At 38.2% G+C, this 111,930-nt stretch overlaps 8 protein-coding genes across 8 annotated transcripts; 4 read left to right on the top strand and 4 right to left on the bottom strand.

Moving 5' to 3' along the window:
• Positions 1-6,816: 6,816 nt before the first annotated feature.
• Positions 6,817-11,790, top strand: LOC139726826 (trafficking protein particle complex subunit 6b-like). The gene is made up of 5 exons (XM_071637821.1): positions 6,817-6,897; positions 7,999-8,178; positions 10,138-10,221; positions 11,014-11,107; positions 11,681-11,790. Exons 1-5 carry the CDS (start codon positions 6,817-6,819, stop codon positions 11,710-11,712), a joined length of 471 nt encoding a protein of 156 aa, XP_071493922.1. The 3' UTR covers positions 11,713-11,790.
• Positions 11,791-20,621: 8,831 nt separating this feature from the next.
• On the bottom strand, positions 20,622-29,354 carry LOC139726809 (cryptochrome DASH-like). The gene is made up of 13 exons (XM_071637799.1): positions 29,289-29,354; positions 28,543-28,715; positions 27,975-28,074; positions 26,839-26,966; positions 26,022-26,170; positions 25,226-25,314; positions 24,621-24,694; positions 24,015-24,104; positions 23,784-23,863; positions 22,875-23,092; positions 22,191-22,310; positions 21,542-21,715; positions 20,622-20,777 (listed from the first exon to the last, which is right to left on the bottom strand). The coding sequence occupies exons 1-13, from the start codon at positions 29,352-29,354 to the stop codon at positions 20,622-20,624; spliced, it is 1,617 nt and encodes a 538-aa protein (XP_071493900.1).
• A 5,281-nt stretch (positions 29,355-34,635) lies between these two features.
• On the top strand, positions 34,636-43,165 carry LOC139726825 (DNA-directed RNA polymerase II subunit RPB7). The gene is made up of 8 exons (XM_071637820.1): positions 34,636-34,727; positions 37,296-37,405; positions 38,487-38,646; positions 39,585-39,635; positions 40,078-40,143; positions 40,743-40,814; positions 42,299-42,332; positions 42,869-43,165. Exons 1-8 carry the CDS (start codon positions 34,716-34,718, stop codon positions 42,880-42,882), a joined length of 519 nt encoding a protein of 172 aa, XP_071493921.1. The 5' UTR covers positions 34,636-34,715; the 3' UTR covers positions 42,883-43,165.
• A 3,347-nt stretch (positions 43,166-46,512) lies between these two features.
• LOC139726808 (prolyl endopeptidase-like) lies at positions 46,513-51,253 on the bottom strand. Its single transcript, XM_071637798.1, has 8 exons — positions 51,146-51,253; positions 50,597-50,851; positions 49,669-49,844; positions 49,381-49,450; positions 48,372-48,518; positions 47,765-47,914; positions 47,087-47,275; positions 46,513-46,563 (listed from the first exon to the last, which is right to left on the bottom strand). The coding sequence occupies exons 1-8, from the start codon at positions 51,251-51,253 to the stop codon at positions 46,513-46,515; spliced, it is 1,146 nt and encodes a 381-aa protein (XP_071493899.1).
• Positions 51,254-57,946: 6,693 nt separating this feature from the next.
• On the top strand, positions 57,947-71,722 carry LOC139726806 (translation initiation factor IF-2, mitochondrial-like). The gene is made up of 14 exons (XM_071637797.1): positions 57,947-58,066; positions 59,240-59,615; positions 60,283-60,336; positions 61,699-61,807; positions 62,259-62,419; positions 63,322-63,498; positions 63,945-63,994; positions 64,675-64,764; positions 65,317-65,441; positions 66,037-66,241; positions 67,302-67,542; positions 69,041-69,346; positions 70,854-70,994; positions 71,553-71,722. The coding sequence occupies exons 1-14, from the start codon at positions 57,947-57,949 to the stop codon at positions 71,720-71,722; spliced, it is 2,325 nt and encodes a 774-aa protein (XP_071493898.1).
• A 4,243-nt stretch (positions 71,723-75,965) lies between these two features.
• Positions 75,966-81,815, bottom strand: LOC139726824 (ubiquitin-ribosomal protein eS31 fusion protein). Its single transcript, XM_071637819.1, has 5 exons — positions 81,806-81,815; positions 81,624-81,692; positions 78,811-78,865; positions 77,480-77,697; positions 75,966-76,325 (listed from the first exon to the last, which is right to left on the bottom strand). The coding sequence occupies exons 2-5, from the start codon at positions 81,669-81,671 to the stop codon at positions 76,176-76,178; spliced, it is 471 nt and encodes a 156-aa protein (XP_071493920.1). The 5' UTR covers positions 81,672-81,692; positions 81,806-81,815; the 3' UTR covers positions 75,966-76,175.
• Positions 81,816-90,429: 8,614 nt separating this feature from the next.
• Positions 90,430-104,950, bottom strand: LOC139726805 (uncharacterized). Its single transcript, XM_071637796.1, has 15 exons — positions 104,625-104,950; positions 101,552-101,730; positions 100,876-100,946; positions 99,855-100,018; positions 98,786-98,901; positions 98,103-98,212; positions 96,867-96,969; positions 96,292-96,378; positions 95,523-95,665; positions 94,545-94,654; positions 94,005-94,174; positions 93,148-93,254; positions 92,404-92,545; positions 91,629-91,712; positions 90,430-90,543 (listed from the first exon to the last, which is right to left on the bottom strand). The coding sequence occupies exons 1-15, from the start codon at positions 104,929-104,931 to the stop codon at positions 90,430-90,432; spliced, it is 2,007 nt and encodes a 668-aa protein (XP_071493897.1). The 5' UTR covers positions 104,932-104,950.
• A 485-nt stretch (positions 104,951-105,435) lies between these two features.
• LOC139726823 (beta-1,4-glucuronyltransferase 1-like) lies at positions 105,436-111,348 on the top strand. The gene is made up of 4 exons (XM_071637817.1): positions 105,436-105,520; positions 107,918-108,956; positions 109,787-109,921; positions 110,862-111,348. The coding sequence occupies exons 2-4, from the start codon at positions 107,973-107,975 to the stop codon at positions 111,054-111,056; spliced, it is 1,314 nt and encodes a 437-aa protein (XP_071493918.1). The 5' UTR covers positions 105,436-105,520; positions 107,918-107,972; the 3' UTR covers positions 111,057-111,348.
• Positions 111,349-111,930: the final 582 nt, after the last annotated feature.

The following is a 111,930-nucleotide window of genomic DNA, read 5'->3' as shown; positions in this document are numbered from 1 at the left end:
TCCATTTAACATTACCATCAGCATATTATGCATAAATTTGTCACATTCACTTTTTCATCAGCATGAAATGGAATATGATGATGAAGATGACAATAGTATTGATAATGAATATGACGATAGTAACAATAATTATAATAATGATGATAATATTGACATTCATTTGTGTGGGAGGCTTAATACCCAAATTCTGATTTTGCACTCATGAATTTTACACTCTATTGAAATATTCTGTTGGCCATGTTGTGAATGAGTAAGAGCGCCAAAAGGTGGGGTTACATGGTTGGGCTGGTGTTCCATACATGAGGAGTTTGTGCAATGTGGAGCTGGACACAAGAGAAAGTGAAAATGCAGTTGCATTCCTCAAAGTCTGATTTTTATTCTCATTTTATTCATAACTCATAAGGACTGACCAGTACAAAGCTTAATCAACAATCATGAAATCTGAACCTCCATGTTGTTTGAATAGTGACTGTGACAGTGCTTACAGTCATTATTTGCCCAAGTGATTAAAAAAACAAGAATTGAGATGAGTATTCTATCTAAATCATGTGGAATTTTTTTTTAAATAGAATGCCAATGCACACCTGTTCCACTCTGTTGAGATGACATATAAAACATATAATGCCTAATGCGAAGAATCACATTTCATCATTAATTTGTGCATTTTCACATATGAGTAGGACCAACTTCAGTTCTCCATACATTTTTGCCTCTCAAATTGTATTGATTTATTTGTGATTTTTTTTATGGCAATACATGAAATATTGTGCAAATGCTTCCTAGTATTATTATCATTGTTAGTCTTAGTACATTATGAACTCATATGGTAGCATTTCTAAATGTCAGAATACTGATGCTATTTGTTTCAACTATTTATTGTCTGTATGTCTACATGTGTGGTTCAATTGTAGCTTGCAGCATTCTTTGCAAATTCCTTGCCAAGCATTTTCTTTTGTTAATGAAAATATTCTTGACAAGTTTGATATTTGAAATAACAGTAAGCTAATGTTACAGCAATAATTTCAAGTTTGTGGTTTCACATTGAGTATGAACTTGATTTAGTGTAATCTGTATGTGCAGTGTATGCAAAGTGATTAGGTGTTTAAATGAAAAGTAGCAAATGGCAGATAAACAATGTGTCTTCTTTGTGTCTGTTTGGTTGCTTCATTACTAAATGTGTAAATCTTCCTCAGTTTAGTGAGAAAATGTGATACCGGAAAGAGCATTGTGGGGAAAAAATGGAGAAGGCACTTGTAGCCTTTTATATGTTTGACTGACAAAATTGTAAAGACTTTTGTTCAGTTTTCTTTGACTTGTCTTTTTTGCCAGCTAAAACATATTTATTGGGGTAATTCCTCGTTGATCATAATATATGCATTAAGAAGTTATAAATTGTGGTAGTTGTCTGCATTAAATACAGTTTGCAAAGTTCATATTCCAGCAATCTCACCAGGGCACTCTATCAATTCTCAGGTAAGTGAGTACCAGCAAAGACCACACAGTGCAAACTTTCTGATTTAGCATCATAAAATCATTCTGGCGCAGCTTGTAGGTGCATGTGACAAGGATATATCCAGTTAGTTAGCTTGGTCAATGTATCTTTGAGTTTCTTCTACTCATGATAATCTATACCCAGTTTACTTTTTGTTTAATACCACACGTGTTGAACATGTGTGTGTTGGTTATCATATCATTTAAGTGGGCTAATGATTTGTTATCCAATGATTTGCAGATTTGCTGAGAAATTTCTGGCTGCATTTATTTATTTTATTTAAATTTTTTTTTTTTTTTAATGTAACATGGCCAGATACATGTATGAACAAAGCTAATCATTTAGTTCCTGAGGCAATGAAATGATTTTTTCTTCAAGTGAACATGCTTGAATAAGCAGGTCAAATGATATAGTGTTCATTTGTATGTGAGCAGTTTTGAATATCATGTGGAACCTCATGTAATTGTTTTATTTTTATGCAACTTAGCAAATATACCTGCACTTAAAGATAGAATATATTGATATGAAATAATAATATATGAAATCTAGATTCATGTTTAGTGTTTTGCATCTATAGTCTGACTGTAAATATTGAATAAGGGGTATGCATGTAAATTGCATTAATTTGTCAAACAGAATGTCTAGTGTAGGAATTTCTGAACATTCCTTGGTGTAATATACTGTAGCTTGCATTATATGAACTCGCCAATTTGAAATATGGACATTTACAAAGCAGTAGAGGTGTTGCACTGTATAAAGATGATGGAGTCATGAAGAAAAATTATCCTGAAGAAAATGTAATTTAAAAGGAATCAATGAAACAGAACAATTGTACTGAAGGAAAGTAGGCTCGAACAATATTTTGGAAGGTTACATTCTTGTGTGTAGAGGAAAGTTCATGTCTAGGAGGTATCTCAGGTAAAAAGTGACAGTCACATATTGTAGACATTTACACAGTATTCTTTAAATGTGTGTGCTTTAAGTGTTGTTAATGTAACTCTTCACCCAAAACACACATTTTCTTCACAACCCTGCTCAGGATATCCCCTGTGACATCATGTTTGTAAGCATCTTCCATGATAGCAGAAATTAATGATTTAGCTATGTATGCAAATCAATTTGCAGAGTGTTCCATAAGAGGCATCGGGTTCACGTGGCATACAGAACTTTACATCAGCTAATAAACCATCGTCCAAAAGACCAGTAGATGAATTGGGGTTTGTGTGACATTGCCTGCCTGCATTTTCAGTATTCTGCTGCGTGTAAATAAAAGCGGGCCGTAAAAAAAAGAAGACATTCCTGAATGCAAATCCTCCATCTATAGCCATCTGTGTACACTATTTTGTTCCCCCCCCCCCCCCCCCCCCCCCCCAGTGTACAATGATTTATCCAATGTCAAGCAGTGCTCTGAATATTTAGGCCAATATTCTTAAGTGACATTTTCCAGTGACACTTTGTAAAGAACAGAAAAAAGAAGTGATAGCATATCTGAAATGTTGATATCCAAATGTACACGCATTGTACTCTTTGACAAAAAAAAAATAGTCGTGGTGTAACAGTGTAGGCGACAGTGCTGTGCACGCTATTTATTGGTATTACACAAATGTTTTTTGGTATTTACATCAAATGTAGATTGGAAGTTCCGATGTAGGAATGCAAGATTAGAAAAGCTTTAGCAAAGATGCCTCCACTTTATCAGAAGTAACCCTTTTTAAATGTGTATGGCAATGATGATGAATTTGTGAAAGAAATGTGAAACCAAAATGAATACTATTGCATATCATCTTCAAACTCCGATGCTTAGCATGCATAGGAGAGCATTAAAAAAAATTGTCGCCACAATGGCTAAGTTGGGGATTTCAGCAGACATGGTTAACTGTTGTAAACCAACATATGTATGTGTGTATGTGTGTTTGTGTGTTCTCATATTATTTCTTATTTTGCCCCTACTAGTGATGTAATGCCACACAGTTAAGCCTGTGATATTTTTTTGGAACCAGCCTTTTATGCCATCCGTGGGGAAAAAGAAAAACTACCCAGGAATTTTGTGAACTGGGTAGATTACATTATGATCTTCAGCCAAACCATGTGGTATGTGGACCTTAGAATCGTCAACTGAAAACCACATGATCTGAGGCTGTATGCAAATTGCCCAATCAACCATTCAGATTACCCATACTTTATGTGTGTGTGTGTGTCTCTCTCTCTCTCTCTCTCTGTGTCTCATTGCTCATTTTTCATCTTTATCTATTTGTCTGTCTGTCTGTCTGTTTCTGGGTTTTTTTTTTCTCTCTCTCTTTGTTTCTCATTTCTCAACTTTATTTCTCTTGTACTGTAATAGTGTGTTCTGTCCAAAAAACAGGATGTCCCAAGTTAGTTTTTTTTTTTTTTTTTAATATTTCATCATATCTTGCGTTATATGGATTACTGATGCTTCCATTTAACAATACAGGCTGAATCAGAGACAGAGCGTATTAACATGCTTGAAAAGCTGTCCCTACAGTGTAAATCTGTCATGTAATTTACTGTCATATTTTTATGTTCTGTTTTAACCTGTGTCAAAAGGGTGAAAATGGTTACACATATGCTGAGTTTTAACATTTGCTGTGAATTGTAATAATTTACATGTCTCTCTTGTAACTAAGACTGCTGTTTTTGTTTTTGTGTTGTTGCTTTTTTTTTGGGGGGGGGGGGTGTGCACATACGTCCAGTTGCTTTTGTGTGTGTATCTGTGTCTGTGTGTGTGTGTGTGTTTTACGAAATGCTTGAATAGGCATAGATGTTTTCTACCATTCCTATTTTTGTAGTGAAATTATGACTGCCCGTTCTTTTTATGGCTGTTCATGACATCTGTATGTCATCGACATGGACATTTTTACAGTATAAAAACCTGTTATGATGAAGAATATACATATATATTACAGTATATTTTTTGTCTTGTTTGTGCTCAGAGGATTATAAATGGATATGGGATAGAATGTGAAATTTGTCATCTTTAAACATTGACACACGGTCAAATGTTGTAGCCACAGCTACTTATATAGATGAAAATAATCCTTATATATCATATGTGCACATGTGTGTCATGGGGAAGAAAGTTTTGCACATGTTTGTTAAGTGTTTCAATTGGAAATAGCACGAAATGCGTAGGAGAGTGATCACAATTTGCAATGCTGACATTGCTTTTAGAGAAGAGCTCATATCGGCTTGTCAGACCACAGGATTCGAATGAGAGTACAGTCAATCGGGATTTGTCAGTGAACTTAGTAATGCACCTGAATATCAATCGTTGAGTATACATTTTTTGTCCTAAAGAAGTTTTCAAATTCAGATATGTCCATTTGCAATACTGTATGTTCTTTTTTTTTATTATTGTCTCTTATGCTATGTTTTAGTATATGAATAAAGGAAACTTTAGCAGTCTTACCTGTCCGGTGCTGATTTAGCTGAAAGGAGCACTGCTTTTACTTCATATGTTATCATGAATCATGAGCACAGTAAATGATGTGGAAAATCATTAAAGTATTGCATTTGAATACAGATAAATTAGTTCTGTGCATTGTGTTTGTGTTGAATATATTAAAGGGACCATAAATAGTATTGGCTGAGGTAAAGATTCAGCTTAAAACTTTTTGCGAGATACTTAGAAACAACTTTATGAAATGTAAAAGAACATACAATTCTAAGAGGAATTCAAACTTTATTTGATGAAAATCAGTTTTGAAATGGCTGAGATATTCAAAAGCAAAATAAAACAAAGCAATCCTAGTAAGAGTGGGTCCCACCTTTTAGTAGGATTGCTCTGTTTACGATGTCTCAGCCATTTCAAAACCAATTGTCATCAAATAAACTTGGAATTCCTTTGAGAATTATATGCTCTCTCATATTTCATATAAGGTTTCTCATTATCTCAAAGAATAATCATAACAAAAATGTAAACCTGCAGCCCCATCTCAACTGCTCACATCTCTATCTATCTATCTATCTATCTATCTATCTATCTATCTATCTATCTATCTATCTATCTATCTATAGTATGCATGCGTGTATGTGTGTAGGACCTATGTATGTATGCATGTAGGTACATATGCATGTGTGTGTGTGTATGTTTATGGAGAGGGAGAGAAAGATAAAGATTAATTGCGCATTTAGATGTGATAAAATGAAAGTATATTAATTGATGTGTTTACAAGACATAATTGGGGGCTGCGGAACCATAAGGTCGGGGGGGGGGGGAGGTGCTGCAGCGCCCCCACTTTTTTTGGTCTGGAAAAAAAGAAACAATGTTGGGGGAAAATCGGGGAAAAAAAAGAATCAAACAATCATGCAACACTATAATGACTTTTCCAAGGAGATATACCTTTGACCATGTTGACCTCTGACCCTCATCACAGCCCCCCACCCCACCCCACCCCACCCCACCCTGAAAAACATTTTGCAGCCCTTGATCAAGGGTTAGGCAGACAACAGGCCCTGTAAGGATTCATGAGGAGACTATAAGAGATCATATATCTGTGCATATATGGTACGTGCCTACACGGGCATCTGAACTACAGTAAATCAACTGGTAGTGAACAAATAAAAATAATAACTAAAAGTTGAGCAGAGTGCAACTAATGCAGAATACTTAAACACATGCAGAAATGCAGACATGACGCAAAAAGAAAAAGCGGATACACATGTGAATTTTAGTAGTGCAAAAATACATCCGTGTACTGTAAAAGTGGAAATTTTCGCGATGTTGAAATTTTCACGCATTTCATGCAACGAGAAACTAGCGTGAAAATAAAAGCATATCTGTGAATATATTTGCTTGCTATAATTATGTTCCAGTAGTTGATGTCTTGATTCTGTGGAATCAAAAACATGCGAAACTCTTCTTACCCGGCCGAGCGCGAAAAGTTAGTCGCACGAAAATATCCACTTTTACAGTACATATCATTTTCAGGAGGACTGAATAGGATCCATGCAGAGGGGCTTCCCAACATACATCGAGGTAAATCAAGGTAAAAAGCAGATCGAGAAGGGGTGTGTTGCTCACTATTGCTATTTATACCATGTCAACAAAAATAACAACAGCAACAACAACAACAAAACGCCCGTTATTGATATCCTTGCCTCACACCACACGATTTTTTGCGATACAATGTCGCATCGCATCGCAAGCTATCGCCTGAAAAATCGTGTAGTGTGAGGCGGCCTTTATGGTCACGGACGATCAGTCGATTACGACTCGATTCTACACACACAGTATACAGATAACACACGCACCACCTTTGGAGAGCTGCGGTCAGTGAGTAGAGCTCAGAAAATACCACCTCAACATGGCTGATGATTTTATATTTGATTTTCTTCACATGGAAATTGTAGATTATGTGCAAAGATCGGCGTGTAAAGACGAAAAGGTATGTTTTGCCCATCCACTTATTAGATTTATCTGCCCGTAGTACCCGTACGTTTCCATAATCTTGATGTCATACGCTTAGCTACAGTCCCATTTGCGATAAATCGTGTAAGTGGTGGTTCAGTTCTCGGCCAAGTGCAGATTGTGTAACAAACTTAATAATAGTATAAATACTAGCAGTTACTTACTAGTCTAGAGGAGTCTAGATATCTAACTTTAGTCTGTTACTGTAAATAATCAGTAATCTAACACAGTCATGTCATGAGTACTGTTTCTCTAGAGAAGTGAGACTCTGAGAGAGAAGAGGGAAAAATTGAGAGAGAAGGAAAAAACTGTCAAAACGCGAAAAGCACAGTGCCATCCTATCACTCAAGTCAAAAATTGTACTTTTAAATTACATTACAAAGTTCAGTCTGATATTGATAATGATATGTGATAAAGAAGTGCAAAGCTGTGTTACAGAAAACATGGTCATGACTTGAACCTTGAAAGGTACCATATTCGAGAACTGAATCGCATCGCCATTCGTTCTTCCAAAGATGCAAGAACTGTAACTAGGAACTGGAATTCCCTGTCATCAGAAATTGTTTCAGCGCCATCTGTGGGATCATTTCGAAACCGTCTAACAGTTGATCACAGTGGCTAGTTATTTTCGTCATATTTTCTATGTGCTTGTAAATATCTGTAAATAAATTGTATTACAGGCCTGTGTATTATAATGTAAATACAGTGTAGCACCAGTCTGCAAGAATCTTCAGTCTATTGAAGGAGGCAGACTTAATCAGAAGAAGAAGAAGAAGAAGGATAATCCCTGTGGTCCCTGCAGCAGCTCGTAGAATGCTAAACTGTGATGGACTGTGAGTGAGTGTTTACTGTAGTGAATAGTGTTTATGACAATTTTTAATTTCTAGATTGATTAGACTAGATTACACTACCTAAGGCTATGCTCAGCACTTGAATGAGACAAAATGTGTAGCATGCATAGTATGGTGGAATATTACATGGCTAAACATTAAAATTGCTGATCATGTGCCTGAATCATGTGCCTTAATCATGTGACTTTATAATCTGTGACTTTTGATATTTGCCTGTTTCTTTGAAGGACAAAGTGATCTCCAAACTTGAGCAAATGGGCTATCGTGTTGGCCAAAGCCTGATTGAGAAGTTCACCAGGGATAGTCCACGTTTCAGCAGTGAGCTGGATATCATTAAATTTGTATGCAAGGACCTGTGGAATGGTGTCTACAAGAAACAGGTGGATAACCTGCGGACAAATCACCAGGTGAGATGATTCTCTCTGAATATTGTTACCTGTATGAAACACAATTTGCACAAAGATGAATTCTGCATGTCTCATACTCTATTGGCAGTATTGCATCTCACAAGTCACAGCCATCACCTTTTAAGTACCGTGAGAGATACAGTGAAATCTCCCAACAAACATCTCCTGTAAAAACAGTGAAAGAAAACGACACTCTTAAAGGGGACCTCGGGAAAATTTTCAGATTTTTACATTTGAACAACTATAAATAAGTTATACTGAGTACAGAGTTTCAGAATTTCTAGTGACTGGGATGAGGAAAAACAATGTTTTCAAAATCTATAACAAATTGCAATGAACAAGGATGATGACATGGCAGCCTCACAATAAGAACACTTGAGTTGGGGCTCAAGGAAGCAGAACAAAAGAAGATGGCATGCATAGATTCTACACAGGTGAACTTGTTTCTTTTTAAGCAAGCGGTATTGTAATGGAATTACACTGCTACATTTCTGAAATATGTGAGGCTCTATGTCATCAACACTGTTCAGTGTAATTTGTTAAAGATTTTCAGATTATTGGTTTCTCTGCTCAAGGGTCACAATAAATTCCACAACTCTATACATGGAGCTGTTGATTTATGTACTTCATGATGTGAAATTATGAAAATCATCTCGAATGCCCCTTTAAGATTTGGATGAGATATAATTGCTTTGTTTATAGCAGGAGTGTGTTATATCAGTAGTCTAAATAATGATTTTGATGTACTTATACCAGTACCATGTATGATATAAAAGTAGTGCAATGTACTGATTGCTACAGCCTCACATGGTTTAATAGCATGTCTTAATATTTTTGAATTCATTATTTGCCATCGTGATGAACTTTTGTTTGTGTGTGTGTGTGTTGAGGCAAAGGATGGAAGTTTTGATATTGCAGAAAATGGTGGCAGTAAGACAGTTGCAAATTTATTAGAAAGATATTGATGGTTCTTACTGCGGCACCCTGAGTTGTAGAGCTCACAGTTTGTTTGTATGCAGTTTTGATGCATAGCAGGGCACCTATTGTAACTCCCCCGAAATGTTAAAGGACAAGTCCACCTTCATATACATGTGGATTGAGTGAATGCAGCAATATTAGTAGAACACATCAGGAAAGTTTGGGGAAAATCGGACCATCCATTCCAAAATTATGAATTTTTAAAGTATCTGCGTAGTCACTGCTGGATGAGAAGACTACTATAGTGTACGATGTCATATGCGTACAACCATATAAAGAAAATAAAAAGAGAATTTCAAAAAAACTTTACTTTTTGAATTAAGTGCACATTTCTTCGACTTGTTACTGACATACATGTATGTCAAGGATAATATTATTCCCCTTGCCTTCTGAAAGAGAGAAGTCAAGTGTTCTTTTGTTATGCGAGAAAAGTGAGAATATGTTGTATTTTCTTTATTCTTTCTTTATATCGTTGTACTCATGTGACATCACAAGCTATAGTAGTCTTCTCATCCAGCCTTGAGTGAGCAGAAACTTCAAAAATTCATAGCTTTTGAACGGATTGTCCAATTTTCCTCAAACTCTCAATGATGTGCTCTACTAATATTGCTGCATTCACTCAACCCACATGTCTATGAAGGTGAACTTGTCCTTTAATAGACACAGCAGCAAAGTACAGCAGCAAAGTATTAATACTTTGCTGCTGTGTCTATTAATGACAATTCCCATCAATGGCATCTTTTGCGTGAGTCATTCATACAAGAAATGTTAGTTTTTGGTGAATATATATCACTTTGGAAGAATGATTTCCCTATTTGCCATAGCATGACAGAATACTTTTAGTTGTTGCACATTATTTTCATACAGTGGCATTGTTAATTTGTCCCAGGGTTAAACCACCCCCCCCCCCAAAAAAAAGGGGCGAAATAAAGAGAGCACAATATCAAGAATCAGACTAATCACAGTAATTTTTCCCAACAGGGTGTATATGTCCTTCAAGACAACAAATTCAAACTGCTGACACAGATGTCTGCAGGAAAGCAGTACATGGAATCAGCACCAAGGGTGAGTACTTCATTGCTTACAAATCAGAATAAAACAGAATTTGCCAGACATGTAGACATCATGACTTATGGCTTCGGTTTTTTTGTTGTCAGTGTAAATAGATGGTGTTTTAAATGACATAACAAAAGAGCGATGTAAAACAGTGGCTTGGATTAAGTAAAGTACTCTTTATGAGTAAAAAAAAAAAAAAAAAAAAAAAAGGAAAAGGAAATGATTAACATGCATTGAGTGAGGATTGGTAGAGTAAATGTCTCGTCCTGTGTGCAGCTCTATGTCCACAGGTACCTTTTCTTACATTTCTTACCCCCATCACTGCATGACATTCATTCAAGTGCTGCATCTGCCGTTACTATGCACAGAATATGTTGGGTATCTGCAAGGCATTATTTGGTGGATTCTTGTTCTTGTCGAATGAATACATTTTATAAGTTGATACTTTTTTTTTTGGTGGTCACATGAAGATGGTGCAAGGAAGACTGATTCATGCCAAGATAAGAATGTGCTGAAAGATAGAAATAAAATGAATGAAAGATGATATCATTTGATAGAACAGATTTGGTCTGTGATACTGATAGCCCTTCTCTAAAAGAAAATGAATGAAAGATGATATCATATGGTAGCACAGATTTAGTCTGTGATACTGATAGCCCTTCTCTAAAAGAAATAGATATATTCTTGTATTCTCCCCATCCCCTTCCCCCAACTTGGGCTTGATCATGTAGTACAATACATTATCAATACTGTGTCCTCGATATTATTCCACTCTCTGCTTGTTTTCTTGTTTCTGCTCAGTATCTAGCATTTCCATGTGGTCTTATACGCGGTGCACTGGCGAACCTTGGCATCAATTGTGTGGTCACAGCAGAAGTTAGCACCATGCCTGCATGTGAGTCCAGTATTATATAGCAGTACTTATTTCTGTGTAAAACAATAAAACCAGATGGACTGCCCGTATTCTGCTTTTTCAACATGACAGTGTTGGTGTTCCTTGGGGTCCTTATTTTGTGGCGATTTTGCAACCTCGTGTGACTACCGTAAAAATGAATATCTCATGAAGGACTGTATGTTTTCTTTACGTAGAAGTAATCATAATGTGCGTGTAAACTTCCTGACATTTACTGCAGTGTACAGAAACCAGATAATAGTGCTTGTTGTTTTTGCCAGTGTCTGCCATCCTACAGTCACTATCCATAGTATCTTATGGTTATCATTGAAAGCTGCGTATTTCCTGTCTTACAGCAAGTGGTGTGATGAGAGGCCATGGTCATGTTGATATAAGTGTAATAGATTACTGTCAGATAACTGTAGCATGATTTCTTTTCTTGTCTTACATTTGGATTCAGCTGTAGTATGAGTGACTTAAAGATGATATTTCCTCAATATTTCCGCATTTAGTAGTGGGAATAATATGCAACCTTCTCATTATCTTCTAATACCTTTACCTTGTAATATCTTTCAGGTAAATTTCAAGTGATGATCCAAAGAACATAGTGCCAGTTTGGAGGCGGGGATCATCAATCCTTTGTTGGAGCAGAACATGGCATCATTAAAGTGTGAGCCTAATGCTACTCGAACATGTCATGAGCATGAAACCTGATTGAAACTGAATTCCAGGTAAATGTGGAGTTGGACCTACCTTATCACAGCTTTTGCTGTGATCAGGTAGATTTGCAATGCAGCAAACATGAATTAGTGTGCGCCTTCAAGATGCAGTCATCTTTGTGAACAACTTCTATTATTGGCTGGAATTAACAGGGACATTGAGTGACGTGATGTACCATATGACGCGAAGTTGTCCTTACATAGAAGTCAACTTGTTGAGGCTGACTGATGGGTCTGACTTCAACACAGTATTTGTCTTGCCATTGGTGAAGTCTTGATTCAAGCACAACTTGAACATACATGGAGCATTGGCTTGACCTAGTACTTTGTTTATGTGATATTGACATAGGCAAGTTGTGTAAGGGTTTGTGTATTTCTTAGTGGAGTGTGTCACTGTGAACAAGTGCAAGTAAACAAATATTAATGTTAACAAGATTCATTTATACCACTTCTCAACTTTACTTAATGTATTTTTTCAGAAATTATGCTACTGTGATGATGGTGTTAGAAATTATGACCACTGTGAAATTAGGTTTTGACTGATCCTCTTACAGGTTTGCTATAGCCAAGCAAAATTTCCTAATTTGCACTCAAACATCAGTCTCCCTCTGAGAGAAAATTTGCAATGACTGATAATATATGGGAACCTCGTTGTAATGAAGCCCTACCAGACCAGGGCAATTAGCACGCTTATCAGATTTCTTACAATACCAGAGTAAAAAAAGCACAGGAATATAGACTAGGGACCTGTCAAATCACCTTGTCACAAGAGGATTTTGTTACATCCAACCTCTTTATAATGAGGTTCCACTGCATAATATCAATGTAGATTCATCATTTTGATGTTTATCATTTATCAGGGATTTAGTGTTTTAAGACCTTTTTCCAGCAGCTGATGCTGACAAGGCTGTTTGAGCTCTCAATTACGGCACAAAAGATGTTATGATTCTCTTCCTGTCCAATTGCCAATGTTCTATAGTTTGGTGTGTTTACATATCTAAAAATCTCTTCAGCAAATGAAGGAACAGCTCTCTCAAAACCATCCAAGTCCTCAACTCTGCACTGCATCTTTGGCCCTTGTGCTGTGTGAACATTGCCGTCTTGCTTTCCCATTTTCTGAGCTTATGCAGGGATGTGGAGTTTAGAGTTTTATCTGATTTCAGATTTTTCTGGTTTGCCCAAAACCCATGTCTCAAACATTTTGGTAATTTAAATGCATTGAAATGTTCAGTTTCATGCACTTCAGATTTCTTTTTTTCTTACAAGTTTTGGATTTTTTTTCTGCAAGGACTCTTGATTTGATTTGATTTGATTTGATTTGATTTGATTTGATTACCACACCTGCTTATGGATTACATGTACATGTATAACATTTTGTATTGTGTTTATGCTATGGTATGAGATTTCAATATACCACTGTTTTAATTGTTTTTCACATCCTATTTCATAACACAAGGATGTTTTGAGGTTTTTTATTGTTGTTGTTTTTTTTTTTGGGGGGGGGGAGGGAATCACAAAAATTACCATATCAAGTTTCTTAGCTCGAGAAGGGTTAAATTGTGTGGGGATTTGATGTGATTTCTGTAACAGATAGATAAATGGTATATACAACACATCAATTGCATTGGCAAGAGCTAATATCTGATGTGAATTGCAGACTGTCCAGACTCCAGAAATCAATGGTGTCAACAGTGCTGGACATAACCAGTCTTGCATTAGCTGTCACTAGCATTTATGTTACAAAAGTGTCTTAGAGTGGTTTGTTGGGAGAAAGTATGCTGAAGGCCCCATCACTCCTGGTGTATCCATTAGCTTGTCTTGTAAAAGTGATGTGCTAAGTAAAACTCAACTCTCTAGAGTACTTTAAGAGAAACTCCTTAGCATTCCAAAGTTGTTGGGGACAGCATCAGTTGTTAATTTGGACGGTGTCCAGGTTTCAGTGAAGCACATACTGCTAATGGTTGATAAAGATACCTATAACTCATACATGTACAGTGATATTTATGGTGCAATATCAATATCCCCTCTTATACAGATATTTGAATATCAAATGATGATTTTGTTGTGTTCCTGTGACAAAGTAATTTGAAGAAATGACACCTCACTCAGACATGTGTACATGTACAAGTGTACATGTATTGAGTAGCTTGCAGTGTTTAAGCCGTAAAATGTACATGTATACTGTACCTGTATTATCAAACAAACACCATTTCCCACAAATAAACTGTAGCAGCAAAAGCCCAACTTGTTAGATTGGCAGACCTGCTTGTTATGCAAGTTAAATCAGTTTGAACCTAAGCAACTGGCCCACACAGTACATATAAATGATCTTGTAGAGCAGTCTGGGCTGCATTGAACTTTATGACTGTGTGCATATTGAAAGAAAATGAACCAGACTCTTTGTGAGAGCATCTTGTCCATATCACCCTGAAGCCCACACTATATGGGTCTTTTTCATCATACACATTTCAGCATTGTTTATGATTGTACCATTGATAAAGGGGGGAATAGAGCAATGTAGCCTCTTTCTGAATCCATGTCAATTATGAATTACTGTGCTCATAACAAATCTTCTGTAAATACTGCAAAATATAATGAACATGACTGTACTTCATTGTAAGGCTGTGTCTCTGCTGTCTCGGTGATGGTTGCCTGGTGAAATTGATGATTGCCTGGTGAAATTCTACAGCTCTAGTAAGTACATATGTTTTACGCAGTGTATCTTTTTATTTTCAACAGTTTATTTTACAAATAACTTAGCAAGTATCACCACATTAATGTACATCATGATTGTATTGCCAGACACACACAATACAGATATTTGTGACCTGCTCACACCTATAACTTAATAGTCTGCATATCAACATGCTCGATATAGTACGGTCTGGTATGTCGAAATATTGGATCCCGTGAGATTTTCGTGCCAAAATTGATTTTTTTAGCTAACTTTGTCAATTTGGGGGTGCTGAATCCAAAAAACTTTGGTTCCATTTTTTCCGACCACGTCTTCAGCCGCCATTTTGAATTTCAAAATGGCCACCATAGCAAACTGTATTTTGACCAAGTTCTCATAATGTGAGCATCATAGAAGGTTCAAATTTGATCCAAAGAGCATGTTTATGATGTTAGACATTCTGATTCACCATTTCCTGATATTGTAGATTGTGTTAGTACAATTTTAGGGCTGCCATCTTGAAATTCAAAATGGCCACCATAGCTAAATGTATTTTTACCTGTATCTCAGGTTGTAAGCATAATGGAAAGTATGAATTTGGGGAAAAAAGCGTGCTTATGAAGTCAGAAATGCTAATATATACATTTTTGTTTTAAATGATGGCTCATTTTGGTTGCCGGCCATCTTGAAATTCAAAATGGCCACCATAGCAAATGTAATTGGGCCTATATCTCATATCGTATGCATTGTGTAAGTTTCTAACTTGGGGCAAAGAGCATGCGTTAGCTATGAGACTTTCTGAAACATCTTTTTCTGAAATGATGGTCTATTTTGATATTACAGGTGGCCATCTTGAATTTCAAAATGGCCGCCATACCAGAATGTATATTTCGACCCATATTTCATGTTGTAGACAATACAGAAAGTTCACATTTCGGGCATAAACCGGGCTCATGATGTTGAACATTCAGATGCACTTTGATCCCCTCCCTAAAATTGCAGATCATTTTTGAGGCTGCCATTTTATCGTTCAAAATGGCTGCTTTTCAGCTAATATCTGTGGTTACAAGCAACTTTTAGGCATATCAATGTTTATGGTGGTGTACACTGTACATTTTTTTACAAACACACACACACATAATTATATACATTCTGTAATAATGTATTATTCGCATTTGCTGCCACTCTTGAAATTCAAGATGGATTTCGACCCATATTTGGTGCTGTAAGATCTTTACCTTGCAAACTCAAGCATGCTAGAGCACTTTCACAGTAGGGCCTGTGTGTCATTCAATCACTTCAATAAATAGTATTATTATTGCATAGGCGGCGGGACTGCTTCCTGTAGGTACACCGCCATGTTGAAATGCAAAATGGCTGCCATTGGAAACATTCCTTTAAGAACATTGCATTTAGGTAAAACTTGTGAATGGGTAATCATGTGATTCTGGTGTCAAAGCAAATGTCCTTCAAAAGTGCCTCAATAACTGTGTCTGAGTGACTAAATGCCTTCATTTAGACGATTTCGTTGTAGAGTTTAAATAAACATTATTAGCTGTGTACTTACTACAAAAAGGTATGGCTATTTACTTAGTGTCTTCTAGGCTCATTCCCTGCATGTGTTTTTGAAGTCACAGCACTTGTATAGGGCTGTACACAGGGGAGAATTGGTTCTAAATTCTTCCAGAAACAATGACTTTTGCATTTCTTGCCATATGAACATGATAATGAATTCTGTGGCTACCGCTGGTGTAGGAAGCTCAAAGCATTTGATAGCACAGTTTACGTATATCGGCTGGAAATAACTACATGTACAGCGTACCATGACAGGATATATTCCCCTGTAAGTAGAGGCACAAATTAGGTTGAGAAGGTTTAGGACGAGGTTTGTTCTCTGGATGTGTTGTAGCAAGACCCTACGAGAGCAATTTAAGCGGGAGATTGTCCAGTTTGAAGTCATCCACACCCAACTTCTGGAAGGCATGGACTGTGTCATTGCACATTCTGCATGATTCACCCAAGGCTTAGAGAATTCCTTCAGATACAAATTCTTAGTACAGAACATGAAAACTTCCCTTTTCATCTCTTTCTAGAATATCCTCCTTGAATGTTTCCGATACCTGATTGCCAAACACCACATTCATCGGTTTCAATGCAGTGACAATTTTTGAGATTACTTTAGTGTGATGGTGTTGTAAATTGTTGAGGTATTCTGATGCATCCAAAGTGCCACAGAACTGAGCTATCATTGCTCCTTTGCAGTTTTAGAATCATTGGCGGTACAGCAGTAAGCATCTTGGAAGTCTTGATAATTGAGGATGACCCACACAAGGGCAATCAGAAAAAACCTACTAATTGATATTCCTTATTCATTCTGTGTTATTCCAGAAATACATCCAGCAATTATGAGCTCCCTGATGAGTTGTTTCATTTTGTGGTCAACAAGCTTATGAATGGGATGCCTGGTAGGGTGACCATGGCATTTCTTGCCATTGCGAGACTTTTCCTTGTTTGTCTTCATTCTCTCAAGGCAGCATCAAGTTTTTGAAGATCACCTTTAATCGTATCAATGCTTGCTTTTGTACAAATATTTAATAACTGGGATTAAATATAACTGTTAACGAGGTTCCACGACACCAGAATAATGTACTGCCTGAGAGGCAAAAAAAAATCACATGTGTATTAAGCGCATAGCTGTAGCACGCAGTACGCGAACCACATACCCGCTTGGCTATTATGGGATGTGGGATGTAACGCTTACACGCTTGCCCACACTTATGGGAAGTGGTATGGGACCCCTCCCCCTCCCCCCCCCCCCCCTTACGCAGTTTTTGCACCTCAGGATGGCTTGATGACGTCACTGGAACTGTCCTTACAGTCTGAATTCATGGCGGCCATTTTGAATCAAGAGATGGCTGTCGTTCTGCGTGACCTGAAAATGAATTCGGTTTAACTAGGACAATTTTGGCAAATTCATCTAAGGCGCTTACCACAATATTATATATTTTTCTATGGCCACCATCTTGAATTTCAAGATGGTGGCCTATCTAATGATCCACAATCTAGGAAACAGCTGTGCTGGAACGTTGGACACCACAAGCATGTGCATTACTGAAAATTTGATGATACTACAATAATTGCAACATGAGATATGGGTGAAAACGCTATGGCAGCCATTTTGAATTTCAAGATGGCAGCCTATAAATTGTATCAAAACAATCCACAATATCAGAAAATGATATATCGGATTGTCTGACATCACAACCATGCATTTTGCACCAAATTTGAAGCTTCTACAATGCTCACTGTATGAGATATGGTTCAAAATACAGTTTGCTATGGCAGCCATTTTGAAATTCAAGATGGCAGTCTACAAATTGTATCAAAACAATGTACAATATCAGGAAAAGATATACCAGAGTGTCTGACATTACAACCATGCATTTTGCACCAAATTTGTAGCTTATACAATGCTCACTTAATGAGATATGGATAAAAATACAGTTTGCTATGGCGGCCATTTTGAAATTCAAAATGGCGGCTGAAGACGTGGTTGGAAAAAATGGAACCAAAGTTTTTTGGATTCAGCACCCCCAAATTGACAAAGTTAGCCAAAAAAATCAATTTTGGCAAAAAAATCTCACGGGATTACATAGTAGCCTCTACTAATACCAGAGACTAGCATGAATTGAGTTGTTTAGGGCTTCATACTGTATGTATAATCCCCTTCATCTCTACAATAATATTCTAACGCCAAAGAGTACACATGAACAAAAACAAAATTACACATCCCAATCTCTAACAATACGAGAGGTAGAGGGGCGTGGGAAGCACTGAAAGACAAGCATGATACAGTCAATCATGGGGGGGGGGGGGGGGTCATAAATGTCTTATTGGAACTGACAATTTGTTGGCCTTCTGAGCAGCTTCATAAAAGTTTGTGTTTGTGTTGATGTCTGCATGTTTGAACAATTTTAACAAGGTTGTCTATACCTTAGCAGAAGTATATTTTAGGCATGATTAATGCTATTTTCCTCCACAATTGTCCATAATTATCACAAGTGAGGAGAGTGAGGTCGATTATAAGGTCTGCACAGAGTTCACAACTAATATGTGCTGTAAAATTTCATTACAAATAAACAAATGAAAAAAGGCGTACATACAGTAAATCGTACTACAGTACACGCTTATCTCAAAGGTAGTAGTGCCCTCTGGCAAACCTCGGAAACCATAAATACATGTATACCACTTTGGAAGGTTGAATGTCTGTGACAAAAGACAATGTTCTCTCTTGGGCAAGTGATTTTCAATAAGTTTACATACTTAAATAGCAAAAATAAACAGAAGGCAGTGGAAATATCAATATCATGTATCTTATTGAGCCTTAAGTGTATGACTATGATGACTTTGACACTGGTATTTCACAGTAATCGGTCATAATGACCCAAACAGCAATAAGCAAAATCCAATGTACGGACATATACATGTACATACATAAATGTGAAGACCCAAATTTTCATTTTCAGCAAGCAAGCACAAATGCTGAAACTTAAGAGCAGGGAGGTCCCTGTTCAGAGCTATCCCTTACTGTTATACCTCTCCAAACTAGAATCCGTCCATTGCCCAATCCCACTAAAATTTGTCAGGGTATGATGGACGTTGATTTCATATCCCGATAATTACAGAACTTCATACTAATGTGTACTGTCTGCATGTCTATCATTCTAATGGCCAAAACCACTTCTTTCAATGCTCAGTCTTTGTGCTTTTAATATCAGCTTCAATGCTAGGAAAAAGGTAAAGGGTAACACTAACAACTGTCAAGTATACAAACCAAGAATAGGCTACATATCAATGATGGTCATATCACTACATCTATGCAGTCATAGATAAATGCAGTTATTTTCACAAACAGTATTCAGTACCAGCATCTTCATGCTTCAGCCTGCAAAAATCTAATAGCGAACATGATTATGTGCTTTCTTATAATATGTAGTAATGCTTTGAAATATCGTTCCTTGAGCAATTTCAAATTTTAAAGAACACAAAACAAACTGTACACACCCTGAGAGCAATATGGAAGAGAATGTGATCTCACCAACATAAACTCGTAAACAAGCTTGACCCCAATTATAATTGACTGGACTGCCATTCACAATCATTTGTAAGGGTATCCCAAGTATAGACAACCACTGACTTTCACATCCATTCATCAATGCGTGTGACTATGCTATATGGTACAACATCCTGATATCCATTAACCAAACCAAACCCACCCCCCCCCCCCCAAAGAAAAACAGAAGAAACCACACACACACATACACACACACACACCCTACACACACACAAACTAGAAAAGGAACAGTGATTCCTCTCTTTGACTCATTTTCAAAGTTGCTTTAAACAGTTCATAGTCATGTCAGAAAACTCGAATTTACAAGATAGCACACCACAAATGACATAACACACATAAGGAAACATAGTAGCAAAAAAACCCCGAAAAAACAACATGGGATATGCCCCCCCCCCACCCAAAAAAAAAAAAAAAAAAAAAAAAAAAAACAGAAAGAAAGAAAAAAAAAGTAATGGGCAGTGATGCAGATTGAAGGTTGAAGACTAATACTGGATACCAATTCCGTCGAACCAATCGGATGTATCTACAATCATTCCACTCACTCCTGGTTTACATGGCATATGTCTGGCATTCTACCAGACTTTATTATCGTCATTCAGGTGTCAACGTCTTTGTCTCCACCAATTGTCGAGGTCTCCTTGGTTACAAAAATATGGGACGAACAGCACATGAGTGAGGTCCATGTTTTCACTTGCTTGGCTGCAGAATGCCCACACACACACACTACTGTAAAACGAGAAATTTTCGCGTGCATTTTAATTTCGCGAATTTCGCGAGTGCCAAAATTCGCGAAATTAAAATGCACGCGAAAGTTTTTGTCTACACTACGTGCATTGAACACCAGTGGCAATTCGCGAAAATTTCATGCCACGAAAAGGGCTGTCAGCTCCAATTCGCGAAAATTTCATGCCGCGAATATATCATGTTTTACAGTATCTGTTGATGCATCACTGAGATCCTTGATGCACAGAGATTGCTGTCGGCTGCCACTCAGTAATATTCACTCTTCTTGCTTGGGTTAGAGAAGTAAAAGTCAATCCCCCTCTGCTGACCCCTTGACCCATGGTTCCTCCTTTGACCTTTCCCAGACTGGTTCCTCCCTCCCCCTCCTCCTCCTCCTCCACCTCTACTTCCTCCTGAGCTCCCCTGAGGTGTGAACAAATAAGAAAGAAACAGTGCCTTGAATTTTTTTCTTCCATTCACAATCAGCAAATAAATTCTAGTCACAGGGTGATCACATTTCACATTCAAACCGCACATTTACCCATCACCCAAAAAGCACAAAGTTTCATGGGCTGGATTTTATGGGCAAGAACTTACTATATGGACAGGTTATAACGAGCATATATGCAGTTACATCAGTACATGTTAATTGTTTCTTTTCCACAGTAAAATCAGTCATGTGTATCACCATCCTTCATCATATTTCTGATGGGTGTATCACTTCAGCTAAAACATATTTTTTAGTGCATTAAATCAACAATACCGTCCTGGTAACTGCCTCTTTAAATTCTGAATCTGATTACTATAAAAGTCATAGTCTCAACTAGGGTCAGTCCTTTTCCATCAGACATCCTCAGTTTAAATATATATTATATATCGTCGCTGGGGCGACAAGACCTCGTATCTACAAAATGTCAAATGTTCAGGAGAGCCAAAAAACATGGCAGCCAAGGCACTGTGGCGAATGGGATAGCCTTTCCTTTGACATGCCATGGGGGCTTCATTTTTTGGAATAAGACAGTTGGGATTTGGACAGGACATCACTTAACCCATTATTTGACCAATAATCAAAAAAAGTCATTTCCACCAAAATTGCAGATACAAGGTCTTGTCACCCCAGCGACGATATATATATTTCTGACAAGGTCCACTACGTTGGAATCTGAAAAGAAAGGGAGTGTTCTCACCATTCGGCTTGTGTGCCTGCCCCACTCTGGTGCCTTCACAATTGGGGCAGGGTATGTCTCTCCAATGGACACCCCAGCCTGAGAGAGTTGGGTGCCACTCAGGGTCCATGGCATGTGTATCCCGCTGCCCTTGAGACGATTCAGCTCCGGCACCCACTGGCGGATATAGTCACCCTGCATACAGACAAATTTTACAACTCTTACTTCTTGAAGCTGCATGAAAACATCCCTTAGCTTTACAAGAGTGATATAAATGTTTTTTGGGAAATGCTTCATAACCAGTGTACGCTCTATGTGTAAGAAACGATAAAGTTAAAACTCACAGAAGAGAAATGATCAAATTAATATTCATCTTTGTAAACGTCTTGCACGCTCACTGGAATCTCTGACAGAAAAGAGATAATCCTCACTAAAAAATACAAAAGTTTAGCTAGTTCACTAATAAACATGATCATATTTCTTATTGTAATCAATGGCAGGAAGCATCACACATGACCAGACAAGCATTATCTGGTAATGCCTATAAAAAATGTTACTTTATAAACAAAAATAATATTTTGTTATTGATCAAACTTGCTAGCTCAGTTCTATTCTGACTTCAAGTAAGGGCTTCATCCCCAGGTTGAGCTCAAGCCCTCAGTATACTCACTTCAGGATCGTAGTCCAGGCCCTGCTTGATCATGTTGAACTTCCGGTCCTGTCGCGGATCGTTGCCCACACCAGCACTGTACAGCCAGTTGCCATAGTTGCTGGTGACATCGTGATCAACCTGAATTACACAGACATAGCTGATACCATCACTTTACTGTCATATATAGAATTCAAATTCACTGATAGCAGACAAGCAGTAATAAAAATATGACATGTGTTTAAAAAAATGAAAATCTTTTACACCAATGGTGAGGTCTTTGACTCAGGAAATAATACACTAAAGCACATCAAAAGGAGAAATACATTGATTAAAGGAACAAACAGATTACAGAAACAAACCAATTTCAATCACTGTAGACAAGAGGTTCATGTAACTACAATGTACTTGAAAAACGTCCTCCACAGTGCCTCTGCGTGTACACAGTCAGACAAATGTACATATTGGGTATTCATGATTGGCCACTAACCCGTTGAGGACGAGTCCCGGGCATAATCGGGCAAGCGTGGGAAATGCGTGTTGTAGCAAAATCAAACCGTCCTCAACGGGTTAATACCAGTAACTCTTTAATGCCATCAAGACATCTTACTTTTAGGCTGTAAGAACATAACAGATTGGCATTTCACTTGACATTAGGAGTTTAAAAGGAAAAAAACAAAAGAATGGTAAGGTGGCATGACTTACCAGGAGATATTCAAACCACTCTGCACCCAGCCGCCAGTCTAGGCCAAGGTCTTTTGTGAGGAAACTGGCCACATTCTGGCGCCCTCTATTGGACATGAAGCCAGTGGCAGCCACCTCTCGCATGTTGGCGTCCACGAAGGGCACCCCTGTACGACCCTGGCACCACGCCTCAAACCAGCGCTGGTTCTTGTTCCACTGTTTCTGGGTGCCGAGGAGTCCTGCATATGGCAAGATGCAGACAAACTTATCAATCAATGCTACTTAAATTCATACCTTAGACATTGTATGACCATTTACACCGAGCATAAATATAGGCTGAATCATTTACACAAAGCAGAATATGAAGATTCAAGGTTTTGCAATGTGCAGGTTCTTGCAGGATTTGCGGGAAGAAAACTTTTATAATACAATATACTCTGCGGACATATAAGTATAGTGTGCAAGAGAAGAGACACATCCTTTTTACTACAATGAACTGTTATGTCAATTATCTGGTATTTCACACGAAAGTGACTTAGTTCAAAATGCTGAAAGATAATAAAACCATGAACCCAAAAATGCTTCCCTGACCCATCATCAAACATAACATGGTCATATCTTTGCATACAACTGTCAAAAAGAAAAAAAAAACTGTCATGGGATTACACAATAGGAAAGTGAAAAGATACCTTGAACCTACCTTACCAGGGAGCAAACATAGTTACATTCTACATTTTGATGTTGGCTTCAACTTTTCAAGCTGCTACACACGAAAGGCTCAGAAATAAAATGCACAGAGTAACTAATCTTCTCATGAAATTTCTTCTCTCGTGGATAAATGTTGAAAAAAATTGTACATCACTAAAATCTCATGATGTCAATGTAAGAAATGACATTACCAGTGAACAGTCTAATGCACTTGAATCTTACCACTGAGGTAAAAGAGGCGGTCTCCAAACTTCAGAGCCACAAATTTGAAGTAGTCCCTCCAGATCAATTCAAAGATGACCCTGTACAGAGAAAAAGAACCCGTGTCACATCAAATACACAGAGACAAAAGATAGAGAAATCCAATACATGAACACAGTTTAAGGGTGGACTAGACTGAGTAGGAAAGACATTAGTGGAAAGGAAGGAGACTGAATCCAATGTTCCACTCACCAGTAGGTTGACTGGTTTGCTGTTCTCTCCTTCTCGTACTTCTTCACCTCTTTATAGATCTGCCGAGGTGACAAGCATCCATGGGCCAACCTAATGAAGCAAGATGGGCACCAAAGTCTTAATTCCTTGCATAAGATGACTAAAGCAAGTACTAAGATAATCAAATATTTATCCCAATTACTGCACAGCTTAAGATATATTTCACGTCACAAATACAAAGATCTGTGTTGTCAGTTATGTATGAAGAAAGCATCTTATTTACAGTTTGATTCTGTACATTTGAGAGGAGTTGCCTTGCAAGGTTAGGATATATTTCTATGCAATTTTCAGAGTTGAAATGTGCCATTAATCTTCTACAATAATGGCAAATTGTCAAATATAATTGTCTTCATTTCTATTGCTCTCGTGACCACAACCTTGCTAGTCTGTGGTAAATACCAGTTGACCTGTACCATGCACTTGTAGTTGCATGACAAAACCATACAAAATATTTTCCCTGAAACTCACAATAATGTCTCTGAACAAGGTTACTGACCTGAAAAAAACAGTGTTTCAGTTTCATTGTGAATCAGGTAAACAACACAAATGACATGATGAACAGCTTACCAAGCTGCAAACTTTGTCGAGTAGTCTGCCCCAATCAGCCCATTCCGTGTCTCCTTGTACTTGGCAATGCAGTCCTGTGGCAGTAAATAATAAAGCAACTTTAAATAAACCTATCGCAACATACAAACATGGCTATATGCAGGCTGGAGGAAACAAAGCTGTATCATTCATGATTTACTGGGATAAAATGGCATACTTTAAAACTAACTTTACTAAACTTCAACTGATCTGTGCTTGGAAGTAGACCAAATTCTCAAAATGACATGAGAGCCTACAAGAAACCAGCTTCTGCAAAATTTAATTCATTATTGATGACATACATATATCATTGTGTCCAACGAGATTACACATAAGTACAGATAAGTGATGAGTAACATATGAAGGAGTGCTTCTCGTCCCCTCTCCTGGTTTTATCACAATCCCATTTCAAGTACTGCATATAGCCACTCACTTTCTCACCACGGGTAACAACATCCATAAACTATTTTGCTTGTTACTCTGCTCCCTTTTATTTATCTCCGAATGATGATGTCTGTTTAATCTATTACCATCACAGCAGCTTACTTTGCAGACAAATATATGTTAAAAAAAGTGATATCACTCACAGTTTTCCAGAAATAATCATTAATCCTGGCAAGGCCTGTGCTCTCCCCTCCAGCAAATGGAAACGCTGTCCTGGAATCAGTAGTTGGTTCTAGAGAAAGAATAATTTTCAGTATTTGACACCAATATTTCTGCCAAAGTCATAGAAAAGTTTCTAATATTCCACAAGGCAATGGCTAAAGAACTTTCAATCACAACCCTGGAATCTTTGTTGCACCACTTCAAGGACAACAGGATTTCATGTTTATATCCAATCACAGATTTTTTTTTCCTTCTAACCAAGATTGAGGCAGAATACACAGAATACCACGAAAACATCACAAACAAATCAGACAACACACAGGCAATTTACCCTGAAATCTATTTATTCACCATGCCATTGATTTCAGTCCCTTCTTATTTCTCTTACTTAACATTACCTTTATACCATGCATCATATCATTAAATAAAGAAAATTTATCCATTATCTTGCATAATTAAGGTATTTCTCCACCTTTCACAGAAGAGTAATGTTTCCAAATTGGACCATGCATACCATGATTGAAGGGCAAAATATTCTTATCAATGAGTTTCCTCCTGGCTTAAATTTGGAGAGTGTTACCTTCACACACACACACACACACACACACACACACACACACACACACACACACACACACACACACACATACACACACACACACTCACACACACTGGCACACAAGCAAGCCTGCACACCCATACATGGACATGCGAAGGTACATGTGCAGCCTACAAAGCCACATTTTGATGTTGTGCTCTCCTTCATCCCATTCTTACCTTTCATACCAAGCATGGCAAAGGTTGGAATCTCGCCCTCCTCAATGCCCTCTGGTAAACCTTTCAGAGGTCTGGGCATCTGAATGGCAGGTCTCACCCTAGCCTGGTTCTCCACTCTCTTCCTAAACTCTGTGTACATATTTGGGACTCTGCACAGGAAAGGTGTATATAGGAAAGAAGTTGATAAAGACATTTCAAGCTCTGTAAATCTCTATATATACGAAATACACAAGATGCAGACGGAGACCCCAATGTATAGAGTTGAACATATTGGAACTCTGTGTAAGCAAACTAAGGAGTTATAGTTAGCTTGAATGGGCAATGCCAGTATTTGATTTGGCCAAAGTCCTTCTAAGCCTGGTGGACTTATACTTCCAAAATGAGGTCTACTCAGGCCAAAATAATTTTTGCCTCATTAAAAAAAAAAAAAAAAAAAAATATATATATATATATATATATATATATTCAAACTCCTGTTGTTTTAGGTAATTGACAAGGAATTCATGTGCATTTAAACTGTAATTTATGAGATATGTGCACCAAAATATCACTTTAATTTGCCAATGAATCATTCAAATGTAATAACCATACAAACAAAGATAATCAAGGGACTGGAACTTGAAGTGATGTCAAAATAATTTCATTGAAGAAGAGTTTACTCTGATGCAAGATGTGCTATGAGTATACTCATTGGGGGAAAATAGAGATGACTACAAGTGGATTGTTTATAAAGTAGTGCAATGCAATGCAAAAATAAGAAAAAAAGATGAGATTGATGCATTTTAATACAGAAGGAAGACTTAGATGTGCCACTCACCCCTGTGGGCTAAATGGAACATCCTCCCTGTGGTAGAGTGTAGAACCCCAGAACTTCTTGAAGTGAACACCCAGCTTGGAGCAGGACTGTTGCAGCCCTGCTTCAACATCCAGCTCTTCTCGAGTCACCTATTCATGAATAATGCTGTAATGGTTATTTTGTGAAAAAGGAGGAGGTCGGAAGACGAGGATGCAGCAAAGACACGATGTGTGGTCACTCAAAATGCTGGGAAGCAATCCTATCGATGATAAGCGACGATTATACCAAGCATATAGAGATTAATTCTGTAGGCAACACACTTCATCTGTGAGTTCAGAACAGAACTTAATCACCATTGACTTGATAAACAATTTAAAGCTGCAGTTCCAAAGAAATCTTATTAAGCTTCGAGACAGAATGACATGTACCGTATGTCCAAAAAAAGATTACAACGGGACCCCCTGCAATGATAGCGTTTAAAATAGTGAATCAATCCAAATACAATTTCAGGGTATGAAACAATAACTCATTGCCCACATCTTATGGAAAACCCCATTCGATTTGCTTCAGTGGTCAAAGAGAAATGAGGAATTTTGTAGAGCATGTCAGGAATCTCTTCCCTCCAAATTCTGTCTATTGTGTTTACACATTGATATGCAGTTCCAAGAGCATCCAAGTGCTAAACTTGGAAGAATCAGACTCATGACATGCTGTACAACAATCCACATTTCTCTGTAACCGCTTAACCAAATTGAATGGGGTTTCCTGCAAAATAGAGCTAAGATGTTATATCTTAAGACTCTGAAGTAGCATTTGAACAGTTTGATCATATTGGGCGTTATCAATGCGAAAATGCGATTGTAATTTTTTTGGGGGGACATACTGCATATAGGAGCCTACATAACATTTTAACATCTTAACAAATGATTACGGAGTACACAACTTCATTGGTACATTTTAAGATATATAGCTTATAAGTGGGTTTTCTTTGTTAACCAGTGAACAGAACAAAGTATGACAGTAACTACATATATCGACCAACATTACATAATCTTGGCTTGGGTTTACTCAGGGAGGGTCTGATCAGGTTGACTACCACTTGACCAGATGTCCTAAAACTTAAGCAACCTCACAATGAAAAATTGAGACACACTTGCCTCCTCCTGAAGAGCTACAGCTCCAACCTGATCCTGACCCAACTGATGGATCAGTTCTGGAACAACATCTTCGGGTGGGCCATTCCTCACCACTAAGCCACTGCAGTTTTGAAAAAACAAACAAACAAACAAACATGGACATGTGTTGATTAATTTGAACATTCACTCGGTATCTACTTTTTATGGACACTGACATTCAATACAGACATGGAACTTGGAAGGTACATGCATACATGCACGCACACAAAATAGCAAGATGGAAGGAAAATCATATCATACATTCTGAAGAAAAACATTGCATTTAATTTCATCTTTTCCTAGAGTGGGCAACAATTGATGCAATGTACTATGGGAAAGATCTGCAACTGCTGCCGAAGAATATCATGCTGAGAGGAAGAAAAAAAAAAATGATCATGGTCCTATGACAATTACTGAAATTGTGATTTCAATTTGGCAATATAACTTTTGGTAGAAAAATTACGAGATAAACACATAAATTTGTAGCACATGTACAATGGTAAGCAGAAGAAAATTCATAATGCAATGTAATTGCTAAACCACACATTACCTTCCTATGGATTTCAAAGTGGACCGCAGGTCAACTATGCTTTCGAGAAGAAACTTGAGCCGATGAGGGCCAGTCTTGGCAAAGTCAAAGTGCCATGTTCCTTTATAATGCCTCGGATCAAAGCAGTACAGGGGAAGCACATTTACAGCATTCTTGTGCGCCCAGAAGAGAACCTGAAACACAAGAGAAAAATGTGCACATAAATATTGGGAGAACAATAACAGACTAAGTGACAATGTACATCTTCTCCAATCCTGGGTGAATTTTGAATGTGATGACTAAAGACAAGCCATGTTATGAAATGAGTTAACTTACTGTAGACATCAGCCATGTTACTCAAAGACAATTGGGTGGCTTCTCCATAACACTGACCATAATGCTGACATATGAGCACACCACATCTGACGGACATTTCTCACTAGCAATGGGATGTCTCAAATTTCAGGGCATCCTTCCTCAGATTTGCAATGAGATAGCCACACCATAGTTGTTATCATCGCTACAAGTCCAGTAATTTGCAACGACTTCAACTTCAGGGATAAGAGTGCAGACAACTGCTTCAAATTCTTTGCCAAACTGAACACAAATGGCACATTCTCAGTCAGGCAAGCTCGTGCAATATGTCTCATCTGGGTATTTATATGGGTTGATCGTTTGTGTTTCAAGTCATTATTGTGTGCTCACTCTCATCACTAAATACAACTTCACAAAGATGATAAAAAATCTAGGATCAATCGCATTCATACCTCATTGTCATGGTAACGGAGGTCATTTCTCAGGAGGCAGATGATGATTTTCATTTTCCCAGCCATGTCGACTGCTATTGTTGGGCCAAGACGAATTTGAAGATAAAATTAAACAATCTTCAATGAAGGACATGTTTCATGTTCCAGTAATGCATAAAAGTTAACACACCTGAAAATTAATAAAATGGGCACACCTTGAGACAAACCTCTTCACAGCTCCCATACAATCCCTAAATAAGTTCTGCCAAGCAATGGAGCAAACTCTACAAAAAGATCGACAAACAATCACTTTAAAGGGACTGTACAGTACTGGTTGAGGTAGGGATTCATGTTTTGAACATTCCTAAGTGAGATAATGAAAAGCCTCTTACGAAATATGAAAGAGCATGTACTTTTAAGAAGGATTCAATGTTTATTTGATGAAAATTGGTTTTCAAATGGCTGAGATATCCAAAAAAAAAAAAGTGCTAATAATAAAAGGCGACATGCCCCAACTTTATCAGTATCTCTTTGTTTCACCTTGTTTTTGGATATCTCAGCAATTTCAAAACCGATTTTCATCTATTAAACTTCTGATACCCCTTAGAACTGCATGCTCTTTGACATTTCATAGAGTGGTTTCTGAATATCTCGCAAAATGTTAAAAGCTAAATCTTCACCTCGACCAGAACTGTACACACCCTTTAATATTAAATAACTACCCACCGTTAATTCTAATGACCAACAGGAAATTTTATTGACAGCAAGGGCTAAGGCAATTAAGGCATGCTGATGAACTAATGAGTGATTTCCGTTTTGTTATATGTAGGCCTATATAAGAACTTAACTTTCCATCCATTTACATAATTATTAACACAATTTACTCATGATACCCACACACCTACCGTAGATGCTAGATCAGTCGTTTACTTCTGTTTTTGTTTGTTTTTCCCTTTTCCAGACCCTTCTAAGATGTTGGATTGTAAGACTATAGACTAGACATAGAAAAGAGTCAGAATCTCAGAAACCATTAGAGAAATATAATCTATTCAACAGTATTCTCTAGCTGGCATGCAACTCCTGATCCTGTCCTGAGCAGTCAGTTTGTGATAGCAAAGGTATTTGCTTGGGATTCAATGTTGACATGCAATTGCAAGCAGCCGGCAGCCTGCATTAAGAGATGGGCTATCCAGCCATCTTCTCAGATGGAAATGAATAAAACAAAACAAAAACAAATGATTCAGATTATAGAATTGGCCTTCAACCAGAAACAAAATAATTCAGATTAATTGGCCTTCGACCAGAATGCGAACATGGGAATGCGAAGAGGTCCATTTGCTATTGGTATTCCCCCCGACCCGGCCTGGCTCAGCAGCAGGACTTGACCGACAAGTAGATTCTATGTCTAATTGTAATTCCGCAAAAAACTTCTCATTTACAGTAATGACATTTGCTGGGTCAGTTTTTAAAGAAGCGAAAAACTGACCCAGCAAATGTCATTACTATAAATGAGAAGTTTTTCGCGGAATTAGACATACTTGTCGGTCAACAGCAGGACAGGCTATATAGGGGCGCGGTGCTCACATCTCATTATTTCTCGCTCTCTCGTACCACCTCTAGCTCTGGTGTCTGTGTCGTGACTGTGATGACTGAAGTAAACAAAAGTCCATTCCATTCCATTGTCTACAACAAATCAAACCCAACAATTTCGCTCAGCGAAATTGAAGCCAAATAGTTTCTAGTCAGTACTCGAGATCAACTTACCACAGGTACATGTACGTGGAACAAGCGGTGCAGTGTGAAGTAAAATCACTTGAAATATACCTCTCTCTGATGATTAAGTGCTTCAGTTACCCGGTCCGGTGGTAACTCCACGCCAAAAGATTAACCACTGTCTACTTATGCTGTACCTGTATGCGCAGTGTAATGTACAGCTGTTTTCTGCCAATTCTTGCTTTACGTAATTCCCGAGTAAGCTAGTCTAAGTTCAGACAAGTATTGACAAAATAGCTCGCATATATGTCAATCGTGTATTCATGAATAGACTGTAACAACATATAATCTTTGTTGAAATAAAAGATAATATCACAGATCGGTTCTGATTTGCTATTAAAGATAGATATACAAAATTAATTACTTCCGAAAGGTTGCATAATCACCATCTTTGGGAAGTAAGGTATGGCATGCGTAGCCTACTACTATGTCTACGTTTAGTTGTGTACTCCGTACACATGTGCGTGAGCACGTGTAAACTTACGGTTTCGCTACAAGCGTAGTGTTTGGTTTCCAGACCCTTTTTCAACTGTACTCCTTTTACAAAATGCGCCCTCCGGGACGCCGCCGCTGCCTTTGCCAAAGGCCAAGGACCATCCAGCTGAACCTGCTAACATTTCTTTTGTCGTTAGGAGGCGTTGATATTCTGGGAAGAAATTCTAGTAATACGAGCAATATTGGGGGTGGGGTGGGGCCGTGGGGCCCGGAAAGCCGCTCACCGACGATACGAAGTATCGTCAACTAACAACTGACCTGGGACTGCAGAACTGAGACATAGTTGTAAATAATGAATTCAAGATCTGTCGGATTTCCTCTCTAAGCTGGATATCGAACTGCTACACCGGAACTGTCTCATATTATATTCATTTTCTTTCTGTTCATAATGCAGGTCCCACAGTCTATAGTTTGATAGGTGCGCAAGTGATTGGTATAGGTCTATATAGGGAGGATTTTCTTCTCATCTCGCTGATGGATATGACCAACAGTGTTGTCTCAACATAATATGTTGACCAACCAAATGACATTTGAATCTATTGTAGATTTCCCTTCCGCTACGAATCTAAAAATTGTTCCTGAGACTTACAGCAACTCCATGATATTAAAGTTGACAATATTAAAATACTCGGATCACCTAATAATTCAGCAACTGTAAAACAATGCTTCGATCTTGTATCTCCCGCGTGTCAAGTAAGTCATTATATCCATTCATCAACTTCGTTATAGGGCCTACATGAAAAGAAACTTGAAGGAATATGATGAGTACTCATGTGCATTTTGTGTGTGTGTGTGTGTGTGTGTGTGTGTGTGTGTGTGTGTGTGCGTGTGTGTGTGAATCCAGATATCATCAGCATCACAATCTTTAGACTATATAGGCCCCATTTTTATAATGTGCGTGTATATATGGCCCTACGGTATTACTGCTCTAGCCGCAATATGAGAAACTCGGTTTGACCTTGATCCATTCAGCATTTAAGTCGTGAACAGAACAGTGGAATAAGGTTCCATCAAATGTTAGGCAAATAGGCACAGTGTGTATATAGAGCCTATATTGGTATTAAAGTCTTATTATACAGTAAGTACGCCTATAGTTATACTGTATTAGATAGATGGGTCTGCAATGGATGATTAGATATATAGGTAGATGAAAAGGTAGATAGATAGATAGATAGCTAGATAGATAGATAGATAGATAGATAGATAGATAGATAGATAGAGATGTGAACAGTATTACGTCATCGTTACATCGGACCTAGACCTGTGCAGAGACAAATGACATCATAATGTCGTCAAAATGACCTGGATGCTCTCAACCCAAACCAGAACCTGGCCTGGGTTAGCTATCTATGTGCTTGTAAATATATGAACTGTTTCATCAATTGAATGGACGTAACACGGTGAACGCACATGGTTTGCAAGAATCTTCAGCGAACTGAAGTAGGCAAATTTAACCAGAAGAAGAAGAAGAAGAAGAATTAGAAGAAGAACCTGTGAGGAGTAATTGATAGGTTAAAGGGGAATTAACCCCCCCCCCCCACCAAATACATGTTGATTGAGTGAATGGAGCAATAGTAGTAGAATGTATCAGTGAAAGTTTGAGGAAAATCAGACAATCCGTTCAAAAGTTATGAATTTTTGACATTTTGGTGATGAGACCGCTGGATCAGAAGACTACTACGGATCATGGCATCACACAGGGACTACCATATACAAAGAAAAAATAGAGAAAATTAAACATTTTTTTCATTTTTCTAGCATAATGAAAGAGCACTAGACTTTACCTCTTTCAGAAAGCAGGGGGAATAATAATACCCTTGACATACTGTCAATAACAAGTCCAGGGAATGTGTACTTTTCATATGAAATGATATTTTGTTGAATTTTCTCTATATTTTCTTTATATCGTAGTCCATATGTGATGTCATGATCTGTAGTAGTCTTATGATCCAGTGGTCTCGTCACCAAATTTCAAAAATTCATAACTTTTCAACAGATTGTTTTTCCTCAAACTTTCACTATGTGTTCTACTGATATTGCTGCATTCACTCAATCCACATGTATATTTGGGGTTAATTCCCCTTTAAGTGTAATAGTAGAATCAAAAAGAAAAAGAAAAAGAAAAAAAAGATGAAGATAGGGCCTATGCTTTAAAAGATATACAAAAACAAATTGGGTGAATGACATAGCAGCTATATATATTTGCTTTAAAAAATGTATAACAGATACTAAGAAAAAGGGAGTGGAAAACGTGAACCCTCGACATTATACGTTCTAATATATACTGGTGTATTGTACTTAGGCCTGCCATATGCACTTGGCAAAATATGATTTTTTACTGCCTTGTTTCATATACATGTAGTGTGCAATTAAAGGGACGATATAGTATTGATTTAAATGACGATTCAGCTTTTAACTTTTTTGCGAGATACTTTGAAATTACTTTATGAAATGCTAAAGAACATACAATTTTAAGAGAAATTCAAAGTTCATTAATTTTGATGAAATCTGTTTTGAAATGACTGAGATATCCAGAAACATGGCAAAACGAAGAGATCTTAATAAATATTAGGGTTACTTTGTTGTTGTTTTTTATATCTCAGCCATTGAAGACCAATTTTCATCAAAAAAAAAAACCCTTGAATTCTTTTTAGAATCATGCTCTTTCAAATTTCAGAAGGGTTTCTCATTACCTAGCTAAAAAACTATCACCATCAAAAAATGTTGATAAACTATGAAACCCCATCATATATCAACCGAAACTATGTCTTTTCACATCGTGTTCTTCTTCTCTCTCGTTTTCTGTTTGCTCTTCTCTAGTGTGTGATATTTCTGACGACCTAGATCACAACTGTTTTGATCGACCATGAGCTCTTGTAAGCAGGATGCGGAGATATCCCATCTAGGAAATTCAGCTCTATGAATACACCTCACACACCCAGACAGAGCTCATGGAGAAATTTGAATAGCGACCCCTGCTGGCTCTCATCATTGCGGCTGCTAGCTGCGCGTCCATCCCACAGAAGTAAGAGTTCTGTGGTCCATCCTCGCAGTATCCAAAAATGCATTGTGCTGTATGCTTATGCTACCACCACCAGGCCGCTGCACCATCGCTACGATTACAGTCTGTGCTACGTATGTGGCTGGGATTTCCTCATAAACTAGAGACCCCCGATAAAGATGTTTTACCATGTAAGTATATGTATAGCCATTAGCTGTAATATTTTGACAAATTCGTCTTATATCGCACAGACATCTGTAGTTTGAAAGTTCCAAGTAAGCCTCTGTCATGTCTCATGGGTTTTGAGTGCCCGTGGTCGTGGTCCCATGTATTCATATTTTTGTGGGGTAAGCCTACATGAGATGAACCCTCTTCGCGGCACGCTGCCCTGGCCTCGCTCGGCGCGGCTCGGCGGCGCGGCGCGCGCGGCCTGCCTGCCTAACAAGGTTTCAAGTGTTTGTGTTTGTGTTTGTCACCTCCCGAAGCCCTAGATACTTGGAATTTGAAGTTAGAACAGTGGTCTAAATCCTATAAGGTGGCATATCTGAAGTGTTTCTATACAGGTACACTTTGTAGTATGACCAAGCGTTGTGGGACCGGACGCGTACATAGAGTCACCTTGATTTGAAGGGAAAATCCAACGATTTAGCAGATAATTCTCATGCCATTTTCACACTCTCAGACTCAGAGTATGTTGTTTAGTACTAGTTGTCTATATGAGGAGTCTATATCAAGTCTTTGAGGTAAAGGGTGCATATTCTATGTAAAATAGATAAGTTTTCACGCGCGAACTTAAGTGTCCGGAAACACAACCCCCCATCATACATGCGCAAACAGAGAGCAAAGTATGGACCCAAATCAAATGAAATGAGTAAAATGAGTATTTACTATAAAGACTAATGTTAACTCGTTAGATGATAGATCTACTGACTATCTAACGTTACAATCTAGTCCAGATCGTAGACTAGAGATCTAGAAGTGTGTTACTAGAAATTACTCAATCAAATAATGTTAGTAATTAGTATTAAAGCTCAAAGCAATGTCTCATCTTCATTTTTAGGCCTAAAATTAAAAATATTGAAATTATAGAAAGATTTGTGTCTGGATCATCAATGCTGATTTCCAATATTTGGTATTTTCACAAGGAGTATAGTTAGTCTACTTCTCTCTGAATCTGAAATTTTCCATTTTTAAAGAGGAATTCCAGTCCACTTCAGATATTAGGCCATTAGCCTGATAAGAAAGAAAAGAGTAAATAGAATAATAGGAGTACAACACTGAAAATTTCATCAAAATTGGATAAGAATTTTTGATAATAGGGAAGTTATGAAATTGTGAAGTTTTACTAATTTCTGTTTCTGCAGAAAAGTTGTCATAGTTAAATGGAATATGCAAATTGAGTGAGCTGATGATGTCACTATCTCACAATCTCCCATTGATCCCATTGATTGTGTAAAAAAAGAGAGATGAAAATTAGTGTTTCTGTTAATAATCAAGTGTAAAACATATTATTTCTGCTTGAATTACTGAAGAATAATGATCAGTTAAATATATCAGGATTTGAGACTTTGAATGAAAAACTAAAAAACTAGAAACTTTAATAAATTAAATATGGCAAGTTGTGAGTGGATGACATCATCACGTCAATACTTGCATTTAATGTACACTGTGCAGTCTGTAGAGCTATTCACATTGACTGCTTAGGAAATGTCTCCTGAAAAAATTATGGAAGCTTCAAAATATCATAACTTCTAGTTTTCATCCATTTTTGATCATTTTTTTTTTTAATTGTTATGCTAAGAAAATGTTTGTCCTTCTTTTCAGAATAATGTTCAACTGCACCGAAATTCCCATTTAAATGACATGGAGGGTAGAGTTTAGAAGGGGATGTCATGTTGTACATATGGGGTTTTTAGGGCATTTTTAGGGCGTTCTTACGCTCCTGGTTTGTTTTTAACTTTCTTTTGTTTCACGATTTGTACTTGTGAATGCATGAATAATGAAAGTTCTAGATTAAATCCTTTCAAAAAACTAAGTTGGTCAGTCACGAAATCTTGATTATCATACCTCTTTCCTAAAAGCTCTTTCCTAAAAGCTGAATTCCTGTAGTTTTGATTTCTGTCACTTATTTCAATTGGTTAAGAACATCTAATATTGGTGAGTTTTTGTTTTAAAACTTTTTTTTTCCAGGATCAGACCTGGAGTGACTTCCAAGAACCTTATCTGTATATCTGATCAATGACTTCACTATATCCAGAGAATGAGATAGGATAAATCGGTTCTCTGCATAATTCTTGTACTTGTTGTTGCCACGACACTACACCTATATTTGTCTGAGTGTATCCTTACATGTTTTTAAAAGGGCACAAAATCTGAAATGAATTTTGATGTATGTGTACCCCCATGTGTACAGGGTGTTACAAATGATTGAACAACAATATCCTTCCCCATCCCCTCCCCCCCCCCCCCCTCTCAATAAAAAAAAAAGAGAAAAAGGAGGAATTTTTCCATATCTTGAAAGATGTGAATTTAGTTTCTGAAAGTTTAGAATTTGTTGTCTTCAAGTGTGAATTTGTGTGTGTTCCGTTGCATTGAAGATTTTTTTTTTAAAAGAAGAAATGTTGAATGTTGCCTGTGTTACTTACATTATATACCTGAGTGAAGTTTGTAATGGGGCTGTTGAACCCATATCCATAGACATTGATTTTCATGTAGCATTCAAATTGGAATTCATACAGGAAGGTTATGCTTACTTTTAGGTATCCCTGGAGCATGAAATCTTGCTCCATCCACGGTACTTTGGACCCAACCTGCTGAACACAGTCAAGCAGAAGCTTTTCACAGAAGTTGAAGGAACATGCACTGGCAAGTGAGTGATGGTTGAGCAGTGTTACCATTGATTAATTTATTATGATGATATTCTGCTGACCCCTATAAAAGAATCTCTATAATAATCCTTTCAATGCTTTAAATTTTGAAGCCGTATTAAGATTTTCATATTCATTTTCTTTCTGTAACATCCTGAGCACTCCAAAATGGTTTGTGATTCGTGTAATATTCTTGCATTGTCTTACCACAATATGTCTTTCTGTCAAAGATATCCACCACAGAATGCTGTCAAACTCTGAAAGGTTCTTTTCAGGAGCATTTTGTCAGCCATGGAAACTTTGGTGAATTTAGTGAGTGTGAGGTACACGCCATACACCAAAGGTTTTGAAGCTGTTACCTTATGCCTTGCTTCATGTTCATTCGTAGTAATTCACAGTCACTTCTGTGCTTTTTCATGTGCAATATATTCCCACAAAATAATTGTGACACAGTATTTTACAGGTTGAGTTGTGTCATTGTCATATAAAAAATAAACAAAACTGTGACATTTGGCTAAAGCTAGACAAATAGTACGGAAAGGTTAACATGTGACAATTTTAGGAGCATCTCAAGCTGTGATTTAATATTACAATTGTTTTTCAGATAGCCACTCTCTCCTTGGTGTGAAAATCTGTCGTAAAGCCATATTTCAATTTATGGCAGGCCATCTTCGCACAGAAGTTTAGCATGGAAACATATGAGACAGTTTGGCCATTGAATAAGTCTGACAGATCCCATCCTAAAAGCAGTGAAAAAAAGGGGAAAAAAAAAAGAGGTCATGTAGACAAGTCTATGCTCTTGACATCTTGTGGTCCTTAGATTTTAAAGAGTTTGTCTATGCATTGCTTGTTCTACAGATCCAAAGGTATATGCATATTCTTTTACTTAACCTTGATCTCTCAGAAGACTGGTGTATCTTGACAAATTCCCTTGAGATTTACAACCTTTATTATTGAATTGTGAAGTTTCTTGGCACTTACACAACCATGAATAGTTTGCTTTAGTTTGATTATTGTCAAGTTTTCAATGCTGTTGTTTATTGATTATTGTCAAGTTTTCAAACAATGTCTGTTCCTTTCAAGGTATGGCTTTGTGATTGCTGTGACAACGATTGATAACATTGGAGCTGGGATGATTCAGCCTGGTAGAGGGTTTGTTCTCTATCCTGTGAAGTACAAGGCCATCGTTTTCAGACCATTCAAAGGGGAAGTTGTTGATGCAATGGTAACGCAGGTCAACAAGGTAAAGTATGTCTTAACTAAAAATCATATCATTGTTTGAGGTGCAGTTAAATTTCTGGGATTCTTTTGTTTTATAATTCACTGTATCAACAGCATTACCTGCAATTCAGTTTTACACTGTAGTATATCTGCGATTTATATTGTTTTATTTTTGATTTCTAAACACAATTTGCTTCAGGCATGACTGTTGAACTAAATGGTGTCTACCAGGTATTAAATTTATGACACGCACAGTGTGTTATTGTATCTGTATCTGTATTGCATTATACATGTATATAATATGTAGACTAAGAGCGATGTAGAAGTCAGGGCTGCCAACCTTGGGTGAGAATCTGGTGTGACATGTGTGAAGGAGCGAGCGACCAAACCCGAGGGATTGAAGCAACGATGGTGGGGAAGGGGGTAAGAATGGAGTGGAAGGGAAGTCACTCCCCCTACCCCTTTCCACTGGAGGGAGCTTTGCTACAGTTTTACTTTCTAAATGGTGCAGTACGTGCACTGGTGGTTCAGTAAAGATTTCAACTCATGCATAGAGAGAGTGTGCCTTTTGAAATCCAGAAGGTTTGAACTTGGGCATATTGAGTGTTTAGATTATCAGAGATTCTGGGGACATTCCTTGTTTGTTTGTTTTTAACTTTCTGTTTTGGGGGTTCAGCATGAGAATTCTTGTATTCAGAGTGAGACAGTTAAGATTTGGTGAATTGTGTGAATCTCACACTAACTGTGTGAGGGTTGGCAGCCCTGGGAAGTGTGTTATGCTTTTATTCTTCAGAGGTAGTTATACCTGCATCACACAGAGCACAAGAGTAGTATAACAGTGACTTGTCTTTCTCAATGTTGAGAGTTTAGTGCTTCACTGAAGTGCTACATCATATTTTATTTCAGTGCAAACTTTACAGAAACTGAATGATTAACGGCCACGACTTTTGTGTTGTGCAGGTTGGCCTCTTCACCGAGATTGGACCCCTCTCATGCTTTGTATCGAGACATGTAAGTTCCTTGGTAGATTATGTTGTTACGTTTATGTGTTACAGCACTGTGTATATTCATATTTTTGCAGAAGCACCATGGCCAAATTGATTTTAATGATATGAGAAGTTAAAGGGCTCAGGAATGAAGTACCAAAAGTGTTAAGAATATTAATGTTTTATTTGCTATGCATAGATTATAACAAATGGGTAACTAAAGTTTGAAAAGATACTCCAGTGAAATTGGAAAAGATGAGCAATACGTACCTACATATGGATGTATTACATTTCCCTAGCAAGTACACGTGTACTTTATGAATAACATGTAAGATGTATAATGGGAAAAGAACATATCCACATTAAATTTTTCTGCTGAATCAGATTCAAAGTGTAGTCTCACAAGTTATATGCATACCAAAATACTGACATGTGGAGTTTAAATTTTGTCCATCAACCCCTTGCAGTCCATCCCTGCCGATATGGAGTTTGATCCCAATTCGCAACCACCATGCTACAAGACGAAAGATGAGGTAATCTGTCACAAGAAGGAGCAGATAGAATCCATGTTACAAGTTTGTTGCCATTTTATCTGCAACAAATTTACAACATTGTCATCTGGAGCAATACCTAATTAGTGAAAATTATTTTTACATGAATCTGACTACATTGACTAAAGCAAGTGGACAGGAACATTTTAAACAGGTTATATTATCCAGAAATGATTTGATAATAATAGAAAAACAATTTTTAGTCAATTTGGGTGATTTTTGTTGCATCTTACTGCAGACTTACTTTGACGTATTAATACACATCATAAAATGTTCTCATTCAGCAAGTATATAATAAGGAGTAACTAAATGTTATTCGTGAATGAATTGTTGCTGTAATACAGTCAGAAAACTTCTGTTTGAAGGTATTATTTATGATATCACATACAAGATAATGAGGCACAGGTGTAGAACATTGTGTTTGGCATGTGATGTGCCAATTATTTACAGACATGCAGTTGTATGTATGTTTCAGAAACAGAGAGTCATTGTTTAATTATTTACCTTCTTTGTAATACTAACTGTAGCAAATATGTCCATGAGCTTAACATCCATATTGTCATTCCATTTCACACTACCAGGACATTGTTATCCAGCAAGATGACGAAATAAGGTTGAAGATCGTTGGCACAAGAGTGGATGCATCAGACATTGTAAGTTTACTTCCTGGCAGTCAGTGGAATAAAAATGCAAACTATGGGCCAAATGCTTAAAACGCACTTTGTCAGTTTGGGGCTTGTAGGGCAAGTAAAATGAATGGGCATTTGCCCGATGATATTGTTTGGCTTCCTCAATCATGGGAGTGGGAGCTATTTATGTCTTTAACAATGCCTTGATGGGCTGAAATTCTTCATGGATAAAGTTGTGTTTTCATATCATTTATGATCCTGTCATACATAACAAACACAGTTATAACAAAATTCCGGTTACAACGAAGTGAGAATTCAGGCTCCACAATTATCAGCTACATCTTTGTGTGCTTAATTTGTTTGGTTATAAAGAAATGTTGATATAACTAAAGAAAACTGCCAGTCCCGAGGACTTTGTTATAATGGGTGTCAACTGTATTACAGACCTGCCAAGTCTCACTGATTGTGTAGGAGGCTCCTTGAAGACTTGAGTGTCTCTATAAATCCTGATAACACAGCAAAAAACTCCTCCTCGATTTCGGAAAAGTAATCACCCATGGAAATGCATGTGATACACAAGCATCTTCCTGAAAGCTCATCTCAAACTGCGTGATTTTGATCTACAAATGTTGGCAGCCCTGGTGAAGGAATGATTCAAGAAGTGCATATTTTTTTTTAATGAGTCATCAAGGAGGAACTAGAGGGACAAGTGTGGTGTGATAGGCCTTGGCTGTAACAAGATTCTTTGTATACCCTGGCTCCCGTTACTCATGAACAGACAGCAGTGCTTGCAAATTACTTTTGCAAGATTGATGTCGTCTTACCCCCAAAGACCAATTTATTGATAGAGCAAATCATGCCTAACAGTAAAGTTAGGTGACATGGTGGTTTGAAAGATGTGCAATTTACAGAATATATTGAGGAAATATTTCAACACATTTTGACTGTTCATAAAACTTAACAGGATGCATTGGATATATCATTTTTATTTTAAACAAAGAAAGCAAACTAAGAAGAAAAAAAATCACAGAAACAAGGCTGAAGATTTAATTCAACTATGGTTCCTTCTTTTTGAAATATATTTTCATTCCAAAAAGTATGTAGCCATAAGAAAGATGAGTATCAATTTCAGTAGTTTAGTATCACAAACAAAAAAGGGAAAAAAGATTGCCTGTAAATGAAATGAATAATGGATTTTAGAGATTTCATCCCATTCACAGTCTAAAATCAGATGATTGTCACTGCATGTGACATGTACCTATTGTACATACATGTAGTTGTGAAGTACTGCAAGTAATTGTGTACAACTTTTTGCATTCAAAAGATGGATATACATTAAACTTGCTGTACTCAAGTAGAGAGAAATAATGGAATTATAGAGCTAGATGATTTCATCAAGGTTTGTGCGAAAGAAGAAGAAAAAAATAAAAAAATCTTGTATTCATATGTCTCTGTCTGCCCAGAGTGGCATGCACTAATCAATAATTTCATGTCCTAATTTTGAACAGTTTGCCATTGGTACGCTTATGGACGACTACCTCGGTAAGTTTCATTTGTCATTATGTTGCACAGATTCATCTCTACAATGAAATTAATTTATGAGAAAGTGATAATTTGAATGTTTGTGAGTCGTGTTATATGGCAACCTGCAAACACCTCCAAAAATTGGTGTAGGTCGTCTGATCCCAGTATCACTATTATTGGCATACTGGTACTGAACTGTTTTATCTGCACACAAAATGATGCTTTTATATCACTGTACAGAAACTCTGTTGTGCTCAAGGTATTATGGACCGTAGTGCATGTTGTTACCCATCTTCCAAAACAAAATCAGGCAGGTCAATCATTGAATTAAAGACATTAGTATATTGTCTTGTTTTGTGCAGTGTGCTGTGTACAATGTAAGAACTATTAAAGCCATATATGGCCAAAAATTTTACAAATGCCATGAGTAAGGTTTTGATTGCATCAGTAAAAGGTAATGTTACTTGGAGTGGTTTGGCCTATTGTCTTGGTCATGCAAGCAGTAACAATGAAATACAGCTGTACTGAAATTGAATTTCTTTTTGGCATTGCAGGTCTTGTGAGCTAACACCCTGTGCTTCCATGGAAGAACAAAAAAAAAAAAAGGTTCTCTGCAGAAGTGACTGAATACATGCAATCTGGGACACTAGCACCGTGCAGAGATGTCAGTAAATAGGACAGCATTCTTTCCAGGTTATACATGATTAGACAGTCATCTGTAAAAGTGAGAACAGTGTAAATATTAACATGTAAAAAAAAAGCCAACTGTTGACTATTTATCTACTTGTGCTGTTAAAGCAATATCATCAGAAAGTAGGTCCAGAATATTCAAGTCAGCTAAAAAGATAGTTCCTTGTTAACATTTGATCAATCAGGAAAATCTTACAGCAAAATGGAAGGCAAACATTGACCCATTACCAAAGGTGATAAGGTCACTGAAGTCAGATACAGTGCACTCCCGTTATAACGAACATGGTTGTAACAAAATTCCAGTTACAACGAAGTGAAAATTCAGGCTGCCGCATTATCCGTTCTCTGTTTCTTATTGTCTACTTGTTCGTGTACATGTATAACGAAATTTGGGTATAATGAGGGAAAGAAATTGCTGGTTCCGAGAAGTTTGTTATAATGGGAGTCCACTGTACTTGCCAAAAGCACTGTTTTGCTCTTTCTATACACATATCATATTTTCTGATACGGTACATACATGTATTGGAAAAATGACTCATTTAAAGAATTTAACATGGGACTTCAAATATGATATCCAAATCAATTCATATGAATCATTAAAGATTCACATTTTCCTTTTTTTTTAAATTTATGGAAAAATAAACTAGAACTGCAAGTATTAACTTTACCAGATATCTACAGGCCTTTCTCTTGTGATGGAGACATGTACTTCATGAAGTTGAAGTTCAGCTGAAAGAAGGATTTTGCCAAATTTCAAATACACATAGTAACATGACTTTAATTGTCGCATCTCAGATTTGACCATGGCAAGTGTAGCACAGCCAACTCCGTATGAGTCAAAGATGTGCAAATGCACATTCATTTCTAAGTCAGAGTACAGTGTACATGAAAAAGTATCAGGTCCGACTGTGAAGCGTAGAGTCGTGTACAACCGTATCCAGCATATTAAATTCATGAAAGTTTGTATTTGTGTCAATACTTGTATTGTGTCACAGGTTTTGTGTCACATTTTCTTCCCACTTTTCCAGAGCAGTGAATGCTCCTTTCACGTCTGTTAAGTATGTAGCATTACATGAATCTATCATGCGATTGTTTTGTGTTTGTTTCTAAATATTTCATGTCTGTTCATGTAATGTAGAATACACTGTACACATGTACACATGTACAGTATTAGATAAATGTGGATGATTCCTATTACTCTATGTAATTCATGATATGCAAGCACAGGAAAATGTCAAACTGTTTTGATTAGCCTGAAATTTTAGGTGCTGTTTTTTTATATGACAAGATTTTAAGTCTGCAGAGACATTATCTTGATGTGATTTTACAGTATTGGCTCCATATTTCATGGAAATTTGCTAATCGGAATCCAAGTGTTGCCAGTTTCCTATAGATTTGTGAATACCTGAAGCTAATTGTATGTTCTTTCCCTATAACTATTGAAGGCACTATTTAAACACATTTTCTGTTTGAAAACTCTGAGCTACATGGTCCAAGATGCTCAACACTTTGTACCAGTCTTTGATATTGTGTTAAAATGAACCTACCAGTGTATTGGAAAAATAGGGTTGAAAATAATCATGAAATGCTTGAAAAAAGTGAAAGCCTCTGCAAGTGACCAGATATATCATACTCAGTATTTCCTTGACAGTCGTGTTAGAATGAACCATTTAGTGAACAGTTTATCAGTATGGTGTTATTTGTTCAAAAATGTCTTGATAGTGACAGCACATTTCTCAGGACTCCTGTATGATGGAGCATTTATTCACATGATTGAACATCACAATACAGCTCAGTCAGCCAAGTTTGACAATTTCGGAAATTGTCATGGTTTAATACACAGGGTTAAACAAGGTTACAGTGTCCTTAACGTTGGACAATGAGGAGAGCCTTCTTAATTTACCAATCTAAATGTAGCCATTTCTCAATTGTGAAGAAGCTAAAAATATTGTGTCTGTAAAGCAATTACAGAGTGATTCATCACAAAAATATGTAACTTGAAATGAAAATTTCCTTTTAAATAAATCATTGTCAATATAATTTTATGTTCTATACGCTCGTGTTAAATCAAAAATTTTCCTGCCTGCTTTCATGGAAAATGGGTTATCATATAAATATAAATGTTCTTGAAAATACCACCACATTCACACATGCTATGAGCATTTGTAACATTCATGACATTACCCGGTAGCAATTTTAACATCAGTGTAAAAATAAAGTAACCCATTGTCACTCCACTTTATTTATGTAAGACTCTTGTTGGATATGAGTAATCATTCTCCACAGTTGGTACTCTATTCTGTGTATTTGCAGCAGAATAAATATGTCTAAGAAAATTAGTCAAAAGACTTAAATTCATAGTGTACAGTTCTGTACTTCTTGAGACACTGGTCCAATGATTCCACCTTTATCATAATCAATGTGTTGTACGTATGTGTGTACAAACAGTTTCTGTCTAGGTGCAACTACTTACAAGCAAGAAAGGAACTCCACACTAGATGACTTTCAAAAGTAGAGTAAGAATTTCATCAAATTGGACATGAATTATGAAAGTTGTGGAATTTTTTTAGTTCATAAAATCTTACCAAATGACACTAGTCACACACAATGAAAATTAGCCAAGGTGATGCCAGCAACTCGCAACTCTTCCATTCCTTTGTGCAGAAAACGTCATGAAAATCATGCGCATGGATGATTGTCCAGCAACTACAATCTACACTGTATTCATCTATAAGTTACGTTGGAAGGATGCGGCAACACATTAAGATTTGATGTTAAGAATACACATTTTTCTAAAGGACTTCAGGTACAATAAGAACTTTCATAGGTACAATGTGCATTTAGTTAAAGGGATGGTCTAGTTTTGGTTAAGATAGGGATTCAGGTTTTTACTTTTTGTGAGATACAATTAGAAACCACTTATACTGAAGAGCATACAATTCTAAGGGGAATTAAAAGTTTATTTGATGAAAATCGGTTTTGAAATGGCTGAGATATCCTAAAACAAAGCAAAACAAAGTGGTCCTATAAAAAGGTGGGTCCCACCTATTGTAAAACTGCTGTTGTCTTGGGTGTTCAGAGGAATTTTCTTAATGACTGCCTCCACAGTGCATCTTTTTGGCAGACATGCTGGGGGCAGGCCCTATCAGAGGTAATATAGCAGTGCTCCATGGCTACTCTACCTCTCTAGACACACCCCACATTATTGGGGCTTTCACAATGCCCTGTTCACACACAATGCCCCTTTTTCCAGACATAATCTCCAACTCCTTTCATGACCCCATTCCCATCAAAGTTACTCGATGGAAAAAGCCTCAACATAATTCTTTCATTCGCCTCTGAAGATGTAAACTCATCCTCTACTTTGACATATTTTAAACTGAGTTGCACTTCCACTAGGCAGTGGGTTAAAATAGGATACTTTTGCCTTGATTGCATTCTCCAAACAATGGCAGAAGAGTAAAGATTATAAAAAAGCCGTTTACAAACAGGGCAAAGGAGGTCAGTGTCATCTACCAAGTCGTAGCTCTCTCTGAAGAAAAGCCCATTCCAGAGTGGCCTGCATGCAGATGGGGAAAAAAACCAGAAGACATGACATACAGTTGTATTAGTATCATATACACGTACATGTATTAGATACCGGTAAGTATTTTTCAGAAAGTTTCAAGGATGACGTAGTAGTCTTGTAACGAAGAAATAACCTTAATTGTGTACACGCCAGGATTTTTTTTTTTTTTGTGGTGAAATTAAATTAAAGTTAGTATCATATTTGTTGAATAATTCCTTCCTTTCATCTGTCATGAAAAACAAAATACAGTGTACATAACCTGGATAACATATACATTAAACCATAAATAATTGAATGGCAGTAGCAAAGTAAATGCAATATAGATCTACAAATTAGGGAAGTCTTGGTTACCGGTACTTATTTATTTTTATTTGAAACATTACAGTACCTGTCCAATCCATTCATTCAATTTATTACACTCTGTAAAGGCAGTTTCTTGAAAATCACACTAAATAAAAGGGGCTGGTCTTGCTTTTTTGAATGTTCAGTCATCAAGTGCAATGTACTGTATCACCTGATCGAAATTTCCATCAACTTCTTCTGGCCCAAAGTGTCCTCCATCGGTATACACTTTCATCACATATGTTGGCTTGTGGTCCTTGCTTGTTACGTCTCGCAGTTGTGCCATGTATTTTAGGGGACCCCAGATGGGGACCCTTGGGTCAGTTGTCGATGTTGTAACAAGAATGGATGGGTACTTTTTCTGAAATATGTAGTAAAAACAAACATAAAATTAGACATTTGATGAGTCAACAATGTGTACCTTTTAACCATTTATTAGCACACACTCCTGGAACTCATCCCCAAATCAAACAGTACTGCATATAGATCAAGATGACAATGAACAATGAAGTTGTCTTGGATGGCAGTTCCTTTTTTCTTTTTTTTTAATGACACAATTTATCTACATGCTGTGTATAGAGTCATACTGATATTCAAGAGGTTGCACAAGTATTTCAGAGGTTTCAGAGTAATGTTTTTTTGTGTGTGTGCAAAAACCTGTATTCAGGCCACAGCACTTTATCCTCAAGCCATACATCAGACTTTTTTGTGTACAGACAAGATGATATTTGAAGATTTCAAGGCCTGCCTATGAATGTTACTTGACAACCTAAAAAACGAAGAAACCAATTAAAAAAAAAATAAATAAAAACAAAACAGACATGAGTGAAAAAGTGATCTTAAAATTTACCTGTGATGTGATGTTGTGATAAGGGCTGTATGACAAGATGGTCTTGAAGGCAGCAGCATCAGTTTGAGGGTCGCCCCACTCCATGGTGTCTTGTAGGGTCAGAGGTGAGTCTCTGTCCAACATGGCTGACAGAACATCCACAAAAGGCATCTACCAGGGGATTAAAGATATGGTAAGATGGCAATTTGTGCAAAAGTATTAAGTTATATTGCTATCTTTGGTTATGTAGTATTTTGCAAGCATTGATAAGTTAATGAGCACCGCAACTTTTAGAAACTGTGACTTGACAGAAAGGGGAAAAAAACCCCACAATACTCTACTGGTATACCATTGGAAAAGTACTACACACAGATCATTGTAATCTAGAAAAGGCTGAACGGTTGTCATCGGAAAAGAATACCGAAGACTGTCTTTGGTGATCCAATGTGATATATGTACCATACATACTCTTTCTTGCTTGGAAAGGAGGCAATGCTGACAATAGATTATTGAGCCTGATTGTGTACTGTGAATTCAAAGACCAGTTTTTCAATGTGCCATTATTGCAAAATGGAGTGTGTCAGAAGGAACCTCACATAAACTTGAGCAGCTGAAAATGGCGACTTACTCGCATCACAGCAGCTTTCAGTAGTTCAGGGGATCTGTTGCAGCATGCAGCTAGGAGGAGCCCACCTGCACTAGCACCCCAGGCTGCCGTTAGCTGGGGCTGGGAGTAGCCTGCCGAGTGCAACAGGTGGACACAGCTCTCAAAGTCCTGTGAAGGGGAGTGTTCAAAGTGAGCATGACTTGGGCAAAGATGAAAAATGTGTTGTGTGGTTAAAGCAAAGGCAATGATATGGGGGAGTCCCATTTTAGCGATGTCAGATACAACAGTACAGGCTTGCCTTGCACCACACCTATCCATAGGTTCATGTTTTGTCTCACTTTACCAGTAAATTAGGCCCATGTATGTATCTCTCTCTTTCTCTCTCAGTCAGTCACACACACATACACACAAACACAACAACTTTCTACACATTTTACTCCCTTGTGGTACAAGGTATGTCTCTGTAGTGATGTGTGCCATCTAAATTCTTTTTTTTTCAATTTAGTTTAATATATAAAACACACAATATATTGACATGACATTATATTGCACATTACGTTTATGTTGGAAACAGAGAATGATACAAAAAGATATATTTAGCATGTGTGGGAGTCAGAAAAATCCATTAAGACTTATCATCTTTATGTCCATTCCCACAGAACTCGTCATGAGTAGGGCTCCAGAAATGTTGCAATTACCATTACCAGTTCCTCTTAACAAAGAGAGGAAGGGCAAATATACAGCACAGATATGTAATAATATCATCTGTCGGCTATCAGAATCCTTGTTGATTTCTGTTTTGCTGTCATCCATTGCCACATGAAGAGTGATTCTCACAGACAAACATAGAACAATTTTGATTTTTACTTGCACAATCATCCCTACCTACCAAAAAAAAAAAAACCCAACAAAACAAAAAACTGCTCTTTTCAAAGAAGCAATGGAGCATTGTTAGAGAGGGCCACTCTCTCTACTCTCTACCAGCTGTTTTGCTCTCCCATCGTATTTATACTCATTAGTATACACTTACCTCAAAGCTATGATGTTTTCGACCAAGCCTTCCATCATCGTACCAGTGTCTTCCCATTTCTCCACCTCCCCTGTGAAACAACAGAAGAGTAAAGATTCTGATCATATTGTGAGAACTAAATTCTGAGAAATGTTTTCTGTAGGATCAGACCTTCTTCACATTGCAACAACCTGATCACTTATATCATGTAAAGTAATATCAAAGTATCACATAAGTCACTAGTATATGCAGTCTGATACGAGACTGAACTTGGATATTTCATCAGGCTGTCGGCCAGAAAATGTTCACCTGACATGGCAGAAAGCCAGCACCCATCCATGGTCCACCAAAGCTCTTCTCTCTGGGCAGTACTGCATGTCAACACTCCTCCCGTAGGCACCATAGCCAATCACCAGCAAGGGATTGCTGCCATCCAGGCGGAGATGTTTGTTGTGGATGACAGTCAGTGGGACTTGTGTTCCGTCCTAGAGGGAAAAGAAATGGAAGGAGGCAGTTAGTAAATTGTGGTGGGAGCTAGTACTACCTGTATAACCTTACACAAAGCTATTGACCATGGACATCTGCATACGTATATATTTCTGCAAAAAGGTTATTTTCATGAAAAGAAAAATATGACACCAAACACCTGACATACAATCATATGATATGATATGATATGATATGTTATATTATGATATCATTTAATATCATGATTATGTAAATAACACTTGTTGCTTTAATACAGACAACTCATAGCACAAACTAAAGAGTAAACAATTGAAATGCCTTCCATTCAGCTGCAAAAATGTATGGATAAAAGGAGATAAGTCACAAGTCACAATTTATAGGTTGACCATCGACTGACCCCTATTCTTACAGTAGAAAGAAATCAATTAAGGCATCTTCAAAAATTATGTCATGATATACCACTTGGTCAACTTTTCCTCTCAAAAACACTGTATTAAAAATCAGAGAGAGATAGAGAGAGAGGCTTTTTTTTTTTTTTTTTTTTTAAGAAAGCGAAATGTTAAGGAACAAACTGCCATGATGAAATGAAATTTCAACTTTGATCATAATATATCGTTAACAAGCTATTTTCTTGAAAATCTGACTTGGAGCAGATCAGATATCTCTTCACCTGTGTTTTTAGAATGTCATACTACAAAACAAAGAGAAGAGAAGAGAAAAGTAAAAGGACGAAAAGGGTCATCATAAGGGAACATGTCTTATCACTTACCCTGCTATCAGAGAGCATTCTTGTGCAAACATATCCTTTTTCTTTCCATGGATCATTCCCCTCCCTCTTTTCCTCTGTGTCCTGTCCAGTTAAGTCTTCTACTGTGTCTTTGTCATGGCAACACACATGGCCAGTTTGAAGGTCAAGCTCAAAGTCGCGAGGTGGGAGAACGGGAGAGGACAGCTGGAACTGGAATGTCTTCGAGTTATGATCAGAGTTGACCCCTGGAACAAGGCTTGTACAATCTGCTGGAAGCTGAAAGGCAAGAATATGATTTGGTTTCAAATACATTTTTACTACAGATTGCTGTGAGACGAGTCTAGCAACACACACACACACACACACACACATACACATAGTAATAAAAAAAAAAATAGTGCATTCAAAATCTTGTAGCAGTTGTACACATCACAGACAATATATTGTTATGACTGACGTCGTCAAGGACGTGATGTAATTTGTACAACACTTCCTAATAATCGGATCAGTAAAATAAGTCACCGAGGGAGTAATCTGAGTAGCGAGACAGAAGCAAACACTGTATCATACCTCAATAAATGAGGGCTTGCCAGACGTGGAGATGTGCGGTACAGTGATTAATTGTGGAATATTGTTTGCCATTGCACACAGCACACAGGCCGAGGAAAAGACATCCATGTCTTGTAGCACGCATCCAGGAGGAGGGACGAATACGTCTCGCCATGACAACCTGGATTGCTTCAGTCCCCGCCCACTCTTGGAAATACCACTGGATTGTGCACTGATGAGCTATGTGTCAAGGAAAAATGTAAAACACAAATAGATATTCTTAGTTTAACAAGTTTAACACTGGTGAGTCAAAAGGTGGGAATGAGCAAAGGCTTGCAATGAGGCTGCCGCAAACTAGATTCTGCTAATACTTTCTACTGATATACAGTTACTGCTACCACAGGACATGTATCTGTTCATAGTCAACATCACTGAGCTATGCAGATAAAATTTCACATTATTCTTAATATTCAAATCCTTAAAATCCTAGGCTTGAAGTAAACTGATTAAGCTGTGCACAGTTGATTCTCTTAATCATTCTATTTATCATGTATTTATATTCTGGATTAGCTCCATGTACATACACTTATTACAGTTAGCAGCAGAATGTCTGAAGCAAACTGGAGTGTACAAGCAAACAGCCCAATTTTCCTAATGACAATAAGATATTCAACAAAAGCACATGATAGTTTTAATTATTGTTGAATAATGGAATTCATCTTCCTAAAAATACATAAAATAACGCCAAACCAGGGAAAATATGGCAACAAAAGGTGCTTATTATTTTTTTTATATTATCTACAATTCGTTGAATGAATGGTCTAACAAAGGAAGTACCGGTACTCCACCAAACACGACATAACAGACTATAACCTTTAACTCTCTCGAAGGGCCAGGGTTAGCCAATGCAAATAACGTATCCCTGCAGTGGTCGACGTAGCACTCCACTCCATCGCGTCTGGGCCAGATCGAGGTGGGTGGGGTCTCCACTGAGCCATGAACATCAATTAGCCAGACTTCTGATGTCGTTTTGGAGTTGCAATTGATGGCAGCAAAGCGTCTGTCTTTGGTATGAGACAGGTCCACAAAAAACCTGAGACAGAGACAGATACATCAAGGTTATCAGATAGAAAAATTGAGAGAGAAGAGAGAGAGAGACTGATAAAATCAAATAGCCAGAGATTTACAGATAGATGGATATACAAGGATGGATAGACAGATAGATGGAGAGAGATAGAGAGAGAATGGAAACAAAGAAAAAAGAGAAAGAGATATAGAAAGTGAGGGATGGTCACAAATGGACATTCTATCAGGATTCAATTAGTATCCATACATGCATCCATTATGTAGAGGACAGAAACAGAGAATGAGGACAGCATTAGGCCCCATCCTTTATGTACAATGCACAATATAAGCATTAGGTATGGCACAAATGTACTGACAACTAGACAGGTGTGTTTCTCAAAAGGAGTTGACTTATTATTATTTTTGTTGTTGTTGTTGTTTAATGTTTCAGCCAAAATACTTACCACATCTAGATTTCATTGTTCTATTTTATATAGCATATACACAATGTTATTTTTTACTAATCAGAGTTCATACAATTTTCATTAAGCAGGTAAGAGATATATACATGTACTACCTTGCATCTGTCTCCTCGAAGATCAAGTGATCGTCTGCTGTTGAGGAGCCAATCTGATGACACCAGACCTGATGGGCCCACAGATTGTCTGCAGTCGTGTACAGCACAGATCCTCTGGCACCAAACTCTGTGTTAGAATGGAAAGTACCGCACTCAAAGAATGCATACATTATGGCTCACATCATCTGCAAATTCTAACTGCATTGTGCTCAAAAGTTAGGCCAACGACATGTAGGCTCTTCATAAATACAATGAACAAAGGATTATCATTAGAGAGAGCACTTTAAAACAACAACAACACTGGTATAACAAACTCTTCTCCTAACAAAGTAATATTTCTTGCTAAAAGTTCAAAGTTTTTATAAATCAAATTGTTTTCACACCCATTATAACAAACATTTAATACATGTATATCGACATAGATATTTCTCTGGTCCCAAGGAGTTTGTTAAAACCAGAGTCCACCATATTGTTGCATCTACAGAATCAAACTACATCCATATATGGTGGTTTGGAGTCATCATGTTCCTTGTCTAACTCTCAGAACGTGATGTAATAAAATCTAAATCTCATGGTGAACATTATATATCAACCTACAACGATCACAGCTCCTCCATAGCTATATACATGTAAGTTGGGAGTGAGACAACACCAATGCTTGTTTGCAGGCAGCCAGGTTGACAATATAAGTATCAATCTACCAAATATCTTTCTCTTGCAAGTTACAAGTTTTTCTTTTTACAGACATGGCAAGGTAATCACTTCTTTCATAATAATCAAAATATGTATAACAAGTTGTACCATGAGCAATTTCAAGTAACATCATATCATAACTTCATTTTTTTTTTCAGATATTTTTTTTTCTTTTCAAATGTGGTGATGTTCAAATAAATGTTTTGATTTATCAAATACAAGAAACCACTCACCTAAATTGACAATGTTACGTATACATTCCAAGCCTGTGGTTTTTGCATCACTCTCTATACTGAAGATGCAACCTTCATACACATCAGGACTACTTTCTATGACAACCCCAAGAAAGTGTTGGCATGGCGATATGGTCAGTCTTGTGATGACCACATGTGGCTTTCCAATCTCTTCAGCAAGATCTGTAGCATCCAAGAGAACCTGCTCTCCTCCTGTGTGCACAGAAGAGTAACAAAGTGCTTCAAAAAATAACTTCAATGAGTATGATTTACTCCACAAACAGCCTTCCTTTCTTCCAATATACTTCACATGCACTTGTATATTTCATTAATTAACAGTTTGTATCTAATAGAATTAAAGAGTTAACTCTAAAAAAACACATATTCCACTACTTACATCAATTTCTACCTGCATTTAAGTTGAGGCTGGTCAAAATATGGAAGTTTATTTTCAGAGTCAAAGATTTTACTGCCATTGATAAATTATGGGTATTTTGATTTTTAATTGTCAACAACAAAACTGGAAGAAGACAATATTACAGTATATAATTGCACTATGGGGACAATGACAGTGATGATGATGATACTTGTACTGGTACAACTAACAACAACAACAACAGTGATAATAAAGATAAAGATAATAATAACAATAATGATAATAATAAATAAGAATGATAACAACAATAATAATGATAATAATAATAATAATAATAATAATAATAATAATAATAATAATAATAATAATGATAATAATAACAATTATAATAATACAAGCAACAGAAAATACAGGAGCAATATTATTGATAACTAGAGAAGCACTCTGAGAGCGCAGACCTCCGCCAAGCATACAAATCATTTTCACCACTGATCTTGTTCTTCCGTAGAGATATATCAGTGATTTCCACCCATACGTACTGAATTGTGTGCTGAAAGTTGCCAGATTTCCCAATATAGAAGCCTTTGTTACGTCATAAACCCTCAGCTGCACTGCGCGCCTCACCCCAGCAGAAACTAGAGCACGCACTTTAGTGCGCGCAGGCAAACCTCAAATACGCGCAGCCTGAACTCCCAAGTTCATTGACCCGACCTGCCAAAATGTCAAAAATCCTTCATAAATTCCCCCAAAATTATCGGATCACTGCCCAAAGTTAATTGTTTGGTACTTGTATCATTCTCAACCTTTCCTGCAAGTTTCATCCCAATCCGTTCACTACTTTTTGAGTTATTTTGCACACAGACAAACTCACTAACAAACCAACGGTAACGAAAACATAACCTCCTCCCATGGCGGAGGTAAAGAGACAAAGGATGGTGCTCATGACAGGATGAGGAGAATTGACTGAAGACATCACAAAGGAGTAAATACAAATAAAAACAATAACAAATGGATAACAGGAACAGAATACAAAGAAGCCATCAAATGCAGTGCTTAAATTGGCAACAAAATATGAGCATGCATCAAATCCTGTGTACTAGTACCTGACATGATGCTCCTTCGGCAGAATGTGTTTGTGCCTTTCTCTGCGATGCTTTGATAATACACAAAGTCTCCAATGACCTGAGTGAAGATTAAACAAACACACATATTGGTGTCAATGCAAGGCTGGTCACACTATGAATATGTGCACTGAAAGCTTGTCTTTTGAAATTGTCTGAACATCTCTTGCATTTCCAGACATAATTTAATTTTCTCTTCTAAACAATATCTTTTTCTGCCGAGTTACAAAAGTTGATTATCATCTACTCCCTGGGTCCTGGGCAACCCAATGCACTGCCTCTGGGATGGTGCGATTCCCAATATAGATCATATGATAAATGGCACATCTATTTTCCCTAATCAATGGGTTACAGATGTACCAATCATATGGAATACACTGTCTTGTACAAAAAGAAACAAACCAACAAACAAAAAAAAACTAAAATGAAATCTTCATATCATAATGCTAGGGTGAAAACTGAAAGTGTGAACCTAACTCTCTCTCTCTGTCTCTCTCTCTCTCAAAAAAAAAAAAAAAAAAAAAAAAAAAACTTCTTCTGCATGAAAGTATTCATTACAAATATTTTGTGAATTGACAGTTTTTATGGAGGATGTACATCGGCTCAAATGCCAATGCCTCACTTGAATATCTCCATATGATGGTGATGGTGAGCAAAGTTCATCCAGCTCTGATATCTCTCTCTTCACTTGCTCCCGAAAGTCTGCCCATTCTGATAGAACAGCATCACAGTATCTGTAAACAGAAATCATTTAAGATAATACAAAATTATTTGCATCTTGTTACCAATTCATTAACCATAAAGTGTAATGAACATACTGGAAAGCAAGAGATATATAAATATTCATCTTTAAATGTTTGTTATTATAATGTTTTTTTGAAAGTAATAAATGGAGTTGTGATCATAACAATGAGTTTCTGATATTACACTTAAGGATGGTGTTTCTTCTATGAGGTTTCTTCTATACAGAAATCAAATTTGACATTTGACTAAGTCAGTTCAGTTTTTATCAATTAACATTTATCATATTCAAGTGAACAAACTATGGATTAACATGTTTTGCTCATTCCAGGAAAACAGGATGAGGTCCCTCTTACAATGCACTCTAAACAGTTATCATCTAGTCACAGTATAGAACACTTTCTCATAGAACTTCAAACCAGTCACAGTTTTCCTTGGGAGATATAGAAGATAGTGGGCAACATTTAAAAAGAAATGAAACTTAAACAGAAATAAAGTGAATGACACCAATAAGTGGTGAGATCACAGAAGGCATTGTAAAACACTAACAGAAATACAACTTGCTGGTCATACATGTAGAATTTTCTTTGGAATATAGGAATAGGACAATGAGCTCACCTGTTTTCATCATTGATGTAGCTCAGGAGTTCCTGCAAAATAGAAATTTGTATATGAACAAAAGTTCAAAATTTCAGTAAACGGTACATTGGATAGCACCACTAAATATTGTCAAACATCAGTACCACATGCAATATAGCTAGTGATGATTAAAGGGGCAGCATAGCTTTTCAAAATGAGTTTGTGCAAAAGAGTTCAGTACCAGGTACTATATCTTCACTGTTTTGCATAATGCATTCGATCATACTGACTGTATAAATCAAAAACAGAAATGGGCCGGATTACCATCATTTGTAATAACTACAGTATAGGAGCACTTAGCCTACTCAATTTGCGACCTGAAAAGTAGTTTTAAAATACTACTTTGTTAAGTACTGTGACTTCACTCTTCATTGTATCACTAGAAGCTCTCAGTACAGTATTTCACATTTTAATTGTCCTCAACACAACTGTCATCCCATCAATTTCCCCTCTAGTCTGTACCCTTACTTCATTCTATTGAAATTTTCTCACAGCCGAACAAATAAAGTATTACAATTATAATTTATATGATACACAAATAATAATTTTTGGGACCCAAATGTTTACTTTGAACTCTCTGACAAACATCCTGTAGCATACCTGTAGTGTGTCACCATGGTTATACCTTTGATATGCCTTCTTGCATCCATGAAAACTCATCCACCCACTGATGTCCATGGATGCTAAACAATGCAGATTTTTTGAGTGCAATGGGTTCCTGTTTCCATGGTGACGAGCCTCCTGGAGGATGCGAAGACAGACTTCTGTAACACTGCTGCCTTCCAACGCTCTTCACAGTGTACGTGCAGTCAAATGCCTTGCAGAAGTTGTTCCAAATGGGTAGGGTCACTCTGGCTGCTAAAAGATATTTTCGTCCTGAATTCTTCGTGACAAGTCTGTGCCCATCGCTCAAGTGGAGACTTTGCTCTCCAATGTGAATATTTCTACAGCTGCCACTGTGTTGATAAGTCAAATCAGCGAAACATCTTTCAGCAGGCGCAAATTGCTGTACAGGCACTCGTCCGCGTCCAAGATACCGGTACCAATTGCAGGTGTCAAATCCTAAAATTCTTCTGAGAGCTACCACACAATACTGGGGTCTGCAACTTGCAGGTCTGAGGACAGACATTATTTATCTTATTTATTGATATTAGGTTATTAAGAGCTGGCCTCCACTACTGTCACTACTGTACTGAGTGTCACTGTCAGCCAGCTCTTGAAAGCTTTTCTGCATCTGCCTTGGTGTCTATACTCGAAGTATCAGGAGAAGTTCATCAAGATCTTTCTCTATGTCTTCTTCCTCCTGAGTGTATGTCGCCATGTAAGCAGTCGCCTCCTCCTAGCTCTCATCATGTCCTCTCTGACAGACCTCAAATAATGGGCACTCTGGATCCTACCGCTCAGCTCGCCGCCGCCGCGCCGCATCGAGAAGTTTACTCAGGGGTCAGGGGAAACAGCCGCCCGCGGCCGTCGCCGCATCTTGCGCCCACCGCTCCGGTGAGTGCTCGTCACGATCGTGTGGAGATGGAGCGATGCACGTGCTACATATACGCCGATCGCGCTGCTGCTACATCGTGCTTGAGATACTGTAGGTTCCCCACATCGGACAGTCCGTGTTTACGTGAAAGGATGGCTTCAGCCGTTGTGAGTATCATCGCGAATTCATATTTCATTACATAAAGTAAAACAATGTACAACAAAAGTAGGTATGCCTTCGACATCGTCGTCGACAACGAGAAACCATCAATCAACTGTAGCGTAAGCAGCCTCCAGAAGGATGAGTTGCTTAGTCCCACTCTTATAAGCTTGTGTAGGCTACTCCTGCCTCTTGTGTTGTCTTGTACAGTATTTGTGGCTGTATGACTGCGAGTGTATCATTGTGTATTGTGCCATGTGGCTGTATCTGTATGATTGAATTCAGTCTGCAAATTGTCCAATGGCAATGAATGGATGGAAGGACTGACTGGCGAAAACTGACAAAACCCATCCACAAGTGTGAAATGCAACTAGGTGTATCACTATCAGTGGTTGAATTGAATAAGAAGATGTTGAATATGATGAAATATATATAGTCTATTGCTACATACAAATTACTGTTAAAAGCTGGTGATAAAGATCAGGAACTAACCTAGCTATAGTATATGACTAGACAGAATAAATCATTTTTAGACATTTACAGCTCAGTCCTGTCTGTTTTTTTTTTCAAAACTCGATTTTTGAAAAAAAAAAAAACAGACAGGATTTTTTCTTCTTTTCATCATGGATAGTGGACATGTGTGTGTAACAAAAAATCACTGTGCAAAGTTGCGACAATTTATACGTCAGATGTGAGATGAATAAGAAGTGAATAGGGGGCCTCATGAGGCGTTCCCCCCGGGCCTCATGAGGCGTGGGGCGGTCCTCATGAGGCAGGGCAGTCCTCGTACGCGGGGCGGTCCTCATGAGCGGGTTTCCCGGACTGAGCTCTCCTCCGTACAGGACTAGGAGGGGATTCCATGAAGCCAGATGTAGTCTCCGCGGAACATATCCCTGACGACCAGATACAGACCAATCTTTCGGTCAAACCTACTAACAGTCTAAACTACAACATGCTAATGCCAAGGGTCCGGAAAGTTTAGTGTAAATATTTGTTTCTTTCTCTCTCTCGAAAAAAAAAAAAAATGAATACAGAGTGGCAGAATGAGCTACCTGATGCAGAGGTTTTTCAAACAGCAGTTCAGGAAACAATCAAGTCCTGGTAGGACTGCTGGCTCCCCGACAGTCAATCCCACTCCGAGTTTGAAGCATCGTCATCTTGTTACATGTGAGGTATGCATGGACCACTACCGATTATCACAAAGACTGCCGCCACTGCAAGCAATCGAGAGAAGGCGCGACTTCTCGCTCATCTTCAGCAGAGGATTTGTGCACGAGTCGTCCAGACAAAACAAGTCCGTGAAGAAGGGTACACGTCCACGCAAGAAGCTGCAGAGTCAAGTGAAGATCATTACTGTATCAGGTTCCATGACTGTCAGAGAGCTGCAGGAGGCAATGGGTGTAGAGGAAGGTAGAGTAAAACTTTTAGTTTAGTGAAATAGAGGAGTTTCTCATGAACAATATATGTTTGATGCAAAATATATTTCCTCTCTTTTGATGTCAAAATCCAAATTTAGCATTCTGAAAGTTTTTCTTAATTCCATTATCTTTTCAAAATGCCATGTACTGCAAAAGTGTTTTTTCATGCAATTGATTTGTCACGCACGACTGGTTAAGATAAGTTTCTCATGTTTTTAATTCCGCAGAAATCAAGACATGTAATATCGAAACATATGACGTGCAGAGATATTCGCGTGTTTTTAGTTCTGCGCTGGCAAACACTGGTGTCAACACTGCAAAAAATTCCACTTTTACATGAAGCATGAATCAATCTCTGTGTTGGATATCAATCACCTAATGCCATTATTGATTGTTGGAAATTGTCTTATGATATTAAATATGTAGTGATACATCTCGGTGTATTGATCTACCATGCCTGTCAAACTGGATTCTTACTACAGACGAGAGACTGACGTATATGTACAGCATCAAACACTACAAAAAACATTTCTTGAGCAGAACCATTCCCGTACCCTCCCAAAATGATGTCTTCACGAAAAACATTAACTACAATGAAGCCATTGCTAAATTTACTGCTGCAGCAGTTGGAACTAATGATTTATGATTTTTCCACACAGATTTCATCTATGAATTCCTCCTAGCAACACACTCGGACCTCTCTCCTTCAACAGGTAAGACAAAAGAGTTTGAATACATTCTAATACCCACATCTCATTCCATGGAGCAAGTCATCAATGAGATAACTGCCAAATGAAGAGATTGGAAGGAGAAAAAAGGTGCCCATGTCCTTGTCTTACTGTGATTCCTTTTATTGGTACATGTTAGGATAGGATGTTTGATTTGTTTTGTTTGATACCCTCTGTGAAAATATTTGCATTGCTCAACCTTTCCCCCTCTATAGTTGGCCAAAGTAAACTAATTCTTGTATGTCTGTGAAGTCATTGTGTAGGAAAATGAGTGAGTTGTCTAGTCACCATAATGCCAAAATGTATTCTCATTATTCCCTAGTTACTGTATATTTCACATCACATTAAAATGCTGCTTTACAGCTGGCTAGCTCTCCGATCCAACTGAACTGTGAATGTACAGATATCATAAGATAACGATTACTGTAGAGACTTCAATTTGAAATTAATTTTATGTGAGCAGAAAATATGGCTGCAGCCTAAATGTTTGTATAAGAAGCATTCACAACAAGTTGCAGGTCTGATTTTAGTAAAGGCACTGTTGCACAGTGAAATGCTCTAGTCGCTCATACAGGAGAGATTTTAGGTTGAATTTCAATTAGGTTGAAGTCCAACTTGACCATGGCAAACTGAATACCTGGCAAAGCTAATGTAATAGCAATCATGGGGCCCATTTTGAGAAAAGTTTTGACATTGAAGAGTTTCCCAAGAAGTCTTAAAGGACAAGTTCCCCTTCATAGACATGTGGGTTGAGTGAATGCAGCAATATTAGTAGAACACATCAGTGAGAGTTTGAGCAAAATCGGACAATCCATTAAAAAGTTATGAATTTTTGAAGTTTCTGCTCAGTCACGGCGGGATGAAAAGACTACTATAGCTTGTGATGTCACATGAGTACAACGACATAAAGAAAGAATAAAGAAAATTCAACATATTTCCATTTTTCTCGCATAACAAAAGAACACTCGACTTCTCTCTTTCAGAAGGCAGGGGGAATAATATTACCCTTAACATATGTCAGTAGCAAGTCGAAGAAATGTGCACTTTATTCAAAAAGTAAAGTTTTGTGAAATTCTCTTTTTATTTTCCTTATATAGTTGTACGCATTTGACATCATACACTGTAGTAGTCTTCTCTTCCAGCAGTGACTGCGCAGATACTTAAAATATTTGTAACTTTTGAACGGATTGTCCAATTTTCCTCAAACTTTCACTGATGTGTTCCACTAATATTGCTGCATTCTTTGAATCCTTATGTATATGAAGGTGGACTTGTCCTTTAACATATTAAACTTATATGAAATACATCATCTCATTATGAAGTTGAGTCATTGTTATTTTTCTGCAGTACTGAAACCTCAGGTCATTGAACAGATCGTGACAGGGGCTGATATGCATTATGTGTTCCTAAAAAAGATGAGGGAGGAGCCGAAGCAGGATAAAGATGCTCATCCAAGGTAACCCACCGTGGTATTTTCCTAACCACTCAGCCCTTGTCAGGCCATGTCATGCACTGGTTCAGATCATCCCCCGAATGATTATCATGAATACCCAAATGTCAATTTGGTATGATTAATGAATTATGTATGCTGTGTTTGTGCAGACTTGGCAGCATCAAACAATTACTGACCTGCAACAGCAGACATCAACATCTCACTGCTTTGTAGTACATTCATCTTTTATCAGAAGAATAATACTGTCTGTGTGATGGCATAAACTCCTGAGGTAATGAGTTCATGTGTACTTGAGAACTGATACCAGGACATAGAAATACTGTCTTGTTTATTTGTGCCTGTGATAAGTTGATTCATAGCTGAATTTGAATGTTGATATTGGATAAAGAAGGCACCCAGTATGCTGGTGAGTAGTGTGGATAAAAGTTGAGCTGTGGTATCATGTCATGTACAGACCACCTGCTGACCCATCCCAGTTAAAGCCACGCCCACCAGTAGTCACCATCATGGGACATGTTGATCACGGCAAAACAACCCTCCTGGACACCATGCGCAAGACGTCGGTAGCTGCCGGTGAGGCAGGTGGCATCACACAGCACATTGGGGCTTTCCAAGGTGAGTTGTCATGAAAGAAATCCGTATTCCACATCTTGCAGATATCCTGAAAGTAATCATCTGTTGATCAGTAGAACAGTTTTGAATATCATTTCAGACAGAAGGTGAGGGGAATTTCTATTCTGAATGAGTACATTGTCTGTCAGTCATATAGTTGTCTTTCCGTTTGATTGTTTGTTTGTTTGTTTGTTTGTTTGTTTGTTTGTTTGTTTGTTTGTTTGTTTTTTCACAACATGAAGTATTTCTGTTCTGGTGCTGCAGTGAAATTTCCTAAACCATAAATCATGTTTGGCTGTTTCTTAAGTATGTTTTTCATTTTAAATGATCAGTGCTCAAACTTAGTTGTTTCATCCATTGGTTATTGCAGAGCTCTGTTCTTTGTCATTATTGATCCCTTCTTTGCCAAGTATTTACACATGTACATGTACACTTCATTCTGGGAATATTTACTCTGTACTCCTGGTTCCCGTTTTATAAAAAGTTGATATGATAGCAACTCTTGTGGAATGGCAATTGCTATGATAACAACAAGAATCCAGCTCCCTGATTGGCTGTTGTTACAGGAAGTTGCCATTCCAGCAAGTAGCATTTACAAGTGGATGAGTCACTTTTTGAAACTGGACTTAAATTCTGTAACTGTAGCTACTTGCCTTACAAACAGGGGGGGGGGGGGGGGGGGTATGCCACAATTTCAGAGCAGCATGCATGAATGCCCTGTCACCAAGGGGAGTTTTTTATTTCCCTGAAGGATATTTTGATAATGTATGATACTGAGAACTTCAGAGATGGTGAAATATTTTGGATGTTGACTTTAACTCTCCATTGATGAAAGATCTTTATAGAATATGCCTTGCATTCACACAGTTGTTGTTGTTTTTTTAAATCATTATTTTTTTTAACAGTTTCCTTGCCATCCGGCCAAGTTATCACATTCCTTGACACACCGGGCCATGCTGCATTCAAGGCCATGCGGGAGCGAGGTGCAAGTGTGACGGACATCGTGGTCTTAGTGGTGGCAGCAGACGATGGTGTCATGGAACAGACCAAAGAGTCCATCAAGTATGCCCGCAATGCTGGAGGTAATTCTTTCATTACTAGTGAAAAACGAGACTTCCTGCAATAGCAGATTTCTTTCAAAATCATTCGCTAGTCCGTATCAATTTCATTGTTTGCATTTTTTAATTTGACAGAGGTCTCATATGTCCAGAAACTGCCTATTCAGATATGGTTCTGGGAAAGTTGTGGATGAACTGAAGAATGATTTGGCCAAAATTTGTAGGAAGTTTTATACAGATTTTGAAAAATTATTCAGTTTAAAGACAAAATGAAAGAGACTTTTTTTTCTATATTTTTGTGATGTACAATATGTACAATGTCTGTAGTCTTTGTGTACTTTTTTGATTATTGGAATGTGTGGTATTCACTTTTACACAGGATTGATTTTAATGACACTCGCATATTGAGTGGAGTGATCATGCTTGTGACTGATTTTAATGGGTTGTTTGTATTTTTTTCATTTATGCAGTTCCAATTATTGTTGCCTTGAACAAATGTGACAAGCCGGATGCAGATCCAGTGAGTGTTTACAAACTTGGTGTGAATTATTGTCTGTGCAACTAAACACAAAAAAAAAATATGGAAAGGGTGAGGTAGTAGACTTTCAATGTCTTTGATATCATTTCTGAGAAGTGTTGATGTAAACAAACTTGCTGTGTGATGTTTGCAACAAGATGTAAATCAAACATAAATAAGTAATGGTCATTCCTCAAGAGAGGGGATATGAAAGTAGTTGTTTGTTTCTGTGCTTGTTGTAAACTTTTAGTTAGTCTTTCAGTCATACAGTCTCCTAAAAGCTGCAGCTGATAGGCTAGCAAGAAATATTTGAGAAAAGAAATCAAGTAAAATATTTGTGAAGTATAGATTGTGGATTAAATATCACATCTATTAAAATGCAGTGCATTTCATACAATTATATGTATCATACACTCGGCACAGGCTCAGAGGGATGTGGGTTTGATATAGGACAGTGTATACAGATAATGACATTTTCTTTTCCCAGTCAAGAATAAAGATAGCTGTGTATTACCCAAACTATTTAATAGCTGAAAATTTTGGCTTGCACAGTATTGGCTCCACCATGCTTTGGGGTGATTGTGAAATGAGAAAGACATTATGCCATTGCAGTGTTGTATTAGATGGTTCTGTGATGGAGCTATTATGATGTATTCTGTATGTTTGCTATTCATTCCATGCAGGCCTTTACCAAGAATGATCTCCTGTCCAATGACATATCCATAGAGGAGTATGGTGGTGATATACAATGTGTGGAAATTTCTGCTCTAAAGGTGAGCAGCTTTAAAGCATAACTCAGCAATATGTCTTGTCGGTTAGTTTGTTGGTTTGCTGCTTGCTTATTGGAACTGTTTGCGAGTTATTTGGTTGATTGGTTCACTGTTTTTTTTTTGTTTTTTGTATTTCAGATTTCTTACAGGTATGTACTCAAACACCTATTGAGTAAATTCATGTATTATACTGTGAAATTTGATTGATTTGAAGCTGTACAGAAATGCCTTTCCCTTAAAAAAAAAATGTCTTGAATTGCACTATGTACTGACTAGGTTACAAGCTGTGACACTGTTCTACACATACAATGCACATTGAAAGGTGACACAAGGCATTATTAAGGGCCTTTAAGTTAAAGGGACTTTCATGTGGGGTATTTATCAACATTGTTTTTGTGACTAAGTGCAGTTGAAAGTAAACAAAAGGAGACCTTTTGGTCCACATTTTAGAGGATATTTAAGTACCGGTACTAGTACATTGTTACTAAATGCATTTATGCATGTGAAGGGTTATTCATGTACTGCCACTCCATGTTACCCTCTTTGTTCCCATAGGGAGATAACATTGATGAGCTGTGTGATGCAATCATGACCCAGGCTGAACTCCAAGAACTGAGTGCTGATCAGACAGGCCTGGTGGAAGGGGTTATTGTGGAGTGCAAGGTTGACAAAGGAATGGGGTAAGAAAGGTCACTGTTTTATTCATTTCATTGATGTACTGCCATCCAGAATGTAAAAGTCTACATGCAGTTATACACAAAAACATAAAAGCAAGATGCTTGATGTTAGAAGTAATAAAGGTAGATATCCTACTCAGATATGTCATATGCATGCATTTCTATATTTTTTATGGGTCCAATTACAAATATTATATTGCAGTGAATGAAGTTAAACAAAGCAATAATGCAGATACAAGTATGATTGCACTTCGAAAAGTCAATTGAAAGTTGTGAGCAAAGAACGTAAAAGATATTAGATATAATCTCCTCCAGTATTAAAAAAATCAGCATGGCACAACATTGTCTAAATATTCATATAGGAGATACACATATGTTTCTTTTAAACACAAAATGGAATAGCATGGTCAGCTTAAAAATATGTATTTAAAAAAAAAACAGGCAAGAGATGTCAGACACAATGACTCAGAATTTGTGAAGTACAATGTGTCAAATCTGGCAACAAAATGGAAACCACAGAATAATGCTAAACCTAATTAATGTCCCTTTTTTACATGGTCAAAAACTCTTGGCTATATGTTTCACATGCTCTCTCCAGACCAATAGCAACACTAATTGTCCAGCGAGGCACTCTGAAGAAAGGTGCCATCCTAATGGCTGGTACCGCCAAGTGCCGGGTGCGTGCAATGCAGAATGAAAGGGGGGAGGAGATGAGTGCAGCTCTTCCCAGTCAACCGGTGGAGGTCACCGGATGGAAGGACACACCCGCTGCTGGGGATCTGGTTCTTCAGGTGGAGTCAGAGGTACTATGATAATATGATGATCAATATGGATTTAAAGGGGCATTCCAGACAATTTTCATAATTTCACATCATGTAGTACATAAATCGACAGTTCCATGTATAGATTTGTGGAATTTATTGTGATCCTTGAGCAGAGAAACCAATGCTCTGAAAAATCTTATACCAAGTACACTGAACAGTGTTGATGACATAAGAGCATCACATATTTCAGAAATGTAGAAGCATAATTCCATTACAATACCTCTTGCTTAACAAGTTCACCTGTGTAGAATCTATGCATGCCACCATCTTTTGTTTTGCATCCTTGAGCCCCACTCATGCATTCTTATGGTGAGGCTGCCATGTCATCGTCCTTGTTCATTGCAATTTGTAATAAATTTTGAAAACCTTCATATTCCTCATCCCAATCACTATAAATTCTGAAACTCTGTACTCAGTATAACTACTTTATAGTTGTTCAAATGTAAAAGTCTGAAAATCAGACTCCAGTTTAAATTCTATGAGGATTCTCAGTGGAGACTGTCAAACATTATCCTATGGTCAAAGCACATAACATGAGCACACTGACAGTAGAAAGTTCCGTGGTGTGTTGTGTATATACTGATGTCAGGATGAATTCCCTTTTGATTTCAACAATAGACAAGAACATTAGTCTGATTAACACCACTCAAATGTAATTTTTATTGATGACTGAAAATTGTTTCATCATATGAATCATCCTTGTTTAATCCCTGCATGGAATTGTTTGATTATGTGTGGAATCATTTTGCATTGCATAACTTTACTTTATAAAAAAATTAGGTAAAATATCTATCTTCAAAGTCTTCATATATCACACAAAGCCTTCCGTGTTATAGCACCTAGTTTTAACAAGCATGCTCCAGAATGGAGTTTAGATAGTATTTTTTCCAAGATGAGGAAAAATGAAGCGTAAAGATTAAGTTTGAATGGAGGGGAAACTCCTTTGCCTTTGAATTTGATGTTCATTCACTTCATTTGCTGAATATTTCTTGGAAGCACATATTTTATTCTCTCACTTTGTTGTTGTTGAAATGATCAGAAACGGGCCAAAGAGGTCTTAAAATGGCGGCTGGATGAGATGTCCTCATCAAAGATAGCAGAGGATGCCGTCATCGTAGAGAAGAAGAGTAGTGAACACCGTCGTGAATACGACGCCCGAAGGGAGGCCCACAGTCAGATGCACTGGAGAGAGATTCGGGCGGAGAAAGTCAAGGCCCGGTATCTGCAGGAGAAAGAGTCTGCATCATCTGGAGACCCAGAACTCAATATCATCATAAAGGGTAAGGCAAAATGTTGACAAAACAACACATTTGCAAGCCATTCAACAAGAAGAAAATATGTGCAAACCTCATTAATTCCATGTAAGGGAGACAGAAAATCATTGGCAGATGGCTTTATGAGCAGGATCAATCATATGTCAAATGCTCTGAAGAGGGACAAATTAGGGATCACGATGGACAGGTGGTCATAGAGGTGGTTGGATTACTAAACAAGGTCTATTCCTCCCCTTTGTGTCAGCCATTGCATGCCAGAACAAAAATATGGTGTCAAAACACAGTTGTAATGATAGTAGTTAAGCGAAGTAATTTGGTGAGGAAAACGAATTAGAGAAATATATTATGTTTAGCAAAAAACATCTCAATGCTTTGTTCATGTTTGAATAGGGAACATGTACATGAATGACTTGTTCATATTTTAAACTTGGAATTATGGCATACTGTAAAAGTGGAAATTTTCGCGGTGTTGAAATTTTCGCGCATTTCGCGCAACGAGAAGCTAGCGCGAAAATAAAAGCACGCAAAATATTTCTGCGTGCCATATGTTCCAGTACTTGATGTCTTGATTCCGCGGAATTAAAAACACGCGAAAGTCTTCTGGCACGGTCAAGCGTGAAAAATTAGTCACGCGAAAATATCCACTTTTACAGTATTAGCAATTTTTTTTGTTTTTACTGGTGGAATTAGAAAGTGGGCACGTCTTAGCATTATTTCATAATGATTATGAATTTCCAAAGTTGAATTTGTTGTCATAAAATTTGAATTATTGCAATGTAGATCTGCCAAATGAACCAACCTGACCTGGAATTTTTCATCCTCACTTCATTCATTGCTGTTACCTCTCTCATCATCAAATCACTAGCAGCAAACCAGAATGGCTAGACAATATTCATTTCATTTCACTTTGACTATAATAACTTGAAAAGCACTCTGAGAGCGCAGACCTCCGCCAAGCAGTTACTTCATTTCCACCGATGATATTGCTCTTCCACAGAGATCAGTGATTTCCGAATTGCCCTATGTCTCAATATAGAAGCCTTTGTTATGTCATAAACCTTCAGCTGCCTTGCCCTAACAGAAACTAGAGCACGCACTTTAGTGCACATGTAAAAACCTCAAAAATGCGCAGCTTGAACTCCCAAATTCACTGACCCTACCTGCCAAAATATCAAAAATTTCTGGATCACTACCAAAATTGAATCATCTGTTCCATGTGTCATTCTCAACCTTTCCTGCAAGTTTCATCTAAATCCGTGCACAAATTTGTGAGTTATTTTGCGTACAGACGAACAAACAAACAAACAAACAAACAACGGTAATGAAAACATAACCTTCTGCCTTTGCGGAGGTAACTTTACAATACCACATGATATGCTCTGAACAAGCACAAAACATGACCCATCTATGATATGCATGGTGATGTTCTTAGCAAGAGAAAGCAAGAACAAATGTAGTGCCAGCAGATATTTTGGGTGTCCATTTGTATGTTTTTTCTCCTCAGGTGATGTGGATGGTTCTGTTGAGGCAATTCTAGACACCCTTAACACATACACCGACCACCAACAGTGTAGACTGAATGTCATCAGTTTTGGGGTTGGGCCAATCTCTGACAAGGATGTCGAGTTGGCACAGACCTTTGAGGGGGCAGTTGTGGGTTTCAACGTTGGAGCCAGCAAGGAGGCCGCAGAGCTGGCCAAGAGCAAGGAGATTCCCCTCAAGCTGCACGACGTCATCTACCGACTGGTGGACGACCTCCGAGAAGATCTCAACAGCCGGCTACCTATGTTGGACCAAGAAGTAGTTCTAGGTATTATAGCCCCCATGTGTGTGTGACAGATATCAGTATTGGTGCCACGCATTTATTATTCTTCAACAATGGATTCTTTTTTCTTTTATTGTGAATAGTGGAAGAAAGTCACCCCTTCAACCTTGTCCATTTAGCCTCTACACCCCCCACACAAACAAACACACTGTACATCATTGCATTACAACTATCTTCAGGAAATTTATGTAATTGATATATGAGTGTGTGTCTTTGCCTATATTTGTGTGTATGTTTGCATTGAGACTTATGTGAACACAGGTTTGCACAAAATAAACCTGTTCTTGTATGATGCACATCAAAATTGGGCCCTGGGTCAATATTGTCTTATCCTTATGGCTTAAAACTTATCCTTTTGGCTTTCTGTTATGTTCCTGTTTTCAGGAGATTCTCTGAACTATGTTCACTTCAATGTGTAATGCTGATGTCAATTCTCGCTATCGCCAATGACATAAAAAGTACCCGGATGTGGCTTTTTCGTCAAGATTTAGTGCACTTGGTAGCAAGGGCACTTCCGGCGCGGGGCATAATTTGCACAACGCTAGCGTGCGCGTACGTGTACCTAACCTATAGCGCCGCGCCGACCACACTACATCTCTATGGTACTAGTACAGTAGGCCGCTGTACCGCCATGTACCGCTTGAGCCAGCGAGTGGCCAGGCCTGTCATACTCGTACACACTGTAGTCCCCGCCACACTGCACGCAGCGCATAAGCTAACACATACTGAGTACCGGTACAGCGTACTGCTTGATCATGTGATCGATGTGCACATCACAGATCAGTCATCTCTGCATACGCTGAAAATATGCTGGAAAATAGTCACCCACCAGGATATCGTCATGGAATGCCCATCTTTTTTTTATTTGTTCTCTGTTGAAATGTCGCGAACACAATCGGGAACGAACAGTGATCTCGAACTTATCCTGTCTCCGAAGCAACTTCTTTCAAGTAAGTACAACGTACGTACAATGTACGTAGGCACTAGGCCTACTACTACCCAGTGCTACGTCGCGCGTGCACGTACTGCGCTGTGGAGTCACCCGCAAACTTCACCCATGCGGCCACGTCACGTCTCGCATGCCAGTAAGGGTCCTATTTCTGCAGATTTTTTTCATTTATTGTCGTTCGAACAACACATGGCAGCTTCGCAGCAACAACCAATAGTCGTATTAACAGCAATTTCTTAAGAATGGAGAAATTTCAAATCATATCAAAGCTGTAATTCAAGTCGAGAAAACAGGAAGTACACGTAGAATACGGTGGTTGTGTGTGTAAATAGCATTAGTCACGTATCACGCGCGTACAAACGGAAGTGACTTTGCTACCGGACTATCCCATAATGCACCGTAAATGACGCTTAAATCAACATCCGGGTACTTTTTACGTCATTGGCGATAGCGAGAATTGTTTGGACATCTTCTACCCATCGTACACAATCAATGATTGCACTACTGAAGGTATATATTAAAATTTACAACTCCTTTCATCAGGTGAGGCAACTGTCCTGCAGCCCTTCGATATTTCAATGGGAAGAAGAAAAGTCAGCGTTGCTGGTTGCCGTGTCGAAAAGGGCGAGCTTCAGGTCAGAAGTCTATTCAAGCTGATGCGAGGCCAAGAGGTCATACACAGAGGTTAGCACAACGATATTACCTTCCTTTCATGTCTGTTAAACTACTGAGCTCAATTTTCTGCAAACTCTAAATTTGTCTTTGCATTCAGTTATTTTTCCTCAAACTTGATCATGGTACAGATTAGACAAACCCATGTAGGTGTATCACTAAAGCAGTCTACTCTAAAAGCTGGTGTGATACGAGAGATCAGGATTATGTAATTCTCTTTCCCTGGCATTAAGTTCAGGACAGTATTTTCTGCAAAAAAAAAACAAAAGCAAAAACAAAAACGAACATAACAAAATGCTGCGGAAATGTAACTGCTGGTTTTCTGCAGAGATTGTTGAATTGCCATTAGTGATGTACAGTGGACTCCTGTTATAACGAAGTCCTCGGGACCGGCAGTTTTCTTTTGTTATATCGAAATTTCATTATAACCGAACAAATAAACATTAAAAATACATAGAGTGGATAATGTTGCAGCCTGAATTTTTGCTTTGTTGTAACCGGAATTTCGTTATAATCGTGTTTGTTAGAACGGGGGTGCACTGTGCTGTATTTGTGTCATGTGACCCACAGGTCCCCTGGCCTCCCTGAAGCACCACAAGGATGATGTCAACACAGTGAAGAATGGCTCGGAGTGTGGGCTGAGATTTGAGGAGCAACTGGAGTACCAGTCGGGAGACACCATCGTCTGCTACGAACTGGAGCAGATTCCTCAGGAGGTGGACTGGGATCTGGACTTCTAGTGTTGTCTGGGTTCTATTTGTCTAGCCTGGACTCTAAAATTCAGCTTTCAAGTTTGGACTCGACCGTGGCTTCTCCTGTGGAATGTCACAGGGCCTCGATTTCCAGTCTGAGCTTGAACCTCTATGCGCAGTCCAGAATAGAATTTTTTGGTCTGACATTGACCAGGTCTTCAAGTCTTGACAGAGATATACATTTTTTGTTGAGACTGGGACCTTGGTATCCAGCTGGAGCTGAGACCTGAAATTCTGTTCTGAAATTAAAAGTAAGATGTTGATCTGGACTATGCTGGTGCTTAGACTGAGTCATGGATTGCAGTTTTGACACAGTAGGAACTGGAATGCCAGTCTGGAATGGGAAGGGATTTCCGGGCCACATTATGGTTCTCTTGTTGGCCTGAGCTGAGGGATCTCACATCATGCTTGTATTTTATGAGACTATTTATAGACTGAACATTATGCTATCTTTGTCTATCATTTGGCAAATAAAAGCAATTTAATACAGGCAAACTCCATTATAATGAGATTTGTGGGGTTATGAGAATGTTTTCTTTATAATGAATCTTGATAAAACATAATATACCCACAGGTGCTACATAAAAACACAGATGTAGGACTACAGATGGTCAGGACACATTGGGCCTCACTTGCGGATGACAGTTATCCTGATAGCATGTCTTTGTTTTTGTCAGATATAGAGTACAGTAAACCTCACATAAGTTGACACAGTTAAGAAGTCTCAATTTTCCTTTCCTTTGGTTGACTTCAACATAAGTCAACAGTTTGGTATTAATTGACAGATTTTCTTTAGTCCAACTTGTGTGATGTTTATTGTATTTTGAACAGTACGTTTGTAAATGTGAAACTGTTAACTCCCAGTGAAACGATCCATTTAGTATGAATATTCAATTCATGTTTGTTATACTTGTGTAAGCATTGAGGAGAGAGAGATAGAGAGAGACAGAAATGGGGGGGGGGGGGAGGTTGGGCACTGGCAGAATATTCTTCTCATTCCCATTAACAAGCTTTTAAGCAATTCCTAACATCCATACGGAGAGTGTGAGCATTCACTAATCATAGCCAAAGAATCCTTTATGCCCACATCTATTACCATCCAAAGATTGATAGATAGTATGCTGTACACTCGTGCTACAACTGTAAAACTTGCGTAAACTACACAGCAACTGTAACATCTTTGCTTTGTGTGTGACGGGATGCATTATACGCCACATGTTTGTGTGCCATTGGGTACATGTGTAATATGTACAAGTATACTTGACCATTCATTTCCCTGTTCGTTCAGTCTTGTAACAAAGATATAGCAAGTAAAGGGAGAAAGTTTAAATGGTAAATCATTTTAAACTTTGTTCTTTGAAATATTCAAAAGGTTTTATGCCTTGTAAGATGCTTGCCTCAGGAGACCACATTCATTGCATGGAGTACTGTAAAACATGATATAATCGCGGCATGAATTTTTCGCAAATTGGAGCCGACGGCTTTTTTTGCGGCATGAAATTTTCGCGAAATGCCACTGGCATTCAATGCATATAGTGTAGACAAGAATTTTCGTGTGCATTTTAATTTCGCGAATCTTGGCGCTCGCGAAATTCGCGAAATTAAAATGCACGTGAACATTCCTCGTTTTACAGTATACATTTGTTCTTAAAGCCCAAACAAAGTTCTGGTACGCCTGCAAAAGTTGTCAAATTTCGCTCCCAAATGTGAACGTATGCTTAGGAAATGTGCAGGATAACGATGTTATGACAAGATATTCAATGGGTAACGACAAAAATGCGAAATATTAACCAAAAAGGTTCAGTCCCAGAACTTACCCGAACGGGGTCAGGCTACTAAACTCGGACTCGGGGATAACTCGGCTTCGCTTTGTGACGGCGGGATGAGTTGTAATGGTTGTCCCTCTGATTGTACAGTGTTGTCCTGTGGGAGCGGCCTGTATAAACTAGCGCTTCGTGTTCTGGCTACTCGCAGTAATGGTCCGAGTTGTTACAACGCGCGCATCAAAAACCTCTTTTGCGCGCATGCAAAATTAGTGTGCGCCGAAACAACAACAAAAACTCCAAAGACCGCGCGTCTCAGCAACTGAGGACCGCGCGCTGTCATTTTTGTTTTGTTTGTAAGGATTACTTTAGCACGCACTTTCCTGTCCATTCAGTTAGGCCTCATTTGGTATTATGCAGTGGCCAGTAGAAGGTGGCGATCACGAACTGCGTGTGAATTGTCTGAAGTAGGGTCGAATTTTTCCCCCGAGACCGAGTCAGTCTGGAGCCTTCTGGAATAAAAGTCGGTTTTCCTACTATTATTATTTTTCTCAAAATACTCCAAACCGACTCATCATTCCGGCAAACCGCGTCAGCCAGGTAAGTTTCTTAGTGGACTCTTTCGATATATTGCAAGAAAAAATGAAATGGTGCTAGACGGGTTCTCAAGCACTTACCGAAACTTAGTTTTCACTTTAAACCTCACTGTTGTATACTTGGACAATTTTTTGCCCATCCACCTTGGCCAAGCGAAAGTTCACTTCCATGAAATGTCCATGAATTTTAATACACGTATGTGCCCCCCACAAAATGGAAGAATCCAGTGCAAATTTGTATCAAAAAAGGTATATTACAGAAGAACTATGAAATAAACTAATAAACAAGGATTTGTAGTGTCTAGTCTTGTTTCACAACTGTACTTAGATAAGGGGAACACACAAACTCCTGTTTAGTCTTGTGCCTACATCGAGACCAAAAAAAGTTACTTCAGGTCTGACTGGAGAGTACTTAGTGTGAAGTTCTGTTTGCTTTACAGTACAGATGTGTGGTCAGTAGGATGTGAGTTTTGTATGTGCACGATGGATATAGAATCTATGAAAGCTTTGCAGTAGAAAATATATCCCTTCGAGTACATGTGAAGGAGGCGAATGTAGCATTCAGCCACTTAAACACTTGGTGATGAAAGTTTGCGGTTGATAAGTTTCGTGACAGAGGGCAATCTCCCATATGTTAAAAAACACAGAAGACAATCGCTGCAGCCTTTGGTGTTTAAGTGTTTGTGTAACTGTACTGTATATGCGTGTCGCTTGCCCGAGTTTTGTGTGCATGCTTGTGGATGCAGCAGAGTGGTGTAGAGCTCGGGCTGGCACCAAGTGGAAATTTGTTATCAGGAAACTCTAAGAAGCTTACATTTTACCAATTTCTATTACTGCTCAAGATGCCTGATGTGGGTAATTATAATAATAATAATAATGACTGGCTACTTTCACGGGATACAACATAAATTGCCCTAACTAGAATCACATTGCCCTTGTCTTTGACACAGGCAATACAATTCTACTTCAGGCAATAGATGTCATATCCCCCCTCAAGGCCAGTCCATATTACGGATCACATTTACAGGCACAACCCTCCTCAGATACATCCTTTCACCTCCTATCACCCCAGCCGATCACACTCACACAACTCCTCCCCCCCCCCCCCCCCCCCTTGTAATCCTCATACATATCCTCTCTGAGACAACGTTGGCACTTTGTTGTGCCATGCAGATTAAGGTCTAGCTTGCCACGAGCAAAATCTAAAATTAACCCTTCTTGGCAAATGTAATGACAGTAATCACAAGACGGACAGTGTAAACAAGCTTGTGCAGCAGCAGCTCCACAATCATTAAGCAGCACAAATGATCACAGCACATATTTTTCAGTTTTACCAAGTACTTAACTGCAGCACATTAAAAGTACTTGCAGTGAGTTGAAAACTGGGCTTCCAAAAATTATCAAGACTACAACTCTTGTCCTTCAAATAAATACATGTATCAAAACATTTTCAAAATGTTTGAACCTTGTGTGAGAATAAAGGGAAAAAAGTGAAGACTGTTGAACGTACAGTATTTCAGCAAGGATATGAATAACGGATAAAGTACTGTACTCCAAGATTTCATGTTTGAGAGATATTAAATAATGCTACATAAGTTGCATACATGATTTTTATGAATCTTGTTCAAAGGTGGATGATGCACCAATGTGTTTGCGCATCTCTAAATTGATTAAGAGGCATACAAAGATGACTATCCATTCATTTCCACATTCCATCATTTACTATATACACATACTGAACTCCACATTCAGTCTGCCCGCTTGACTTTTTCAAGAACTTCTAAATTGGCACTTCTCTCTTCTCTGTTCACCCCAGCAAACAGGTAAACACAAGATAACACAGGAGTAAAAACTCATATTCACATCAATACATTGGATTGTATCTTTTATTGTACACGAATGTTGTTCATCATGCAGATGGCTACATATGGGGAGTGATCTTCATGTTTTGGGGCTCACAAGATTGGAGGCGATGTCCAGATTTGCTTCAATGACAATTTACATGACAAGTAAATGAATGAGACTGTGTGATGAGAGTGCGCATTTGGAGGTCTGTGCGTGAGAAATTTTGCCGGGTCAGTTCTACTTCTCTCCTGGCTTGTTGTAGACGTATGTGAGGCAGCACTTTCCGCAGTACTGGCGGTCGAAGTGGGAGGCCATGAAGACGCCAGCTCCACAGTCATCACTGGGGCACTCACGGCGGAGACGAGTGATCTTTCCGTTCTCATCAACCTTAGGAAAGCAAGGACAAATGATCAAGAGAGGATTGGTAGTTATCAGATGACATGCAACAGCAATGCACGTAAGACATTACCCCCTCAGACTGTGTTTTAGTCACTGACATGCGTAGTACACAAACTCGCATTCATCAAGAATACACTACCAGGTATGTGTCTAGTATGTGATTCATGATAAGAGATGTTTTACAAACCTTGACGAAAGACTACTTATATGTCCCTAAATAATGCAAATCATCCTACATATCATTCAAGCTGCTTTGAACAGATCTATGTGATACAATTGAATGGATATGAATGCTACAATTATCTCTGTCACTTGACTGCAACAAAATTTGCATCAATCTAAAGTTTGTATCACTACACCTCTGTTAAAAAAAAAAAATGTGAGGCTAACTTTCAGGATTTTACAAACTATGAAATGACTTGGTTGAGTAATCACGATAACTCTTTGCCAAAGATCCTTCTTGTGTCTGCCATTGCTCAGAAGTAATAACTCATGTTTATATCAATGCAACACTCATCAGGTGTCCTAAGTGAGTTACATCATCACAGCAATGTACGACTGGATTTCTACTCCTTTCAATATTTCAGATTGAAAAGAGTACTGCTCAAAAATACTAAGGCTGGCAGAGAAATCATAACAGGTACAACCTTAACTTGTATGTGTATGGATCAATCACCACACACACACACACACACACACACACACACACACACACACAATCAAACATTGAAATTTTAAAGAAACGACACACCATCCCTCCCCCCCACCCCCCTCCCCCCCCCCCCCCGATATTATGTTTACGTCACATCAAAGGAAAGAACACCAACCATTCAAACCCTGATATTTAATCATTAAATATTGACTTTCATTACCTAAGCAATCCTTGTGAAACATCAACAAAAGAGACTGCTGTGGTCACCATTAGTTTGCCACAGATTTCCTAAACAGCCATCCCTCTTTCCCATGTAAAAAATATTAGTCAGTCAACTAAAGCAAACTCCACTTTCCTCCTACATGTAGAAATGAAGGCATTATGATGGGTAAGACTTTCAGTTTCTTTCATGACATAAGAGGTAGCTGCAAATAATAATAATTTAAAAAAAAAAAAAGATCACCATGTAATGCCAGCCAAGCTGTCTCACCTTGTAGAACTTAAGCACAGCCAGCTTGACCTTCTTCTTCTTGTGCTTGTTCTTCTTGGGTGTGGTGTAGTTCTTCTTCTTGCGCTTCTTGGCGCCACCACGGAGCCGGAGCACCAGATGGAGAGTGGACTCCTTCTGGATGTTGTAATCAGAGAGAGTACGGCCATCCTCCAGCTGCTTACCGGCAAAGATCAGACGCTGCTGGTCGGGAGGGATGCCTACAAGCACAAACATAATTTTGAGATGTAACTTTACAAGTAGACCATTTACATACCCAAAGAATTTATAATAACAGGTGTCTTTCAGGGAATTTTTGTGGTTAAATGCTGATGGCACACTACATTTTCTATTAAAGATATTTTTATAAAGAATAAGTTAATGATAAGCATGTCTACTATCTGTATGCTAGTTGGAAATGAAGTTTTACCAAAGTACATTGTACTACCAAATATAAAGAATTCAAATAATCAATGGAAAAAAAGACACTGCCCTGCTAATACAGTCATGGACACAGCTGTACACACAAAATATTTTCCAGCACATATCTACAGCAATTCACCTACCTTTTAAATCTATTGCATACAACTTGACAGTAATTTTCATGTACGTTGGTATGACTGTTGCCCAACATCAATCGCTCTGTCATTGCTCAGAACCAATAACTCATTTTGATATCAAAGAAGCACTCATCAGGTGTCCTAAGTGAGTCTGGTCATCACAGCAGTACTTTTGCTATCTTATCTCAGTCTTGCCCTATACAAATTGTACAATAGCGAGCTTTAGATCTGCAATGCTAACGCTAAGATGATGCAGCCCCCCAGGTTGGACAATGGAAACAATGGAAAGTGCCGTCTTGCGTATGTGCGGAACACTATTTTTTGCCAAACTAGTGTAGTGTTAGCGTTCGCATCACACATCTAAAGCTCAATAAAGTTCAATACTGGAGATGTAACACTTCCAGAAATATTTCAATCTTTTCTTTATTCATGGCCAGTCTGCTGCATCCTGTGTCTCTAAGTGCATACTGATCAAACAGACATTCAAGTTATTAATTTCAGCACTTCAAAGCTAGAATTCATGTTTTGTTACCAATTCTAACTTTTTAAATCAGAATTAGGTAATATCATTCCATGATCACATTTCCCATCATGACTTATGTTTGGGAGCCTGACTAAAATTACCAGTGCGGTACTTCACTAAATAAGACAGCTTGCACATATTTCATCATCCCTCAATTTAAATGGATTCGAGATTCAGTAGAAACATTTTTTACTCATGTCACATCCCTCTGCAAATTTTCCCAAACACAGATGGCTCTGCAGAACACTTACCCTCCTTGTCCTGAATTTTTGCCTTCACATTTTCGATGGTGTCACTTGGTTCAACCTAAATGAGGACAGAAAAATAAATTTCATTATGCAATCCTTGATCTTCCGAGTGCACAATATCACTCTTTATGTGCCATGGTGGAAACCCCCTGTGTGCCACATTATTCTGAGACAGCAACATAGTCATGCTTTGGGAAAACATTCTTTTTTTTTTTTAATTAAGTAACTTTTACAGATTATTGTTACCCTGGACATGTAATGAGCAATGTTGTAGAGAGAATTGTAAATTGTATGAAAAACCTACCAATTGTTTTTCTATCAAATGACCAGTAGCTACATTATCCAGTAGTAAACACTGCTTGATATACACCTGCGCACAGGTTCCAATTCCTTCAAGTGCACCAGTTGTCATATTACATACTGGTTTACAATGGCCTAAATCAAGAAAAAACATCAATTTGGACAGAAAGGGACTATTGAAGGAACCAAATTTTTGGCAGCATGAGTTGTCAAGAACTGAACTACATCTGTACATATTCAAATCTAAAATAAATCAAATTTGATGTTGAATTTAAAGGGCAAAGCCATAACGTACAAGACACCAACTCCTTACATCTGCAGCTTGAACACACTTTCGCGTTTGGGCTGGTCGTGGTTAAGGTTATGGTTGGTTAGGGTTAGTTGTGGCATAATCAAGCAGGGTATGAGCTTGTTGAGAATGCCATTTAGGCGATGGTTGATGGGAGTATGAAACTGCATAAATAGCACAAAAATAGTATTGTAGTAGACCCATAGCTCTACTTATTCAAATGCATGGTTTCTGTGTTCTTGGGCTTTCAAAATTCTGCACAATCAAAATTCTTTTTTTTTTTCAAAGACAGATACATTACATTCCTTTGATGGCTGCAACATTCACTGTGTAGACTTCTATTACTCGATACAATCATAGTCCATCTTATGCTTTATACATTGTAGAGTTTCTACCACACTTAATTGAAAGCCAAAACAGAGTTTTCAGAATTAAGAAGGGATAAAAATTCACCTTCCAGTGCTAACTATTGGAATGTCCTTGCAATGAATACATTGTATTACATTGAATGGGTTTACCAAGAAACTTGCCTGGCTGACATGATTTGCCAGGATGAGTTTGGAGCATTTTGTTATCAAAAGTGTAGAATAATTCTGATCATACTTCATAATCATATAGGCCTATAGACTAACAGACCTTAAAGGGAACCAAAACCCAAAGAGCAATGTGGATTGAAAGCTACAACATTATAGAACACATCAGTGAAAGTTTGAGGAAAATCAGACAATCGATGCAAAAGTTACGACTTTTTTTTTTTGAATTTTGGTGTTGGAACCGCTTGATGAGGAGACTACTAGAGGTTATGACGTATGAGAGGACAATGATATAAAGAAAATATAAAGAAAATTCCACAAAAATTCATTTTACATGAAAATTACACATTCCATCAACTTGATACCGACATATGTTAAGGGTAGCAATTATTTCCCCTGCTTTCTGAAAGCGATTAGTCAAGCACTCTTTCATAGTACTTTATATTTCCTTTATATTGTTGTCCACTCATATGTCATAACCTCTGGTAGTCTCCTCATCCAGTGATTCCAACACTAAAATTTTAAAAATTCATAGCTTTTGCATCGCTTGTCCGAATTTCCTCAAACTTTCACTGATGTGTTCTACTGATATTGCTGCTTTCACTTAATCCACATTGCTCTTTGGGTTTGGGTTCCCTTTAAGGCAAAGCAAGCCGCCCATAATCCACCATAATACCTTCCAAAATTGGACTGCCTGCTTCTTGTATGTGGTCAAATTTTGGCACTGCAGGTCAAATCTTGGTGTAGGTTTCTTCACACAAAGGGAAAGCCCTCCCCATTCAGCATTGTGGTAATGTGGGGAGGTGCTGTAAAAGTAGATATTTTTGCGCTTGGCCGGGTACCCGGTAAGAAGAGTTTTGCATGTTTTAATTCCGCAGAATCAAGACATCAGCTACTGGAACATTATGGCAAGCAAAAATATTCACCTGCATTTATTTTCGTGCTAGCAGCCTAGTTTCTGGTTGCATGAAACGTGCAAAAATGTCCACACTGCGAAATAATTTCCACTTTTACAGTAGAATCTAGACTGTTAGTGTAAATTTACCAATAGAATTACATTACACAAAAATCGCAATCGTGTCCTAGCAGTGTTTTCCAACATTTTTTAAAAAGCTGCATGACGTACACGAGATTCAGTCTAACACTAACGTTAACAGTTAGAAGTTGAGCTTGTAAGATAATTAAATGGGCGATATTGCTGTGGCCTGATCCCTTGTTGATTATCTATAATTAAAAATCATGTAGCAGCCACGATTGGATAGGCCTATAGTCTATATAACCCCATTTTGGCACGCAATTGTGGACTTCCTAAGACCCAACGTTAGTTCTGGCAAACCTTGGCTTTTTGGCCAATTTAAATATTAAATATTTCACACTTTTTGATGCTACCCAACTGCATGTTATTTTGTAATACAGCATTATATCACACATTTCTTATGCATACGTGTACACATGGGAGCACTAATCGACCGTTCGGCAGGCATGCAAGGACGATGTTTTGGCTTTAATTTTACTATAATGTTAAACAGCAGCAGGTGGTCATTTATGGGCATGGCCGCCTTGCTTTGCCATCGCCATATCGTGCCATCATCACCCATGGCCATGCCCACGCATGCCTTATCGGTGCAGTGCACTGCATGCCACTGAGCATACATGTGTGAAACATGGCTCTCGTGTTCGCCGCTACGATTTACCTCGAGGGTGATGGTTTTCCCCGTCAATGTTTTCACGAATATCTGCATCTTGAATGATTGTGTCGGCACCTACATGAATGAGAAAATCATTATGTCACATATTCGCATAATATTTTTACGTGATCGGCATAATTTTAATACTATTTCACTATGATTTTGACCGACATCTCATTTTTACATACCAATGATGGCGACCGCAATAGAGAAAGGACGTAATGGTGTGATTCCAACAGAGAGGGCGCTATAGCTTTTGATCACTGGCATGGGCCATGGGCGCGCTCGATCTATAAGTACTCGAGACCAAAGAATAGAAAGAGGTTCAGTTCAGGGATATGTTTTAATCTGGCAATGTCATACTAAACTACACACCTGTCAGTTTTCTAGGGTGCACAAAAGAATCCCATAGGTGCATTTGTGCCTCTGATTATCGGGATGTGATGCCACCATCTCAGGGATGCCAAGTTCAAAAAATGTTTATGAGTGAGATTTTCATGACTCGGCATCTCGGCATGCAAATGTGCGCGCGAGCGAGCGAGGGTGTGGGAGGGGTTTTTCCCCCTGTGGCCTCCCACGGTAGGGAGCTTTTTCAATTTTTAGCCCTTAATGGTGCGATCAGGTGCATACTTGAGTAACTAATTTTTACTTATTTTGAAAGACAAAAGGAAAATATACTTTCAATTGTAACTATCACTTTAATCCTTTGAGCTATGCTCCTTATTATTCTATTCCTAATTGCAGGAATTGCCCGATGTGTGAGAAAAATGGGTGCCATGCGTGAGATCGTGAGACGACCCCTAAATGCTTGAGTCTCACTCAGAATGCGTGAGACTTGGTAGCTCTGCCATCTTTCTGAGCATCTGAAGGTTCATTTTGAACTTTAACCTAATGTTGGATAGGCCTATTTTGAAAATATGAATTCAACCTGATACTTTTAATTTATCGTAACAACAGTCAATTCAAAAATATGTGCAAAAGTGTAAGTCAGACATAGAGCTGTATGTTGTAAAAGTTTTGAAACTGTACAATTCTGGGAAGCTGATTATATCACTATATACAGATTAATTCTAACAAGTAGAATTGATATGGTATAATCTTTAAATAATTCAGAGTTCTTGATAAATCATTGTATTTATATACATTGGGTTTAGGTTTCAATTTCCAGGGCTGCCAGTTGATTTGAACAGGTTCAACTGGTCCAGTTGTAACTGGTATTTCCTTCTGGGTGTCAAGACAAGTGGACCCAGTCAAGTGATCTTGATTTTTATTTCATCAATCTTTGCATAGCATCTATGCATCTATGCAGGCATTGATCCCGCTATCTCTATCATTATGTTCTGCTCGATGTATATAAAGTAGGGATGGCAAAAAGTAGGTTTACATTTGTAATTACCAACAAGACATACCGGTATCTTCTGTATTATTGAGTGACTGGCCATTAATGACTGTGAATCCATTAATTTGAAATTTACTTGTGAGGCATATCTGGTTTGAATTGGAACAAAACTTCAAGTATTTGTTCGTTTGATTGCATGGTGGCACCAATATTGGTTCAAAGTAAATAAGATCATTGTGACTCCATCTCTGGAAACTCCTTTGTGCAATATTAATTTAAAAATTTTGTCTTTCATGAAGGCCTACCATCCACGCATGTGATATGCTCTAGCCGAAATCAGGTCTAGCTGAAGTGGATTCCGAGGTGGCATAAATAATGCTACTTGTGACTTTCTCACTGAGAAATCCATAATTTCAAAACAGTGGCTCAAAACAAAACATGATATATTTGGTTTATATCCCTAAACAAATCTTGGACCCAAATACAATACAAAATGTAATTTATTGGACACAGCGGTATGCGAGGCCGATACAGATAGCACCTTATGCAGCTACCGATGAAAAACCATTGATCAACTGCACAGCTCTGATCACATGCATGGAAGAGTAAGCGAATACATTGTACAGTATATACCATGCACTGAGGGACTCTAGTAGAAATTATAACACTACAGTTAACCTTGCCCAAGTCGAATCTATTGGACTGAAGAAACAGCTCTGACTTAGAAAAAAATTTGACTTATGAAGGATATAAATAATTGGATTTGAAAAGAAGAGGACTTGAAAAGACCTTCAACTTAGGAGATTTTTATTTGACCTATTGCGAGGTCGACTTAAGCAAGGATGACTGTATTTTCTGAGGGGCGTGTACCCTGAAGAAAAAAGTGCAATTTCTGTCACTGAGCTGAGGAATATGAGATTTCACTAGTTTGATATGATAAATAAGCTTACCCACATTTCGTTCTTTCCTTGGTTTAAAAAAAAAAGAAAAAAAATCAAAATATTCTGCATATATTTACAGCTTTTATCTTCCTTGCTATGAATGGGTAAATGATCATATGTATATATTTTGTGTAACTTGTTTGTATTTTGCACTTGTCGTTGAAGGAAAGTTCGGTCTTGAAGCTACACATACATGTACATACCAGTACACAGACAAACAAATCCATAAAAGCATGCATACCTCTGCATATTGGCAACAACTGCTTGGTAATATATAATAACTGTCATTCAGAAATTTCCAAAGCAAGAGCCACTTCTTTTTTTTTCAGTGGAAATGGGTATTTAATACACATCGTAAACAAATCTGCTTCATAACACATATCTCAAAAGCAAAGATGCCTCAGAAGAATTTACTGATACTTCGGGAAACGTAACTGATTAGTGAATAGGTCATTTTCATGTACACAGTACAATATGTAAAACAAGTTTCGAGAAGTCTAGATGATAGTGGTTATAGTAGAGGTGGACAGTAAACTTGAAGTATACACGGCCAGACAGTATATACAGTATGTTTCAGATACGACACCCAGCAATATGATGAATCATAGGCAACTATGACATATAAAATTTGATTGGCTTGATGAATTTTGGAGAGGCTACAAATTATGGGAGTGATGGGGGTGAAAATTATAGACAGCTAAAAGACACAAATGTGTTATTGACTAATAACATCACTGCCACATAAGTGTATGAGGCAAAATGAATTGAAGCATCTCACCTTAATGTCACATATTCTATGTGTGATAAGTACTGATGCATTATCAACCCGTTGGGGATGGGCTGATTTTGCTACAACACGAATTTCCCATAGATACCTGCCTGAGTATACTCAGGACTAGTCTTCAATGGATAAACCATGAATAGTGATGGCCTACCCCATCAACCAATGCATTCAGTTATTACATGTTAATTGCTAAATTATGATAGACTTTAATGAAATCATGTGATGCTACTACAAATATTAGATTTTGAGCAGCTACTCTAGCACTGGTTTCAGGCAAGCTGAAAATTGAATCATACCTTTGTGATCGTGGTCTCCATGTCATGGGAAACTCATGCCTTGTTTATGATGATGGTACATTGACTGTCGGATGTAGGAATTTGGCTTTTGATATCAGTGTCATCTGCTATTTCGATTTGTATCACAAATATCCCTGCTCATAATTCATTTCACCATAACTCACAAGATGTAGAGAACAGGGTGCTGATGCAGGGAGGGGGCCATTGCTAGAGAGCCCCTTTTCATATTCCTGGAACAAGCTTAACATATATTTCAAAATATCTTCTTTCTTTTTTTTTGTTCTTCTATTGAATCCTTGTTAAGTGAGTATTCTTCTAACTATATGATCCAACACATGAAGTGACTCAGGAAAAAAACATTAATTGTAAGCACGTCTACGGTATTTTATTTCAGATGGCCTTGTCTCACTATGGAATGAATTTGGTGATCAGATGTCAGCTACATGAAAACATGGTCACTCTTGTCTCAGAGTTGACCTAATGCGAGTTGAAATTCTGCATAGATTAATGTCTTCTCAAAGTCAACATTTTTGCAATCATGTAGAAAATGAAAACACTCCACAATAAGTACATATCAAATCATGTGCACAGTGATGAATACCTCTTCATCATTTACATAGTTGACCCAGGAAAGAATGAGTGTGTCATGATGCTGTACAGAGCCCTCAGATACATTCCCAAGAAATAATCAGCAACGATGACTGATAATTTCACACTGAAATGCATGAAGTTCAGAAAGAGATTTACATCATTACAATACATGTACTTCAGAATCAATGTATGCAATCTCAAGACATCTTGCCTGTAATATTGACATCACACAAACAGTTCTGCTTTATGCATGAAGTATTGAGCCACTTTCAATTATATTGTACCTTTGATCTAAATCAGCATATTCTTCATTCAGGCTCCATGTTACATTCATCAACGAAATAGAACCAGACAGGTCTCTGTCTTAATAGTAGTATGTATGCATTTGAATCAAAGTGCACTCAGCCACACTAAACTCAATGACTGATATACATTTCTGCTCACTTCTCTGTACAAAGTAAGCATAATAATACTGGCACTGCTCACACATAAAAAGCTGTAGGTTATGAGATAGAAAAATGTATATGGCTGTCACTATGCAATACTGCCTTTTGCTGTGTGATAAAACTCACTGCTCAACGACATTCTATTATATGACATATTCTCTGAATTCCACTTCAAATTCTGCATATACACCATCAAAGCAAAAGAACGCCATCAATTCTAGCATTTTTTAAAATTTGACAGAGAATTTTCTCCACACCACCTATTCCACTCACTCAATCTTTGGCAATGAAGCTGAGTGACAGGCAGTCATCTAGGTAAGCTGCTTTGATACACAGTTTTCATTCATGCCTTCCTGGTAGCATACACTATCAATTAATATTTGTCCAGATAAAATCATCTGCAGGTTCTCTCTTGACACAGCAACTGTCAATTGGCAGAAGACAAGCAAGCAGGTGTCACAAAAAATTTACATGCTTTTTTTGTGCAATATTTCACGGAATCCTATGAATGACTACACGCAGAGTCTTCAAGTTGTCCTCAGATAAAAATGATAAGTTTTCTTGGTTTCATTTTAAATAAAATCATGTTGCACATGAAACATGCTTAGTTATAGATTTATTCATGATGTCAATTTTTAAGAAGCTGGTTTATGATATTACATAAATCGCTTGTACACATAATAAATGCTATATGCACAGGTTCAATGCTCTCTCTGTCTCTATCCTCCTCTGCACCCCTTCTTCAATTTCTGTCTCTTGTTTGTCATCTCTCTCTATCAACATCCAGAAAAGGAACACAATATTCATAAATACGCATCCATTTGTATGATTTGAAATGTCCTTTCACATAAGGATTTGAAAATAATTCAGAGGTTAATGTAGTGTTGTAACTTAACATTGGAGTTTTTTTGTGTGTGTTTTTTTAATTCATATGGACTAATTAAATAAATCACTTAATCTATTTTGTGTGATACCCCCTGATAGTATGTAAACAAGGAAAAGTAGAAATTACGCAGTGCGTAATATATGTCCCCGCCGGAAGTAGCATTTAGTAGCAAAATGTACAATATAGGTAAAAAGATGAAGGTCAAAGGTCAAAGAAGTCAAAGGTCAAAATTCTATGTAGAAGTTTTGAAGCCCTCACCTAGTGCCATCACATAAAGCAAACGGAATCGAAATCGGGTTAGAAATGGCGAAGGAGTAGCATTTTGTAGCCAATGTACAATATAGGTAAAAAAATCAAGGTCAAAGGTCAAAGAAGTCAAAGGTCAAAATTCTGTGTAGAAGTTTTGAAGCCCTCACCTAGTGCCATCACATAAAGCAAACGGAATCAAAATCGGGTTAGAAATGGCGAAGGAGTAGCATTTGGTAGCAAAATGTACAATACAGGTCAAAAATCAAGGTCAAAGGTCAAAGAAGTCAAAGGTCAAAATTCTGTGTAGAAGTTTTGAAGCCCTCACCTAGTGCCATCACTTAAAGCAAACGGAATTGAAATCGGGTTACAAATGGCGAAGGAGTAGCATTTGGTAGCAAAATGTACAATATAGGTCAAAAATCAAGGTCAAAGGTCAAAGAAGTCAAAGGTCAAAATTCTGTGTAGAAGTTTTGAAGCCCTCACCTAGTGCCATCACATAAAGCAAACGGAATCAAAATCGGGTAAGAAATGGCGAAGGAGTAGCATTTTGTAGGCAATGTACAATGTAGGTCAAAAATCAAGGTCAAAGGTCAAAGAAGTCAAAGGTCAAAATTCTGTGTAGAAGTTTTGAAGCCCTCACCTAGTGCCATCATATAAAGCAAACGGAATCAAAATCGGGTTAGAAATGGCGAAGGAGTAGCATTTTGAAGCAAAATGTACAATATAGGTCAAAGGTCAAGGTCAAAGGTCACAACTGAAATTCTGTATACAAGTTTCAAAGCTCCCATGTAGTGATATCATATAAAGCAAACAGAATCAAAATCGGGTTAGAAATGGCAAAGGAGTAGCATTTTGAACATTTTGATCACACACGGACGCACACACGGACGGACACACGGACGGACGGACGGACGGACGGACACACGGACACACGGACACACGGACACACACACGTACGGAGCCCGTTTCATAGTCCCCTGCTCGAACTCGTTCGGCGGGGACAATTAGAGACCCAATAACTTATAGTTGTAAATCTAAAATATATGCAATCTATTATTTAAAGGCTTGCAAGATAATTGCCATCTGATTGTCTCTTCATATGCATTTTTCTTTTCTAAATGATATGTGCAACCATTGAACTGTTTTTGCACATTGAGTGATGGGTCTTGACAATGCCTTTCTGACTGCGTTGCGGTAACCACTGTCCAGTCTTTATGTCAGTGATGTCCAGAATAGTGGTATGCTCCGGCTGATACATCAGAACAGCCGTCCTGGATGAGGAGGAACCATCTTTGACAAATAGCTGCAAGATGAAGATGACAGATTGGATACACATGTAAGCACAAAGCAGAAATGATACAGGATCACCTTCAAATAGTTAATAATTACAACAAAAATACCAAGTAAATGAGGAGGAGGAGGAGATGATGATGATGATGATGATGATGATGATGATAATGATGATGATAATGATGATGATGATGATGAGGAGGAGGAGGAGGAGGAGGAGGAGCAACAAGATCTTCCTTGCCAAATTTTAGCACATCTTTTTTTCCCTTTAAGACTGTATGTATTACACGAAGCAGTGACATAAGAGAAACATGTCAGTAACACTTCAAGTACAAACTAGAAATATCACTTAAGGTGATTAATACCCCCGCCCCGTGACGACAGTCTTACCCAAGGAATGATCTTTCCTTGATCTTCTGCCATTTAAATGCCGTTACCATGGCAACGCAGCTTCCGACACGTCCAAAAAATATGTCTTGCACATCTTCCCACCAAGACTATTGTGTGTGCCACATTTCATAAGCTTTTGTCAAAAACTGAGGAAGTAGTTCAATCCACAAGATCTTTCCTTGATCTTCCACCATTAATATGCCGTTACCATGGCAACGCAGCTTCCGACATGTCCAAAAAATATGTCTTGCACATCTTCCCTCCAAGACCAATGAGTGTGCCACATTTCATGAGCTTCAGTCGAATACAGAGGAAGTAGTTCAATCCGCAAGATCTTTCCTTGATCTTCTGCCATTTATATGCCGTTACCATGGCAACGCAGCTTCCGACACGTCCGAAAAATATGTCTTCCACATCTTCCCACCAAGATCAAGGTGTGTGCCACATTTCATAAGCTTTGGTCAAAAAACTGAGGAAGTAGTTAAATCCGCAAGATCTTTCCTTGATCTTCTGCCATTAATATGCCGTTACCATAGCAACGTACTTTCGGGTACTGTCAAAAAATGCGTCTTGCACATCTACAACCAAAGGCACACATCTGTACCAAGTTTCATGGATATTGGGCAAAAACTGAGGAAGTAGTTTGCAACACAAAATTTTCCATCATTTTGGCTCATAATATGTGAGCTGTTACCATGGCAACATACTTTTTGTCACTGTCAAGAAATGTGTCATGCTGACCTATATCCTAAGACAAACATTCAATATGAATTCCATGAGAATTGGAAGAACACTGATGAAGCAGTTTTGCCATGAAGCATTTTGCCCTATATTTTACCAATAACATGCCGTTACCATGGCAACGCACTTTTTGCCACTGCGGAAATATGTGTCTTGCACATTAACATATTCAGATGAACATCTGTACCTAATTTCATAAAAATTGATCAAAAACTGTAGGAGGAGTTCGCGACGCAAGATTTGTACCCATTTTTGCCCATAATATGCCGTTACCATGGCAACGTACTTTTGGGTACTGTCAAAAAATATGTCTTGCACATCTACAACCCAAGGCACACATCTGTGCCAAGTTTTATGGGAATCGGTTGAAAACTGAGGAAGTAGTTCGCGACGCAAGATTTGCAACGGACCGACCGCCCGACCGCCCGACCGCCCGACCGTCCGCTGATTCCTATATACCCCCTTCAAACTTCGTTTGGCGGGGGTATAACGAGACATACACTATGAAAGTAAAGATCGAGTTGGTCAAAGAAATAACACTTCAGTACCTTCTGTTACAGAGCACTTCATGGCAGATTCACAAAGTCTTTCTAAATGGACAGCTGTTGAAATCTTAATGTGTTGATGCCCATTTTCACAACAAACACCTATGGTTCAACAGTTCTGTCTTCTCATGTGACTACATTCCACTCTACACTTCCACCAAACAGCAGTCCAAAATCTTCACTATGTCTGTGATCTGCCTAAACTGAACTGATGGCTCTATGCATAGATGCCAACCTTGTGCACGGATGAAAACCTTGTACACAGAATTTGCACAATCTATCAGCTAGATCTGAAAAGTGAGAGAAGAGGACACTCACGCCGGGTTATGCTGCTCTATCCTTCCCCTGAGGATGTTGGGTCCAAGAAAGTTGCTGAGTGAATCCAAACACTGGCTGGCTGCAGTGGAGGTAAGAGCACTGTCACTGCTCTGTCAGGCAAACAAACAAAAAGGGAAAATAGTTTCAGTAGAGAGCAAAAATCTCGTAAAATGAGTAGGTTCTGGAGTGCGTACTCACCATACGCCCTGTATAACTGCTCTGTGACTGCGTGGAGAGAAGTCTGCCCGATTATGAGGCACTAGGCTTTACCCCTCATGGCTAGCATGCTAGCATATGAGCATCCAAGGAGCAACCAAATCAAGGAGTGTAGACTCGCAGAAAAGTTTAAACGTTCAAGTCCATCCTGTTAAAATGGTACCTGAGCGCATAGAGTACATGTGCGGAGTGAAGTCTGCCATTGCTAAGTAGGTGACATGTGCAGCTCCTAGTAATCACAGACATTATTGTATAATTTGTCCTATATAGGTAGTGAGATATATCTCTTTGGCAGAGAGGCATCCAATTTCAGGGTTTTATTTTTATTTTTTTATTGTCAGACTTTAATCTAAAAAATCAATATACACTGAAGCAAGATGAATGATGCAAGATAAATATTACATTTATAAGTATTAAAGGGAAGGTACAGTATTGGTGGAGATGAGAATTGGGCTTTTAACTTTTTGTGAGATACCAAGAAAACACTTATGATATAGTACAGAGCATACCATTTTAAGAGGATTTCAAAGTTTATTTGATGAAAATCAGGTTTGGAATGACTGAAACATCCAAAAACAAAGTAAAACAGGCAATCGTAATAAAGTGTGGGTCCCACACTTTATTAGAATCGCTCTTTTTTGGATATCTCAGCCATTTCAAAACCAATTTTCATCAAATAAACGTTGAATTCCTCATAGAATTACATGCTCTTTCATATTTCATAAGAGGTTTCTCATTATCTCACCAAAAAAAATGTTAGAAACCTGAAATTAGGTCTCAACCAAAACTGTATGATCCCTTTAAATAGTGTTACATACAATAATCAAAAATCAAAAATTGCAAGCTTTCACTTTCATGGTAATTTCTTGTTGCCTGAAATGTGCAAAAAATCTCCACACTGCTAAAATGTCCACTTTTACAGTAACTTTATAAGCAGTCGCTATATACACTGTACATTCACTATCAATAGCAAACTCACCAGTGCTTCAAAGATGATGTCGAAAAACAGTTCCAGATGGGGCTTAAAATGTCTCTTCCCAAGGTTTCTTGCCAAAATGGGTAGCTATAATCAGAAAACATTTCAAACATGCATTAGATGAATGCCACACAACTCATATTTCATTTTTTCATCGTAGATGAACTATCACTCCACAAGTTACGGCATATGTAGAGTAGAAAAGATTGGTATTTCATATCCTCGCTGGGGCCACAAGACCTCGTATCTACAAAATGTCACATGTTCAGGAGAGCAAAAAACATGGCAGCCAAAGCACTGTATCAAATGGGAAAGCCTTTCCTTTGACATGCTGTGGTGGCTTTAATTTGGGGATAAGACAGCTAGGATTTGGACAGGACATCACTTTATTGATTATCTGACCATTAATCCAAAAAAGCCATTTTCACAAAAATTTCAGATACATGTACAGGGTCTTGTCACCCCAGCGACGATATACTAGTAGCAAATGCTGCATGAATCATACAATGACGAGTGTGACACAGGGATGGCGGAACTGGGGCCCCTCCCCCCCCCCCCCCCAATTTTTTTGCACTTTTTTTTTGCTTCTTAGCTGATGAAACCGGAAGTGGCACCAGAAGTCTGAAGTGCCCCCCCCCCCCCCCCACTTTTGAAAACATGGCGCTGGCCATGTGATACACACACATCAGTAATATGATTAAAGGGAGGATGGGTGTAACTCTGTTTGGATTGAACTTCATGCCCTCGTACGTCTACAATAGATAGATAATGTAACTACCTGGTTGCAAATGGTTTCCAGGAGAGCGACGTGCTGGGGGTAATCTTGCCTATGTCCAGCTCCAGCCACCATGGGGAGGAATGAGGCAACATGGCTGGCCAGTGACTGGATGGTTGATAACTCTGTCAGCAGATCAATGCATCTAGAAAGAGAATCATGCAAATAGTAAATGGCATATGTAAACTGAGAGGTGATTATATGTCTAGAAATCAGAATGTAAAACAGTTATTCGAACAGAAATTCAAATGTCATACACATAAATATCTGTGGCATGAAACTTCGCAAATTGCCACTGGCTTTAAATGCATTTGTGTCTGCATTTTACTTTCGCGAATCTTCGCTTCTCACAAAATTCATGAAAGTTTCATACACACAAAAATGTGTGGTTTTAGAGTATTTCAACTACGTTTTATGTCGTCAGTTATCTGGTGGAGATTCTACATGCTCCTGAAAGCAAAAATATGAAAATTTTCCACTTTGTGATACATAAACATCTTGGTTGACAGACAAAGCTAATGTAAGATATGAAAAGCACACATACATGTGACACACATGTACATTAAGTTCTGTATTCCCCAAACACAAATACATAGACACACACATACACACACAAAATTATTGCAGCTTTAAACTCAAAAGAGAAGTCATGTGTTTCCTAGATTTCTTCTTCTTACTTATCCCATTTAGCTGTTGGTGCCATCTTTAAAGTCCTATCACTGGTAGGCACAGAACAAAGAGTCTTACCCATCGCACAGCTCCCATGGCTCTGGTGGCCTCCTGAACTTGTGGTCCATACACCCCCCTTCTCTTCCTCTTCCCATCTTGGGGGCAAGGGATCCACAGGAATACATCTGTGATAGGAAAGACCAGCTGGCCCTCAATCAAGTACTTTTCATCGCGTTAGATTCTAATATACAGTGGACTCCCGTTATAACAAAGTCCTTGAAACCAGCAGTTTCTTTCGTTATATCAAAATTTCATTGTAACCGAACAAATAAACAATAAAAAGCATAGAGCTGCTAATGGTGTGGCTTGAATTTTTATTTTGTTTGAACCGGAATTTCGTTATAACTGTGTTCATTATACGTTAAACGGAATTGCACTGTACTTAAAACCAAATGGATTGATATGGTGACAATAACAGTTCATACAGTAAAAAAGAAAAAAAAAACCAAATAAATAAAAGAGGAATAAATTGTCTCCCTGAAACTTTACACACTCTATTAAAATTTGATGCTTTGACATACATCCTACTCAATGATACTGTCAAGATTTCACACAAAAAAAGTTTGCATGACTTTCAACCCAATGCATCAAAGAGATGCAAAAATATTCACAAGATATCATGAAAATAGGAGCGTAGTCATCTGAATCAACATCAGACCAAGATATAATATTTTACATGTGTCAGTCTTCTGCTATTCTCAGTGCAAAGGCAGAAGTTTGCACAGAATGAAGGGTTCTTGTACAGAATCATCATATATGAAACATAACTTGGAATTACTGCATACCCTGTAGGTAGTCTACCTACTTGAAAATAAACAAAGTAGCTAGATTATATCTTTAATAGACAAATACACACACGCAGAAAGCAAAGTCACCTGCTGATTGGAATGAAGCTCCATGTCATTGTCTCTGAGCTGTTTGACAACACCATAGGTAGCTGGACCCTTATCCAAACCACTGTATCTCTCTGAGCTGGCTGGTTGGTTCTCTAATCCTTTGATACCTTCTGAAATCTTGGTCATCAGGAATTCTGAGGCTTCATCACCTTTAACAGGACAGACACACAAACAAAACCATATACATAGAAAAAATATAAAGATACTGAATACATCAAACCACTGTGTGAAACAACAAAAAGGTAATATTCTGTGCAATAGCTAATAGAGACCACCTGTTTCATATACTATGACCTCCGTATACTTTTGAGAAAAAAAAATTGTGTGAATATAAGTCATACACATAGCTTGCAATGACATGACAAATGTATTCTTTCTAAAACTTCCAAACATCCAGAATTAATTAACGAACATATCTCGATGACTTTCGGTCAGAGAAGGGTGCGTTCACTCAAAACATGTATTTTTCACTACCAAAATGTTGTCTGCCTCATACCCTTTCAAAGTATGCACACTTACCATAAGCTCTGACTACATTAGCCAGGGCTGCAGCAGCACCTTGTCTGACAGATGGAATGTTGTCTCGGAGGTTCTCGAAGAAGAGTGGGTACAGGTCAGGCATACTTTGTCTTTACAAACAGGAGGCAAAGTGAAGGTATAATCAATACAAGTTTGCACTCACTGAAAATGCAATCATACCCTAAAAACATATGGATCACTTTCACTTTCTTTCTTTTTTTTTCTTTTTTTTTAAATCAATGGCTACATCTGTGAGCAAATATCTGTTATTTTATTGCTGCAGGCATTTGTACCAAAATCTTAACTTGATGCTACATGAAGGCAAGTAAATGCTTCTGAAGAGGATATTTGTGCCATAAGTTGAAGAAAAGAACAAGATGGTGACACAAGTTTTAAGCTCACTTGCATAATGACTTTTACTCTAAAACCCAACCACTGGAGATTAGTTCATGCTATCTTTTTCTTTGAGAACATGACACAAATCATGTTTTACTTTTGAAACTAGTTCCAATCATCTCTATACAGATCCAAAAACAGCCAATTATTTTCTCTTTGTAAGCCTATGCAATGCCTGTATCATCAAGTTAATGTAATGTCTTTGGTGTAAGGTTTCTACAAACCTGTCACAAAACACTACTTCAAGATTGTCTTCCAAACTGTTCACTTGGATTGAGCCATCCTCAGTTTCCACTGAACCGCTGGGCCCATTTCACTTCTAAACTAACAATAATACATGACACATTTCCATCCATCATACAGACTACAGGAAGAAATCAATATGTGAAGGGTTATGTTATATCATCCCCAAATTGGTCCAGCATGTTGATATAGTGCTGCATATCTCTCAGATCAATTAGACTTCACACATTCTATGCAATGGGAGGAATACCGAAAAATGACTGATGATTGAAATTGGATATTTTGGAGATGGGGATGGGGAAGGAATCTGAAGAAAGGCTTCATTTAATGAGTGCTGACCTTGATTCTTCTGGGAAGCACCTGACAAAGTTGCCACAAGCAACACAGGCAGCATCCCTCACTGGCCAGCTGTCATCTTTGAAACACACCAGGAGTGCCTCCAATAAATGTTGCACATGACTACGAACAGCATCTTTGTCAATCTGGAACATGAAAAAGGTTTGCAATGCACAAGTCAGATGTCAATCTAAAGATGAATACAAATGCTTGCAATACACAAGTCTGAGTAAATGTAATATTTTGGAAGAAAAGATTCAACACTTATTCAAAGAAGGAAATTACTGTGCAGTTATAAAATGGATGAAATATCTGGGCAATGGTTTGTTGCTTTATCAGCGAGTGGTGTACCGAAATCAGAAATAAACAAAGTAATTAAATGCAAATGATGGTGTTTCTGACGAATAACAATATATGCTACAAAAGCTGACCATCCTTTGAACGTCCATTTTACTCTGAAGTACCATATTGTGAATGACCTCAAATGCAAGCATGTACATATCCTCTTCCCCTTCCAAATAATGGTGACAATTTACTGTGCGACTGTACCTATATGTACTATAAAACCAGAAATTTTTGCTGCATTTCAATTTTGCGAGAGCCAATATTTGCAAAGTGAAAATGCACATGAAAGTTCTTGTCTACACAATTTGCACTGAATGCCAGTTGCAATTTGCGAAAATTTCACGCCGTGCAAAAGGCCTTTGGCTCCAATTTGTGAAAATTTCATGCCACGAAGATTTCTGGTTTTACAGTAATCTACATGTCTAACCTTTGACCCCAACTCTGCTATGCAGGCACAAGCTGCTTCCCTCACTGCATGGTTATCTGCATCACTCTGCTGTATGTAGAACTCAACCTGTGGGAGACAAACAATGTGACCGAATGATAAACTAAATTTACATTCACAGTACATGCTCCATTTATACTTGTTGAAAGCGAACTCAACCAATTTCTGTTGAAGCTATGTAAATACTGGAATATTCTTCTTGTGTTGCTGTGTAAGAAGATCTGAAAATGCTATTTTGACATTCATAATAACTTTCAATATCACCATCAATCAAATTAAAAAAAAATGCAGATTTCAAACAAGAGATTATTATCTCATTTTTTCCCCAAAACATTCCAACTTGTTCACAGATGTTTTCTTGACTCTGTAACATTCCTAATGAAATGAATTACAGATATTCATAAGTATTCTCCTGGAAATAGTGAATTCACTGAGCTCATAAATATGTATCTAAGATAATGACAAACAAGAAAAACAACAGATCTCACAAAAAGACACTGAAACAGTACCAATTTGATTGTACATGGTACAATCAGACCTGTGGACAGACTACTCACCACATGATCAATGTGCTGTTCCACCAGCTCCTTCCCACGTGACCCTGTCACCTGACGCCACGTCTCCTGCGAGTATATTCTGACACCTTCAGCAACATAGTACCTGATGTTAATTGGTGAGCAACAATACATGCAATCAATACCGGACATTATCTCATTTCAATCTATTTGGGCAGACCATCAAACATTTTAGGCATATATCCCGGTTCCTTTCAAACCTGGAAAGCAGGTTTCTAAATATTTCACACATATTGCATGCAGCCACTCTACAAATTACAGTCGCAACTTACAATCACTTATATTAAATGGGTTAGTCAAATATTGGTTAGTGATTGGCTGAACACCAGCACGTGATGGAGGTACATTCGTTATGTTCGCCCATGGGCGAACATTCTTGTAAATGTTCTCCCATGGGAAAACATTTTCACGTAACAAATGACAGAAGGCTTAGGACCGCGCGCGCACAGTGAATTTGGCTCTGCGCGATGGAGTGCGTTGTGCTGGTGGTTGACGTTGACGTATTTGACGTATTTGACTAACCCATATAATATAACAGATGATGACTTTTGTTGTCGGGAACATGTACCAAATGTTCCACCCGAAGGGTTTGAAACGCTATTTCGGGAGGCTATAAGTCCCTCGACTTCGTCTCGGGACTTATAACCTCCCTCAATAGCATTTCAAACCCTTCAGGTGGAACATTCGGTATGTTCCCTCCCCCGCCAGTCATCATCTATATAATATTACCCCACTACAAATCACACATCATTACACTAATATATTCCTGCTCTACTCATTCCTCAAGCACATAAAACAGTTTAATTTGTTACGTCTTAAGAGTGTGAGCAAACTGACACTCAAATATTTGTAAATCAAACCTTTCATAGGGAGTTCAAATTAAAGAAAGACAAAAATAATAATGATGATGTGTCTCAAATAATGGCATTTCTGCCAGAAATGATGCCAGAGGAGAAAAAAAAAGATATATATATATACAGTTTCCCATTATCTGAAAAGGCTTTTGCAAATGATAAATTATGTGTTGTCACATAAACCTCTGGTAAATCAAAAGTTTGAGGAGGGGTATCAACCAGGCCTCTACCAATGGCAGCTCATGTTGATCACTATTATCAACACAGAAAGTAGACATTTGTGCTACTCGTCTTTCTTGTAAAGGGATAACTGATTTTTGCTACTCTTCTTTCATTTTAAAGGGATAACTGATTTTAAGTATACCTGTTGAGACAGAGTCTGGGAAGGAGTGTGGGGTAGAACCTCTGCCTGGCCGACTCAGTTGGCAAATTCAAAAGAAAGTGTCTGGTGGCAGTAGACGCTGCAAGACGAACCTGGCAAGGTGTTGTAAGAAAGATGAAAATAAACAATCAAAATAGAAATCCTCAAAGATTTTTACTTTTAAACAAAGAATTTGAACTAAATCTGTTTAACAAAATTAACAATTTGAATACTGATGACTCCCACAGACCGTAACTCTGTAGAAGCTAGTTAATAGACAGATATCAGTCTGGTTTCTAAACATTTCACACATATTGCATGCAGCCACTCTACAAATTACAGTCGCAACTTCTCATGATACAGACAGACAGACAGACAGACAAACAGTTCTTAACTTTGAATATGCTGATTGCTGATGTTCAGAAAGTCAGAAACACTGGCTTATCAGGAATCCACTAGATTTCTTTGACAAGATGGACACAAGAATGTGTATATATATGAAAATATGTGTATTACTGAGATGACATGTAATTATTCCTAATTCAAACTCACACTTTGTCACCTTCTAACAACAGAAATAATGTAAATCTTTTTCATATTAAAGTCATGGGCAATATAAAAAAGGGTGTTCACAATCATCCATCCTATTGCTATTTACAAAACATGGGAGAGCATGAAGTACTTACTTGACTCCAGTTGTCAGCCAAACCCAAAGCAAGGTGATGAGCAAGTTGATCCCCATGCTGCAGGATGGTGTTTGTGACATGCCCATCACTCAACTCCATGTTTTCTACCCCATCCTCTGAAAAAATAGTCATATAAGACTTGAATTTTCCCTGTTATCATTACATGCAGCCCTGTTTATTCTCTGAAAGCATGGTTTAAACAATTAATAGTACACAGTCTGAGAGACTACATTTTATGTCATTGATTATCATGAGCCAGACAGACAACTATCTTATAACATGTTTTAAAAATTTTGACACTTATATCATTATTTTCAGCCACTGTACTGGGCAAACATCAGCTTACTTCAGGAGAAAGTATCCGTACATGTACTAATATTGTAGTAATAAAAGAAGTGGCAAATTCCACAATCATGACTCTTACACTTTAGACAATTGTAAGCACTGCTAAGAAAATATCTATACTTTTTCATCATTGTAACAATAAATGAAATGCATCATTATCCTGGAAACCAAATTTCAAGTACCCAGGTAATAATTCTTATATTTAGTAAGCTTTCAGGTAAGAAGCGTTCATATATTTGAAACAAGATACCCATGGGTCTAGCGTTCACCAAACATCGCTTTTTGCTTCAGGGCACTCCACCTGAGGCAAACTTTTTGAAAAAATCATGAGATTCCAGGATTCCTGGCACGTTTTCTCAAAAATCAAAATCAAAACCCAAAAAATTAATGAAAATGTGCTAATTTAGGATACTTTGGCTCTGTGCTAGGGGACCCCTTTGGGCATTATCATTATTTGTTCAAACCATGATCCCCCTTCCCCATTGGCGATTCCTACCAAGTTCGATCAAAACCAAGCCCTCAGAATTCAAGAAGATGAATATGTGAAAAAGTTAACACACAACAGACAATGCACCAAGCACAACAGATGCTGGACAGTGAATGATTGCAATAGTTCACTTGAGATTCTGCTCAGGTGAGCTAATAACAATCATATCATCAAGAATTTCAATGGGATCTCACATATAGCCTTAGTCTGCCCTACAATTTTTCAGGAGTTTCTTACCAAGAGATGTACTACAGCTTACAAGAGATGAGCAAACATAGAAGCCAGTCTCTCGAACAAAGCGGTTGGTATGGGTCAGTGTTTGAAAGATGAGGTCAAGCAGTTCCTGGTCAATGAATGGCAAGAACTGTGAACCACAGCCCTCGATCACAGACTGCAAACATCTATTTAGGAAGCAATCAAGAAAGAATGTGTTTGGATTACCAGTAGCATAAGCACGGCTAGTACTATAACAAGCCCTGAAATGTGTATGGATAGAGAATGGGATGGGTGTTTTAAGCATTGACTCTACATCTGTACGTGCTTGAGTTGCATTGACACCATATCTTATACCAATTACCATGCACATGTTGGATGTAAACAGAAAATAAAGTGCCTGGGTACAGTATTATGCATATATAGCTGTTACTTTGAAATATGAATTACTACAATAACAACATTTGCCCCAAGAACAGAAAGCAGACTAATGTACCTCCATTAACCTAATGACTGTGACTGATGTGCATAGTGAAAGGAACCAGCACTTACAGTATAGTTACCCATTATCAATGCTTTTATCTTGGAATCATACATCACATAAACACAATATACTAGTATTGTGCACATTTGGTACTCACAAGTTAAGAGTTCTGCTACACAAGGGGGGGGGGGTCAACTTGGATCATTCCACATATAATAATTTCATACAGCAAGTCTCAGGGTTGAGGGTGATGTTTGAAATTATTGATTTAACAGATTAATAAGGCAATAAATCCACATTCTGGGCAGGGTAGCCTCTTCAATGTTCATACTCTTCTCTTACATGGATTTGCCAAAATCATTACCAAAGCAATGCATATTTTCTATTTATTCACCCAAGTGTTAATAAATTTGCCAGCAGAGAGTAGAATGTGGCTTAGGATCTTATGTTTAGCGGTTGAGGGTAACATCCAAACATAACAGTACAATCACCCCCATTTTATAAAGCCTCACAATGTCATTTTAAATGTAGCTGCACCTTCATGAAATTTGTTGGCCTTACCTCATCCATGTTTCAAGGTGGTTCCATCCTGCAGTGTCATGGAAAATATGTTCAGCAACACTGCTCCCCGGCTGAAACATCAAAGAGGATACAAACATATAAAACAGACTTACTTAAAAAGCTAACTTGAGAGTGAAAAACTGAAACGGCATGGTCAACATGCATTATGCTGTTCAAAGTCCTGAAAGGCAACACCCTGCATCCAGAAATCTTGCATGTAAACAATTGCCTTAACCACAATTTCTATAATTTTTCACATACTGTAAAGCCAGAAATGTTCATATGCATTCTAATTTTGCAAATTTCACAGGAGCCAAGATTTGCAAAATTAAAATACATGTTCTTGTCTACACTATATGCATTGACTGCCAATGGCAATTTGTGAAAATTGTATCCCATGAAAAAGGCCGTCAGCTCAAATTCACAAAAATTTCATGTTCCAAATATTTCTTGCTTTAAAGTAGATGTACATTCTAATATCTTTTTGTGATATATTTTTGAGCATTTCTAATTTGAATGCATATGGAAATGAGTAATATTGTAATATTTCACTTCAGCAGGGTCTAGATTAAAAGAAAAAAAAAAGAGGGAGAAGAGAATAATGCTTTAAACATCTCTTTAACTTTAACAGACAAGTATTCTTTGAAGTGTTGTGAAATGAATTGTATGCACTTACTGGGCTGGTCCCACTGGCAAGCTTTTCAACCAGATGGTCAACCCGTGTCTGTTCATCTAGCATCGTATCACCCAGGGGTGCTCGTGCAAGGTTTGGTTTCACTCCATTAAAAATGTCTTCCCTACACAACAGGTACACCTCACACCCTTGCCGCCTGCACAGTGCTCCAAGAAGCTCCCCTGTTGAAAGAACACCAAAGGTAGCAATTTTTATGTGAATACAGAAATGTCAAACACTTGATGCATGCCAAATCTAGTCTGCCATACAGTAGAGACACAAAATAATCATCATGCTTAATCAATAATACTATGTGCCAAAGATTACTGCCCAGAAAATTCTGGTTCTCTTGCTGTGCTTTTAGTGTGGAAGATTAACAAGACATAAAACTAGATCAGCTTTCATCTCATTTTTGCTCTCATAGAATAGTGAATATTACATTACAAACATTGTGAAACAAAGACAGCATAAAAAGAACTTCTGTCTATTGAACTTAACTGAATGAAATTGATAGAAAATTGCAGACACAACCCCCACCCACACACACCACCAACAAATATAGAAGCAGCTTGAAAAGCATCTCCTTAAAAATGTTCATGACTACAAAATTACTTGCAACACAGTGCAAGGTTCATTTGACTAGACTCTACAAGATGTAGAATAATAAATTTTATACATTGTATATCACCCGGACTCCAAAACAGCCAAAGCCTTCAAGAGCCTTCTTCACTAATACAATCTTCCACCCTTAGACGATGTCATGAATATGCCTACGTACTACTTTTCAGCAATGGAAGAAGATCACCACTGCAGCAGTCCTGGGCCATAGAGAAGTCAAGTATAAGTCCAAAGTGGCAATGGCCACAAAGTCCACACTTCACCTCCTCAGTTCCTTGGACCCCCCTCAGGTAACTACCCTCCTCCCTGCCCAACTCAACTCCGACAGGCAATATCAATTAAGTGCCAGCTGCTCTGTGGTGTACCCTACTAACACCTGTCAAGCCTTGGTTGGGAAGCAACAGAACACCAGATGTCCCTGTCAATACAAAGATGAGACCATCACGCATCTCCTTGGGGAATGCATGCTCTATACCAAGGAGAAGAAGACATACATCTCACACCTTCCAGAAAGTATACAGAAACTGCTCTCCCGGACACCCTAGACAGGCACGCCACATTCACTGCCAGCCAATAATACTCATTGGAACACGTGACTCCAATATTTCTTCTTCTTCGTGTATACTGTCCAACACCCCTTAGTAGGGGCCAACCGGACAGGGGGTGCGCTGGTGTTAAAGTTGCGCAGAGAGAGAAGTGTGGGGTTTAGTTGCTTTGCTCCTGGATGTATTGTAGGGTTGCTGCTTTAAAAGAGTCCTTGCTTGCGATGTTAGAAACTGTTGATGGGAGTGAGTTCCAGTCTATGATTGTTCTTGGAATGAACGAGTATTTATAACAGTTTTTGTTCGTGGCGATTGGGATGAAGCTTAAAGTGGATGATTTCCGGAGAACCCTTCGGACCGGACGCAGGGCTTTTCGAACTGGGATGGATAGGCGACCCGCAAGCGCTTCGCGGAATGTGGTGATGCGGCCTACTCTGAGTCAATGTTTCAGCAGCTCCCAGCCCAGCTCACGCTTCATTTTAGTAACACTACTGTGTCTAGAGTAATCACCTCTAACAAAACGCGCTGCTCTGCTCTGCACTGCTTCCTATTCCAGTCTGTCTACCAGAGTCTGAGTGTGGGGGTCCCAGACTGTAGAACAATAATCTAGTAATGGTCCAACAAGAGTAATGGTCTAATACTAACAAGACACTTATATTCTTCCCTGGAAGAATCTGCGTATCTCCACCTCAGTTCCTTTCGCTTCCTTGCTGACCTTGTGATATGCATGTGATTTGTTCGTCTATGATGTGATGTTGTATACCTCTTCATACCTGCTGCACGATCAAACCCATGTCTTCCTTATCTTTTGATTTTTCTGCTCTTTCCTTTTTTTACTCTGTTGGCCGTTCTTTTCTGTTGTCTCTGGCTCGACTCCTGACCACATTAATACATGACGATAAGTGTATCACTAAAAATTCCTTTCTGCGAATCAAACACAGTTCTCCAGGACTGTGGAGGAAGTCAACAAAAGAAGTAGGGCCTAGCCTAACCACATATACGGCAACTTCACAAATAAACCATGGCTAAATGTCCATCATAAACACAGTGACAATATAAAATGAAATATACACTACCCCATTGCCTTGGTCCTTCTCACCAATTTATCTGGAAACTGAATAATTTTCCACATTTTTTAGGAGTAGGTGGTCTGCCCTAGTGGAGAGCTTTGCTGCTATTTTGAACGTGTATATCCATCAGTACGCATCTACGCATGCGTAAACAATGACGTCAACGTTACGGACGCAAAAGGATATGAATAATGCATCATCGCATGGTGAATATGCATCATGTAGCGAGTAATACATCTGTCAATGCACTGCACTGAATGCATTGTGTGCGCATGTGCAAGTGATTGTGAGTTTTAGTGAGCATCGGTGAGCTGAAGATATTTGCCTTATAAGACAGCATTTTCTGCATCATAAGCAATGAAATGCATCAAACAGTCGCCGATGTGAATCATTTAGGTTTAGTCCACCCATGTAAGTATTCCTATACACAGCCCAGTCGCTGTACATGGTACATGTACGTCGCGACAGGCTGTTTTCACATAGCGTAACAGCGTCTGGTCGGGCTAGGCCTAGCCCGACCAGACGCTGTGCGATTTTAATAGATCTACATGTATCTAACGTTAGAGGGTCTACATCAGGCTACAGCAACTGCATGGGCTGTGGGATGTAGATCTAGGCTAGAGCTAGTTATTACAAACATGACAAAAGAAGAAGATTATGAAGAATAGAGCCAAGCTCTCATTAGACCAAGGGTCTAATTAAGACTCTAGTAAGTCTATACATTGCGGCAAGGCATGACTTTTAACTTATTATTTATTAATTCAACTTTCGTTCAAAACATTTTTCAAAAAATTCAAGCAAACAATTGAATTGAATAAGCATGATAAGTTTAGAATTTAAATTTACCAGCAGCAAGTCGAACCCGCGCCTCTGTGTCATTCAAAAGCTGCAAACAACAGCCTTTTATTTCTTGAAGAAAATCATCACTTGCACCATCCAGTCCCGTCAAAACTTTTGCTCCCATGAGAGCACCATGTTTAGCTTCCCATGTCGATTGTTGGTTATGCAACACTGACATGAGAGGCACCTCAATTTCGGCCAGCTCCGAATTAGGTTGCTGTTGATCGAGGTTCTGCTGGAGAGCTGCTAAACCTTTATCTCGTTCAAGTTTCTTTGCGCTCAAAAGCAGCTCCAAGACACACTTGAGCTCCATGATTTACGGAGGATTTTTTCCACTACAAATGCTTAGTCATTTAATAGCGACTAAAGAACAGCTAAAGAAGCAATCATGCCATAGGCAGAGCGAGCGACGACAATAATGCACATATACGATCGACGTACCGACTTGTACAGTACGTACATGTACAGTAGGTAAACCACACTGCACTGGGAATGACTAGCAGTCGTGCGCCAAACAGTGTAGACGTAGCTCCGTGTGTAAATGAATGGCCGTACGTCGGCGTCGTACGTCGTCGCAGTCGGTCCACAGAACTCTAGTCGCTCTCATACAGCGCAATGCGCCTGCGAGTTGTGCCGTTTCATGATAAGGCAATATTCACTAAACAGTCCATAGACGTGTATTTCATACACGCAAAGCCGAATCATTGTTGTGTCGCAACCAACTGTGTAGTATAGTGACGTACGGTACGTGTGAGTCGAATGGCCCTCATCAGCTAAAGTTTCCGTGTGATGTGACATTGAAGATTCCAGGTATGAAATCATGTTTCGCTATAAAGACTAGCGACCGTTCTTATAACCACTGCACTGACACTGGTCTGAGCAAGAAATTGGTCTCACTCATGGTATGGAGCACAAAATAAAATTCGATTTAGAATTCTAAATGCAATGTGTGTATTGTGTGTGTGTGTGTATGTGTGTGTGCGAATATGACCTGAATGCATTTGCATCATCGCACACAATTAATGATACATCATAGCTAACGTTAGCATATTTACATGTAGATTTGTTTTTCATAAAATATAAACATTATATTCATCTTATAATAACTAGGGCTGTCCAGTTATTCATCTTATATTAAATAACCAGGGTTAGATATGAAAAAAATCACAATCAAAGTTATGATTCTTCTTCTTCTTCTTCGTATGTACTGTGTCTACTGAATACTGTCTAGAGTCTATAATAAACACCCCTTTAATTAGTAGGGACCAACTGGACAGGGGGTGCGCTGGTATTAAATTGTGCGGAGAGAGAAGTGTTGGGTCTAGTTGCTTTGCTCCTGGATGTATTGTAGGGTTGCTGCTTTAAAAGAGTCCTTGTTTGTGATGTTAGAAACTGTTGTGTTGATGAGAGTGAGTTCCAGTCTATGATTGTTCTTGGAATGAACGAGTATTTATAACAGTTTTTGTTCGTGGCGATTGGGATGAAGCTTGTAATTGTCCTGTAGTGGATGAATTCTGGAGAACCCTTCGGACGGGACGCAGGGCTTTTCGAACTGGGATGGATAGGCGTGGGATGGATAGGCGACCCGCAAGCACTTCGCGGAATGTGGTAATGCGGCCTACTCTGCGTCAATGTTTCAGCAGCTCCCAGCCTAGACAGAAAGATCCGTCTGTCCGGAGGACTCTTTTATATTTTGCCATTAACACTGTCCCCCGTAGACAAACGGAGGGGATCCGTGAAGCCAGACGCAGTCTCCGCGGAACATTCCCCGACGGACAGATACAGACCGATCTTTCGGTCAACTCCCAGCCCAGCTCACGCTTCATTTTTGTAACACTACTGTGTCTAGAGTGATCCCCTCTAACAAAACGCACTGCTCTGTTCTGCACTGCTTCCAGTCTGTCTACCAGAGTCTGAGTGTGGGGGTCCCAGAGACTGTTGAACAGTAATCTAGTAATGGTCTAACAAGAGTCTTATAATTGTGGTATCTTTAATTCTATTGTTACAATCATGCAGATTTCGCCTTAAAAATCCTACAACTTCTACTGAATCTACTGAATCAAATGTTGAACTTTTCTTATTTTAAAGGGTGTGGCGTTACAGTTTTGGTCGAGGTGAGGATTTAGCTTTTAACATTTTGCGAGATATTCAGAAATCACTCTATGAGATGTCAAAGAGCATGCAATTCTTAGGGGTATCAAAAGTTTATTTGATGAAAACCGGTTTTGGAGTGGCCGAGATATCCAAAAACAAGGTGAAACAAAGAGATCCTAATAAAGTTGTGGCCTGTCGCCTTTTATTATTATCACTTTTTTGGATATCTCAGCCATTTGAAAACCAATTTTCATCAAATAAACGTTGAATCCTTCTTAAAATCACATGCTCTTTCATATTTTATAATAGGTTTCTCATTATCTCACTTAGGAATGTAAAAAACATGAACCCCCACCTCAACCAGTACTGTACAGCCCCTTTAACGTTAGTGCAAATACTTCATTGTATACCTCATCAGAATCTGAATTCATGTCAAATAATAACAGAGTATGGTTGGGTGTTCATAATACCGGCCACCTAACGTTTTTCTATCAATAGAAACGTGAAAAATCTCACAATTTGCCTGAGATTTTACTCACGTGTGGAGAAAATACTCCGGATTCACAAGCGCGCACTGAAAATGCAATCTGAGGTACGCGCTTTTAGATGGCGGCTTCGAACGCGTGGGGTGTCATTTTTTCCGCACCCAGTTGCCCTGCTCATTTCAACCGACCACCCTGACAATACGTATATTGAAGGGCACTTAAATGCGTTTTTTCGACAGGCCGCTGTTTTTTTTCTAGCCGTCATTTTTCCCCCAATAATATTTGAATATATTTTGAATCCTTCGATATTACTTTTGAAGGACTGTTTGATGAATTTGAATTGATTTTCATCAAACATTTGATCGAACTGGCCTAATGACATGTGTGTATAAATAACTCGTAACATCTTGTGAGACTTTCACTGCGTCATTTTCATTAAATACGCACTTACACGCACTTACAATACGCGTCCGGTCCCACAACACTTGGTGATATACCAGCTTGTCAATTTTAATTTACCTTTCCCCCTCTTGGTTCCTATCCAAGTTTTGTTAAATGTGATATGGGGAGTTTACTGCATTAATAACACAAAGGAAACTACTGCAGTTATTATTATTGGTGTTTGATATATTTTTTGGAGGTTGTTGTTGTAATGAAGGTGATTCTTCTCTGGTTAATGTTTGGCTGTTTTCTTCTTCTTCTTCTTCTTCTTCTTTCCAGATCGGCTCGTTTCTCTGAAGAATGATGATTCTGAAGTACTACAGTTACAGTCAACATGCGTTGCACACTGATGCAGTACACCATCTGTGCTCTGGTGGTAATACTGGTCTTCCTCCAACTCATTCATCTCACAATGATCTCATGGCTGGACAACAGAACTCAAAATGGGCTTCAGAGTGGGGCAAGAGATTTTTCTCCAAAGAAGAGTGCAAACAGCAGCCACAGTCATCAATACAGGACCAAGCACAGATACATCAACTTGCCGGCACCAAAACTTAACACATATGGCTCGTATCAGATTTTCTACGACCTATCCAGAGTTTATAGTAAAGTCAGGCCTCTGAACAGGAGAGATGTAACATTAATTACTCACTGCTCTATGAATAATATGCTTCACCTGCCAGAATTAGTTGATAGATGGAAAGGCCCAGTGTCAGTAGCTGTTTTTGGCAGCCTTCCTGACATACCCACAATAATCAGCTATATCTTTTCACTCCAAGAGTGCTATTTAGGAATCCGTAGAAATGTGACTTTCCACCTCGTGCACCCTCTGAGCTCCTTTTCAAAAGAAGCTGAAGTATATGGTGCAAAGACAAATAAGCGCTCCATTTCAGTACCCATGGTACATTGTGATAAACTCATTGACAGCATCAGGTCTTCGAGTGAGAATGTGAGAAATTATGCACAGAACGGGGTTTCGTATCCAACGAACTTACTAAGAAATGTGGGCAGGACGCACGCCCTCACTGATTATCACTTTGTGTTGGATGTCGACATGCTTCCCAGCTGTGGTCTCCGAGAGAACTTCCTTCAGTTTGTCCAGGGGTCATCCTCACTCTGGCTGGATCAGGACATGGTGCAGCAGATGGTGTTTGTGCTGCCAGCATTTGAGGTTGACGTCAGAGCAGTTCACAGGCTGCCTTGCAACAAGAGAGAACTGATGGTGGAGTTTGGAAAGGACACAGCCAGACAATTTTATGTGAAGCAGTGTCCCTACTGTCAGAACCATACTGATTATTTGCGCTGGACAAGTCTTCAGGTGAGTAACAATTTGTAAATTCAGACTGTACCATTTTTGTCCAAATCCATCTATCATTCCCATGTTCCAATTTGATGAATAAAAACATTTTGATTATTTTTGCAAGAAGTGCTGTTTTAAAAACAAGAAATGTTTATGCATACAGTATGTATTAAAATATTATACCAGTATTTAATTTGCTTAGGGTTAACCATGGAGCTATTAGTAGCTCCATGGGTTAACTACCCCTGGGGAGAAAGTTGAGTATAGAATATTGCAGCAAATGAAAACAACTTAGGTGAATCATTGAAAAAATATGTGTATTTTAAGATGATGCATCATATACAGTACAACTATTCTCAGAACCAAGATCCCCAATGCCTGCTGGAAGCTAAAAAGAAGTTCCCCCAATTACTCTACTAGGCAAATATGTTTACATCAGTCACCAATTACCTATAAATTCTACCTGTCTGTAATGTGTATGCAGTAGTCATTTTCAAATCTGAAAGATGTGTGATGCTTTATTTTGATTCAGTTGTTTAAGAATAAGTTTGAATAATCAGTCATTTTGATATTTTAGAAAAATTAAATTGGTTTTATTATGCCATGTAGTCATCCCTGGTTTAATAATTTACCTCTGTATTTGTGATGTTACTGATGATTTCATGTCAATTCTTACACAATGTTATTCCAAAATTACTGAGAAGAGAATGAAATGAGCATGGAAACCACAGCAGATGATGGTGATTCTATTGCAGGCAATATACAATATTAACAGCTTTTAAAATACGTGTACATGGCCAACATTTCAGTGTATTACATTTGTATATCCCCCATTCCTTGCCCCGTAGAGCTTCACTGGACAGCTTGGTGTGGCTTACACAGTGGAATGGAAACCCCTATGGGAACCTTTCTACATCAGCCGGAGTGATGTTCCTCTTTATGATGAACGCTTCAGACAATATGGCTACAACAGAATCAGTCAGGTGACAATCCCAGCAATTGTGCATTGATGGAGCTGGCCTGTGTAAAGACAGTCAGTTTAGTTTTCCTTCCCCCTCACACCAGTACATGTACAATGTACATGTATGTAGTGGTTAGTGACAATCCTAACAAAACACAAAAACAAAAACAACAACAAAAGTGCTTTTCTACCTCAAAGTTGTAATGTAAATATTTGAATTTGTCAGTTCAACCTTTTGTCCTTTGTAGCAGGCAATATAATATACATGGAAAGCTAATGACCACGACACAAATTAGTATAATGTTCGCTTCATGTGTCATCTTTGAGCTTCAATGAGGCATACCGGTAGTTGTGTCTACTCCATGCTGTCATAATGTGCTGCAAAGTAGAATGTGTATACAGTATTTGCATTTAAAGACTTGAAGAGTTTGATATCCCCCCAAAATGGTAAGTATGCAATGACTTTTGCATGTTAAAAATTTTTGTCCTTTGACAAACAAAAGATTTGCATAACAAAATATCAGCTCAGTGAGTGATGACATCATTTGCTGCTCCTTCATTTTAAGTCCTACTGGAAAGTTTAAAACCTACACGTTTGTACATGGTCTATCAGGCATTGAGGCATCACCAGGATTCTCCTCAGCAAGTATGTTATCACAAGTATGTGTTACATTTTGCACAAATTGCCATTAAAGGTTCTTTTTCCCCAAAACATTAGGTTAACGACTGCAACCATTCCATTAACTGTGATTTCTTATTAAGATTGCTTCGTTACTGTATATGTGAAAGTTATATTGTGCTTCTGTAATCTCCCTGCCACTACCAGTGTAGGTACAGGAAGCATTTTTGAAATTCACTTCAGTTTATGAGATATAAAGAGAAATTGATCATGCAAGTGTTTTATGTGAAATGAATGGAATGACTCCATTTATGTAAGGATAATTTCTCTGCTATCGTCACAGGTCTGCGAGCTAAATGTGGCAGGGTACAACTTTGCGGTCTTGGATCGAGCATTTGTCATTCACAAGGGCTTCAAGGAGAAGACAGAGTTCCATCAACAAAAAGACACAGAAAACAGAGACAATCGACACCTCTTTCTCCAATTTCATGCGGAGCTGGAGACAAAGTATCCAGAGAGTAAGCGACACTGTCTCTAAATGATCGGAATATTTCGATCAGGCACATATTGCACTTGGGTGTAGCCTTGTAAAGTTCTCAGAATTTCATGCATTTGTCACTGAATTTCTTCAGAAACAATATGTTGTGTAATTCAATATCAGGGTTTTGGTAGAATATCTGAATAAAATTAGAATACTACATATGCCATATATTTAGCGAGTCTAAATTTTTGTGAATCGGGACTTCCCGACAATTTTGCGAGTGGTTTAATTCATGATCGTGAAGTACAATGCTGAACGAAGTAGATATCGGGATCAGAGTCAATATTTTGTGTGTCTTTAAATTCGCAAAAAGCACCTGACTCGCAGAATTCGGGAAAAATAAAAACCTCGCAAAATATTTGGCATATACGGTATTTTGTTCTACATTGTAATCAGTTTCCTTAATACTTTTAGGATTGCCATGAAAATAAGACTGATCTGTGCCTTTAAGCATAGTTGAGAAACAGTAGCATACTCAAAGATATTGTGACTGTTAAACTTTTGCTCCAATTTTCAGTCCTCCAAAAGTTATTACCAGTTGAATTACCAACTATGAAGGCTTGCACAAACCCAGTGGTCCTGTTCAATTTCTTTGTAAATCTGGCATATTATATTCCAGCAATCAATGTAAGTCAAGCTGTAACATGCTATTTGTCTTTGGAATCAGTGTCAATCAGGCCGTTGAGGAATATTTCTTTTCTTACAATGTGCCAGATAGCAAAATTCCTTGTCACCTTTTATTGATTACAGCAAGCATTTTGCAAAAGAAATTAGTGTCTGAATATTGATTTAAACAGTATTTCTTGATATCAACTCACAGGAAGAAACATTTCATTGTGAATCATTGTGAATCAAATCAAGCCACCACCAC

The sequence above is a fragment of the Diadema antillarum genome, unplaced genomic scaffold (genome assembly GCF_040938485.1).
Source record: "Diadema antillarum isolate AM-2024a unplaced genomic scaffold, OU_Dant_1.0 seq00000100_RagTag, whole genome shotgun sequence".
Classification (NCBI taxonomy): domain Eukaryota; kingdom Metazoa; phylum Echinodermata; class Echinoidea; order Diadematoida; family Diadematidae; genus Diadema; species Diadema antillarum.
Note: the sequence above shows the minus strand (reverse complement) of the source record. Positions and strands in the feature narration are given on the sequence as shown.

Excerpts from the sequence above, each read along its gene's own strand:
- LOC139726826 (XM_071637821.1), top strand. The coding sequence starts at position 6,817 with ATGGCTGATGATTTTATATTTGATTTTCTTCACATGGAAATTGTAGAT. Across the intron at positions 10,222-11,013 it reads ACATGGAATCAGCACCAAGG|TATCTAGCATTTCCATGTGG; the intron begins GTGAGTACTTCA and ends GTTTCTGCTCAG. Across the intron at positions 11,108-11,680 it reads AGTTAGCACCATGCCTGCAT|GTAAATTTCAAGTGATGATC; the intron begins GTGAGTCCAGTA and ends AATATCTTTCAG.
- LOC139726809 (XM_071637799.1), bottom strand. The coding sequence starts at position 29,354 with ATGGCTGGGAAAATGAAAATCATCATCTGCCTCCTGAGAAATGACCTC. Across the intron at positions 25,315-26,021 it reads TGCCATGCTTGGTATGAAAG|AACCAACTACTGATTCCAGG; the intron begins GTAAGAATGGGA and ends TTCTTTCTCTAG. Across the intron at positions 21,716-22,190 it reads GCCTGGACTACGATCCTGAA|GGTGACTATATCCGCCAGTG; the intron begins GTGAGTATACTG and ends GTCTGTATGCAG.
- LOC139726825 (XM_071637820.1), top strand. Across the intron at positions 37,406-38,486 it reads GAAGGAACATGCACTGGCAA|GTATGGCTTTGTGATTGCTG; the intron begins GTGAGTGATGGT and ends GTTCCTTTCAAG. Across the intron at positions 38,647-39,584 it reads TGGTAACGCAGGTCAACAAG|GTTGGCCTCTTCACCGAGAT; the intron begins GTAAAGTATGTC and ends TGTGTTGTGCAG.
- LOC139726808 (XM_071637798.1), bottom strand. The coding sequence starts at position 51,253 with ATGGATGTCTTTTCCTCGGCCTGTGTGCTGTGTGCAATGGCAAACAAT. Across the intron at positions 50,852-51,145 it reads GCAAGCCCTCATTTATTGAG|CTTCCAGCAGATTGTACAAG; the intron begins GTATGATACAGT and ends CTTGCCTTTCAG. Across the intron at positions 47,915-48,371 it reads TGAAAGCTGCTGTGATGCGA|ATGCCTTTTGTGGATGTTCT; the intron begins GTAAGTCGCCAT and ends ATCCCCTGGTAG.
- LOC139726806 (XM_071637797.1), top strand. The coding sequence starts at position 57,947 with ATGGGCACTCTGGATCCTACCGCTCAGCTCGCCGCCGCCGCGCCGCAT. Across the intron at positions 61,808-62,258 it reads GATAAAGATGCTCATCCAAG|ACCACCTGCTGACCCATCCC; the intron begins GTAACCCACCGT and ends TGTCATGTACAG. Across the intron at positions 62,420-63,321 it reads GCACATTGGGGCTTTCCAAG|TTTCCTTGCCATCCGGCCAA; the intron begins GTGAGTTGTCAT and ends TTTTTTTAACAG.
- LOC139726824 (XM_071637819.1), bottom strand. The coding sequence starts at position 81,671 with ATGCAGATATTCGTGAAAACATTGACGGGGAAAACCATCACCCTCGAG. Across the intron at positions 78,866-81,623 it reads GGAAAACCATCACCCTCGAG|GTTGAACCAAGTGACACCAT; the intron begins GTAAATCGTAGC and ends GTCCTCATTTAG. Across the intron at positions 76,326-77,479 it reads CTGTGCTTAAGTTCTACAAG|GTTGATGAGAACGGAAAGAT; the intron begins GTGAGACAGCTT and ends TGCTTTCCTAAG.
- LOC139726805 (XM_071637796.1), bottom strand. The coding sequence starts at position 104,931 with ATGGAGCTCAAGTGTGTCTTGGAGCTGCTTTTGAGCGCAAAGAAACTT. Across the intron at positions 98,213-98,785 it reads TGGCTGACAACTGGAGTCAA|GTTCGTCTTGCAGCGTCTAC; the intron begins GTAAGTACTTCA and ends ACACCTTGCCAG. Across the intron at positions 95,666-96,291 it reads TAGCAGAGTTGGGGTCAAAG|ATTGACAAAGATGCTGTTCG; the intron begins GTTAGACATGTA and ends TTCATGTTCCAG.
- LOC139726823 (XM_071637817.1), top strand. The coding sequence starts at position 107,973 with ATGCGTTGCACACTGATGCAGTACACCATCTGTGCTCTGGTGGTAATA. Across the intron at positions 108,957-109,786 it reads TGCGCTGGACAAGTCTTCAG|AGCTTCACTGGACAGCTTGG; the intron begins GTGAGTAACAAT and ends CTTGCCCCGTAG. Across the intron at positions 109,922-110,861 it reads GCTACAACAGAATCAGTCAG|GTCTGCGAGCTAAATGTGGC; the intron begins GTGACAATCCCA and ends CTATCGTCACAG.